The 144,179-nt window shown below is 44.7% G+C and overlaps 1 protein-coding gene and 1 long non-coding RNA gene across 5 annotated transcripts; one reads left to right on the top strand and one right to left on the bottom strand.

Annotated features, from left to right (window-relative positions):
• Nucleotides 1-48,479: 48,479 nt before the first annotated feature.
• KANK4 (KN motif and ankyrin repeat domains 4) lies at nucleotides 48,480-123,970 on the bottom strand. Of its 4 annotated transcripts, none has more exons than XM_005204509.5 (10): nucleotides 123,827-123,970; nucleotides 84,064-84,151; nucleotides 75,042-76,982; nucleotides 73,674-73,785; nucleotides 70,614-70,832; nucleotides 68,793-68,880; nucleotides 66,490-66,709; nucleotides 60,399-60,541; nucleotides 56,818-57,018; nucleotides 48,480-50,582 (listed from the first exon to the last, which is right to left on the bottom strand). In XM_005204509.5, the coding sequence occupies exons 2-10, from the start codon at nucleotides 84,077-84,079 to the stop codon at nucleotides 50,478-50,480; spliced, it is 3,045 nt and encodes a 1,014-aa protein (XP_005204566.2). In that variant the 5' UTR covers nucleotides 84,080-84,151; nucleotides 123,827-123,970; the 3' UTR covers nucleotides 48,480-50,477.
• Nucleotides 79,986-83,641, top strand: LOC132344899 (uncharacterized). Its single transcript, XR_009493967.1, has 2 exons — nucleotides 79,986-80,312; nucleotides 83,391-83,641. It is a non-coding gene; the product is annotated as an uncharacterized lncRNA (long non-coding RNA).
• Nucleotides 123,971-144,179: the final 20,209 nt, after the last annotated feature.

Here is a 144,179-nt window from a genome sequence, read left to right as displayed (position 1 = left end):
GGCTTACTTTATGGAGCCAACAGAGGGACACTTACTCAGGTCCCTAAAGGAGGGATAGGGTGAGAATATTCATAAGTAGCATTGTTTGCAGTGGTGGGATGTTGGAGGCAGCTTGGTGTTTATCACTAGAGAAACTGATAAATAAAATATGGCAGATGCATAGAGTACTTTATTCAACTTATAAACAATGAATTATATGTGCACGAAAACCCACACGGATCTTTTTAAAAGAATGTTGAGTATAAAAGAGGTATAAAACATAGATTTACATAAAGTAAGTTTACATAACTTGGTTTAGATTTATTTACATAAATTAAGCATAGTTTAGATTTACATAAACTAAGGACAAAAGCATCCACAAAATGACATATTTTAGAAGAAACGCATATATCCAAGGACTTACACAACACACATTACAGTGGGTGAATACTGGGAGATGGGAAGTGCAAGTGAGGATAGAGAAGAAAAATGAAAATGGAGAGGGGAACCTTTTGTAGATTTAATGATAGAGGAGCAGAGACTAAAGGATATTATAAGGGTATTATGAACAGCTTACTTTTAGTAGAAACTCTTACCTCTCTCCTAGTCTTGGAGAAAAAACAACTTAATAAGTATCCCTAAATAAATCTTACAGGACAAGGAGTCTTGAGGTTGTGTGGTTATATCAACGTAAGCATCCCTATTGGAGGATGCTGCAGAAGGCTTGTCTCTAGATTTGTTATTGTAACTAAATGTGTCAGCAGACTCCTGTGGCGTGACATCCTCCGATCCTTCTCTTCTTGTATCTAGGCAGGAATTGGTTATTAGTCTAGGGGATAAGAGCACGGGCTTGGAAGCTAATATGAGTTCATGACCACTGTATTAGGTTTCCTGGTACCAGAAACTGGTGGCTTAAAACAAAAACATTGTCTCCGAACTCTCCAGCGTAGATGTCTGAAATCAAGGTATAGGCAGGATCATCTCCTCTTCAAAGGACCTAGGGAAGAATCCTTCCTTGTCTCTTCTAAGTTTTGGGTTTCCAGAAGTAAGTGGTTCTTTCTTGGCATGTAAATGCATCACTCCAGCCACTGCCTGTCTTCACACTGCTTCCCACTGTGTATGTCCACATGTCCTTAGTTTTCTTTTCTTATAGAGACACCAGTCATTCGATTAGAGGTCAATTTCATAGAAGAAAAACTACATTCAGTTCAGTTCAGTCACTTAGTCATGTCTGACTCTTTGAACCCAATGGACTGCAGTGCACCAGGCCTCCCTGTCCATTACCAACTCCCAGAGCCTACTCAAACTCAACTCCATTGAGTCAGTGATGCCATCCAACCATCTCATTCTCTGTCATCCTCTTCTCCTCCCATTTTCAATCTTTCCCAGCATCAGGGTCTTTTCAAATGAGTCAGTTCTTGGTATCAGGTGGACAAAGTATTGTAGTTTCAGCTTCAGCATCAGTCCTTCCAATGAATATTCAGATTGATTTCCTTTAGGATGGACTGGTTGGATCTCCTTGCAGCCCAGGGGACTCTCAAGAGTCTTCTCCAACACCACAGTTCAAAAGCATCAATTCTTTGGCACCCAGCTTTCTTTATAGTGCAACATTAAAGGGAGGAAACTGAAATGCATATTAAGTGAAAGAAATCAATCTGAAAAAGACACAAACTGTATGATTCCAACTATATGACATTCTTGAAAAGGCAAAAGTGTGTAGACAGTAAAGGACCAGTCCTTCATGCTGCTGCTAAGTCGCTTCAGTCGTGTCCGACTCTGTGCGACCCCATAGACGGCAGCCCACCAGGCCCCGCCGTCCCTGGGATTCTCCAGGGAAGAACACTGGAGTGGGTTGCCATTTCCTCCTCCAATGCATGAAAGTGAAAAGGGAAAGTGAAGTCGCTCAGTCGTGTCCAACTCTTAGCGACCCCATGGACTGCAGCCTACCAGGCTCCTCCGTCCATGGGATTTTCCAGGCAAGAGTACTGGAGTGGGGTGCCATCACCTTCTCCCAGTCCTTCATAGGGACTGGGAAAGAGGGATGACTAGACAGAGCACAGAGAATTTTTAGGACAGTGAAATAATTCTGTATGATACAATGGTGGATACATGTCACACATTTGTCCAAACTCAGAATGTACAACATGAAGAGTGAGGCATAGTGTAAGCTATAGATGTTGGGTGATAAGATGTATCATGTAAGTTCATAGATTGTAACAACGGTGAGTCTGGTGTGAGATGATGATGAGAGAGAGTGTGCTTGTGTAAGAGCTTAGAGTGTGTGGGTACTTTTCAATTTGCTGTAATCCTAAACTGCACAAAAAAGGTTAACTCAACTTTTTAAGAATGAGCATAAGAGTCGGACATGACTGAGCAACTGAACTGAACCATTTAGATCCTGAACTATTTAGATCCTGGCTTGAATAAATCATTTGGAGAAGAGCAAGATGCCAGAGGGCAGGGGTGGCAGCCAAGAGGAGCTACCCCACATCAGAGGTAAGGAGCAGCAGCTGCACTTTGCTGGAGCAGCTGTGAAGAGAGATCCCATGTCCAAGGTAAGAGAAACCCAAGTAAGATGGTAGGTACTGAGAGACTGGATCAGAGGGCAGACAGACTGAAACTACAAGTTTGAAACTACAAACTTGCAATGCTGAAGTCTAAAAAATGGAACACTAGAGACTACAGTAAGTCCCCTAAATATGAACCTTCAAGTTGTTAATTTTCAAAGATGGGAACATGCATTTTCATGTCCAATCTCATAAGTTATTACAGTTCATGAATCTGGCATACATTGTCTTATATGTGCATCCACTCCAAGAGGTTGTGCTTTTCTGTACTTTACTGTACAGCATTGTATAGAGTACAGTAGTACAGTATCTTTGTTTCAGGCTAGATCTGCAAGAGGGACTCTTCACTGAACTTCTTGCTGTTCTTACTCACTTACTGTGCATACTTACTTACTGTGAGGAGCTTACTAATGAAGGCCTTGTGAAATTGGAGTCCCAGAGAAAGGACAAAGAGAGACAAGAAGGCCAAGATGAAGAAGAAGTAACTGAATAACCAAAGAGATTCAGGATGCAGGAAATGGCAAGATTCTCTTTCTTTGAGGAGGCACTGTTAGTTTTTGAGACACGAGACCTGAACTTTGGATGGTACAGGAAGGTTGCAGGCGCTGTTCAGAATGCAATCCAGCACTACTACATCATTCATGATGAGAAAAACAGAGCCACTACCCAGGCATCACTGGACCATTTTTTCAAGAGGGAAGACAGAATTGAATCCAACAAGGACCCAGAACCTGTGACATCAGTGTCAGGCATGAGTGAAATTGCAGCTTGCCCTCCAACTGCTATTGCTCATGATTCTTCAGCTCTTCCATCTCTCACCTCCTCTCCCTTCTCTAACCAGTAATTCTTCCTACCTTTTCACTTGATGCCAGCCACTATATGCCAGCTGCTGTACTGCACTGCCATATTTTTCAAGGTACTCTACTGTAAAATTAAAAATGTTTCCTTTTTTTGTGTTTGCTTTTTTAAATGTACTATTTGTGTAATAACTATTATAAACATATTACAGTACAGTATTATATAGCTAATTGTGTTTGTTGGGTACGTAGGCTAACTTTGCTGGACTTACAAAAAAATTGGACGTATGAACAGGCTCTTGGAATGGAAATCATTCATATGGAGGGGACTTACTGTCATACAAAAAGACTGGGGTGGAACTTCCCTGGTGGTGCAGTGGATAAGAATCTACCTGCCAGTGCAGGGGACATGGGTTTCATCACTGGTGTGGGAAGAATCCACATGCCATGGAACAACTAAGCCCATGTGCTACAACTGCTGAGCCTGTGCTGTAGAGCCCATGAGCCACAAATATCAAGTCTGTGTGCTGAAACTCCTGAAGCCTGCACACCTAAAGCCTGTGCTCTGCAGCAAGAGAGGTCACTGCAGTTAAAACCTGCACACTGCAACAAAGGCTCAGTGCAGCTAAAAATAAATTTTTGAAAATTATTTTTGTAAAGACTGTGATGTAAGACTCATATGAACAGCTAACACAACATTAATGCAAAAGCCAAGGAAAGAAGCATATTTACAATCAATAAGTTCAAAATTTTTCATTATACATGTCAACTAAACCAAAAAAAATTAGGATGGCATAAAATTAAAAGATAAAGACTTCTATGTTTGTCATTTAAATACTGAAAGATGATATTTAAATTCCAAAAACACCCATCAGCCAAAACTTAAGGGAAATTTGAAAATATTGGATATCAATAATAATAACTGCTTGTGGTAAAACTGGAAAATTGAGGGAAATTTACAAACTTAAAATAGTAGGAAACTAGAATAGGTGAAAATTGAACTAAATTGCAAGATTAAAAAAATGAACTCAGAAAGCTGACAACATTGAAACTCTGGGTGGCATGGACTTAGCTAGAAAAAAGGTACAAATAAATAACATGATGAATGAAAAGGGGGTACAATCAGATAAAACAGGAATATTGTAGAACTTTCTCAATTAAATTTGAAAACTGAGACACAACATTTATCTTAGTAGTACCCAGACTCTTCTAGAGAACAGCAAAAAAGAAAGTATCTCAATATGCTTCAGGAGACTAGATAACTTCAATAACAAAGCAGAGGACAATGAGAAAAAAAGATATTTACTCAAACTCCTAAATATATAGACATGCAACAACCTTAAAGAAAATAGTAGCAAATCAAATTGCACAGCTATTTAAAGGGATTCATCAAGATCAACTTGGTTTATTCAAGAGTGCAAGGAGAGTCACTGAAAAACAAGGGGTATCCTAAAAAATTAACTATAGAATTACCATATAGTGCAGCATTTCACTTCTGGGAATATATACACAAGAACTGAAAACAGGGACAAGCAGTATTTATTTATATAATCATGTTCCCAGCAGCATTATTCACAATAGCCAAAAGGTGGGAGCAACCAAGTGTCCTTCAAAGGATGAATGGATAAACAAAATGTGATTTATATATATACAAAATAGATTATACAGCTCTGTGCTCAGTTTCTCAGTTGTGTCTAACTCTTTGTGGCCCCATGGACTGTAACCTGTCAGGCTCCCCTGTTCATGGAATTTTCCAAGCAAGAGTACTGGAGTAGAATGCCATTTCCTACTCCAGGATTCAGCCTTTAAAAGGAAGGAAAATATGATACATGTTACCACATGGATGAACCTTGAAGATATAAAGGTAAATGAAATAAGCAAGTCATGAAAAGACCAGTATTGTGTGAGTCCAATATATGAGAGACCTAAAATAGTCCAATTCAGAGAGAAACAAAGAAGAATGGTACTGCCAAGGACTGGGGAGGGGAAGGAATAGGGATATAGTGTTTAATGGGTAGAGTTTCAGTTTGGAAAGATGGAAAAAATTTGTTGTACCTGAAGCTACCAAGATGACTATGAAGAAGCAATGAGAAAAACTCACTAAGTAGAAGTTTCAAGGGTTCCAGTGTTTTAATAACTTAGGGAATAAAATGCTGTTCCAGATTAGCAGATGGGGAGAATTATGTCCGTCTAGTCAAGGCTATGGTTTTTCCAGTGGTCATGTATGGATATAAGAGTTGGACTATGAAGAAAGCTGAGTGCTGAAGAATTAATGCTTTTGAACTGTGGTGTTGGAGAAGACTCTTGAGAGTCCCTTGGACTGCAAGGAGATACAGCCAGTCCATTCTAAAGAAGATCAGTCCTGGGTGTTCTTTGGAAAGAATGATGCTAAAGCTGAAACTCCAATACTTTGGCCACCTTATGTGAAGAGTTGACTCATTGGAAAAGACTCTGATGCCAGGAGGGATTGGGGGCAGGAGGAAAAGGGCACGACAGAAGATGAGATGGCTGGATGGCATCACCGACTCAATGGACATGAGTTTGAGTGAACTCCGGGAGTCGGTGATGGACAGGGAGGCCTGGCGTGCTGCGATTCATAGAGTCACAAAGAGTCGGACATGACTGAGTGACTGAACTGAACTATTTAGATCCTGAACTATTTAGATCCTGGCTTGAATAAGTCAGTTGGAGAAGAACAAGATGCCAGAGGGCAGGGGCAGCAGCCAAGAGGAGCTACCCCACATCAGAGGTAAGGAGCAGCAGCTGCACTTTGCTGGAGCAGCTGTGAAGAGAGATCCCATGTCCAAGGTAAAAGAAACCCAAGTAAGATGGTAGGCACTGAGAGACTGGATCAGAGGGCAGATAGACTGAAATTACAATCACAGACAACTAGCCAATCTGATCACATGGGCCACAGCCTTGTCTAACTCAATGAAACTAAGCCATGCCATGTGGGGCCAACCAAGATGGCCGGGTCATGGTGGAGAGGTCTGACAGAATGTGGTGCACTGGAGAAAGGAATGGAAAACCACTTTAGTATTCTTGCCTTGAGAACCCCAGAATAGTATGAAAAGACAAAAAGATAGGACACTGAAAGATGAACTCCCCAGGTCGGTAGGTGCCCAATATGCTACTGGAGATCAGTGGAGAAATAACTCCAGAAAGAATGAAGGGATGGAGCCAAAGCAAATACCCAGTTGTGAATGGGACTGGTGAAACAAGCAGGGTTCAATGCTGTAAAGAGCAATATTGCATAGGAACCTGGAATGTTAGGTCCATGAATCAAGGCAAATTGCAAGTGGTCAAACAGGAGATGACAAGAGTGAACACTGACATTCTAGGAACCAGTGAACTAAGATGGACTGGAATGGGTGAATTTAACTCAGATGACCATTATATCTACTACCATGGGCAGGAATCCCTTAGAAGAAATGGAGTAGCCATCATAGTCAACAAAAGAGTCCAAAATGCAGTACTTGGATGCAATCTCAAAAATGACAGAATGATCTCTGTTCATTTACAAGGCAAACCATTCAATATAATGGTACTCCAAGTCTATGCCTCAACCAGTAACTATGAATAAGCTGAGGTTGAACAGTTCTACGAAGACCTATAACACCTTCTAGACCTAACACCCCCAAAAGATGTCCTTTTCCTTATAGGGGACTGGAATGCAAATGTAGGAAGTCAAGAGACACCTGGAGTAACAGGCAAATTTGGCCTTGGAGTACAGAATAAAGCAGGGCAAAGGCTAATAGAGTTTTGCCAAGAGAACGCAGTGGTCATAACAAATGACCTCTTCGAACAACACAAGAGAAGACTCTACACATAGACATCACCAGATGGTCGACACTGAAATCAGATTGATAATATTCTTTGCAGCCAAAGATGGAAAAACTCTATACAGTCAGGAAAAACAAGACCAGGAGCTGACTGTGGCTTGGATCATGAACTCCTTATTGCCAAATTCAGACTGAAATTGAAGAAAGTAGGGAAAAACACTAGACCACTCAGGTATGACCTAAATCAAATCCCTTATGATTATACAGTGGAAGTGAGAAATAGATTTAAGGGATTAGATCCGATAGACAGAGTGCCTGATGAACTATGGATGGAGGTTCATGACACTGTAGAGGAGACAAGGATTAAGACCATCCCCATGGAAAAGAAATGCAAAAAAAGCAAAATGGCTGTCTGAGGAGGCCTTACAAATAGCTGTGAAAAGAAATAAAGCGAACAGCAAAGGAGAAAAAGACAGATATTCCCATTTGAATGCATAGTTCCAAAGAATAGCAAGGAGAGAGAAGAAATCCTTCCTCCGCGATCAATGCAAAGAAATAGAGGAAAACAACAGAATGGGAAAGACTAGAGATCTCTTCAAGAAATTTAGAGATACCAAGGGAACATTTCCTGCAAAGATGGGCTCGATAAAGGACAGAAATGGTATGGACCTAACAGAAGCAGAAGATATTAAGAAGAGGTGGCAAGAATACACAGAAGAACTGTGTATCTTGATCTTCACGACCAAGATAATCATGATGGTGTGATCACTCACCTAGAGCCAGACATCCTGGAATGTGAAGTCAAGTGGGCCTTAGAAAGCATCACTACAAACAAAGCTAGTGGAGGTGATGGAGTTCCAGTTGAGCTATTTCAAATCCCAAATGACGATGCTGTCAAAGTGCTGCACTCAATATGCCAGCAAATTTGGAAAACTCAGCAGTGGCCACAGGACTGGAAGAGGTCAGTTTTCATTCCAATCCCAAAGAAAGGCAATGCCAAAGAATGCTCAAACTACCGCACAATTGCACGCATCTCACATGCTAGTAAAGTAATGCTTAAAATACTCCAAGCCAGGCTTCAGCAATACGTGAACTGTAAACTTTAAGATATTCAAGCTGGTTTTAGAAAAGGCAAAGGAACCAGAGATCAAATTGCCAACATCTGCTGGATCATCAAAAAAGCTAGAAAGTTTGGGGAAAACATCTATTTCTGCTTTATTGGCTATGCCAAAGCCTTTGACTGTGTGGATCACAATAAACTGGAAAATTCTGAAAGAGATGGGAATACCAGACCACCTGGCCTGCCTCTTGAGGAACCTGTATGCAGGTCAGGAAGCAACAGTTAGAACTGGACATGGAACAACAGGCTGGTTCCAAATAGGAAAAAGAGTATGTCAAGGCTGTATATTGTCACCCTGCTTATTTAACTTATATGCAGAGTACATCATGAGAAATGCTGGGCTGGAGAAAGCACAAGCTGGAATCAAGATTGCTGGGAGAAATGTCAATAATCTCAGATATGCAGATGATACCACCCTTATGGCAGAAAGTGAAGAGGAACTAAAGAGTCTCTTAATGAAAGTGAAAGTGGAGAGTGAAAAACTTGGCTTAAAGCTCAGCATTCAGAAAACTAAGATCATGGCATCTGGTCCCATCACTTCATGGCAAATAGATGGGGAAACAGTGGCTGATTTTATTTTGCTGGGCTCCAAAATCACTGCAGATGGTGAATAAAGCCATGAAATTAAAAGACACTTACTCCTTGGAAGGAAAGTTATGACCAACCTAGACAGCATATTTAAAAGCACAGACATTACTTTGTCAACAATGGTCCATCTAGTCAAGGCTATGATTTTTCCAGTAGTCATGTACGGATATGAGAGTTAGACTATAAAGAAAGCTGAGCACTGAAGAATTGATGATTTTGAACTGTGGAGTTGGAGAAGATTCTTTAGAGTCCCTTGGACTGCAAGAGGTCCAACCAGTCCATCCTAAAGGAGACCAGTCCTGGGTGTTCATTGGTAGGACTGATTTTGAAGCTGAAACTCCAATACTTTGGCCACCTGATGCAAAGAGCTGACTCATTTGAAAAGACCCTAATGCTGGGAAAGATTGTGGGCAGGAGGAGAAGGGGATGACAGAGGATGAGATGGTTGGATGGCATCACCTACTCGATGGACATTGGTTTGGGTGGACTCTGGGAGTTGGTGATGGACAGGGAGACCTGGCGTGCTGCAGTTCATGGGGTCGCTAGGAGTCAGACATGACTGAGTGACTGAACTGAACTGAACTGAAGGCATTTTCAACGTAGATTGAGTATTCAACATTACAGAATATGCACTTTATTAGCTGGGACAATCATATTGTGATTATTTAAGAAAAAAATATATTTTAAGAGATAGATACTGAAATTTTTAAGGGTGAAATGGCATGGTGTATGTGATTTACTTTAAAATATTTCAACAAAAAGAAAAGCATAATAGATTAGGCAAATGAGGAATATAGTTCTTTTTGAATCTAGGTGATGGATATGAGAGTTTATACTTTTGTATGCTTGAAAGTACTCCTAATCTTCAAAAAAACAAAAGTCATTAAGAAAAACCACTGAGCTCTCCCAATTAAAACACAGATTGCTACTAAACCAAACTTCAGTTTTCTTACCCAAATGAGCAAATCAATCTATTGACACACAATTGTGGTGAAAGAAAGTACAGCATTTATTTGCAGGGTGCCAAGCAACAGAACTGGACATGGAACAACAGACCGGTTCCAAATAGGAAAAGGAGTACGTCAAGGCTGTGTACTGTTACCCTGCTTATTTAACTTCTATGCAGAGTACATCATGAGAAACACTGGGCTCGAAGAAGCACACGCTGGAATCAAGATTGCCAGGAGAAATATCAATAACCTCAGATATGCAGATGATACCACCCTTATGGCAGAAAGTGAAGAGGAACTCAAAAGGCTCTTGATGAAAGTGAAAGAGGAGAGTGAAAAAGTTGGCTTAAAGCTCAACATTCAGAAAACGAAGCTCATGGCATCTGGTCCCATCACTTCATGGGAAATAGATGGGGAAACAGTAGAAACAGTATCAGACTTTATTGTTTTGGGCTCCAAAATCACTGCAGATGGTGACTGCAGCCATGAAATTAAAAGACGCTTACTCCTTGGAAAGAAAGTTATGATCAACCTAGATAGCATATTGAAAAGCAGAGACATTACTTTGCCAACAAAGGTCCGTCTAGTCAAAGCTATGGTTTTTCCATTGGTCATGTATGGATGTGAGAGTTGGACTGTGAAGGAAGCTGAGTGCCGAAGAATTGATGCTTTTGAAGTGTGGTGTTGGAGAAGACTCTTGAGAATCTCTTGGACTGCAAGGAGATCCAACCAGTCCATTCTAAAGACATCAGCCCTGGGCATTCTTTGGAAGGAAAGATGCTAAAGCTGAAACTCCAGTCCTTTGGCCACCTCATGCGAAGAGTTAACTCATTGGAAAAGACTCTGATGCTGGGAGGGATTGGGGGCAGGAGGAAGAGGAGATGACAGAGGGTGAGATGGCTGGATGGCATCACCGACTCGATCGACGTGAGTTTGAGTGAACTCCGGGAGTTGGTGATGGACAGGGAGGCCTGGTGTGCTGCGATTCATGGGGTCACAAAGAGTCGGACAGACTGAGTGACTGAACTGAACTGAACTCAACTGTGTTCAAAAAGAACCAATACCAATTGGTAGCTCCAGTACCAATAATAAAGTAAACTTGTTTGTTTCCCACAAAAGGGAGACCTGGTGCTCCTGGTGGGAAGTGGGATGGAGCATGTTTCCCCAAGTGAACTCCCCAGCTTTCTTCACTCTGTCACTTTCTCTTGTTTCCAGTGAAGAATAATTTCTCCTCCTCTTCTGCTTCCTATTTTTATGTTGGGACAAATTTCTTTTCAGTGACCCTCTTGTCCTACAATAAGCACTGCTGGGCACCCACTATAACACGTCCCCTTACGGTTTCTTTTTGCAGGCTGCCCTTCACTCTCTTGAGTCCCTAGAATCTTACCCTCTGCTCAGATTTTTGTCTCCCCATTTTTCTCTGGTCAGTGAGTATCGCTGCCAAAAGTGGCATCTGCTGCTTCATTTAAAGGGTCTCTTTTTGGTCTTGTATGCCTTCTTGACTGTGAAAAACTGAAGGCAGTTTCTGTTGTATCAAGAGATATCAGCAGGGGGAAAAGACCCTCTATCTTCTATCAATCCAAAGAAATAGAGGAAAACAATAGAACGGGAAAGACTAGAGATCGCTTCAAGAAAATTAAAGCTACTAAGGGAACATGTTATGCAAAAATGAGCACAATAAAGGACAGACATCATATGGACCTAACAGAAGCAGAAGATATTAAGAAGAGGTGCAAGAATATACCAAAGAACTATACAAAAAAGATCTTCATGACCTAGATAACCACGATGGTGTGATCACTCACCTCTCACCTAGAGCCAGACATCCTGGAATGCGAAGTCAAGTGGGCCTTAGGAAGCATCACTATGAATAAAGCTAGGGGAGGTGATGGAATTCCAGTTGATCTTTTTCAAATCTTAAAAGATGATGCTGTGAAAGTGCTGCACTCAATATGTTAGCAAATCTGGAAAACTCAGCAGTGGCCACAGGACTGGAAAACGTCACTTTTCATTCCAATCCCAAAGAAAGGCAATGCCAAAGCATGTTCAAACCACTGCACAATTGCACTCATCTCACATGCTAGCAAAGTAATGCTCAAAATCTTCCAAGCCAGGCTTCAACAGTACATGAAACATGAACTTCCAGACGTTCAAACTGGATTTGGAAAAGACAGAGGAACCAAAGATCAAATTACCAACATCGCTGGATCACTGAAAAAGGAAGAGAGTTCTAGAAAAACATATACTCCCGTTTTATTGACTATGCCAAAGCCTTTGACTGTGTGGAGCACAACAAACTGTGGAAAATTCTTCAAGAGATGAGAATACCAGACCACCTGACCTGCCTCCTGAGAAATTTGTATGCAGGTCAAGAAGGTACAGTTAGAAGTGGACATGGAACAACAGACTGACTCCAAATCAGGAAAGGAGTACATCAAGGCTGTATCTTGTCACCCTGCTTATTTAACTTTATGCAGAGTACATCATGTGAAATGCCAGGCTGGATGAAGCACAAACTGGAATCAAGATTGTCGGGAGAAATATCAATAACCTTAGATATGCAGATGACACCATGCTTATGGCAGAAAGCAAAGAATTAAAGAGCCTCTTGATGAAAGTGAAAGAAGAGAGTGAAAAAGTTGGTTTACAACTCAACATTCAGAAAACTAAGATCGTGGCATCCAGTCTCATCACTTCATGGCAAATAGATGGGGAAACAATGGAAACAGTGAGAGACTTTATTTTGGGGGACTCAAAAATCACTGCACACAGTGATTGCAGCCTTGAAATTAAAAGACACTTACTCCTTGGAAGATAAGTTATGACCAACATAGACGGCATATTAAAAAGCAGAGGCATTACTTCATCAACAAAGGTCCATCCAGTCAAAGCAATGGTTTTTCTAGTAGTCATGTATGGATGTGAGTGTTGGACTATAAAGAAAGGTGAGCACCGAAAAATTGATGCTTTTAAACTGTGGTGTTGGAGGAAGACTCTTGAGAGTCCCTTGGACTGCAAGGAGATCCAACCAGTCCATTCTAAAGGAAATCAGTCTTGAATAATCATTGGAAGGACTGATGTTGAAGCTGAAACTCCAATACTTTGGCCACCTGATGCGAAGAATTGACTCATTTGAAAAGATCCTGATGCTGGGAAAGATGAAGGCAGGAGGAGAAGGGGACGACAGAGGATGAGATGGTTGAATGGCATCTTCGATGCAATGGACACAAGTTTGAGTAGGCTCCAGGAGTTGGTGATGGACAGTGTAGCCTGGTGTGTTGTGATTCATGGGGTTGCAAAAGTTGGACACGACTGTGTGACTGTTCTGAACTGAACTGAGACAAAGGTGCTCAGGAATCTGCTGGACAGAATCTTAGAGCCACTTCCTTCCAAGCAGCCATGTGCCACAAACCTGGTTGGGATGGTGGTCCTTTTATGGTCACCAAAACTGTTACATAGTTGAATTCAGGTTCACTTGCAGCAATGCAAATCTATTGACACAGGTTGTAGTGAAGGAAAAGTAAAGTATTAATCTTCAGGGCACCAACCAAGGAGTTGAGGTCCTTTGAGCATTAGCTGCCTATTCTCCTTCAGTTCAGTTCAGTTCAGTTCAGTCACTCAGTCATGTCTGACTCTTCGAGACCCCATGAATCGCAGCACGCCAGGCCTCCCTCTCCATCACCAACTCCCGGAGTTCACTCAGACCCACGTCCATCGACTCAGTGATGCCATCCAGGCATCTCATCCTCTGTCGTCCCCTTCTCCTCCTGCCAGCATCAGAGTCTTTTCCAATGAGTCAACTCTTCGCATAAGGTGGCCAAAGTACTGGAGTTTCAGCTTCAGCATCATTCCCTTCAAAGAAATCCCAGGGCTGATCTCCTTCAGAATGGATTGGTTGGATCTCCTTGAAGTCCAAGGGACTCTCAAGAGTCTTCTCCAACACCACACTTCAAAGGCATCAATTCTTCGGCAGTCAGCTTTCTTCACAGTCCGATTCTCATATCCATACATGACCACAGGAAAAACCATAGCCTAGACTAGATGGACCTTTGTTGGCAAAGTGATGTCTCTGCTTTTGAATATGCTATCTAGGTTGGTCATAACTTTCCTTCCAAGGAGTAAGCGTCTTTTAATTTCATGGCTGCAATCACCATCTGCAGTGATTTTGGAGCCCAGAAAAATAAAGTCTGACACTGTTTCCACTGTTTCCCCATCTATTTCCCATGAAGTGATGGGACTGGATGCCATGATCTTCGTTTTCTGAATGTTGAGCTTTAAGCCAACCTTTTCACTCTCCTCTTTCACTTTCATCAAGAGACTTTTTAGTTCCTCTTTACTTTCTGCCATAAGGGTGGTGTCATCTGCATATCTGAGGTTATTGATATTTCTTCTGGCAATCTTGATTACAGCTTGTACTTCTTCCAGCCCAGTGTTTCTCATGATGTACTCTGCATAGAAGTTAAATAAGCAGAGTGACAATATACAGCCTTGATGTATTCCTTTTCCTATTTGGAACAAGTCTGTTGTTTCATGTCCAGTTCTAATTATTGCTTCCTGACCTGCATACAAGTTTCTCAAGAGACAGGTCAGATGGTCTGGTATTCCCATCTCTTTCAGAATTTTCAGCAGTTTATTGTGATCCACACAGTCAAAGGCTTTGGCTTAGTCAATAAAGCAGAAATAGATGTTTTCCTGGAACTCTCTTGCTTTTTGGATGATCCAGCGGATGTTGGCGATTTCATCTCTGGTTCCTCTGCCTTTTCTAAAACCATCTTGAACATCTGGAAGTATAATCCACAAATCTAAATATCTTTGTGCTCCAAACAACATGGCTAAGACAAAACCAAGAAAAGACAAAATGCTGAGTGAAAGTAGAAATGTAAGAGAAAACTGTAAAGAATAAAATAAAAAACCAAGTAAGAATTTTCCTTAAAGAATCACCGTGTGCAAAATTAAGCATGAAATAGGACCTAGTGTGATGATTTTAAAAGATACATCTGTATTTCCATACAAATTGTGAAATTATTTGTTCTAGCTCTGTGAAAAATACCGTTGGTAGCTTGATAGGGAGTCCATTGAACCTATAGATTGCTTTGGGCACTATACTCATTTTCACTATATTGATTCTTCCAACCTGCCTGACTTCAGGCTCTACAACAAAGCCACAGTCATCAAGACAGTATGGTACTGGAACAAAGACAGAAATATAGATCAATGGAACAAAATAGAAAGCCCAGAGATAAATCCATGCACCTATGGACACCTTATCTTTGGCAAAGGAGGCAAGAATATACAATGGATTAAAGACAATCTCTTTTAACAAGTGGTGCTGGGAAAACTGGTCAACAACTTCTAAAAGAATGAAACTAGAACACTTTCTAACACTATACACCAAAATAAGCTCAAATGGATTAAAGATCTAAACAAAGACCAGAAACTATAAAACTCCTAGAGGAGAACACAGGCAAAACACTCTCCGACATAAATCACAGCAGGATTCTCTATGACCCATCTCTCAGAATACTGGAAATAAAAGCAAAAATAAAAAAATAAGACCTAATTAAAATTCAAAGCTTCTGCACAACAAAGGAAACTATAGCAAGGTGAAAAGACAGCCTTTGGAATGGGAGAATGTAATAGCAAATGAAGCAACTGACAAACAACTAATCTCAAAAACATACAAGCAACTCCTGCAGCTCAATTCCAGAAAAATAAATGACCCAAACAAAAAATGGGCCAAAGAACTAAATAGACATTTCTCCAAAGAAGACATACAGATGGCTAACAAACACATGAAAAGATGCTCAACATCGCTCATTATCAGAGAAATGCAAATCAAAACCACAATGAGGTACCATTTCACACCAGTCAGAATGGCTGTGATCCAAAAAGTCTACAAGCAATAAATGCTGGAGAGGGTGTGGAGAAAAGAGAACCTTCTTACACTGTTGGTGGGAATGCAAACTAGTACAACCACTATGGAGAACAGGGTGGAGATTCCTTTAAAAACTGGAAATAGAACTGCCATACGACCCAGCAGTCCCACTGGGGATTACTTTGCCAACAAAGGTCCGTCTAGTCAAGGCTATGGTTTTCCCAGTGGTCATGCTTGGATGTGAGAGTTGGACTGTGAAGAAAGCTGAGTGCCGAAGAATTGATGCTTTTGAACTGTGGTGTTGGAGAAGACTCTTGAGAATCCCTTGGACTGCAAGGAGATCCAACCAGTCCATTCTGAAGGGGATCAGCCCTGGGATTTCTTTGGAAGGAATGATGCTAAAGCTGAAACTCCAATACTTTGGCCACTTCATGCGAAGAGTTAACTCATTGGAAAAGACTCTGATGCTGGGAGGGATTGGGGGCAGGAGTAGAAGGGGACGACAGAGGATGAGATGGCTGGATGGCATCACCGACTCGATGGACGTGAGTTTGAGTGAACTCCAGGAGTTGGTGATGGACAGGGAGGCCTGACGTGCTGCAATTCATGGGGTCACAAAGAGTCGGACATGACTGAGCGACTGAACTGAACTGAACTGAACTGAATGTTCATATGTCATTCAGTTTTCATTGTAAAGTTCCTCGACTATAAGAAAGAAGATTTAGTTCACACCATTGATAGGAATTAGCTCTTAAGACTGAGATGGCTTCTTCTAGGTATTTCTTCTGTGATTATATGAATGGAATGAGTTATATATATATGAATTATATGAGTGGTGGGTTACTCATCATGTCAATTTTTTTTAAATGCACATGCCAATTATTATAATTATAATAATAGACAGGTAGACAGGTAATGCAACTGACTAGTATTTTTGAGGCCGGTAGGTTAAGCCTATGAAGTTTATCCAGCATTCAAGAACAAAAAGCCTACACAAGATATAGTATGGTGCCAAACTGGAAGGTTAAAAAAGAAACAGAGCATTTATGAATTGTTCTTTCTAGCAACAGCCATAGTGAATTTTCTCGCACTTTCTCCTTGGCTTTGTACTGTATTCTCAGTTCTGAGTCTGTGCAAGAACATGAAGGAGGAAAACTAGGGGAAAGACTGTGAAGCGAAGGCCCCCCACCCTTATGTTATGGCCCCCCCACCCGATGCTATGGCCCCCACTCCTGTGCTATGGCCCCCAAAGAGTTTAAGAGGCTCAGTTTCCAGGATTCAGGTTCCATATGTTCCAACTCTTCTGAGTCCTTGTACCCTGGGACTTCTGCTATTCAGGCACTCATCCTTCCTGATTCAGGCTGTTGGGTTGAGACCACCACTGTACCAGCTCTGTGACCTGAAGTAAATTAGCAAATCTCTCTGTGCTTCCATTTCTAAAATGTATGAAGTAGGCAAAATAGTACCTACCTCATGGTGTTGGGAGAACTTGAGATAATTCAGGTAAAGTGCCCTTCATGATGCTTAGAATTCAGTAATATATGCATATTGCAATGTTTGTTAATATGTGGAAGTATAAAGAATCAAAGGTACCCTCAACATTTGATGCACATTCTTTCAGATTTTTTTCTAGGACTTATACTTGCATAAAGTATGAACCTCTTATAACAGTGAACTCTCCTTCTTTAGGGATTTTCATGAGACTTGAGTTAAATATTAAAAAAAAACAATTGAGGAATAGTTAGATATTATTCAAGTTTTTCAACAGTGAAGATGAAATCTCATCAAGCTAGTTATTTAAGCTCTTCGTACTTTCATTTCCTATACAATGAGAAATACGGTGGTACCTACCTCATAGATTATTGATTAAATGAAGTAAAACATGAAAAAGTGCTAGAATAGTGCTATGTCAGCCTCCTATAATCATCTAATAGTCTCATTATTATCATTTGTTTAAACTTGGCCTTTTTTTCTCAAATAGGTCTTACATATTTTCTTTCTTCAGTTAATATTATTCCTAGGTAAATATTATTTTCACTGCAATGTGAGTGATATTTCCCACACCCCAGTCTATGACTGATAAATTGGAGAGAAATAGCTGACAGCCTTTGGCTAGTAGCTCATAGTCTAGCATCTCCTGGGAAAGAGAGATCTTGTATGGGGAACACATGTATACCTGTGGTGGATTCATTTTGATATTTGGCAAAACTAATACAATTATGTAAAGCTTAAAAATAAAATAAAATTTAAAATAAATAAATTAATTAATTAACATAACACCTTAATTGAAAAAGTAAAGGCAAGCATGGTTTCTGTGAATGGCAGAGAAGGCTGTCAACCACATTTGCAGGGGGTGTCTGGGCAAGCTTCTTGGAAGTGGTCATAGGGGGCTGGGTCCTCAAGGAAAAGCATTTTTCACTTGTTTTTGGTACTATGCTCCCATCACTGCCTAACTCCTGTTCAGTTGAGGTGCCAAGGTGGTGGGTTCTACCACTGATGCCAGGAGTCAGTTCAGTTCAGTTCTGTTCAGTCGCTCAGTCGTGTCCAACTCTTTGCAACCCCATGAATCACAGCATTCGAGGCCTCCCTGTCCATCACCAACTCCCAGAGTCCACCCAAACCCATGTCCATTGAGTCGGTGATGCCATCCAACCATCTCATCCTCTGTCGTCCCCTTCTCCTCTTGTCCTTGATCTTTCCCAGCATCAGGGTCTTCAATAAGTCAGCTCTTCTCATCAGGTGGCCAAAGTATTGGAGTTTCAGCTTCAACATCAGTCTTTGCAAGGAACACCCAGGACTGATCTCCTTTAGGATGGCCAGGAGTCAAAGTGGAGGCAAAAGAAGAGAACAGGTTAGAGAGTCTGTTGTATCCATCTCTATCTGCCGGGGACTAGGCAGATAATCTAGTCTATCTAGAGACCCTGTCCCTTCACTTTTCACTCCTGTTGCTCCTAAATTCCACAGAGACCCACCCTATCCTAACCCACCTAACTCTGCAGCTAACGCAGAGCTTTCCTTTGGGGTGTAGCACTGTTTTAGCATTGTGGACATATTCTAACCTAGTAATCTTTCTCTAGAGGAAAGTGGTTTCTCTGAAGAAAGGACACCTAATTCCATATTGTATTAAAGATTCTAGTTTCTCATTTCAGGGTGAGGATGCTCTCCTGTATTTATGTAGTGAGATCAAGCAATTTCTTTTGAAGGAGATTTCATTCTGATGACATGAATCAGATAATGGAAAATGTGCACCATCTTCTGGCCAAGAGTGTAAGTACCTTTCTTGAAACTTTCTTTTTAAAACAGTGTTTATTGAAATATACTTGATGTACAATATTATGTAAGTTACAAGTGTACGGTGTACACAATTTTAAAGTTTATACTCCATTTATGGTTCTTTAATATTAAATACAGGTTTTTCTCTGCTTTTTTAGTTGCTAAATCTAAAGCTTTGCGAACTTCAACATGTATTCAGTGATAACTCACCTGTGGAATTAGGTGAAAAGTCAGATTCTGATTCCTAAGTGTGCACCTGCCTGCACCAGGATCATCATGTAAACTGTTCATGGACAACACTCTTGATAAACAGTAAAATTAATGGGATGAATGCCAAAATGTAAATTAATAATGGGTTTTTAAAAATCATTTTATGATTTCTTTAAAAAAAGGACTTTTTTTTGGAATTGCATGGTGGTCCAGTGGTTATGATTTAATGTTTACTTTGCTCTGGGCCTGGGTTTGTTGCCTGGTGGGGGAATCAAGATCCCACAAGTCACGTGGCCTGCCAAAACAGACAAACAAAAAGCCCCACATTTTTTCATTAAAATGTGTAAGTTTGGAAAGTACAGCAGTATTATAGATGAAAATTAAAATCACATGTAACCCAGATAAAAGTATCAGTTCTTAATTTAATTTTTCTGCATTTTTCTGCATTTTATTTTTTGTCTCCAACAAAAACTCCTGTGAAAATATGGTTTGAAATAACTGCATCATTTTCTGCTGGTGACTATATGCCATGTAATGTTTAACTGATTCTACTTGAGATATGGAAGACCTTTACGCTGGTTTCACTGTTAGAAATCATAGTATGGTATTTGTATGACCATCCATTTACAATAATCTCTGTATAACAAAAGAGACTGAAATGCAGTACTTGGATACAATCTCAAAAATGACAGAATGATCTCTGTTGGTTTCCAAGGCAAATCATTCAATATCATGGTAATCCAAGCCTATGCCCCAACCAGTAACACCGAAGAAGCTGAAGTTGAACGGTTCTATGAAGATCTACAAGACCTTTTAGAACTAACACCCAAAAAAAGATGTCTTTTTCATTATAGGGGACTGGAATGCAAAAGTAGGAAGTCAGGAAACACCTGGAGTAACAGGGAAATTTGGCCTTGGAGTAGAGAATGAAGCAGAGCAAAGGCTAATAGAGTTTTGCCAAAAGAACACACTGGTCATACGAAACACCCTCTTCCAACAACACAGGAGAAGACTCTACACATGGGCATCACCAGATGGTCAATACCGAAATCAGATTGATTATATTCTTTGCAGCCAAAGATGGAGAAGCTTTATACAGTCAGCAAAACAAGACCAGGAGCTGACTGTGGCTCAGATCATGAACTCCTTATTGCCAAATTCAGACTTAAATTGAAGAAAGTAGGAAAACTACTAGACCACTCAGGTATGACCTAAATCAAATCCCTTATGATTATAGTGTGGAAGTGAGAAATAGATTTAAGGGACTAGATCTGATAGACAGAGTGCCTGATGAACTATGGACGGAGGTTCGTGACATTGTACAGGAGACAGGAATCAAGACCATCCCCATGGAAAAGAAATGCAAAAAAAGAAAAATGGCTGTCTGAGGAGGCCTTACAAATAGCTGAGAAAAAAACAGAAGCAAAGGAGAAAAGGAAAGATATTCCCATCTGAATGCAGAGTTCCAAAGAATAACAAGGAGAGATTATAAAGCCTTCCTCAGTGATCAATGCAAAGAAATAGAGGAAAACAACAGAATGGGAAAGACTAGCGATCTCTTCAAGAAAATTAGAGATACCAAGGGAACATTTCACGCAAAGATGGGCTCGATAAAGGACAGAAATGGTATGGACCTAACAGAAGCAGAAGATATTAAGAAGAGGTGGCAAGAATACACAGAAGAACTGTACAAAAATGATCTTCACAACCAAGATAATCATGATGGTGTGATCACTCACCTAGAGCCAGACATCCTGGAATGTGAAGTCAAGTGGGCCTTAGAAAGCATCACTACGAACAAAGCTAGTGGAGGTGATGGAATTCCAGTTGAGCTATTCCAAATCCTGAAAGATGACACTGTGAAAGTGCTGCACTCAATATGCCAGCAAATTTGGAAAACTCAGCAGTGGCCACAGGACTGGAAAAGGTCAGTTTTCATTCCAATCCCAAAGAAAGTCAATGCCAAAGAATGCTCAAACTACCGCACAATTGCACTCATCTCACACCCTAGTAAAGTAATGCTCAAAATTCTCCAAGCCAGGCTTCAGCAATACGTGAACCGTGAACTTCAAGATGTTCAAGCTGGTTTCAGAAAAGGCAGAGGAACCAGAGATCAAATTGCTAACATCCGCTGGATCACTGAATAAGCAAGAGAGTTCCAGAAAAACATCTATTTCTGCTTTATTGACTATACCAAAGCCTTTGACTGTGTGGATCTCAATAAACTGTGGAAAATTCTGAAAGATATGGGAATACCAGACCATCTGACCTGTCTCTTGAGAAACCTGTATGCAGGTCAGGAAGCAACAGTTAGAACTGGACATGAAACAACAGACTGGTTCCAAATAGGAGAAAAGTACGTCAAGGCTGTATATTATCACCCTGCTTATTTAACCTATATGCAGAGTACATCATGAGAAATGCTGGGCTGGAAGAAGCACAAGCTGGAATCAAGATTGCTGGGAGAAATATCAATAACCTCAGATATGCAGATGACACCACCCTTATGGCAGAAAGTGAAGAAGAACTAAAGAGCCTCTTGATGAAAGTGAAAGAGGAGAGTGAAAAAGCTGGCTTAAAGCTCAACATTCAGAAAACGAAGATCATGGCATCTGGTCCCATCACCTCATGGGAAATAGATGGGGAAACAGTGGCTGAGTTTATCTTTCTGGGCCCCAAATCACTGCAGATGGTGACTGCAGCCATGAAATTAAAAGACACTTACTCCTTGGAAGGAAAGTTATGACCAACCTAGATAGTATGTTGAAAAGCAGAGACATTACTTTGCCAACAAAGGTCCATCTAGTCAAGGCTATGGTTTTTCCAGTCATCGAGTGAGGATGTGAGTGTTGGACTATGAAGAAAGCTGAGCGCCAAGGAATTGATGCTTTTGAACTGTGGTGTTGGAGAAGACTCTTGAGAGTCCCTTGGACTGCAAGAAGATCCATCCAGTCCATCCTAAAGGATATTAGTCCTGGATGTTCATTGGAAGGACTGATGTTGAAGCTGAAACTCCAATACTTTGGCCACCTCATGCAGAGCTGACTCGTTGGAAAAGACCCTGATGATGGTAGGGATTGGGGGCAGGAGAAGAAGGGGATGACAGAGGATAAGATGGCTGGATGGCATCACCAACTTGACGGACATAGGTTTGGGTAGACTCTGGGAGTTGGTGATGGACAGAGAGGCCTGGCGTGCTGCGATTCATGGGGTCGCAAAGAGTAGGACATGATTGAGTGACTGAACTGAGCTGAACTGAATTGTGTATAATTTGATAATTTCTTTAGAGTACACTAGTAATGAGTGTGGTACAGATTGATTCTTAAAATATTGTCAGCTCATTGTTTCCTCATTTAATATATTAGGCAGAATGTCAAAAACATGGAATTGTATAGATGAAAGGAGTCAATTCCTGTACAAACACAGCAATTTTTAATTAGAATCATAAAGTCTGTCCTTCCAAATGTTTGGTGGAATTTTAAAACCCAAGAGCTATTTCCTCTCCATGTATACTTTTTACTTGTGTTCTTTGTTTTCCCTTTTTCTTTTCCACAAGATAAAAATAATGTTGCATTTTGAAGATTTGTTATTCATTATAAGCCTAATCTTAAAGAAGAGGTTTAGTAATAGGAGAGTATAATGAGAAAAAGATACAATGTTCATTTTTCATAAGTGAATGTTATATAATATACCAAGTTAAGTTCAGTTTTATCGAGTGCTGACTTGACCAGGCACTGTGTTAGACTTCATGAGTATGAAGTGAGCAATGATCTAATTCATGACCTAGAGAATGACATAGGTATGAAAATAATTACAAAGTGATGCACACACTAGTAAAACAATGCAAAGGTACAGATGTAGTAATAATAGTTAATTTTACTATAGAGCACAAAGGTCCATCTAGTCAAGGCTATGGTTTTTCCAGTCATCGTGTATGGATGTGAGAGTTGGACTGTGAGGAAACCTTAGCACTGAAGAATTGATGCTTTTGAACTGTGGTGTTGGAGAAGACTCTTGAGAGTCCCTTGGACTGCAAGGAGATCCAACCAGTCCATCCTAAAGGAGATTAGTCCTGGATGTTCATTGGAAGGACTGATGTTGAAGCTGAAACTCCAAAACTTTGGCCACCTCATGTGAAGAGTTGGCTCATTGGAAATGACCCTCATGGTGGTAGGGATTGGGGGCAGGAGGAGAAGGGGACGAAAGAGGATGAGATGGCCAGATGGCATCACCGACTCGATGGACATGAATTTGGGTAAACTCTGGGAGTTGGTGATGGACAGGGAGGCCTGGCATGCTGCAATTCATAGGGTCACAAAGAGTCGGACACGACTGAGCAACTGAACTGAACTGAACTGAACTGAAGCACAGCTACTTTTACATATATGTCAACTCATTTAATTATTCTCTGTTATGTAATCCTGTGTTGTGTGTGCAAAGTCATTTCAATTGTGTCCAACTCTTTGCAACCATAGAGACCATAGCCCCCACCCTCACTGTACCCCCAATCTCCTCTGTATATGGATGGAAATCTCTAGCCAATAATAATGCAATGATTTGCCATGCTCTTCTCCAGAGGGTCTTTCCGACCCAGGGATCGAATCTTCATCTCTTACATCTCCTGCATTGGCAGGCGAGTTCTTTACCACTAGCACCTACGTTATCTTATAAGGTAGTTATTATTATTATCATTATCATCATCTTCTTCCCAAATTTACAGATGGAAACACTAAGCAGAGGAACTTGCTCAAAGATGTAAGAGCCAGGATGTGAATCTAAGTGTTCCTGCTCCAGAGTCCATGCACATAACAACCAAACAGTAATGTCCCTCTGTAATATCAAGGATGGTGTAATTAGGGAGGGGTAATTTTGAATTCATACTGGATCTGCTTCTGTGAATTTATCCTTTATCTTGCCCCTTTTGTTATTGTAGGCACACATAATGCCCTGCTTCAGGGAGATAGCCTGACCTTGCCCAACTGTGAAGGATTGTAAGGAAGTGAAACACATTCCCCTGCCTGAGACTTCCCACTTTAGGATATATCTGGAAGAATGAGATGGTCTTTTTACTTTGTTTCCTCATCTCAGATAGCTCTGAGGAACTGCTCCAAAGAAGAAGGGGTAGAGGCCAGTATAAATATGGGCTTGCCTAGTGGTTCAGTTGGTAAAGAATCCACCTGCAATGCAGGAGACCCAGGTTCGATCCCTGGGTTGGGAAGATCCTTTGGAGAAGGAAATGGAAACCTACTCAAGTATTCTTGACTGGAGAATTCCATGGACAGAGGAGCCTGGTAGGCTACAGTCCATGGGGTCACAAGAGTCAGACACGACTTAGCGACTAAGCCAAGCCCACCATACTTGCAATCTAGTAGAGGAGCAATACAATAAACAAACAAAAATACTGAAGAATACACAACTGCCTAAGTGTACTGACAACAAAGAGGAGCTCGGTGCTAAATAATCTGTCTGCAACACCAGAGACACAGGAGACATGGGTTTGATCCCTGGGTCAGGAAGATTTCCTAGAGGAGGGCATGGCAATCCGCCCCAGTGTTCTTGCCTGGAGAATCCCATGGACAGAGGAGCCTAGTCAGAATCCCATGGACACAGTCCATAGTCAGACACAACTGAAGCAACTGAGTGTGTATACAAGCACTAATGACAAAGAGCCAAGGATTAATATAAAAATAATAATACCAGGATAAGGAGGTTATGCTGGTGTTATGAAGAGACATGACATCTAGAGTTGAGGGAGGAGGAGAAGTTAATTAGGCACAAAAGTGGGAAGAAGACCTTGGGTGCAGATCCTGAGTTAGGAATTCCAGACAAGAGGAACTGAAAGAGTGGTTGCAACAGCAAGGGAAATGCTGATGAGAACAGATCATTCTAGGCCACATTAAAAGAAACTGAATTTATCCTAAAGTCAATGAAGGGTTTGAAGGAGGGGTGGGGAAGCAGTTACAAGGGCCTATGAACATTTCAAAAAGTTATTCAATTCAATGGAATATGAATTGAAGGTTGAAAGACTGAAAGAGCAATTAGAAGTAGCTCCAGGCCCGAAATGATGGTGCCTTGGACTAGGTTGGTGGTTCTGGAGATAGAGCATTCCTGGGAATGCTGCAGCAGAAATGTGGAAGCTGGGCCAGGCAGGGCCCACTCTGCACTGACATATCTCTCTACCCATAAATTTGTTCTAAAACATCTACAATCCCAGGGGCTCACATATGCATGACTTTACCTATGAATTTCTTAAACATCTGGTCTCTTATACACAAAGGAAAGACATCAAAGTTGAGCGAACCTCACATTTGTGCAACTCAAAACCTTGGTTTCTCATCTCAGATACCACTTTGCTTGATGCCCCTTGGGTGAGTCATGGAACCTCTCTGGGCCCCAGTTTTATCATCTGTAAAAATGAAAATCATTATACGACCTATCTCCTGCGGGTGCTAGGTAAAGAACAGCCGATGGAAGTCTTGGAATCCAATTTGTAATCCATGAATACTGTCTACACAAATGGCACAGCAAATGTCAGTACAACTCTGTGATTCATAAGAGAGGCTCAAAGTCCCAGAGCAGGATACTTGATGTGTGATAGTGTTGCTCAGAGAGAATGGAGCAAAGAATGATCTAAAATGCTTTAAATGGGTTTATTTTGATCTCAAAGTGCATTTTAAGAGCAGAACCCTATATTTTAATGTGCTGGTCCAGTGCTTCTGAAACTTTGATGTGCATTTGAATCACCTAAAGATCTTGTTAGAGCTTAGTCCATCTGAAAGTGAAGGGAGCTGGACAGTCTCTGTTTCTAACCATTTTTCAGAAGAAGTTGACCCTGCTAGGCCACACCACACTTGGAAAGCAAGACTCTGGCCTAACCTGATCGTTTATGTATTAAAATGCTGTCTCTCAATCTTTTCTGCAAAAGTTTCTTTATATTTCTGTGCTCTCAGTTCTTGGGAATTTGCAAGGTGGGTCCAATTTTCTGTTGTGGTTCTGAAGAGAGCAGTAGGGGGTCATGTCCCATGATGCCAAATTAGAGTCTGTTTCTGCATACAGTCAGCAAAAACAAGACCGGAAGCTGACTGTGGCTCAGATCATGAACTCCTTCTTGCCAAATTCAGACTGAAATTGAAGAAAGTAGGGAAAACCACTAGAAAATTCAAATACGACCTAAATCAAATCCCTTATGACTATACAGTGGAAGTGAGAAATAGATTCAAGGGATTAGATTTGATAGACAGAGTGTCTGATGAACTATGGATAGAGGTTTGTGACGTTGTACAGGAGACAGGGATCAAGACCATCACCAAGAAAAAGAAATGCAAAAAGCTAAAATGGTTGTCAAGGAGGCCTTACAAATAGCTGTGAAAAGAAGAGAAGCAAAAGGCAAAGGAGAAAAGGAAAGATATGCCCATTTGAATGCAGAGTTTCAAAGAATAGCAAGGAGAGATAAGAAAGCCTTCTTCAGTGACCAATGCAAAGAAATAGAGGAAAACAATAGAATGGGAAAGACTAGAGATCTCTTCAAGAAAATGAGAGATGCCAACAGAACATTTCATGCAAAGATGGGCATAATAAAGGACAGAAATGATATGGACCTAACAGAAGCAGAAGATATTAAGAAGAGGTGGTAAGAATACACAGAAGAACTACACAAAAAAGATCTCCACGACCTAGAAAACCATGATGGTGTGATCACTCACCTAGGGCCAGACATCCTAGGAAGTCAAGTGGGCCTTAGGAAGCATCACTATGAACAAAGCTAGTGGAGGTGATGGAATTCCAGTTAAGCTATTTCAAATCCCAAAAGATGATGCTGTGAAAGTGCTGTACACAATGTGTCAGCAAATCTGGAAAACTCAGCAGTGGCCACAGGACTGGAAAAGGTCAGTTTTCATTCCAATCCCAAAGAAAGGCAATGCCAAAGAATGTTCAAACCACCACACAATTGCACTTATCTCACACACTAGCAAAGTAATGCTCAAAATCCTCCAAGCCAGGCTTCAACAGTATGTGAACCATGAACTTCCAGATGTTCAAACTGGATTTGGAAAAGATAGAGGAACCAGAGACCAAATTGCCAACATCTGTTGAATCATTGAAAAAGCAAGAGAGTTCTAGAAAAACATCTACTTCTGTTTTATTGACTACGCAAAAGTCTTTGGAGAAGGCAATGGCACCCCACTCCAGTACGCTTGCCTGGAAAATCCCATGGATGGAGGAGCCTGGTGGGCTGCAGTCCATGGGGTCGCTAAGAGTCAGACACGACTGAGCGACTTCACTTTCACTTTTCACTTTCATGCATTGGAGAAGGAAATGGCAACCCACTCCAGTGTTCTTGCCTGGAGAATCCCAGGGACAGGGGAGCCTGGTGGGCTGCCATCTATGGGGTAGCACAGAGTCGGACACGACTGAAGCAACTTAGCAGCAGCAGCAAAAGTGTTTAACTACATGGCTCACAACAAACTGTGGAAAATTCTTCAAGAGATGGGAATACCAGACCACCTGACTGGCCTCCTGGGAAATCTGTATGCAGGTCAAGAAGCTACAGTTAGAAGTGGACATGGAAAAACAGTCTGGTTCCAAATCAGGAAAGGAGTACATCAAGGCTGTATCTTGTCACCTTGCTTATGTAACTTTATGCAGAGTCCATCATGCAAAATGCCAGGCTGGATGAAGCACAAATTGGAATCAAGATTGCTGGGAGAAATATCAATAACCTCAGATATGCAGATGATACCACCCTTATGGCAGAAAACAAAGAAGAATTAAAGAGCCTCCTGATGAAAGTGAAAGAGGAGAGTGAAAAAGTTGACTTAAAACTCAACATTCAGAAAGCTAAGATCATGGCATCCGGTCCCATCACTTCATGGCGAATAGATGGGGAAACAATGGAAACAGTAAGAGACTTTATTTTGGAGGGGCTCAGAAATCACTGCAGATGGTTAGTGGAGCCATTAAATTAAAAGATGCTTGCTCCTTGGAACAGAAGGTATGACCAACCTAGACAGCATATTCAAAATCAGAGACATTACTTTGCCAACAAAGGTCCCTCTAGTCAAGGCTATGGTTTTTCTAGTAGTCATGTATGGATGTGAGAGTTGGACTATAAAGAAAGCTGAGCACCGAAGAATTGATGCTTTTGAACTGTGGTGTTGGAGAAGACTCTTGAGAGTCCCTTGGACTGCACGGAGATCCAACCAGTCCATTCTGAAGATCAGCCCTGGGATTTCTTTGGAAGGAATGATGCTAAAGCTGAAACTCCAGTACTTTGGCCACCTCATGCGAAGAGTTGACTCATTGGAAAAGACTCTGATGCTGGGAGGGATTGGGGGCAAGAGGAGAAGGGGATGACAGAGGATGAGATTGCTGGATGGCATCACTGATTCGATGGACGTGAGTCTGAGTGAACTCCAGGAGTTCGTGATGGACAGGGAGGCCTGGCATGCTGCGATTCATGGGGTCGCAAAGAGTCGGACAGGACTGAGTGACTGATCTGATCTGAGCTGCGTTATCAGGACCATCACACACAGATACGCACACATGTCTAGGATTGTCAAGTATTGACAGTTGCTCCAAGGTACTTGATGTTGTGGTCCCAAGCTGTGGCTATCTGGAGTTGTTTTTTTTTTTCTTTCATATATGGTAATATACATGTTTCAATGCTATCCTCTCAAACCATCCCACCCACCTTCTCCTACAGAGTCCAAAAGTCTGTTCTTTACCTCTGTGTCTCTTTTGCTGCCTTGCACATGGGATCATTGTTACCATCTTCCTAAATTCCATATATATGTATTAATATACTGTATTGGTGTTTTTCTTTCTGACTTAATTCATTCTGTATAATAGGCTCTAGTTTCATCTACCTCATTAGAACTGACTCAAATGTGTTCTTTTTAATAGCTGAGTAATACTCCATTGTGTATATGTACCACAGCTTTCTCATCCATTCGTCTGCTGATGGACATCTAGGTTGTTTCCATGTCCTGGCTATTATAAACAGTGCTGCGATGAACATTGGGGTACACGTGACTCTTTCAGTTCTAGTTTCCTTGGTGTGTATGACCAGCAGTGGGATTGCTGGGTCATATGGCACTTCTATTTCCAGTTTTTTAAGGAATCTCCACACTATTCTCCATAGTGGCTATACTAGTTTGCATTCCCACCAACAGTATAAGAGGGTTCCCTTTTCTCCGCACCCTCTCCAGCATTTATTGCTGGTAGACTTTTTGATAGCAGCCATTCTGACCAGCATGAGATGGTACCTCATTGTGGTTTTGATTTGCATTTCTCTGATAATGAGCGATGTTGAGTATCTTTTCATGTATTTGTTAGCCATCTGTATGTCTTCTTTGGAGAAATGTCTGTTTATTTCTTTGGCTCATTTTTTGATTGGGTGGTTTATTTTTCTGGTATTGAGCTGCATGAGCTGCTTGTATATTTTGGAGATTAATTCTTCAACAGTTGCTTCATTTGCTATTATTTTCTCCCATTCTGAAGGCTATCTTTTTACCCTGCTTATGGTTTCCTTCATTGTGCAAAAGCTTTTAAGTTTGATTAGGTCCCATTTGTTTATTTTTGCTTGTATTTCCATTACTCTGGGAGGTGTGTCATAGGGAATTTTCTTAATTTCTTCTATGTCATTAACTTTTTTAGGTTTTCCATGTCTTTCTAATCTAATTTTGATAAGGTATATTTTCATAGATGAGCATCAGTTTTATTTGCATTTTCAAATATACTAATTATATTAGTACATAATAGTCTCACATCTATCTGTCCTTCCTCTGCATATGGGGCAAGTTTCTCTTTGTCATTATTTTGTGTTGCTGTGCTTTTTCCCTCCTGTTTCTTCTTTAAAGGTAATACCGCCATCCATATTTTTCAGCTATTCAAATTTTAGAGTTACAAAGATAGCTTTTAGAGTTACATTTTTTTGTTTTCTTAATCCTTAGTTTCTGATTTTACTTTACTGTCTCCTTATTCTACTTTCTTTGGAATTTATTTTACTTTTCCTAACTTCTTGAAATAGTAATAGGTGAGTCCTTTTATACTTTATTTTATTTATTTATTTTGGTCACACAATGGAGTATGCAAGACCTTGGTTCTCCAACCAGTCGAACCCATGCCCCCTGCATTGGGAGTGCAGAGTCTTAACCACTGGACTGCCAGTGGTTCCCTTCATGTATTTTTTTCTCTTTAATGGCAATTAATATAACTGGGCTTTCCAGTGAAGTAGTGGATAAGCATCTTCTGTTTAACTTCTAGGATATTACACTCACTGGAGATAGCTTTTGGAATTTATTTTGCAGCTTATTATATTTATTATAAGTACTTTCCAAGAGACTTTTAACACAAAGGACTAGATAAGAATGCTGGGTGAGATCTGAACATGCAGAAATTGGACATGAAAGATTGTAATAACTGAGGAAAAATTGTAAGAAATTCTCAGATATAGGAAAAGATTAGGGGTATTGTCTAGCTGGAATGTATGGCAATAGGGTAGTGGTAGACCTTTGGAGGGGCTCCCCAGGTGGCTCAGTGGTAAAGAATCCATCTGCAATGCAGGAGCTGATGGAGAGGCAGGTTCCATCCCTGGGTCAGGAAGATCCCCTGGAGTAGGACATGGCAACCCACTCCAGTATTTTCACCTGGAGAATCCCATAGACAGAGGAACCTGGTGAGCTACAGCCCATAGAGTTGCAAAGAGCTACATAGGACTGAAGCAACTTAGCACACATGGAGACGTTTGGAAGCCAGACCAACTGGCTCTTGAATACAAGGCTAAAGTTGACTACAAGGCTAAAGAATTTCTGTAGTCTGAGGGAAGTCCTTGATGGTAGGCTTTTTTAGTATAGCATGCCACAAGCTCAGAAGGGGTTCTGGAGATGCTAGGACTAGGAATGTCAGATGCAGTGGATGGGGCAAGATGCCAGGGATGCCTGCATGATCAGAACTCAAGTCAGGTGAGATGAATGGGTGAACAGAGCTCTGAGGGTCAGGACAGGGAAGTAGGACTGAGGTGGTTTGTATGAAAGTAATCACAGGAGTCCTGATGTTCTAAGGCAGAGAAGGGAAGAGAGAAGTTGAGGATGAAACTGTATATAAAGGGATTTAAACAGAGGAACCCAAGAAAGGGATCTGGAGGAGGAGACCATGGAGAGCAGTCATAGAAGCCAAGGGGCAGAGCTGCACTGAGCCACAAGGAAGCAAACGGGTGGAGGAGGGAGGGTGGAGCTGAAGATGCCCCTTTCTAGAGGATGCCCTCACTGCTAATACCAAACCAGTGAGGCTTAGAGAGCAGAATGGAAGCACTGATGGGAAGTAAATTCTGAAGAGAATGGATTCTTAACCCTTCAGATCTTTTCATTTTATTCACAATTAACAAACAAAATATTAGAGAATTTCTGTTGCTATTGTTGAGACTAGGAGGTCAAACTTCACCTTACCTATCTGGGTAGCATGTGTTCAGTGGAAGATATTAACCGATGTCTTGTCAAAGAGAAGTCAGCCTAAAAAAAAAAAATAATAAAACCAAGTAGATGTTCTAATTGTAGAAAAGATTTGCTACAAATTTATTTCAAACAGAGATTTGTAAGAGTACTAAAATATTATTTGATTTCAAAGATTGTGGATATGCTGAGTTTTCCATGATGTGATGTGTATAAAAATAGCTTGCAGGCCTTCAATCAATATTAGTTATCTACAACCACCACCCACCTTCTACCCGCCCCATGTACCCCTCCCAATACAAATCTAGACAAATCAGGCCTGGTGTTTCTTCAGAAGGAGCTATTTTCTCCCTGCTTACAAATCAGATTAGATCTTCTTGTCTGGGGCCAGACACAGCATTTATCTCTTCTCGGCCTGCTCATTTTGCCGGAAGTCTGCAGCAGGATAATCACATTGGAAGCTTCTGGGAAGATTCTAGAATGGTATGGAGGGGTATGGAAAAGGTCACCTGTATAGTCTTTTGTGACTTACCTACCAGCAAATGTTCACACTGGCCATGGTGGGCTCTGGGACAAAAAGGGGAAGCCTAACCAGATTTTAGACACCTATGTAGCCCCATAATTGAGTCAAGGCTACACCATGGCCAGAAGGAGAGGGAAGGTGGAGGAGAGAGAACAAAGGGATTCCTCTGGGGTCAGTGATGAAAAGTTAATGCCAAGAGAACAGTGTGCATACATTCACATTATTGTGTTATATGGTTATGAGGACAAGGTTTCCCGTTGCAAGATTATTTTTTAGCATCCTGATAAGCAGCTGATCATGTCTGGGCCCTCCAGCTCTGAGCATCCCCCACTGTCTCATCTCTCATGTGGGTCACCTGATTCAAGAGAACTGAAACCATCTACAACCACCCAGAGACTATCTACAGTAACAGAATTTTCCTATTCTACTCTCTGCATCAACAAGGGTTGACTATTTCAGAGAACTCTTGCCCAGAAGATGAAAGCTGAAACTATTGCTTGTTCCTGCAAGTTTCCCAAAAAAATGATTTAAATGAACATTCAATTATTCAACTTTTCAAAAGAAAACATCAACTGACAATTTACTTTCCAAAATTCTTTGAATCCTTGCTGCTTCTCTTGCTGTGGCCATCGATCTTAAACTCTTATTTTGTGATCTTTACCCAATCTTAACCAAGCCCTTCCTTGAAAGAGTTTCTGAAACAGACTCCAGAACATTACAGACATCCTGACTTTGCCTTCTCCTCTCCAAGACACTACTAAGATTTTGCCTCACTGAGAAAAGGATGAACTCAGACTTAACAACAGGTTGTCCTGGTGCTATTTGGGGGAAAGGCAGCATTCAACAATCTCATCTGTCATCTCCACCTCCCCACAAGTTCTGGAACCCATCCAGGATTCACTCAAAGGGGATATGGGTTAGAGGTGCTCTGTTCAAGTAGTACAAAGACTTTAGTCTTACCTTCAACATACCATAGCCCAAGGTGATATGCCTGGCCCTACATGTTTATTCAATGTATTCCTGCTGCTGTTGCTGCTCAGTCACTGTTATGTCTGACTCTTTGTGACACCAAGGACTATAACTTGCCATGCTACTCTGTCCGCAGAACTTTCCAGGCAGGAATATTGGAATGGGTTGCCATTTTCTTTTCAGGGGATCTTCCTAACCCAGGGATCAAACCTGGGTCTCTTGTGTCTCCTGCATTGGCTGGTGTGATTTTTTCTTTTTACCAGAGCCACCTGGGAAGTCCTAGTCAATGTATTATTGTCTGCTCTTTGTCAGATCAGAGACTAGGCAATGGGACTTAAAAGCTGAAGTTACATGGAGTTTCCCTGTCTGCCTTCATTCCACATCTCCGTAGTGAGAAAAGAGAAATTAAAACAAAGTACATTGTATTATGTGCAATGATATTATGCAGAATAATGCTTCTTAAACAACGTGTATTTAAGAAGAAATCCCTCTCCACCTCCAAATCCATTGTGGATCAGTGCTATTATAAAATGCCATTGTGTTCATTATCTATGCCTGCTACAACACATTAGCACAAATTGAGTGGCTTAAATCAACAGAAATGCATTCTCTGGCAATTCTAGAGACCAGACATCTGAAACCAAGATGTTGGTAAGGATACACTCCTTTGGGGGCTCCCAGCTACTTGTGGCTCCAAGTATCCCTTGGCTTGTGGTTGTTGTTGTTGTTCAATCACTAAGTTGTGTCCGACTCTTTGGGATCCCATCGACTGCAACACGCCAGGCTTCCCTGTCCTATCCCAGAGTTTGCTCAAACTCATGTCCATTGAGTCAGTGATGCCATCCAACTATTTCATCCTCTGTCACCCCCTTGTCCTACTGCCCTCCATTTTTCCCACCATGAGGGTCTTTCCAATGAGTTGGCTCTTTGCATTAGGTGGCCAAAGTATTGGAACTTCAACTTCAGCAACATCTTGGCTTGTGGTTGCATCACTTTAACCTCTGCCTCCAATATGTATAATTCTCTTAAGAACTCTCAACATTGCATTTAGGGCTCACCTGGAAAATCCAGGATGATCTTATCTTGCCGTGCTTAATTTAATCACATCAGCAAGATTTTTTCCAAAAAAGTTCACATTCACAGGTTATAAAAAACAGGACAAGGACATCCCTTTGAGGACTGCCATTCAATCCACACTATCCATAAACATGAATACATAGGAAAATGAAATTAAAGACAAACTCAATAGAAGCCCACAGAGTGCACAATGTCAAATTGTTGTAAAGTTTCTAGCCACATTTTGAATGGCACTGATGTGGAGCTCACAAAAGGTGCACATCATCCCTCCAGATTTGGAGTATCCATGGGAATCCGGGAGCCACCAGGAGGTCACGGAGGTCATGGAGTTTTCCCAGAGGAGGTTACACTGAGGCATAGATTTAAGAAATGGTAGGCATTAGCTGTGAGGAAAGTGAGAGCTAAGGGAAGAGCATCTTCAGAAGAGAGGGGAAAAAGTATGTGTTTTATTTTGAATTGTGTCCTACCTTCCCCCCTCAAAACACATCTGGAAGTCCTAACCCCTAGTACCTCACAATGTGACCTGATTGGAAATAGATTCTTTACAGAGGTCAGTTCATTTCAGTTCAGTCACTCAGTCATGTCCAACATTTTGCGACCCCATGGAATGCAGCATGCCAGGCTTCCCTGTCCATCACCAACTACTGAAGCTTGCTCAAACTCATGTCAATTGAGTCAGTGATGCCATCCAACCATCTCATCCTCTGTCATCCTCTTTTCCTCCTGCCTTCAATCTTTCCCAGCATCAGGGTCTTTTCCAATTAGTCAGTTATTCGCATCAGGTGGCCAAAGTATTGGCGTTTCAGCTTCAACATCTGTACTTCCAATGATTATTCAGGACTGATTTCCTTTAGGATGAACTGGTTGGATCTCCTTGCAGTCCAACAGACTCTCAAGAGTCTTCTCCAACACCACAGTTCAAAAGCACTAATTCTTTGGTGCTCAGCTTTCTTTATACTCCAACTCTCACATCCATACATCACTACTGGAAAAACCATTGCTTTGACTGCACAGACCTTTGTTGGCAAAGTAATGTCTCTGTTTTTTTATATGTTGTTTAGTTTGGTCATAGCTTATCTTCCAAGGAGCAAGTGTCTTTTAACTTCATGGCTGCAGTCACCATCTGCAGTGATTTTGGAGCCCCCCAAAAAGTCTCTCACTGTTTCCATATTTTACCCATATATCGACCATGAAATGTTGGGACCAGAAGTCATGATCTTAGTTTTCTGAATATTGAGTTTTAAGCCAACATTTCACTCTCCTCTTTCACTTTCGTCAAGAGGCTCTTTAGTAATTCTTCACTTTCTGCCATAAGTGTGGTGTCATCTGCATAAATGAGGTTATTGATATTTCTCCTGGCAGTCTTGATTCCAGCTTGTGCTAAATCCAGTCCAGCATTTTGCATGATACACTCTGCATATAAGTTAAAGAAGCAGGGTGACAATATACAACCTTGTCATACTCGTTTCCCTATTTGGAGCCAGTCTGTTGTTCCATGTCCAGTTCTAACTGTTGCTTCTTGACCTGCATACAGATTTCTCAGGAGGCAGGTCAGGTGGTATGATAGTCCCATCTCTTGAAGAGTTTTCCACAGTTTGAGGTGATCCACACAGTCAAAGGCTTTGGGGTATTCAAAAGTAGGAGTTGTTTTTCTGGGACTCTCTTGCCTTTTCAGTGGTCCAAATAGATGTTGCTAATTTGATCTCTGGTTCCTCTGCCTTTTCTAAATCCAGCTTGAACATCTGTAAGTTCATGGTTCACATACTGTTGAAGCCTGGCTTGGAGAATTTTGAGCATTACTTTGCTAGCGTGTGAGATGAATGAAACTGTGTGGTAGTTTGAACATTCTTTGGCATTGCCCCAGGTCAGGAACTGTGGCTGTACTTTGGTGGAGCAGCCAGGAGGAGATATTCCATGTCCAAGGTCAGAGAAACCCCAGCAAGATGGTAGGCAACAGACCGGTGGCTGCTCTGTGCTGGAGCAGCTGTGAGGAGATACCCCATGCCCAAGGGCAAAGGGGAAGCCCCAGCAAGATGGTAGGAGAGGTGAATTCACATTTAGAATCAAACCCCATACCAGCCAGAGATGCTCAGAGGGTTCAAACAAATCTTGTGCACACCAGGACCCAGGGACCCCACAGAAACTGAGACAGAACTGTGTTTGAGCATCTCCTGTGGAGGTACGGGTCAGCAGTGAACTGCCACAGAGACAGGGGCTCTGTGTGCAGCTGACTTGGATATGGTATCAGCCCTCTTGGAGGAGGTCACCATTAACCCCACCATAGACTTGTTAGAACTTACACAGGACTGAGAAATAGGCTCTTGGAGGGTACAAACAGAACCTTGTGCACCAGAACACAGGAGAAAGGAGCAGTGACCCCACAAGAGATTGACCCAGACTTACCAGGAATGTCCAGCAGTCTCCAGCAGAGGCGTGGGTCGGTGGTGGCCTGCTGCCTGGTTGGGGGCAGTGAGTGTAGCAGTACATGCATGGGATCTTTTGAAGGAGGTCACCATTACCTTCATTACCTCCACCATAGCTTGCTGCTACTGCTGCTGCTAAGTCGCGTCAGTCGTGTCCAACTCTGTGCGACCCCATAGATGGCAGCCCACCAGACTCCTCCGTCCCTGGGATTCTCCAGGCAAGAACACTGGAGTGGGTTGCCATTTCCTTCTCCAATGCTTGAAAGTGAAAAGTGAAAGTGAAGTCGCTCAGTTGTATCCGACTCTTAGCGACCCCATGGACTGCAGCCTACCAGGCTCCTCTGTCCATGGGATTTTCCAGGCAAGAGTACTGGAGTCGGGTGCCACTGCCACCATAGTTTGGCCCCAGGTAAATAGCAGAGAGGGAACACAGCTCCACCCATTAACAGAAAATTGGATTAAAGATTTACTGAGCACGGCCCCGCCCATCAGAACAAGACCCATTTTCCCCTTCAGTCTCTCCCATCAGGAAGCTTCCATAAGCCTCTTATCCTTCTCCATCAGAGGGCAGACAGACTGAAAACCACAATCACAGAAAACTAACCAATCTGATCACATGGATCACAGCCTTGTCTAACTCAATGACATGATGAGCCATGCCATGTAGGGCCACCCAAGACAGATGTGTCATGGTGGAGAGTTCTGACAAAATGTGGTCCAAAATGTGGAGAAGGAAATGGCAAACCACTTCAGTGTTCTTGCCTCGAGAAATCCATGAACAGTACGAAAAGGCAAAAAGGACACTGAAAGATGAACTCCCCAGGTCGGTAGGTGCCCAACATGCTACTGGAGATCAGTGGGGAAATAACTCCAGAAAGAATGACAAAACACAGCCAAAGCAAAAACAACCCCAGTTGTGGATGTGACTGGTGATGGAAGCAAGGTCCAATGTTGTAAAGAGCAATATTGCATAGGCACCTGGAAAGTTAGGTCCATGAATCAAGGCAAATTGAAAGTGGTCACACAGGAGATGGTAAGAGTAAATGTTAACATTTTAGGAATCAGTGAACTAAAATGGACTGGAATAGATGAATTTAACTCAGATGACCATTATATTTATGACTGTGGGCAAAAATCCCTTAGAAGAAATGGAGTAGCCATTATAGTCAACAAAAGAGTCCGAAATGAGATTGGTTGCAATCTCAAAAACAACAGAATGATCTCTGTTCATTTCCAAGGCAAAGCATTCAATATCACAGTAATCCAAGTCTATGCCCTGACCAGTAACACTGAAGAAGCTGAAGTTGAACAGTTATATGAAGATCTACAAGTCCTTCTAGAACTAACACCCCAAAAGATGTCCTTTTCGTTATAGGGGGCTGGAATGCAAAAGTAGGAAGAGATACCTGGAATAACAGGCAAATTTGGCCTTGGAGTACAGAATGAAGCAGGGCAAAAGTTAATAAAGTTTTGCCAGGAGAAAGTACTGGTCATAGCAAACACCCTCTTCCAGCAACACAAGAGAAGACTCTACACATGGACATTACCAGATGATCAATACCAAAATCAGATTGATTATGTTCTTTGCAACTGAAGATGGAGAAGCTCTATACAGTCAGCAAAAACAAGACCAGGAGCTGACTGTGGCTCAGGTCACAAACTCCTTATTGCTGAATTCAGACTTAAATTGAAGAAAGTAGGAAAAGCCACTAAACCATTCAGGTATGATCTACATCAAATCCCTTACAATTATACAGTGGAAGTGACAAATAAATTCAAGGGATTAGATCTGATAGACAGAGTGCCTCAAGAACTATGGACAGAGATTAGTGACATTGTATAGGAGGCAGTGATGAAGACAATCTACAAAAAAAGAAATGCAAAAAACAAAATGGCTGTCTAAGGAGGCCTTACAAATAGCTGAGAAAAGAAGAGAAGCTAAAGTTAAAGGAGAAAAAGAAAAGATCTGCCCTTTTAAATGCAGAATTCCAAAGAATAGCAAGGAGAGATATGAAAGCCTTCCTGAGTAGACCAATGCAAAGAAATAGAAGAAAACAGTAGAATGGGAAAGACTAGAGATCTCTTCAAGAAAACTAGAGATACCAAGGCAACATTTCATGCAAAGATGGGCTCAATAAAGGACAGAAATGGTAGGGACCTAACAGAAGCAGAAGATATTAAGAAGAGGTGGTAAGAATACATAGAAGAACTATACAAAAAAGATCTTCATGACCCAGATAATCACGATGGTGTGATCACTCACCTAGAGCCAGACATCCTGGAATGCGAAGTCAAGTGGGCCTTAGAAGCATCACTACGAACAAAGCTAGTGGAGGTGATGGAATTCCAGTTGAGCTATTTCAAATCCCAAAAGATGATGCTGTCAAAGTGCTGCACTCAATATGCCAGCAAATTTGGAAAACTCAGCAGTGGCTATAGGACTGGAAAAGGTCAGTTTGCATTCCAATCCCAAAGAAAGGCAATGCTCAAACTACTGCATGATTGCACTCATCACACACTAGCAAAGTAATGCTCAAAATTCTCCAACCCAGGCTTCAACACTGCATGAACCATGCACTTCCAGATGGATTTAGAAAAGGCAGAGGAACCAGAGATCAAATCGCCAACATCTGTTGGATTATCGAAAAAGCAAGAGAGTTCCAGAAAAACATCTATTTCTGCTTTATTGACTATGCCAAAGCCTTTGACTGTGTGGATCACAACAAACTGTGGAAAATTCTTAAAGAGATGAAAATACCAGACCACCTGACCTGCCTCTTCAGAAATCTGTACGCAGGTCAAGAAGAAACAGTTAGAACTGGACATGGAACAACAGACTGGTTTCAAATAGGGAAAGGAGTATGTCAAGGCTGTATATTGTCACCCTGTATATATGGGTGACAATATTTACCTTATATGCAGAGTACATAATAAGAAATGCTTGACTGGATGAAGCAAAAGCTGGAATCAAGATTGCCAGGAGAAATATCAATAACTTCAGATATGCAGATGACACCACACTTATGGCAGAAAGCAAAGAAGAACTAAAGAGCCCCTTGAAGAAATTGAAAGAGAGTGAAAAAGTTGGCTTAACGCTCAACATTCAGAAAACTAAGATCATGACATCTGGTCCTATCACTTCATGGCAAATAGATGGGGAAACAATGGAAACAGTGAGAGACTTTATTTTGGGGGGACTCCAAAATCACTGCAGATGGTGACTGCAGCCATAACTTAAAAGACACTTGCTCCTCAGAAGATAAGCTGTGATGAACATAGACAGCATATTCAAAAGCAGAGATATTACTTTGTCAACAAAGGTTCATCTAGTCAAGGCTATGGTTTTTCCAGTAGTCATGTATGGATATGAGAGTTGGACTGTGAAGAAAGCTGAGCACTGAAGAACTGATGATTTTAAACTGTGGTGTTGGAGAAGACTCTTGAGAGTCCCTTGGACTGCAAGGAGATCCAACCAGTCCATCCTAAAGGAAATCAGTCCTGAATAATCATTGGAAGGACTGATGTTGAAGCTGCAGCTCCAATACTTCAGCCACCTGATCCGAATAACTGACTCATTGGAAAAGACCCTAATGCTAGGAAAGACTGAAGGCAGGAGAGTAAGGGGACGACAGAGGATGAGATGGTTAGATTGCATCACTGGCTCAATGGACATAGTTTGAGTAAACTCCAGGAGCTGGTGATGGACAGGGAGGTCTGGTGTGCTGCAGTCCATGGGGTCACAAAAAGTTGGACACAACTGAGTGACTGAAAAGAACTGAACTTGCCATTGCCCTTCTTTGGGATTGGAATGAAAACTGACCTTTTCCAGTCCTGTGGCCACTGCTGAGTTTTCCAAATTTGCTGGCATATTGAGTGCAGCACTTTCACAGCATCATCTTTTGGGATTTGAAATAGTTCAACTGGATTTCCATGACCTCCACTAGCTTTGTTCATAGTGATGCTTTCTAAGGCCCACTTGACTTCACACTCCAGAATGTCTGGCCCTAGGTGAGTGATCACACCATCATGGTTATCTAGGTCATGAAGATCTTTTTTGTACAGTTCTTCTATGTATTCTTACCACCTGTTCTTAATATCTTCTGCTTCTGTTAAGTCCCTACAATTTCTGTCCTTCATTGAGCCCATCTTTGCATGAAATGTTCCCTTGGTATCTCCAATTTTCTTGAAGAGATCTCTAGTCTTTCCCGTTCTATTGTTTTCCTCTATTTCTTTGCATTGACTGCTGAAGAAGTCTTTCTTGTCTCTCCCTGCTATTCTTTGGAATTCTGCATTCAAATGGGCATATCTTTCCTTTTCTCCTTTGCCTTTAGCTTCTCTTCTTTTCTCAGCTATTTGTAAGGCCTCCTCAGACAACTATTTTGCCTTTTTGAATTTCTTTTTCTTGGGGATGGTCTTGATCACTGCCTCCTGTACAATGTCACTAATCTTCATCCATAGTTCTTGAGGCACTCTATCAGATCTAATCCCTTGAATCTATTTGTCACTTCCACTGTATAATGGTAAAGAATTTTATTTAGATCATACCTGAATGGTCTAATGGTTTCCCCTGCTTTCTTCAATTTAAGGCTAAATTTGGCAGTAAGGAGTTGGTGACCTGAGCCACAGTCAGCTCCTGGTCTTGTTTTCGCTGACTATATAGAGCTTCTTCTTTGGTTGCAAAGAATATAATCAATCTGATTTTGGTATTGACCATCTGGTGATGTCCATGTGCATGTAGAGTCCTCTCTTGTGTTGCTGGAAGAGGGTGTTTGCTATGACCAGTGTGTTCTTTTGGCAAAACTCTGTTAGCCTTTGCCCTGCTTCATTTTGTATGCCAAGGCCAAATTTGCCTGTTGCTCCAGGTATCTCTTGACTTCCTTCTTTTGCATTCCAATCCCATATAATGAAAAGGACATCTTTCTTGGGTATTAGTTCTAGAAGGTCTTGTAGGTCTTCATAGAACAGTCCATTAAATAAAGTACTGAGGGTGGGCCCTAATCCAATATGATTGGCATCCTTATTAAAAAAAAAAAAAAAAAACAGATGCAGAGATAGACATGCATAGAAAGAAGATGATGAGATGACAAGGGCAAAGTAGCCCCATGAAGGAGGAGGCAGAGATTGGAGTCATGCTGTCAGACACCAAAAAGTGCGTGGGGCCCACAGAACCTGGGAGACACGCTCTGGCTGACCTCATCCCTTGGGTCACATGTCTCTTCCTTACTCGGCTGTTACTGCTTTTAAACCTAGATTGTGTTGACTGGGGGGTCACACTCAGGTGGCTTTATAATTGCCAGCCTGAATTGTCACCCTCCTTGCTCCCTAACTGAGCCCCCTTAGACCACTGTCTCCCTCCTCCTGAGTCCCGGATGGGCTCCTGGTGTGCAAACCTTGCCCTTTGGTAGGATTTTAATTACTTGTATCTCAGTTCTGTGACCTGCCTGACCATACCTCTGAACCCTGAGACCCAGACACCCCAAATTATCCACCAGTGAGGCTCTGTCCAGCCTTTCCCTGACTCAAAGCACCATGTTCCAGCCATCCAGGAAAACATTGCGCCATCTGTGAATGGTAGCTCCTTAACACAAGGACAGAAGGTGTTGGTTACTAGGACACTGAGGTGATGCCCCCTGGAGTTGTGCAAGAGAAGTGACTAGAGTCACTGTAGACTCAAACATCCTTTGAGTGTGCCAGTGCCTCCTTCAGACAAGATCCCTTCTCTACTGCTGGACCCCTGCCCTTCTTTTTCACCCCACTTCACCAACTGGATGAGACCTGACCACATCCACAAGACCACTGTGCTGCCCAGTGAGTGTGGGGTACTTGGGGCAGGAGTTCAGGGAAATGACTTGGAGATGAGACAGCAGAGATATCAACTTTATTGCTGATCACAGCTGGAAAGAAGGACATGATTTAAATGTACACAGTAAGTACCTCACACTTGAACCCAGAATCCCATATTCACTCTGGTCACAGGAAGAGAGCCTCAGTGTCTAGTGTTCCCATGATATTGTCATTTATAATATAAAGATATATAGGACTTTGTCCCATTTCTGGCACAGAGCTTCCTAAAACCATTGGAATCTCTTAAGAGATGAGAGCCATAAAGGGGTCTTCTGTGTGCTAATGAACAACTTCTGGATGGCAGCTAAGGATGGGGACTGATTGCCAGGAGAACCAACATTGTGATTAAAGGGTTGGAACTTTTCAGTCATACTCCTCTGACCTGACTTCTGAGGAGATGAGAGGGGCTGAAGATTAAGATCACTCACTATTGGCCAAAGATTTAATCAGTCATGCCTATGTCGAAACCTCCATAACAACCCAAGGATCAGAGTTGGTAGAGCTCCCCGGTTTGTAAATTCATGGAGATATAAAGAGTAGCGTGCTCTGAGAGGATAAAGAAGCTCTATGCCTTTTTCCCACTCCTTAGCCTATGTGTCTCTGCTGCTGCTGCTGCTGCTAAGTCGCTTCAGTCATGTCCGACTCTGTGCGATCCCATAGACAGCAGCCCACCAGGCTGCCCCGTCCCTGGGATTCTCCAGGCAAGAACACTGGAGTGGGTTGCCATTTCCTTCGCCAATGCATGAAAGTGAAAAGTGAAAGTGAAGTCGCTCAGTCATGCCCGACTCTTAGCGACCTCATGGACTGTAGCCCACCAGGCTTCTCCATCCATGGGACTTTCCAGGCAAGAGCGTCTCTACTGTTTTTTCCTGAGTCATATCCTTTAATGATAAACCTGTGATCTAGGAAGTAAATGTATCTCTGAGTTCTGTGAGATCCGCTAATAAATTAATTGAACCCAAGAGGAGGTCGTGAGAGCCTCTAAGCTACAACCACGTGATCAACAGCACAGGTGACAACCTGGGTTTGTGATTGGCATCTGAAGCGCAGGGCAGTCTTGTGGGACTGAACCCTTAACTTTTGATATCTGGTTCCATTTCCAGGTACATAGTATCAGATAAGTTGAAAGGTAGGACACCCAGGTGGTGCCCAAGAATGGTTTGGATGAGGGGAACATCCCACACACTGGAGCTGGTTATCAGAATCTTAGTTGCTTAGTGAGGCCTGGCTGGGCCTGCCCTGCTGAGCCAGCAGTGGGTGGAAAGCAGACCTGCGTGCATCCTCTATGGGAAGGCAGAGCAGACAGGTCCTGGCCTTTGCTCCCACCCTGTTCTGGATCTATAGTCCCCTGTGCTACACATAGGACCTTGTTTATCCATCCTACAAATAATAGTTTGCATCTGCTAATCCCAAAGTCCCAATCCTTTCCTCCCTTAGCCCCTTGCAACCACATATCTGTCCTCTATGTCTGTGAGTTTGTTTCATAGACAAGCTCATTTGTGTCATATTTTAGATCCACATATAAGTGATATCATATGTGCTGTGTTTCTGTTTCATTGATAAGTTCATTTGCATCATAATTTATATTCCACACATGTGATAAATGATATTTGTTTTTCTCTTTCTGACCTACTTTGCTTGGTATTATATTTCTAAGTCCATCCATGTTGCTTTAAATGGCATTATTTCATTGTTTTTTTAGGCTTCCATTTCATACATGTAATACATATATATATATATATACACACACACTCATATATACTCTTTATCTCTCATCTGTCTTTATCCATTCATCTGTCAATGCTCATTTAGGTTGATCCCAATTTTTGGTTAGTGTAAAGAGTGTTGCTATGAGCATAGAGGAGCATGTACCTTTTTGAATTATAGTTTGGTCTGGGTAGTGGGATTGCTTTCAGTTCAGTTCAGTTCAGTTCAGTCCAGTCATTCAGCCGTGTCCAACTCTTTGCAACCCCATGAATCTCAGCACGCCAGGCCTCCCTGTCCATCACCAACTCCCGCAGTTCACCCACACTCACATCCATCGAGTCAGTGATGCCATCCAGCCATCTCATCCTCTGTCGTCCCCTTCTCCTCCTGCCCCCAATCCCTCCCAGCATCAGAGTCTTTTCCAATGAGTCAACTCTTCGCATGAGGTGGCCAAAGTATTAGAGTTTCAGCTTTAGCATCATTCCTTCCAAAGAACATCCAGGGCTGATCTCCTTCAGAATGGACTGGTTGGATCTCCTTGCAGTCCAAAGGACTCTCAAGAGTCTTCTCCAACACCACAGTTCAAAAGTGTCAATTCTTCGGCGCTCAGCCTTCTTCATAGTCCAACTCTAACATTTTTAGTTTTTTGAGGAACTTCCATACTGTTCTTCACAGTGGCTGTACCAATTTATATATTTACTAACAGTGTATAAAAGTTTCCTTTTCCGTACACACTCCAGCATTTGTTATTTGTAGACTTTTTAATGATGGCCTTTCTGACCAGTGTAAGGTGGTACCTCATTGTGGTTTTGATTTGCATTTCTCTAACAATTAGTGATGATGAACATTTGTTCTTGTGCCTATTGGCCATCTGCATGTGTTCTTTGGAGAAATGTCTGTTTAAGTTTTCTGCCCATTTTCGATTTTTTGTTATTGAGTTGTATATGTGTGTGCTTAACAGCTTAGTAGTGTCTGACTCTTTGAATTGTATGAGCTGTTTGTTGGAAATTAAGCCCTGGTTGATAGCATCACTAGCAAATATTTTTTCCCAGCCTGTATAATCTCATTTTAGACCCTTTAGATTGTCCTGGGATGCTGAGTGTATTTGTCCTATTTCTCCTGAAACAGATTAGAAATGTGCAATGGTGTAGACAAGTTAGAGAATTATTTGTTACTTGCATAGCAGATGGGGAATAAATAGTCAGGAGTACATAGAATCACTTATTCTATGATCCCTAGATTGTTGGCCTCATCTTCATGGATCAAGATTTATTGCTACCACATTCCAGCCAGTGAGAAGGGAGAAATGTATTTCCACTCTTTAAATGCAGGAACCAGGGTTTGCAGGGGCTCCCTGGTAGCTCAGATGGTAAATAATCTTCCTGCAATGGAGGAAACCCTAGTTTGATTCCTGGGTCAGAAAGAACCCCTGAAGAAGTATTCTTGTCTGGAAAAATCCATGGACAGAGGAACCTGGCAGGCTATGGTCCATGGCGTTGGAAAGAGTTGGACATGACTGAACAGCTAACTGTTATGTGGCCACATCAAGCTGTGAGGATTGCTGGGAGATGGAATCTGTTCTGGGTAGTGATGTGTCCAGCTAAAAGTTGGGGATTCTACTACTAAGAATGATGGGAAGACTAGATACCAGGAACAGAGGCACCAACATTTCCCTGTAACTCATTTTTGACCCTTCTCCACAATCCATTTGTCATTTTTGACCCTTCTCCAGAATCCATTTGTCATCACATCCTGGCCCATGACCACTCCTGGTGTCTTTCCCTAGTCTTTATCCCTGCTGATACCACAATGGAATGGCCCTTACAGCTTCATACCTTTTGTCTTATGAGAAATTTTTAGCAGATCTTTTTGCCTCCAGTCTCGTTCCACCCTCCTCCAGTGACCTTTCTAAAGTGAAAATCTGATTGTACGACTCCACTGGTGGTAAGGTCTTCAAAGGCTCCACTGCTCAGAGAAGTGAGATTTTAACTGCAAATTACTGAATCCCTGAAATTATATGCATATTTGGCACATGTGCATTTTTCCAAAGCAAGCTTCAGATTCAAGGAGTCCGTGATTACCCCTCAAGTTATAGGCTCAAGTTTAAATCCCTTATCAATGAAAAAGTGAGATGTGCCTACCAACCTTCTTCTCACATCTCCTCTCTGGACACTTGTCCTGTGAAACCTAAACCCAAGACCTCCTGAAATGACTCTGAAAGAGCAGACCATGCTCTTTCACACTCCACGTCTTTATGCCTACTATTCTAACTGGAATGCCTGGGCAAACTCCTACACATCCTTATGGCTTAGCTTAAAAGCTGACCCCTCTGGAGTCTTCTCCACTCCCTCTGGTCTGGCCAAGTCAGTTACCCCAGCACTATTTAGACTTCCATTATTCATCATAGTTGCTGTCAGCCTGTCTATCTCCTCCACCAGACCATGAACTCTGGAGCCTAGGACCCAGCATAAATAGTCCACAAATGTTTGTTGAGACAATGTCACTTATGCCCTCAAGCCTGGAATGTTCTTTCTAAAATGTAAATCTGAGCATTGTGTATTATGTCCCTATTTCCTTCATGTCTTGTTACAGTGGCTTTCTCTCTGGTTTCATCTTGCAATCCCTCCTTTTTTCTACTCCAGGAACACTGGAGTTCTTCTAATGCCCCGAATGTGTTCTCCTTTGTCTTGAGTCTTTAATGCACACTTCCTTAGCTCTTCTTTGCCAGACTAATGCCTAGTCATTCTTCAGAGAGCTTACACAGTCCTCACGAAGCCTTCCTTGATCCCCTCCTCACCCTCGACTAGGCTGAGGATCCCACCTGTGTGTCCCCATCACACCTTATATTTTCCAAGTGGCAGCATGCATAATTCTGGGCCAAAATGATTTGTCTCTCTTGCCTACTAACCTATAAGTTCCTGTGCCTAACTTGCCTACCAGCATGTCCCTAACCCCAAACACAGGTTTGGAAGGGAGTAAGTACCTAAGAAATCTGTGTCAAATGAAAGTTAGACAAATTAATTTCTCTTTCATAAATCAATAGCTTTTCATTGCCTTTAGTACAATGAAATCACAGCTTTAGGATCCTTTATGATCTGGTTACCATGTATTTTCAGTCTCATCTCTTCCAAACCCACCCTTTGGTCTCAGGGTCTCTCTCAAACTCTACACGGCAGTTCGATCAAATTGAGTGAAGGTCCTCCTTGCTGGCTCTCAATTCTTTCAGCCTTGGCAACTGCCAGACTCAGTTTTCTCCTCACCTCTCACTCACTCCTCTTCCTTTTCTGACTAACATCCAATAATGTTTGTGTTTTCAATTAGACCCCTCTTTCTCTAGCAGCCTCCTTTGACTTCCTAAGACCAGCTCTGGTGCACTTCACGGGCACCCCTGTAGTGTTCTGGGCTTCCTTCTCTCCACTCTGTTTCCCCAAGTAGATGCAATGACCATCTGAACTGTGTCCCCGATGTCTCTAATTTGAGCCCAGCACCTGTCCACAGTAGGCACTCCAAAAATACTTGTGAAATGAACTATTAGCAAGTATGTCTTGTCTTTCAAAAGTAGATTGCAAGAATTTCCTGCATTGCAGTGAGGGAAGCCAAAGTACCTGTGGGTCCCTCCCTAGGCCAGAGGTTAATACCTGTCTCCAGGGAGCCCAATTTATGCTGCTTGGAGGTTGTGCCATCAGATACTTGACAATTGAATTAATCGGTGGAACCATGGCTTAAAGTCCTCCAAAACCTGAGACTGGGGTCATGGTAACCTTAGACACTGGTTTTCAAGAGGGGACCACAGCTGCTTTCTAAAAGCCGGTACTGGGAAGAGTGTCAGCCACCTAGTCAGTCTCTGCAGATATTTGAGGAATGAATTCTAGAGCAGTGACAATGTAAAGAGGCAAGCTGTGCTTGTTCATCTCACCATGTTCTGGGCTCAGACATTTCAACGGAATGGCGTGGTTATAAGGGCTGAGGTCACATGGTGACCTCTATTCACCTGTATTCACATTCCAGACTCAAGATGAAAAGAAACTTATTTAAAATCTCAGAAAGGGTGGACAAGATCTTTTCGATAATGATTCAGTGGCTTCAAACTAAGAAAACCAGTTTGCCTTCTCTGGTAAATAAGCTGTATTTAATATAACAGCTGGACTCAAATGAGATAATTTTTTAAAATGTGACCAAATGCAAGTTGCCACCCAACATGAAATGCAAAAACAGACTCTAAATTGGCAACATGGGACATGGACCCCTTACTGCTCTCTGTAGAATCATAACAGAAGATAAGACTCACACTGCAAGTTCCCAAAGGCTGAGAACAAAGAAATGCAAAGAAATTTTGAGACAAAAGATCGAGAGGCAGCATTTTAATACATAAACGGTCAGGTTAGGCCAGAGTGTTATTCTCCAAGTGTGGTGTGGCCCAGCAGTATCAGCATCCCCTGAGAACCGGTTAGAAATGTAGACTCTCCAGCCCCCTTCCCTCCCAGACTGACCAAACTCTAATAAGATCTCCAGGTGATTCGTATGCACATTAAAATTTGAGAAGAACTGGGCTAGGACATTATTAATGTGGGGTTCTGCTCTTAAAATGCGCTGTAAGGTAAAAACAAACCCATTTAAAGCATTTTAGATCATTCTTTACTCCATTCTCTCTGGGCAACACTGTCACACATCAAGTCCTGCTCTGGGACTTTGAGCCTCTCTTATGAATCACAAGTTGTACTGACGTTTGCTGTGCCATTTGTGTAGACAGTCTTCATGGATTACAAATTGGACTCTAAGACTTCCATCGGCTGTTCCTTGCCCAGCAACCCCAGGAGTTAGTTAGGTTGTATGATAACTTCCGTTTTTAGAGATGATGAAAACGAGACCAGGACTCACTCAAGGGGCATCAAGCAAATTTGTATCTGAATCAGATGAGAACTCAAGCTTTTGGGTTGCCAATGTGAGGCTCACCCAACTATGATGTCTTCCCTTTTTATACAAGATGGGTTTTTTTGCATGAGAGATTTTTTTAAAAGAACAAATCCATAGATAGAGCCATGCACATGGTAGCCCCTGGGATTGTGGAAGCCTAAGAAGGAGCTTTTCAGAAGAGATATATGTCTATGCAGAACACGCCCTACTGGGCCCAGCCTCCACATTCTTGCTGCAGCCCACACTGGCAGGTTCTGCATCCAGGAGCCTTGGAAACCTCAGAACCTCATGAGGGCTCATAGTCCGCTCATAAAGGTGGAGTGGAAATGATCCAGGATTACCATGAGGGCCATGGGTACTGCTGCTTCCTCGGTGGGTAAAAAATCTGTCTGCAATGCAGGAGACCTGGGTTCGATCTCTGGGTAGGGAAGATCCCCTGGAGAAAGAAAAGGCTACCCACTCCAGTATTCTTGCCAAGAAGATCCCACGGACTGGGGACAGAGGAGCCTGGTGGGCTACAGCCCGTAGGGTCACAAGAATCGGACAAGACTTAGCAACTAAACCACCAAGGATACTACTACAAAAAAAAGAGGTGGCATCGAGATGACAAGAACCTACCCTGAGAAGGATGCTCACTCTGATTAATTTGTTTCTTTCACAGATTTAGAAGAGCTTATGTAACTGGGCTCTGCCTAAATACATGTGATGGGCTTCACTAGTTTGGATAACTTTCTGCTCAATTTCAATTTCCCTGGTGCAAAGTGGAGCCACCTGATGACTTGGAAATGGTCAAGACTGTGTATCTGGCACTGACACCAATGTGCTTCTTCCTACCTCATCTGAATTTAAGATTTCTCTGTCAACCCCAACTAAACAAAGGCCCCAGTGGGATTTGTTCAGTTTCACCTGCCTGCACGGTGATTCTCCTAAGGTCCTCCAGAGAATGATTGCCAGGGCAGCTGCTTAAATCCCACCCCTTCCCCACCCTTCCTCTCTAGACATGCATGTCCAGTGGGACATCTTCCTATATAATTGATTAAAAAACAAAAAGACAGTACATTTTAAAATTCCACGTAAAAAGTATTGCTTTGCTACTGTGCTCCTGCCTGCTTGCTCACTACACGGTTTGGCAAAGGATAGAGTCATGAGGAATTCAAGGCTGAAGATGTTTGGGAATATTTTTAGCCGACACCAATGTACCTGGCACCTTGCACCCCTCTACAGCCCAGAGTTTTGGGGCTTGGCCTAAGGCAAAAACTACAAAGCAGCCTAATGAGCAAAATTATACAACAGGAATGTATGTGCATATTCGACATTGTTTCTTCTTTTCAGGGGCAGCCCTCTGGCTATGACCCATGCCCTCTCCAAGGGCAACGGAGGAATCCAGACAAAGCTTCTTCTGTTCACAGCTGCCAGCTCTTCCACTGCCCCTATGGCCCCAGGGACCTGCCCTGCTTCAAGTGGGCCCGAAGCAGCCCTGCAATTTCCACATGGGCGGGTGATTTCAGAGCGATGGACAAAGCCGTTTGGCCAGCCTACAGGAGAGAAAGAAAAGGAAAAACAAATTTTTATCCCACCGCAGAAAGGAAGGGTGAGTTGGGAACCAAGGATATACACAGGGCATAGAAGTCTGTTTCAAGCTTTCTCAGAGGAGAGGAGGAGACTCCAATGACATGAGGTCAGAGAAACGGGCTCCCTTCTGTGGAAACAGAAGGAAATTTGTGGGAAACTTGTGCCAATGAAAATAAAGAAGTGTCACTTGGTTTTTAACACTTTTTCTTTTTAAATCGGAAAACAGAGGAATGAAAACAACTCTTCCATTATTTCATTACACAGACTGAAACGAAAGTTAGCATTTTGGTGAATTTCCCTCCAATCTTTTCTTCTATGCAAATGTGTTGTTGGTTTTTATGTAGAGGAATGATCATGTGTATCAATTTTGAATGTTGCTTTTATTTTTAACTCATCATGATATGCTATGAGATTTTCCCTGCTCTTACACAGTCATCAGAACATATCATTTTTCTTATCCACTCTGTAATATTCCATTATTTACTGAACTATTTTCCTTCTACTGGAGATTTAGGTTGTTTCCAAGTCTTCACCATCATAAACTTAGTGCAGAAAGCATGCTCCCATTCCTAATTATTTCCTAAGGATCAATTCTTTGAAGTGGGTTTGCAGCTAGGAAGGGCACATTTATTTTTACCTCCTGATATTTAATACCACGCTACTTTTCTCACTTCAGTTGCAGTGCAGGGAGCTGCATCCTGCTATCTAAAGAAGCTGCAGGCAGAGCAACTCTCAGTAGGCAGCACCATCTCTACACAGAGATGAGGGGAAGGGCTACCATGATGCAGGAGATGCTGAGCTCCATGAGGGCTCCAGCCTGTACCCAGAATTATGAAACCATAACAGCTCCAAAACCCACTTTTCTGGCAACTCATTTGGAGGCAAAATCCAACCTAAGGTTATCTCTGGTTCTTACTTAGCCCATTTAAATGTGTGAATATTTTTACATCTTGCAGCATAAACATTAATAAGTTGACACATGGGGGCCACCTAAGATTCACTAGAGTGCTCTCTACTGCGGATGGGGGAAACTACTTCCTAAAATGTGGAAATGCCACAGAAGCAGGTGGGAAGTGTTCACACTCAGCTAAAACCCCTTCAGTCTCTTCTCTGAGCTTCAGGATGGAGTCCAGCTGCCACCAGGGCCCCACACACACGTAAATAGCTATAATGCATGGCCAGAGGCCAAACAAGCAGCAGAGAAGCAGACTGAGCTCCAGAGAGGATGACCACCCTGTGTGTATGGGGGAAGGGTGGGGGACAGGCCAAGGAAGTGGCCTTTCAGCAGACAGGCTTCCCCAAACAGACAAAGATGAAGTTTTCCCTGAAAAGGCCTCGTGACTCCTTGGGCCCTGCTTTTATCAGTCTTTGTAACTTGATATTTGTGGGATTATTTGACAAATCTCAGTCCCCAAGAGGTCAGACACTGGATCTGGCCTGTTCTGCTGGCCCAGCCCCTGGCCCCATGCCTGCGGTCTGTAGGTCCTAATATGCACTGTTGAAAGAGGGAATGCCAGTGACATTATAACAGAGAGTATTCAAGTTGATCAAGAACTTGAGCCACCTGAATCCTAACGAATATGTTCCTAGAATGGACAAGTCTGGAAGAAAGCAAAGATGTTCCTCAGAGGCATCTTGTGAAAGCCCCACAGAGGCACTGGGGTTTATTTAGGCCTGTCCCCTGCTATACTTCATCAACCCGGAGGCTTCACATAAACACAAACAGTGTGATTAACCAGGCAAGAGTCACAGGGCCAGTCCCAGGGGACATGTGCAACTTAGACAGGGCCCACCTGGAGATGACAGCCTACATCTATGGGCTCTTCAACTACAGACATAGAAAGTGGGGGGGCCCATTCAGTTCAGAAAGTGTGGCCAGAGAGACCACCTGAGGAGGGTGTGTCCCTGAGATGACTCTGCTGGAGCACTGGGAACAGGTCCATGGCACGCAGCTCTGGTGGAAGTCAGGAATGGCAGGTCCCTATTCAGCAGCACTGCAGGCCCAGAGAGATGGCAGGGGCTCGGGCAGCCAGCACACCTGTGTGTGTGTGTGTGTGTGTGTGTGTGTGTGTGTGTGTGTGTCTGGTGGGGGGTTATCTTGCAGTATGACAAGAACTCAACAAGAAGCCACTGCACATCAGGCAAAGATGGGCAAGGCATAGTCTCTGCCTTCTCAGTTCAGTTCAGATCAGTCACTCAGTCATGTCTGACTCTTTGCGACCCCATGAATTGCAGCACGCCAGGCCTCCCTGTCCATCACAAACTCCCAGAGTTCACTCAGACTCACGTCCATCGAGTCAGTGATGCTATCCAGCCATCTCATCCTCTGTCGTCCCCTTCTCCTCCTGCCCCCAATCCCTCCCAGCATCAGAGTCTTTTCCAATGAGTCAACTCTTCACATGAGGTGGCCAAAGTATTGGAGTTTCAGCTTTAGCATCATTCCTTCCAAAGAAATCCCAGGGCTGATCTCCTTCAGAATGGACTGGTTGGATCTCCTTGCAGTCCAAGGGACTCTCAAGAGTCTTCTCCAACACCACACTTCAAAAGCATCAATTCTTCAGCACTCAGCCTTCTTCACAGTCCAACTCTCACATCCATACATGACCACTGGAAAAACCATAGCCTTGACTAGATGGACCTTTGTTGGCAAAGTAATGTCTCTGCTTTTCAACATACTATCTAGGTTGGTCATAACTTTCTTCCAAGGAGTAAGCGTCTTTTAATTTCATGGCTACAGTCACCATCTGCAGTGATTTTGGAGCGCAAAAAAATAAAGTCTGACACTGTTTCCACTGTTTCCCCATCTATTTCCCATGAAGTGATGGGACCAGATGCCATGATCTTCGTTTTCTGAATGTTGAGCTTTAAGCCAACTTTTTCACTCTCCTCTTTCACTTTCATCAAGAGGCTTTATAGTTCCTCTTCACTTTCTGCCATAAGGGTGGTGTCATCTGCATATCTGAGGTGATTGATATTTCTCCCGGCAATCTTGATTTCAGCTTGTGCTTCTTCCAGCCCAGCATTTGTCATGATGTACTATTCTAGAAGGTCTCAATTTGATAAGTGTTTTGGAGGCACAGACCAGATAAGCCCTTCCAAGGGTGAGCCTCGGGGTTGGGGGCAGGCATCCATCTTCACCACCACCTCCCCATCTTTCATCACTCTGGCTGCCCCAAGAGTCTGGGTGATCAATTTCTCCAATTACCTTCCAAACTTGGGGAAGACACCTTGCTGGCTGTTCTGGGGGTTCTGCATTCACAGCAACCTTTAAATGTTGGCAGGATGAAAGAACCCAATTTCAAGACATGATTCCTCTCTCAATTTTCCAACAGAGCACCTAAGTCTCCTTGGAAACTGAACATTGAAACAAGATGGTGATCATGATAAGGGCTGGATGCCACCCCTCTATGCACAGCAGGAGGCACAGGGCTTGGTGCTTGCTGGGTCCCCAGTCAGCTGTCCCTATCTCCCACTGACATTTCTCACCCAAGTCAATTTGGGGAATTTCTGCTGGGAAACGTCAGCAGGCAGTAGGAGACTGACCTCTGTGAGCTGGGATCTAGAACCTTCTGTGGGCCTGCTGTCTGACTGCCCGGGCAACCCTCTGCTCGCTGGGCATCACCTAACCCTCTCCACCCTCCCCTAGGACAGGCTTCTGTCACCATCTCCGGTTTAGCTGCCCCGTTCCTACTTCCCCAGCTTCCAGCCCTCCCCCAAACTGCAGCCAGCCTGGTCCTCAACCCTAGTCTGGCTCTTCCTGATCCAGCACTTGACTTGGATGGCTTTTCATCCAAGTTCAGTACTTCAATATTCACCTATACCAGAGTTTCTCAGCCTTGGCACTACTGACATGTTGGGCCAGATAATTTGTAATTCTTCACTGATGCTGTACATTGTAGGATGTCCAGCAACATCCCTGGCCTCTACCCACTAGATGCCAGGACTGACCCCTGCACATACTTATGACAGATAAAAATGTCTTCAGACACTGTGGGATCTCCCCTGGAGGGAAAAATCACTCCCGAATGAGAACCATGTCTCCCTTTGAGGACCAGTCTTCTCTGATTGGCCCCTCCTAACTCCAGACCTTCATCCTCCCTATTCCCTCCAGACACTGTGCGCAAATGCCCTGGTCCCTACTCATTCATGTGGTGGTTGCTTTGCATTTGGTCTCATGGTTCACCTATTCACAACAATAAACAGTTGCCATTAACTAAATATTTCTTAGATATCTAATAGGGGCTTTACAAATGTTACCATATTAAGGTCTGGTCTATTACCATCCTCATTTACAGACCAGCATACTGAGGCTCAGAGTGGTTAGGTGACCTGCCCAAAGGCACAGTTACACAGCCCAGTTTCAAACTCATGGGTTTTTAAAAGTCCATGCTTCTAACCACCACTCAATTTGTTGGAAGAACCATGGAGTCCTCCTGCCATGGCTCTTCCTCCACCTCCTGAAGGAAGCCACTGAGCTCTCTAGTCTGTGGCAGACTCTGCAAGATACCCTCAGTCTCACTGCTTGATGATACCTGCTAACCAGGGACTTGCAAAGATTCTGTCACCCGTCCTGCAGGCCTGCCCTCTCAGGGCCTCCTCCATTGTCGTGGTTACCCATAAAAGGGCCCTGGGCCTGTTCCAGATTAAAGGGCTACCTCCTTCAGCCCCAGGCCAACCCTACAGGGAGCTCATTGACACAGAGCCTTTGTCTGACTGTATCCCATCTGGAAAAGGAGGCTCTTACTTCCAGAGCCCACCACTGTTCCCAGAGGCATTTCAAGAGGTTCTGTGCTCTCCACTGATCACAGAAATGACTTTGGACAGAGCTGGGGTTCGGGGGACCTGAAGACAAGGGGCAGGCCTGCCTGCTGCCTGAGTGTGGTGGGAGAGACTTGGCAGCTTGAATCACTGATGGAACAATGGTGGGGAGTTCAGAGGTGGCCTAGTAAGACAGGCTGTCCCTGGGTGGGGAGGGGGCTCTCTTTCCCTCCCCAGGCCTTTGTCCCTTTTGAACTGTGGATGCTAAGAAAATACAGAGAAGTCTGTTTAAAGCATTAAATTATAATGCCAGCATTAAGGACACTGGAGTCAGACCTGGGCTTGAATTCTCACTCCAAGAATAAGAAGCTTGTGACCTATGACTGCTACATAAGCACTCAAGGCCTCTTCATTCTTGTCAGTACAAAACAGGGATGGCAGGCTCTACCTCACTGGATCTTTTTGATATTTATTGATTGATTTATTCATTTATTTAGTCATTTGGCACCCAGGATCTTCAGCTGTGGCATGAAAACCCTTAGCGGCAGCATGTGAGATCTGATTCTTTAACTAGGGATCAAACCCAGGCCCCCTGCATTGGGAGCATGGTGTCTTAGCTACTGGATCACCAGGGAAGTCCCCCTACTGGACTATTGAGAGGATTCATGAGGTAGTGCATAGAAAGAGTTAGTTTTTATGAGTGTTCTTAGGAGTCTGATGGAGCTGGTTCTACTAGCTAGCTGTGTGACCTTGAACATGTTACTTCACCACTTGGTACCTCCGTTTCCTCAAGAGCAAAGAGCAAATTGATGGGTGGCATCAAACGGTGACTCCGTTGTTATGGGGTTTAAACAAGATGGTCTGAGGTAACTGCTTGGTATAGTACCTGGCACCGAGCCATCACGTGACATGGGTTAACTCTTCACTACTGTTATCTCATTATGGTCACCACCACCATCATCACCATCCTCATCGTTGCCATCACCATCGCCTTACAAGAAGACTGTCTGGCAATGCAGCTTCAGGCAGGGTGTCTCCATGAAATGGGCCCCTCTGTAAGGTGGGCCACTGTCCAAGAAGGGACATGATTTGCACATGGTTCCCTCCTCCTGCCTTTTGGGAGCCCCATGGACAGCAGAGCTTCCTTGCTCAAGCTGTGCCTCAAAGGACACATACTGTTATTGCCATGATCAGATGTGCTTCAGGGCTGAGAGCAGGCCTGGACATAACCCGTCAGAATGGTGTAAAAGGCTAGAGTTTGGGGTTTCCCAGCTGCAAGTCTCAGCATTTACATGGGTCATCTCATTTAAACCCAAGAACAGCCTTATGAGGTTAAATCTGTTGCTGCTGCCATATGCTTCCTTGAATTCTGCTGGCTGGCAAGGTACTTTCCAGGAAGGAAAGTGGAACACCCACTTGTTAATTGCCTATAAGTCTCACCTTGTCAGTAAGGCTGCTGTCGCAGGTTGGATGTGCCAGGAGCAGCCGCACCATGTCCGTGTTGCCATGGCAACAGGCCAGCATGAGGGCGGACGATCCATCATGGTCCTGTAGGTTGACATCTGCCTGGCAGCTCAGCAGCGCCTGGACCATGTCCCCCCTGTCGTGGCTGACTCCCAGCATCAGCGCCGTCTGGCCCCCCTGCACACAGAGAGCAGGGGTGTGGTCAGGTTGTGGCTGATGGGAAGGACCCCCTCTATAGCCTACGTGTAAGCAGGAAAGACTTCTCTGGAAAGTGACAGTTGATCTGAATCTCCATGGTATGGGACATATCTTCCTTAGCCTGGCAAACTTCTACTCTTTCCAAGACACCAGTCAAATGTACATCCTCTCTAAAGCCCTCAACTTACACGCCAAGCACAGGTTTCATAACACAACACTTACCATTTGGTACTGCAACCTCTCTCTTTCTCATGGGCTGTGACATCTTTGATGGCAAGGACTAAGTCTTTTTCATCTCTCTCTCCAGCACCTAGTCCCAAGTACATGCTGATAAATGTTGAATGATGGAATAAACAAAGGGTTTAAAAATCAGGAACATGGCTTCTGACTGCCTGCCCCAGCCTAACTTCCTCTAAGAAGCCTGGGATTGCTCTGAACGCCTCTGATATTTTCAGCTGAATGATACCCAGAACGCTCTTTTCTCACCGAGCTCTCTGCATGGTACTAAGGTCATCGCTAACCCACAACCATTGACAACACTCTTTCACTTGCTTGTAATAATCAGTGCACACGGCAATGGATCAGAGTCAGAAAGTGAGACAAAGCTCTGCTTCTGCTGTTTCCTAGTGTGTGACCCTGGCCACGTCACTTGGGGTCCCAGAATCTTGGTCAATCTTGGTCAGAGTATTTGTGAAAGTCAAATGAAATAAAGGGTATAAATATAAAAATGTGTGGTAGCTATTTTTTCTGATAACAAACTGATCATCATTTCTCCTGGATTTTCCTGTATATACACAGTACTCTTATATAACTTGATTATATATTTTGCACTCATGATTCTCTCCTGGGTTCCAGGCGGGTCAGGTGGGTCTCTCTGACTGAGTGTCAGGCTTTGTAAGGTTGTAAGAATGAGGTAAGGGCTCTGTTTTCTCTCCCTTCAGGTCCCCTGTGACTCTGAGCACAGTGTCTTACATGTAAAACATGTTGGCTGATGTGTTCACTGATTAAGGCTCCAAAATGCCGTCACTGATAGATTATGTTTCCCTGCCCAGAAGGCTGGGGCTTAGAGAAAAGGGGGTTTCAATCAGAAAAAGGCTGTCCCTATCATATACTGCTTATGTGAGTCTGGATAAGTTAACCTCTTGGTGATTTTTGCTGATCTGGTAAAACAGGAATGCTTAAGGATATTACGTACCCCCTGGGGCTATTGTGGGACCTGCATGCGGCCCAAATGTTATGTGTGTGAATGTGTTAGACACTCAGTTGTGTCCCTCTCTTCGTGATCCCATGGACTGTAGCCCTCCAGGCTCCTCTGTCTGTGGGATTTCACTGAAGTGGGTAGCTTAGCCATTCCCTTTTCCAGGGGATTGTCCCAACCCAGGGATCAAACCCGGGTCTCCTGCATTGCAGACATATTCTTTACCATCTGAGCCGCCAGAGAAGCCCAAATGTTGCATACATTTTAGCTATTGTTGTCTTTTTGAGTGTTAGAGATAATGTCTGACCACTGTGGCAATGTATCATTAGATGTCCTGGTTCCCCATTTCTCTGGAACTCAGATCTTTCCAGAGAAGACTCTTTGCTCTTTAGTTTGCTTATACCTGATCCGGAGGTAATGCTTGTTGACTGTACTAACCAGACCACAGTTTTCCCTCCAGGCCCCTCTCTCCGAGTGGTATGAAAGCCAGATGTCATAGACAGACGATTTCCTGTCTGCCCCCTGCCCGACTTGGGACCCTTTCCTTCCTCACCCCCATCCTGGCCTGGTTCCATACAATTTAATTCAACAAACATTTACAGAGCACTGTTACCAGCGTGGTGCAGTGCCGACCCTGGAGATACAGAGAGAAATAGGTAGCTTAGCCCAGGAGACTCCTGGCCTCCCAGCTCACTTCTATCTACCCTGATGCCCATGGCTCCCTTAATACCTAAAACCCCCAGGGGGCGCTGAAGAGCACAGCTACACTGTAATCCTTTTCTTCCCTTGGCAATGTGGGATGGGTCCCTTACTCTTCTAGAGCATTGGTTTCTCCTCTACAAGAAGGGCATATATTTTGATCATTAGCGAGCATTCTGCCTTCAAGAGGACCAATTGAGAAAAAAGATTTACTATGTTTATGGAAAACATTATTTGAAGTGAAAACAGCTTTATTGAGTCCTACAGTGTAAGCTATAGGTGAGTGAAAACACTTTAAAACCAGAAAGTAAGCTATGAATGCCTGATTTTTGCCACCAATAGGATCGCTATTGTGTGAAGTGGGCAAAAGGACTTTGCCATCAGGTTTAGCTGCGATCACCTTGGGCTGGGGTGGAGAGCAGAGTTAAATGGATTGTTGGAAGACAGTTTTCTATGGTATCTTGGTTTGCTGCAATCCTGTGAGTGAGGGACTATCTGGCCTTTTGTTTCACTGTCTTTTTAAGGAAGAACGTACAGTGAACAGCACTGGAGGACAGAGGTAGTGTCTCCTTCAGAACAGAGGGTAGTCATGCTTACTACCCAGTATGGAAGATTCAGGTTCCCTAAGCTCAGGGTTTCTCTCTAGTAACACAGCCCTCTCTGTGCACAGGGATCTGCTCCTCCTCACAGCGCCCTGTAGCTATTGGGACTCTGGGAACAGGTATAAATAGTGATGCTCTGACTACTGTTACCACTGGAAGTACCACACTGTCCTTTGGCAATAGGAGTCCTGTGTCTTCTGCCAGCATCCATGACACTGTGGCAGCTAACTTGTTAGCTTTAAGGGAGAGTACAATATCAGACCCTTCATAGTTCTTGAGAGTAGGGCTATACCTATGATCACTCTAGGGGGAAAAGGAGAGTGGAATGCACTCCACTTATTCTCCTCTTGGTCAAAGATGGGCAAGTGGCCTCTTGAAGAGTTCCCATGTTCCATATGGAGCTCCATCTGACTCAAAGCCCTACTGGCTAAGGGTTACACCTTTGTTCCATATTCTCAAGTAGAAGGGCCCTGCAGCTGAACAGAGACAACCCAACCCTCTGAACTGCTCTGTGATTCATGATCCCTCTATGTATCACCTCCAGGGGCTTTCTAGATCACAAGTAGCAAATGCCTTGTCCAGATGCTATCTGTGGGAACTTTCAGTTCAAGGAGTCCGGAAGGAATTTGCCAAGTTTCAGCCCAGAACATAGATTACAAGTTCATAACCTCTGTCCCAGCCTGTCTGGGCCTCAGGAGGCTCCAAGGAAACCAGAAGTCCAATCTTTGGATAGATGCCAGTTGGAGGGCCCAGACTTCTCGGGCTAAAAACTGGATCCATGGAGTTCCTCACCCCACTGGCAGAATAAAACTAGGAGGAGCCACATTCATTAAAGAGGAGATCATGTTCACTCCTCCTACCTGAGTAGCTTGGATGTTCACATTCCCTTCTCTTAAGAGCTTCCAGACAACAGCCATGTCTTCATCGGTCTCGGCAGAAGCCAGGGGAGTGATCATCACAGCAGTATAGCCAGCTTTGTTCTGATGGTCCACGTTGCAGACACCTGCAAGAGAAACACTGAAGCTGGAAGAGCTCTTAAAATGCCGGAAGCCAAGCTTTAGCCTGTTCAATAGGAGGCTTCCCGCTGGTTAAAGGGCCACAGAATAGAGCAATTCTTTCCCAGTGGTGGAATCTGTATTCTACATTTTTAGCAGCCTTTAACAGTGGCTACTTTTCTGAGGCTACCTAGCAAAAAAGGTGCAGAGGAGAGTCAGAGATGACCTAGGCCTATGACCTTGACTTTACTTCCTAAAGTGGGGCACTATTATTCATATTTTACAGATAAGGACACTGAAGGTGTCCTTCAGTGGAGTGAAGAAGGTGAGTGAAACTCTATCAATGCCCCAGTGAAGGAGAATCGAGAGCAGGACTCACTCATTGGGTGTCAGGTCTATCTGACGCTAGAGCCCATCACTCACACAGCCTCACGTCGCCCTCAGGTGTGCATTTCGGGTCTTGCTCTGTGTCTACGTATAACTCAAACCACTGGCTGTGGTTGTAGGTCCTTTCAAAGGCCTAGTGATACCTTGTGAAATGGACCAGAGGACATGAAAAAATGCCCCAGGATAAACACAGAAATCTTCTGGGAATAACCAACTCATTTGAGAAGTACAATAGAAAAACACTTCACAAATCTTTATATTAAAGCAATTAAGAATATACATTTCACAAAAGAATGGAAAACTGGCATATTTTTAAGATGAAGTATTACATGAGAACTCAAGGGAAATTTCTGCTTCATAACCCTGGGGATATGCATTCACATCCATCCCCACCAAAGGAGATGGAGGAGATCATCAGCCTGTTGCCTGAAGGCTCCCACCTTTTAAGGGCAGTTGTTGTTGCTTAGTTGTGTCCAACTCTTTTGTGACCCCATGGGCTGTAGCCCACCAGGCTCCTGTCCATGGAACTTTCTGGCAAAGAATACTGGAGTGGGTTGCCATTTCCTTTTTCAGGGGATCTTCCTGACCCAGGGATCGAACCCATGTCTCCTGCAGACTCTTTATCACTAAGCCACCAGGGAAACCCTTTAAGGGGTGTACAACTTGGAGAAGGAAATGGCAATCCACTCCAGTATTCTTGCCTGGAGAATCCCATGGACAGAGGAGCCTGGTGGGCTACAGTCCACGGGGTCACAAAGAGTCGGACACGACTAAGTGACTAACACACACACACACAGCGTGAAAAACTAAATCTTCCCTGTGCTATTGCTCAGGAGAAAAACTCTGTGTCTCTTTAGGCCAGTAATAAAACTACCTCAGTAGAGTAAGTCTGAGACTTCCTTAGCATTTTTTCTGTAAAAGGGAGATAATAAAAGAACCTGTAAGGTTACTGTGAAATTTAATGAGTTAATATATTAAGAGCACTTAGAATGGCAGCTAGCACATAATAAACACTCAATGAGCATTAACTGTTCCTGCTATTATTGTCCAGAATGGTATTCTTATCGTCACATCCTTACTACTTGCTCTTGAAGACCCAGATATTCATTAAAACAAATCTGGTTTATGACAAAGTGTTAGTTAGACTTACTCATAAGTTCTGTGCAAGGGGAAAAAAATAATATTTGGCTGACAGTCCCTCCACCCCAAACAATTCTTCAGAAATGTGTCATAATGGACCAGGATGCCAATGGATACAGTTGTGCTCATGAATCAGCAGTTTCCTCACTGAAGCTTCCCTGACCACTGTCATGACCAACTGAGCTATGAAAGGCAAATATCAGCTCCATTCAATGCCTTATAACCCCGTTCTGATAAAGATGGGAATATTTATCTGCATTGCCTGGTTAATGACTTTAAAATTTTTACCCCATGACTATTTTATGTTTGCTTTTAAGATGTGTAAATGAGCCTCAGGTTACGACTCTCTATGCTCTCTTCAGAAACGTGACTCAGTAGAATGACTAATTCCCCCCCAGGGGCTCTGAAAAAGGACTGAGGACCCCCCACACACACTTTCAAGGCAATGTTTCTGAGCAGCTCCAGTGACCAAACCAGCCCTCCCCAGAGGTGAGGGGCAGACTCTTGACTGAACATTCTCTGAGTCAGCCAGCTTCTCCTCTACAGAGGTGTCTCGGTAAAACAGAGCACGGTTCACAAAGGACTAGGCTGGTGGAGGTGCACCCATGACCCTATTCTCAATAACGATGAGTCACTTCGGTGCAGCCTTTTACAGTTTGTAATGTGCTTTCCAGATTCTGCACAAATGGCTGGGAAGGGGGCCCAGTTGGGAGTGGGACAGATCTGCCCTCCTCGACACCCCTTCTACAGTGAGGGAAAGGAATGGGACTCTCAGACCGTCTCCCCAACCAACCAACCCACCCCATTCTTTATGCTTGTGGCTGTTTAGCTATTTCAGCATGTTAAAGGGAAAAGCTTCCAAACCACTTTATGGTTGATGAGTATTGACTGGATCTCAGAAAACATCAGCAGAAATTTATAACAACCAAATCAAAGGTGATCTGTTCTTTGCGACTTCATGGACTGTAACCCACCAGGCTTCTCTGTCCATGGGATTTCCCAGACAAGAGTATTGGAGTGGGTTGCCATTCCCTTCTCCAAGTGATCTTCCCAACCCAGGGATTGAATGTGTGTCTCTTGAGTCTCCTGCATTGGCAGGAGGATTCTTTACTACTAACACCATCCAGGAAGCCTTTTAAGCAGTAGCGTTGCTGTTATACATGTTCCATAATGAAAAGCCCTAAGACTGAATACAATAATTGGAACCCAGAGGCATAGGAGGGTGTCTTTCTCAACTGAGCTACCATTTTGATGGTATCCATGGAATGGTGAACCACTCCAGTGTTCTTGCCTGGAGAATCCCAGGGATAGGGGAGCCTGGCGGGCTGCCGTCTCTGGGGTCACACAGAGTCAGACATGACTGAAGCGACTTAGCAGCAGCAGCAGCAGCATGAATCCATGAAGAATGTTAGAAATGTAACTTTATCTTCCTCTGATGATGTGGGATGCAGAAAGAACTTGAGGTTATCATTACATACATCACCTTTCCACACAGGTAAAGAGCCTCAAGGCTACTTAAGAGAATTTTGAAGAATGGGAAACTTACTGGAATTTAATCTAACTCCCAGGAGTCATCCATCCACACTTTCATCTAACAAATATTTTCACTCAACACCCACCATGAGCCAGGAAATGGACCAAGTGCTGGTGATACTGAAAGGAATGAGACAGGCAGAGCCTCTCCTGCATTAGCTCAGTTCTGTTAGAACTCAGATAGAAGTGACAAGCAGAGATCACCTAACGAAAGAAATAGGATGTTCCACTAGAGAGAGATGGGGCAGCCACTTTAGATGGATCACTTTCTGAGGTGACATCTGAGCTGTGACTTGAACAATGAGAAGGGACCAGTCATGAAAAGAGTTTCAGGTGAAAGGATCCAGATGGAAAGAAAATGCAGAAGTCCCAAGGTGGGAATGAGTGTGGTGACTCTGAGGCCACGTGGCTGGAATGGAAGGAAGGAGGGTACATGGTGGCTGCAGAGAAAGGAAAGGCAGACAGGCCTGGACCATCTGGGATACCTGAAGGCCAGGCTGAGGAAGCCGCCTTCTGATCCAAGAGTAAGGGGAAGCCATGGGAGGGATTTAAGCCGGTGGAGGGGTGAGGGGAATGAGATTCACATTGCAGGAAAGTTGTTGCATCTGGAATTTGGACTTCCTGACACCTGTTTAAACTTCCCCTGTAGTCTCTAAATTAGGATTACACATCTAGCATGTGCTTTGATTCCTGGATTCCACAGTATGGACTTCAAACCCCAGCAGTGCGCTTAGTCATTGCGTGATCTGTTGACTTTTCTGAGAGTCACTTTCATTGTCTATAAAAAAAGGGATAATCATTCTACTAACAGGATAGTTATGAAGACTAAATGAGATCTCAGGTGCCAGAGGCTTAGTAGAGGGAGGGCCTAATCCATGGATATCATCTGGGGTTTTATATCTCTTGTAGGTACCATCCTAAATATCCTTCATACAGCTTTCCTAAACTCACAGATGACATTTGACTGGGACCCACACACCTTCAGTCAGTCCCATCACCCTGCACTCATACCACCACTCCTAGACTGCTTGATATTGTCACACCCTCTGTTGAAACTCCACTACAAGCCCTGTGGTATTGTATCAGCAGACACAAAGGTTTTTATTTGACTCTTAACTGCCTTTTCCAGCTCCTAAGAGGGTCAAGGCCATTTGCAATGATTCTCCACCAGAGGGAAGAGTCTTCCCTTTCTCCAGATCCTGAACAATGAAGAATCTAATGCTCACTTCCCTTTTCTCCTCCTCAACATCTCTCTGGACCTTCGCCCACCTCCTTTCCTTTTGCTTCCATCTCAGAAAAAATAAATATCCCAGCAGCTTGCCTAGGCTGATCTCATCTGTCTCTGCTGTGGATTCCAGGTTTTTCCAGCTCCTGAAAGACCATGCTCTATCAAGCATCTTCTCTCCTCTGTATCTTTAATCTCTCTCTTTATTTCTCTCTCTCTTTCTCTGTGTGTCTCTCTTGAATTCTCAGACAACAAATATATTCAGATCTCTGCAATCCAGTTTCCTTCTAACAACCCCCTGAAACAATTGTTTCCAAAGTCACCAGTGACCTTTTTCCAAACCTGCCAAATCTTGGCTTCATCTGCCAGAGACACTATAGTACAGTATTTGACCCAGTGAACAATCTTTTTCCTTCTTGACATGATCCTCTTCATTGGCCTGGGACATTTCTCTGTCTGCAGGAAACTACCCACTGCAGTGCACCTTCCCTGCTCTTTAAGTGTTGTGTTAGTCATTAAGTTGTGTCTGACTCTTTGTGACCCTATGGACCATGGCCCACCAGGCTCCTCTGTCCATGGGATTTCCCAGGCAAGAATACTGGAATGGGTTGCCATTCCCTTCTGCAAGGGATCTTCCTGATCGAGGGATCGAACTTAGGGCTCCTGCATTGCAGGTGGATTCTTTACCATCTGAGCCACCAAGGAAGCCCTTCCTGCTCTCTCAGCAGAATGTTATCTCCCTTCTTTTCAGTCCTGAAATCACACTCTACACCTCTCTCTTGGGAGTCATCATCCTGCTCCATCCTGACTGTCAAGCTGTAAACTCCTGGGAAGGCAAGAGCTCCATGTAGGTCACATCTGTGGTGGTAGGCAGTATGGACATCATACATAGTCTACACATATCTGAGGAAGGATGAATGAATCAAATTGAGTCAAATTGATTAAATGGAGCTATGGCCTTAAACTCTTGAGAATCCCTTGGACTGCAAGGAGATCAAACCAGTCAATCTGAAAGGAAATCAATCCTGAATATTCATTGGAAGGACTGATGCTAAAGCTGAAGCTCCAATACTTTGGCCACCTGATGTAAAGTGCCGATTCACTGGAAAAGGCCTTGAGGCTGGGAAAGACTGAAGACAAAAGGAGAAGGAGGTGGTAGAGGATGAGATGGTTAGATAGTATCACTGACCCACTGGACATGAATTTGAGCAAATTCCAGGAGATAGTGAAGGACAGGGAAGTCTGGCGTGCTGCAGACTCCAGGGCAAAGAGGTGGACACAACTGAATGTCTGTGTGCACATTTGCATGGCCTAAATTAAAAAGTACTTATGAAGATGGTAAAATGTGACCTTTCCTAGAGGAAGTGTGGTATAGCACTGGAATTGGACAAACTGAATATAAAGTCTGACTCTACCACTTACCAGCACTGTGATCTGAGCAAATTTTATAACTTTCTGAGCTTCAGTTTCCTCAACTGTAACATGAGAATAACGATACCTACATCACAAATGTGAAGAATACATGATATAATAAAGGCAAAATGGTCTGGCCCAGCTCCTAGAGTACTGGAGGAATTCAGAACAGTGAAAAAGCTCCTTGCTGCAAAGAAGTGGTAACAGAACTGCCCTTCAGAGAGGGACCCAGGTAGCACAGGTGCCAGCGTTTCTGACCTGTCTCCAGCAGCAGCTTCACGATGGAGAAGTTAGAGTGGGACACACTGTAGTGAAGAGCTGTGTTCCCGTTGCCGTCAGCCAGATTGACAAGCAGCTTTAGCAAGTGTGGGGAGTGAGGCTGGACCCCGTGGAGGTAGGAGGCCACTACGGCAGGGCTGGATGACTTCCGGCTGGAGATGCGGAACCACTCTTGACTGATGGTGTTCAAGCTCTGCTTCTGAAATACCAACACATTCCAATTCCAGAAGGTTACCTACCCAGGTGCTCCAGCTGGGGTGTCAGTTTCCACTGGGAAAGGTCAGCTTAGGTTCCTTCCATGTATATCCCTTCAATTCCCTCCAACTCTCACTGCAATTTACTCCTGCAGGGCTCAGAGCTAGAAGGGTGCGGGGGTACCCAGCACCACTCTTTGAACCTGCGGGATTGGCTCCCCCATCATGTTAGGTAGACAGGAGGACTGGGAGAGCAGCACAACAGCCAGTAACACGACACTTGGGGACAGCTTGAGTCCACTGTACATTTAGATCACATTCCCCATAAGCACAGGATAACCAGGACCCCCTCTTTCACACATTTACACCAGCCTGTGTTGACTAGCCCAGACTCCACTGGGGTACCTGCATGTTTTTAACAGGCATAGCTGGAGAGTCACGACATTAATGGGAAAAATGCACACTGAAAGCTAAAACAAACAACATGCCCAACATATGCATGAAGTAAAATCCAAACAGATGTGCTTGAAATATTTTTGGCTTTGAAGCTTTGCTAGGACTTTCAGAGAAAATGGTTAAACAGCCTATGGCAGGATCCCACTATCTGCAATATTCCAAGTAAGGAGAGTCCCAGAGCAAATGACACCAACTCTGCACGTGACATGACCTAAGTGTTTTAAATGGAATATGATTAGATTATTTTCCTAAAGGGAAGGAGAAACAATGGGCCTGTGATTGTAAGAGATGAGTTCATATTCATTCCAGAAAGGGCACTGGATTGGGAGTCACTAAACTTGTAGGGCCCAGGCTTAAGTCCTGGCTCAGCTGCATGGCCTTGGAAGTTCTAATACATTTTGAATCCTTCTCATGCTATCTACAAAATGAGGTTGAAAAAAGGGCTTGGTTTCCAACCTCTCATGCTCTGCCAAATGAGGTCCCTGCACACCCTGCTTTGTCTCTAAGGTGGGGAGGGGTGTTCTGTGCTTTGATCCTAATGTGTGTGACGTCAGGTTGGCATGTCCTCTAACTGCTTTTCTACACAGAATCAGTGGACTCTTTTGTGACTGAAACATTTTTTTATGTATCAGAATATCTCCTTTACCTATGGAATCTTCAGAAGAATCTGGAGAAAGACCCTAATATTAAGGAACATACTGGAAGATTTTAATTGAAGATCTAGGAAATAACTTAGCTCTGTAATTCATTGAAGAATAAGTAGCAGGAGTTTTAATCAATATCCACACCACATATTGGTTCTTTAACAATCTGGGAACAAGTTATTTGCCAAATCAGCGAAGATAAAATACTAATGAAAATGGACTAATCGATCATTTTTACTCCTAAGGCTTTTCTGCAAAGGAGAACAAAATGGGCTTTAAAAATGCTTACATACTGTTACATATTGGGTCTTATCCGTGGCCCTCACGACATGGGAAAATGCGTCTATATCAGTACCTCTTGATTCAAGCAGAAATTAATCCTTAAATGTTTAATCTCTGTGGGCCATGATGGTGTTAGGGAGCAAATAGATGTATTTGCTTGCTTTTGGTCTCTTGACCCACAGGTGCACTTCAAGAAAAACAGTCAAGACTACATAACAAAATGCCAGGGCCTGAGGAAGTGGAGACGTGCAGTTCACCACTCTCATTTTATTAATGAGGAAACCAGAGCCCTGAGCATTGAACTGACTCACTCAGTATCTCACAGATGGCAGTCCGGGGAACAGAACCAAGGTTTCCATTCCACCTGCTCTTTTTCTCTCTACCCACAGTTCTATCAAACTGTGAGGTAATTTTGAGCCTAAGCCACAAATGATCCCATGACATATTCGGGGCGGGATGCCTAATAACATTTGGTAAATGCCTCTGAGCCCCAGCCCTGGTTCCTGTACACATGCACAGGTTCCACTTTCTCAACACAATCCATCACCTTGGGCAGCAAAGTTTGGGCAAATGAGACAGCACACAGCAAAGAGGGGTCCCAAGCACACCCACAAAGCTTCTTCAGTTGCAAGACCCAAGTCGTCGAGTGGAACTAACAGCTTAAACAGTACAGAAATCTTTACATGACGATGACAAATCAGAGTACCAAGAGCTGGTCAGTGGTCGTCCCAGTTTCTGGCAGATGTTGGCTCAATACCCGGCATGCATTAAGGAATTCTTCTGAGGGTTTATATCTAAAGAAAAAAATTAATTCATATATATATATATGTATCAGTCTCCATCTTGATAAAAAAAAAAAAGTCCCCTACCTTGACTTTCACTCTCATTTTTCACTTTCACTTCTCAGCAACTCAGACATCCAAACTAGGCAACTTCTCAGGGTCAGGGGCATTCCTCAGAAACACTGAGTGAATACAGCCTCCTGTCGAACAGGGCTGACTTCTGAACAGGGCTGACTTCTGAACTCTTCTGAAGAATGAGCCAAGCATATTTCCCTTTGGATCCTGCTGTTTTCAGGGGATGAGGTCAAATCACCAAAGCATTTTAGGGGGCCATGGGCCCCACTGTAATTCCTGACATGCTGGGAAAGGGAGGGTTATCTTTCTGACTTTGGAGCAAAAGTTTTCTGCCCGAGTGACTTAAAAAATGCAAAGGACCCACTCCACAGCATCAAGTTTCTTCAGGTTATTCTTCCATGAAGGATATAGTAAGCACTAATAGAGTCAATCGAATGAAAATTGATAGCACCAGGGCACTCTCAATGATACGCATTATTGCTGCACTGGTAAAAGGGCAGGCTTGGCACTGAGAGGCCTCAGCTGGGAGTCAATGGCATTGGTCACCATGAAGCCCCACTTTCACCAAGTCCTTACAGCGCTGCTATGATGGAGCAGCCCTGTGGCCCTGCTGGACAGTCAGCTGCCATTCACTCCTGTCTCTTCTTCAGCAACCGGGTTGAGGATGGTGATAATGATAATTAATGGCACTTACTACTCTCACTTCTCCCATTTACGGGGAATCTACTATGTGGCAGGCCCTGCACCAGGCATTTTACATACTTTTTCTCATTTAGTCCTCAGACCAAATCTATCAGGTTGCTACATTTTACAGATGAGGAAACTGAGGCGACCACAGCTTAAGTACCTTGTCTAAAGTAATACTGTGGCAGATGTAGGATTTGAAGCAAGTATGTCCACTCCAAAGACAGTATTCTCATCATCATGCCAAAGGACCTCCCATCACTTTAAAAGACCAGGTTATGTCAGCATGGCCAATGAGAGAGGCAGAAAAACATGTGAAAGAATTACAAAAGACCTAAATCAAAGGACTTCCCTGGTGATACAGCGGTTGAGAATCTGCCTTCCAACGCAAGGGACTCGGGTTCGATCCCCGGTTAGGGAACCAAGATCCCATAAGCCATGGAGCAACTTATCCCATGCTATGTAACTACTGAGCCTGTGCACTCTAGAGCCTGTGCTCCACATCAGAAGAAGCCATAGCACACCACAATTAGAGAAAACCCATATGCTGCAATACAGACCCAGAGCAGCCCAAAAGGAAGAACCAAAGTTGAAATACTCACTCTGCTAGTTGTGCCACCTAACTTCCCTAAGCCTCTCTTTCTACATCTATAAAGTGGGTCTTCTAATAATTACTACCTTACAGATTGTTAAAAGGATTACATCAAGAAAATGCATGTCAAGTCCTTTAATTTTCAGTGCTAGGACCATGTTAGCTTCATATGCAGAGCTCTGTCTATGACAGTATAATCCATGAAGGCAGGAGTTAGATCTGTTTCAGTCAACCAATGCATAGAACCTGGCATAGACTAGAAACTCAAATAAATACTGTTGAATAGATGGATAAAAGAATTAACAAATAAACAAATGACTGGATACAAAGGTGAACAAATACACTCACTCTTTCTCAAAGGATCATGTGCCCCATGGGTCCCCATCTAACTTACCTCTCAGTCCTGGGATGAGGGAGCTCTTCGCCAGGCCCAGTTTCCTGGTCTGTGTCGCGGGTGCCCTCAGGGGTGCCCTGGCCCACCCTACAGCTGAGGTGGGCATCCTTGCCCCGCCTGGGTTCTGGGCCATCACATTTCTTCTCAGCCTCGCTGTCAGACAAGTCTTCTGGGGAGCTGTCCTCACCACTGGTCTCCTCACTTGAGGTGGTCTCATAGCTGTCGAAGGAGACAGGGTCACTCATTCTGTGCTTCCTGCCCAGTGCTCATGTCAACACAGGTGAGAACTCAGTGGATTTTAGATAACACTGGCCTGCTCACTAACCTTGTCCTTCATTGTCTACGCCTGCAGGCCTGGGCAAGGGGACTCCCAGGAAATTTACTGTCAGAGGAGCATGCTTTTAAGAGCTCTAACACTAGAGGCCATTGGAGAGTAAAGGTAATTAACTAAGCTCTTTGCAACAAACATACAAATAGCCCATGGCCTAATTGGCCATGCATTCAGATGATTCAGAAAGGCAATCCAAGGTTCTCATGAAAGCATTTAATTCTGGAATCCTAATGTCCCGTACAGAGAGGGAACCAGATCTAGGCAAACATCCCCGACCCCTACACTGAATTCTCTGAATTGCCTGACAAATCCTCACATCTCCGGGTGATAGTGAAGCCTCCCTTTAGACCCCTGTTCTAGCCCAGCTTACCCCTGGCAAGGGTGGAACCATCTGCATCTACTCCTGGGACACAGCTGGGAATCCTGAACCTAGCACCTGCCTTTCTCAGTCGCTATTTCATCCACAGCTTGGAAGAGCAAAAGTGTGGGTGTAGGTCACGTGACTCGTGGCTTTCCCACCCTGGCAATGATCCTTATGTTCAGTTATATGTAACTCTATAGAGGTGGTAGACCAGACACCATGGAGGAAAGTTCTGGAAGACTTATTGATCTCTCTGCTGATGGTCAACAAGAGACCTCTGATGGAGGATGCTCCAGATAAGATGAAGACTTCAGATTCTTGGCCCACTGGACACTTCCACAGAGACGAGGCGAGACCAGTGCCATTCTCATGCTCTGTCTCTGAACAGTGGTCCCTATGCAAGGACCCTGTGCTGAATGAATTTGCAGACCCAACCTGCTCGCTGGTATGCTTGCATTCTGTCTAGTTCAAACCCCAGATATTTCTTCCTCTACTGTGCTTGGAACAACCTTTTGTTTTTGTGATTAAGAAAGTGGGGGGATATATTAAATTTACCAAACAGTTCTTTATCTTAGAATTGTTTCCATGAAAACTCCAAAATCCCTGTCCTCACTGAGCTGAATCTCTAAGTAGGGGGTGGGAAAAAATAAACACATGAACAATGTATTCAGATAATCATAAGAGCAATGATAAACTAGTAATGGGCCATGGGATACTGTGATGGGAGGAGGGGCCACTTTATTTAGAGCAGAATTTTTTAACATTGGCAGCATGTTAGAACTATCTGAGGGTACTTAAAATTTCCAGTAGCTGTACTGCACCTGAGACTAATTAAACCAGAGTCTTTCATCTGGGAGGGGCTCAGGCATTGATATTTTTCAAGGATGCCCCAGGGTTTCCTAGGCTCAGTCAAGGTTGAGAACCATCACATCAGAGTGACATGTACTGACAGTTATCTGCAAGAGGAGCATTAAAAAAAAAATCAATATCTTGGGATAAACCATAATGGAAAAGAATATTTTAAAAAGAATGCATAAAAAATAAATATATGTGTAAAAAAAAAGAAAAGAGCACTTTAAATGGTGTGTGTGCTCAGTTGCTCAGTCATGTCCACCTCTTTGCGACCCCATGGACTATAGCCCACCAGGTATCTCTGTCCATGGGATTTTTCAGGCAAGAATACTGGAGTGGGTTGCAACTTCCTCCTCTTTAAGTGGAGGGAAAGGCAAATGCAAAATCCCCAAGCTCAGCCTAACCCAGCATGTTTGAGTGAAGAAAGGCCAGAGCCTGTGGAGGGGGGCGAGGAATGTTATAGTTACAAGACAGACTTCCAGGTTTTGGCACAAAGCTGGCACTTTTGCAAGTATTTAAGCAGGGAAGAGGCCGGACCTGCTTTAGGCTTTGAGATTAGGCTGATTCTCCTTTCTGGACACAAGCTGGTAAAAGAAAAAAGTGGTTTCTCCTGGGCCACAATATCTGACAGCTGAAGGAGTGGGAACAGCAACCCACCTATGACCCCACTTCATCTTTTCTGATGTTGCCCTCACAGAACATCAAACAGTAGTGACGACACCCTTGTCTGAATCTGGTGTCTTCCTTCTGGTCTAACCCAAATTAGCCAGGGTTCCAATCTCTTCTGGGCACTTCCCAGGCACATCCCTGTGGGCTTTCCTACCATCCTCTGCTTCTTTCTCAACTAGAGTTCAGCTCAGCCTGTCCAAGCTTTCTCTTTACTTTTTTTGTTTCAACTCTACCCAGGTCCATACTGTGAGTTAAGGGCAAGGACCATGATTTATTTGAACTTTTTTATCCCTACCACCAAACACATCATTGGTATTTAATAAATGTTCGCTAAATGACTGACTGAGAAAGTATTCTAAATCCAGCGGTTTACTGTCTACCCTATATAAGGTCTGGTTCAAGTTCTGAGTCAACAGACATTGGTTGTTTTCCTTCATCCTAAAAAACATCAGTTTGATTTGCCATAAGTTAGTCAAAGGAAGGAAAAAATTAAAAGGATGAAATTTTAAATTCTACAAATTAAGGGTTTGTCAATTCAGTGTTGTGGTTCAGATTAAATGTCTTCCCTCAAGGGCTCATGTGTCCCCCAACTCCCAGAAGGTACTGAATCCTGGCCCCAGGGACACAAAAGCCAAGACATATTAAGAACACAGGATCCAACAGAACTACCACGTCTGGCAGGCAGCCAAACATATGCAAACCCGAGAGGGAATTTTAAAGGGCCGTTGAGATTAATTCCCTTGAAGAAGAATGAAAACCAGATGCTTTCCCCTAGGAAAAGAGTGTTCAGGACAACAGTGGGAGAGGTGGTGTGCAGGGCAGTCTGGGCTTCACGAGCGATGCTTACCCACCGTTAACCCCAACAAACTGAAGGTTCTTTTTGGTCCCATTACCTCCTGCACGGAAGCCATAGTCTTTCTTTTTCATTATGGATTTAAGGCTGGTCGACGGGGAGATCTCTAGGCAGACACAACATCATAGGTTAGCATGATCTGGGGAATACCCCCGAGTGCAACAGAACTGTGACCCTCGCTTTGAGGGGACACAGGCTGGAGGTATGTGAAGGGGTAGAACAGGAACTAGGCAATATAAATAAAATATTCTGAGGGTCTTTGAGGGGCGTCGGACTTCTGGTCAATGCTAGTCAAATTGTTCCTGTTTACAAGCCCTCTACATGAAGATGACAGAGAAGAGTTATTGGAGAGTTATTGAACCATGTGGGTGGCGTGGGTGCCATTGTTGTCCCTAACTCAGTCTGGGGAAATCTGAGGCTCAGATGTGCTGAGTGAAATGACAGAGCAGCAGCAGAACTTAGGCCTCCCGACCCCTGATCCAGCACCCACTTTTGCACCTCAGAGGCCCTTCCTGGCTCACAAGTCAGTTAATATTTGTGATGTGGGGCAGGCATGGAAAACACATGAGCAAGAGCACACATCTTATTTTGCTGTTCTCAAAGGTACAGGGGGCAATTCACAAGGGCTAAGACTAGAACTAGCACCGAAATAATGAGAAAGCCAATTTGTGCTCTGCGGCAGGAAGCAGACTAACACGTTGCTGCCCGTTTAGCAAAGCAAAATATGGTTCCACTTAACAGGGAAGAGTGTGTGATCTGTTACAGGAAGAAGTGCTGCTCAGCCAAAGCGTCAACTTGCACATGTGAGTATGGAAGTCTCTCCTTCTATCTCTCACACACACACACACTGAAGTTCAGTAAAATATTTCAGATCTCGATAGAATGTTCTTCCAAAACAAGGCTACAAAAAACCTCTAATGTGCAAGAAGTAGGGAGGACCGCAGGAATGCAAGAGCCCAAGACACAGTCAAGGAAGGCAGAGGTTTAAAGCACTCACAGCCAGTGCCAGGGCTGCCTGCACACAATGCAAATGAGAATGAGGCACCCCTCTGGGCAGACACAGTGCTGCGGGCTTGGCAAGTGTGGGCTGTTTCAGCTCCTATTTACCCTCTGGCATCTTTGTGCCCTGTGCTATCTGAACAGCTGTACGTGGTGGCCCTGCAGTCAGTCCCAACGTTAGAGCAAGGACAAGAGGAGGGGTACCAAGCCTCCACTGTTCCAGAGATCAGTTTTTATTCCATTGGGCTCCCGGATGTGTTTGAATCTTTTTAAAAAACATATGCATGCAATTAAAACCCTTTTTCCCATTTGACTCCTCAAGTAAAGGAGAAATGGTTCCCAGTCTCAGGCACCAGTATTTACCCATCGTTGGGGAGGAGGAGGGGCCTGGGGGCTCCTTCTGGGGTGGAGCCTGGGCCGAGTAGGCAGACAGAAGCAGGTTGAGGGAGCTCTGTAGCTGACTCTGGATGCTGCTGAGTTTGGAGGCAGGCTGCTTGATGGCGCGGGCCAGCTCAGGGTATCCGTGTTCCAGGCAGCTCCACTGCTCCTGCAGGAGCTCTTGGATCTTCTTAACGTATTGCCCAATAGTGGCGTCGGTGGGGGAGCTTGGTGGCCTTCCAAGGCGCTCCTTCCCCGACAGCTCTGGACCAGCCTCCTCCCTCCCTGCTGGGGGAGCCTTTCTCTCACCACTCCCTGGAGATCCTCCTACTCCCCTGTCCAGACCCTTAATTCCCACCGAAGGACCTCCTGCCTGCTCAGAACCTCCCTCTTCGATCCTGAGCTCAGTAGAGAGGCAGCTGTGTAAAGAAGGCATGAGGACCGTCTCAGAGCCCTGTGGCAGTGATGGCTGGGGTGGTGACACAAGTCCTGCTGGGCTCCCATCCCCTCGTTTGTGACTTTCCCACCCCCACAGGAGGCCATTCCCCTCTCCCCTGGCTCCCCAGCTTTCAGATCCCATGCTGCCCAGAAGGCTGACCCCAATGCTCTTGTCACACGACTGTCTGGTCAAGAGCCCTTGCAGGGGGTCAGTGTTGACCATGGCATCAGTCTGGCCCTGAGCATCTTTGGTGTTCCCACCGCTAAGCTTTTCTACCAGTTGAGCTACAGTGCACTCTAGCTCTTGAATCCTCTGCCCCTTCGCCTTGATTTCCTCTTCCTGCCGCTGGAGGGCAGCTCTGACCTGGGCCAGTTCCTCAGTTCTTCCAGACAGTTCGCCTTCAAGGTCCGAGATCTGCTGCTTCAGGCAGGAGATGCTGCCAGGATCCAGGGAGGCAAGGCCCAGGCTTTCCTCCGTGACGCGGATCCCGACGCTTCTCACGTCCACCTCTACAGGTGGTGGTGGTGGGATTTCGCTGATGTTGAGCTCGATTTCTTCTAGGGGGAGCTCATTCTCAGGGATGGGTGATGGCAGAGGTGGGGGGCTTGGTGTTGGAGAGCTGGGGGTTGTGACCACCACCTGGGCTTCTCTGCTTTCCTGTTGGTCTTCTGCATCCTCTAGAACCACAAGTGCATTCTGGGACAAGAAAGGTGGACTTGGGAAAGAGAGGTGATTTGGAGCCTCTTTTTCGCTTTCTGGAGGCTCAGGCCCCTCCTGGATCAGCTCCGGAATCCCTGGTACTAGGTCTCCTGACTCTCTGACTTCCGGTTGGGTTGCTGCTCGCGGAGTGAAGTTGGAAAAACCTGCAAATCCTTCCGCGGGCCCAAAGGCACCATCACAGACAACATCTTCGCCCTGAAGTGGAGGGAGGACGGGCGGGGTGGGGGGTCCTGAGTTTAGGCTTGGGTCCTCCGAGGCCCTGGTTTGCAGCAGCGTGGCCGGCATGCTGGATGCTCTCAGAAGCTGGGGCCGTCCACTCCCGGAGGTGAGCTCAGCCTCCCCGGGAGCCGCAGCAGCCTCTAGCTGTCTGGCCGTCTCCATCAGCAGGGCCTTCCGGTGGTAGCTCACCTCGCTGCCGCTGGCGGCTTGTGGGGCTTGGGGGTGATCCCCAAGGGGCAGTGGCTGGGCTCGGGCCTCTGTCCCCAACACTTTCCTCGACACCATGGGGGACCAGTTCGGGTGGGAAAGAACAGCATGGGGGCGAGCCCCGCTGTCGGGAAGGCTGAAGTTTCGGGGCAAAGTGCTGAACTTGGCTTGCTTGGCCCTTCTGTGGATAGGAATCCTTTTGATGGTGTTTCCCTTCTCGATGTCATCCACATACTTGAGGAAGTCCAGGTCCAAATGGAAGCCATATGGGGTCTCCACAGAGTAGGGGTGGCTCTTTGGAGGGTCTTTCTCTTCATCCCCCTGAGAGGACTGGTCTTTGGCTGGGAGACAGAAGGCGTAAAAAAGAAGCACAAAGTTAATAAGAAATGTGGGACGGTGAGACCTAATATGTGCGATTTTTACTTAATGCTCTTATATAAGTGTTCTCCTAAATGTTCCAACCTCTGAATTATGCTGAGATGTTCACGGACTTTTGGCTGTGCTGAGAAACCCTGTTATTAAATCAATGTGGACTTAGTCAATGTCTGCAAGGAAATAGGTGAAGGGAATAGTTTCCAATCTGCACTATGTCATCTCAGCTATGATTGTGGAATGGGCCTTCAACTCAGAAAAATAAAATAGTCTCGTACTGTTTTTCTGTGGTTTGAGTCATGTAATTGCTGAATTGAAGTAGCCAGGAATTTGCCAAATAAGGGTACTAATTGGTAATTGTGACTATGGATGTTTTCCCCGGATGAGATACACAATTTTCTCAACATTAAAAAGAGAACCTTGCATTATTCAAATAGGTACTACTAAATCCTGCTAAAGCCAGAGATATCAAGGAGTCATGCTTCCTACATTATTTAAGCTTCCTCTGATGGCTGAGCCTCTAGGTATGTGAAGCTCAGAAGGAAAGGGAACATATAGTTACACTCAGCCTATACTCTCTTCACCAGAAAGAAACATGGTGCTTAACAAACACGTTTTACTTTCAAAAGCTTATGCCAAGTACGGAAATATCACGTTTTTCACAAACTGGAAAAAAAAAAGTGGTGGAGGAATATGGGACAATTAATGTAAAAAGAGACATTGACAAACATCCTCCAAGAGGTGTGGGACTCGTGATTTTTCAGGGCAGCCCAAAGTACCAGGGAATAGCACAATGAAAAAGGTCTCTATCATACCAAAGCACACTGATCTTGATTCCAACAGAGGATGCTAAGAACAAGTCAGTTCCTTGATTATCTGAATCCATAGGGATTTGTCTCCAAGTAGCCTCTTCCTCTGAAGAAGGCAATGGCAACCCACTCCAGTACTCTTGCCTGGAAAATCCTATGGATGGAGGAGCCTGGTAGGCTGCAGTCCATGGGGTCGCTAAGAGTCGGACACAACTGAGTGACTTCACTTTCACTTTTCACTTTCATTCATTGGAGAAGGAAATGGCAACCCACTCCAGTGTTCTTGCCTGGAGAATCCCAGGGACAGGGGAGCCCGGTGGGCTGCTGTCTATGGGGTCGTACAGAGTCAGACATGACCGAAGCAACTTAGCAGCAGCAGCAGCAGCAGCCTCTTCCTCGAGTTAAACAGTCTTTGTTCTTTTGATGTTCCTCACGTGACACCCCCTATTATCTCTGTGACATTCTGCTAAACATCCTCTGGAAATGCTGAGCTCAGGAGAGAACGTTATTGAAGAGCACAGAGGCCAAGAATATGGACCCTGGAGCCTGGTCTATATCTCAGCTTTGTGACCTTGGGGAAATTACGTAGCCTCCCTACATCTAATCATCTGTAAGATGGCAATAATAATAGGAAAGATGAGACTTGTGGACTGATTAATTAATACATATAACATGCTTAGAACAATGCCTATCACATGATAAACATTTAATACACACTCAATACTGTAGTTACTATCTTTGTGGAAGCTCAAATCAGAGAGAACTGAAGCCCTCTAATGGAAGCTGATTTGCTGGGTACACAGGAAGGGATTCTCAAATTCTTTTGTATCTAACTGGTTGCTTGACTCTAAGAGTGATAGGCCTTGGAGGCAAAAAAGACAAAATAGCAGTAATTCAGTTCACTTACCTCAACCACTAATTTATTGAGCATCTGTGTTGGTTGCTAAGACAGATCCTAAGGACACTAGAGATAAATCAGGTATACCACTGCTCTCAAAAAAAGTATGGTCAAGTAGGAGAAACACCAACAAGTATGATGCAATGTGACAAGGATGGCAACAGATACATGCTCAAGGGTCAGTCTTCCTTCCTGACTTATTTTCCTAGTTTCTTCAGAATAACTTCCTTGGACTTAGAGGCGAATTATGCCTTGGTTTGAGAGAGATGACTTCACAAGAGTGAAGCCATGTAACTGGGTATTAAATGAATAAAGAGCAATTTTTCAGGAGAATAAGAGAGTGAAGGACATTGTGGCTGTATATTTCCAAGGTGGCCATTATCAATTCCTACCTTCTCTAGACAGGCAAGGGAATCCCATATGAACACGTGGCATCTATTTCTTCACCCTTTTGAATCTTAGCTGGCCTGTGAGTGCTTAGACCAAAAGAAAATAGCAGAAATGACACTGAGAAAATCCCAAGGGTAGCTCATAAGAAGTCTCTTAAGTGTCTTGTGGGTCTCTTAGAATGCACACTCAGTGGGAAGCCAGATGCCACATAAAGGGATCCAGCATCCCTGAGACTGCCATGCTGTGAGGAAGCCCAAGAAGCCCCATAGAGAGTTCATGTGGAGAGAGGGAGAGAGATGCCTAGCCAGCCTGCGCTGTTCCAAACATCCTGGCTCAGGTGCCAGGTATAAGTATACTGCCAGTGTAAGTCAACTTCCAGATGACTCCAGCCTCAGCCCTCATCTGACTTCATTGACAACAGGGACTCCAAGTGAGAACCATTCAGTTGAGCTTGTGTTAATAATGCATGATTATTTTACTCCACTGAACTTTGGGGTGGTTAGTTATGCAGCAATAGATAGCCAGGGCAGATCAGATATATGTCAGAAAATGAGCAAATGCTTTGAGGTGTGAAAAGTGAAAGAAAGTGAAGTCGCTCAGTCCTGTCCAATTTTTTGCAACCCCATGGACTATAGCCTACCAGGCTCCTCAGTCCATGGGATTTTCCAGGCAAGAATACTGGAGTACATTGCCACTTCCTTCTCCAGGGGATCTTCCCAACCCAGGGATCGAACCCGAGTTTCCTGAATTGCAGGCATACGCTTTACCTTCTGAGCCACAAAGGAAGCCCCTTGTGTGAAAATCCATGGTAATTCAGGGTTCTGTAATTGCAGTCATATGGCTGAAACTTAAAATGTGGAAGAGAAGGGTGAAGAGTAGGAAAAGCCAAATTTGAAGGTCATCAAGACCCAGATTAGGGAGCCACTTGTATGCTCGCCACCAAGCTTTGACTTTACTCTCTAGGCAGTGAGAGCCATCAAAGAGTTTTACACAAGGAAGTGACTTGATCAAATGTGACTTCACAATGATCATTCTCGCAGAGGATTAGAAGATGGACAAACCAGAAACCCAAGGATCAGTTGGGAGACTGCCGACATGATCCAGGTGAAACAAGCTAAGGGAATGGAGAGAAGGGGCAGGTTCAAGAAGAGGTGCACGTGATGGCATTACCTGAGGCACATAGGACTGCTTTTTCCTTAAAGGTGATGACATATTTGGGCTGAGCTCTTCCCACTTGCTGGTGTGATCTATCCTTCTGGCCAGTGTCACATGCTTGGGGCACAGGAACTGTGTTTATGGAAGTACAAGTATCTCCAAAGAACTAAAGAAGTCAAGTAGACACACGAAGTCTGAACCCTTGAACACTGACACAGTCGACCCTACCAGCCTCAAAGCTAAGTAAAATCTCAAGGCCTGTGGGCGATTAAGTCACAACAGGGAACAAAGCAAGGCATTGGTGCTGATCTACAGGGATGGGTCCAAGTTGGGTTCCAGAGTTTCTGTGCAAATACCTAGACTCCAGGCAGGAAAGGAGTAAACACTCCTCCAGCATCCAAAAAATTCCAACTAAGTTCCCATTCACCCACTTAATTTTTTTTTAAACCAACCTGCTTTTCCTCAAAGAGGCACACTGGTAGTCTCAATAAATGACAGCAATTGCTCTCTGTTAGTTTCTCAGCTGCACTCGGCTATACTCTTAAGCCTACTGGTCAACTTAGCAGCCTTCTGGACTTCAGGAACAAGCCAAATCAGAGAGGAGGTATTTGTGTAAAGTTAAATAGGGAGCAGATTTATGACCCAGAAGGCAAAGAACACTACAAAGGAGAGACTGCATTATTTATCTGCTTATTGCCTCAATTCGGTGGAAATGCAGTGATTTGCCCATCAGCCGCTGGGAGCAGGGCCAGAGCACAAATACAAAAAAGGCATCAAATGAGAGACAGCAGATTGAAAGGGGAAGTATTCCACAAGCGAGATTGAGGTGAATCAAAGAAGTCTGTAAGACTGAGTAGTTACCCCGATGATGGCTTTAATAGGTGCTTCCCAAGGTAGGGGTATATTTCTCTCTCAGTCTCTCTCTCTCTCTCACACATACACACACACACACACAAGTACACTGTACTGTTGTCCTGCCACCTACCACTCTGTGTTCCTTCTCTTTCTCCCACTGCAAGAGGAATGTTGGACCTTGAATGAAGGATCTTGATCTTATATACTGGGAGACCTGTGTTCACATTAAGTTCTGCCCCTTTTAATTCTACCTGGTGATAGGTATGCAGGAGCTCAGAATTCCAGGCATTGGGCCAGGGCACGAATTAATTAGGAGGGCTGTCTTCTCGAAATGAACTTCAGATCAGACACACCAACACATAGCCAAACTGGCTGGAGTTGAATCCTGCCTCTGTCATCTCCTACCTCTGTGATTCTGGGCAAATTACTTAAATTCCCTATACTTTAATCTCTCCATTTGTAACACAGCAATAACGAGACCTAACTCAAAGAGTTTTTGTGATTGTAGGCACTGATGAGCAGAGAACATGACACAGGTACTCAACAAAGGGGCCAAAAAACAAGGATGAGCTGGTTCCAAATGGGGCAGTGGGTTTTCACTGAGACTGAGCGCTCTCTTGGAATATTTAACTCTGTGTTAGGATGACAGCTTCAAGAGGGAGTGAGAGTCCAAGAAAACAACTCTGAAGAACCTGGGGAAATGAGTCAGGGGAGAAGGAAAAAGTAGGATATATGAGGCTCCAGTATTCTCACCTGGAGAATTCCATGGACAGAGGAGCAGGCGGGCTACAGTCCATGGGGTCGAAAAAGAGTCGGACACCACTGAGCAACTAAATGGCAACAAATATGAGGCTCAGAGCCATCTAGGATTCCCTAGAGAGTCTTGGTCTGAAAGCACCCACATCACCAGACCTTGAAAAGGAACCTACAGATGCAGTCATGAGCCTAAGAGTTACACACAGACTCGAGAAAAGAGATTAGAAGTAGACCAGGCAAGGAGGGAGGTGCCGCAGTCATTGCCCTGAGGGACAAAGTGAAGTGCAGGACAGGTAAGTGAAGGCATTTAAAATGATGGGGAAAGTCCAAAAGCCTATACTCAGTTTCTGGAGGAAATAGGAAAAACAGAATGGAGAGAGAAAATAGCGAAAACTACAACCGGAAAGAAGAGGAATTAAATGAGCCTCCTCAAAAGACCAAGACAGCGGAAACTCTTTTCCCTCTTCTGCCTTTATTTTGTGAGATGTGTGGGCCTGAAGGGAGGGGTGCCTTTCTTAGCTGGTTGTGGGTGATCACGTGGCAAGCAGCTGTGCCGAGGATGCTGAGCAGGGACAAATGAGGCAAGCAGAAATGACAGGCCCCCAGGGCATTAAGGGAATTAGCTGGTGTTCTGTGGGACCACTTCCAGGGATGCACTGAAAAGGCAGCTCTCTGGGGAGAGAGGCAGACTTTTGAAATAGATGGTAACTGCGTTTGGAAAGGAGGATAGAACGGAGCTGGAGCTGCTGTCCAGAATTTAAGCCCTGCACCAGTGAAGGGCCATCTAGGCTCTCCTGTTTCCTGTCATTCAGTGATTTGGAAAAAAACATTTCATTAGAAGTCAGGGGATCGGGGTCTAGTCCATGACGTTTGGCATATTTCCTAGAGAGGGGAAAGGAGGATCATTCCTTGAGACATTTGTTGGGCTAGGTAGTGATTACTCAGCAACCTTACATGCATTATCTCATTCAGTCCTTCACCATCCCTGTGAAGTAGGTATTAGTATCTGCTTATAGACGAGGTGTCGGAGAAGGCAATGGCACCCCACTCCAGTACTCTTGCCTGGAAAATCGCATGGACGGAGGAGCCTGGTGGGCTGCAGTCCAGGGGGTCGCTGGGAGTCGGACACGACTGAGCAACTTCACTTTCACTTTTCACTTTCATGCATTGGAGAAAGAAATGGCAACTCACTCCAGTGTTCTTGCCTGGAGAATCCCAGGGACGGGGAAGCCTGGTGGGCTGCCGCCTATGGGGTTGCACAGAGTCGGACACGACTGAAGCGACTTAGCAGCAGCAGCAGAAGCATAGATAAGGTGTAGCAGACTATTAATAAAAATAGCCACAATTATAACCCACCCTTGTGTACTTCCCTCCCACACTGATCCTAGCTTGGCTTTGTGACTTGCTTTGGCCAGTGGGTCAACAGCAAATGTGACATATGCAGAGACTTGAAAGTTGCTTGCACACAGGAGTTTGTCTATTCTTACTGTGCTTGAAAACCCTTCTGTCAACAGGTGAACATACCTCAGCCAGCCTGCTGGACAACAAAAGAGACACGGCCAAATCATCGCCAGTGCCCCAGGTGATGTGGGGTCAACCACCAGACATATGAGTGTGGCCATTCTAAACCGTCAGGTCAAGTCACCCAGAAGACCATAGACACATAAATAAGTCCAACAGCGATCAGTCACATTGGCCCAGCTCAGAACAAAGGCTCGGCCAACCCAAAGAATCTTTTGAGAAATAATAAATACCTTTAAGTCGATATTTTTTTTTGAGTGGTTTGTTATGCATTAAAGCTAACTGATACATGAAGGAAGTGAGGCTCAGAGAAGTGAAATGCCTTGGAGGATCACTCAGGTAGGAATGTTGGCTCATTTTACCATATCATGCCTTGTCTCTAAAATGAGGTTAATGAGGGAGGTCATCCTGCTCCCTTCTTGGTGCCAAGAAAGGATGAGAAACACTCCAAAAATTACCCAAGTCCAATATAAACATAAGGCTTCATTTTCATTCCCTACCACCTTCTCTTGTTCATGCCTGAAATACATGGTTTGGGTTTCCCAGCACCGCCTATATGGGGAAGGTCTCCCATGTTTCCCCTAAGCTATCCAGTATTTATAGTAATAATCTCTTTCCAACCCAAGTGCTCACTGTAGACCAGGGAATACAAAGAAGCCTGCCTACCATCTGTCTTCTCCATCTTAGGGATTGTTGACCACCAATGTCTCAGGCACTCTTCATCCGGTAAGTCTGTAAAATTCGTTGGAGAGTTCTGAAAGGAAGAAGGAAGGAAAAGTGGAGATTCTCATTACAGTTAGAATAAGTATAGAGGGCCCCTCCTTACCTTTCTCCCAGGGTGCTCATGAGCTCATAGCCCTCCAAGGAGGAGGGCTTTACACAATACCTAGAGTCCAATCTTGGGTGTGTCTTCATGGGATGTTAGCAGTGGTTGACACCAAAGGAAGTCTCTGGTCAGACTCCCTCACTGGGCAGATGAGGAAGCTGAGGCTTAGAAGTAAACTGTTCTGTGCACCACCTCTCAGCATATTAGTGAAGAAACTGGGCCTGCGGCTCCAACAAGCAGCTATCCTTAATATCAGGAGCTGAAATCTACTCACTTCCATCACAGAGAACGAATTTTAAACCATTTTGTGGAAAAGTTGGAACAAGAGAACCTTCAAATGATCTGTGACATCCCAATCAGACTCAAGACAAAGATGAACTAACTTGAAGGACCGACAAGGAGCTGATAGTTCAGGGTGATTTCTAACCATGGGCAGAACAAGGAGGCGTTCATTTGACCTAGGTGGCCGGAAGACATCGGTGACTATGCAAGCAGAATGCTCTCCTGACTCGGAATTAGAGTCTCTTGAGGTTTGATCATAAATTCTCCCCAAAGTTTCAATCCTTTTCCAGAACTATTTCTTCAAATGGTATACAGCCTGGCTCCTGCCCCCAATACAATAAATCACCCAAGAAATTGGCTTTTTATGATTGTAACTCCACACACATCAGAATAATAAATAATCTGTGACACCTCAGCAGTGGAAGCAGGGTTGTTTTAGGAATCCTGATGTGCTTGACCACAACCTCTGGATCAGAAAAACGTACCAGGGATGAGGGAAAGGCTGGGGGGAATTAAAGTGAGAGAAGGATGACAGGAAGCCCCCAGCAACCCGGGATAAAAAATGGGAAACAAACAAGCAAACTGGAGAAGAGGGCTGGGAAATATGAGGCCTGCCAAATTAAAGGAAGTCTGAAGTCTGCCTGACGGAAAGTTTGGTGTACACTCTTTCTGTAAGCAAGGCTACTGTCTCCAAAGCTATCACCCACTCCTGTCTTGGTCTCCCATAACCACAGTCCACTCAGAAGCCAGAGGGCCTCTGCCACTGCAGAGTGATGGAGCCTGGAAGGGCAGGCAGGGTTTCTATAGGCAGAGACACTCCTTACAGAAGGATCACAGAAACTGAGTCACTTACCTTGTGGCAACAAGTACTTGAATTGGGGGGCAGCGTGGAGCTGGAGTAGAGAAATTAGGGAGAAGAAAGATAAATGCGGATGGTCCTGGAGGCTAAGAGTGGCCACTAAGGGGGCAGACAATGGGAAGTCATGGAAGGTCCTAAGCAGGGGTGAGGGAGGGTCACCCTTGCTAGAAAGAGGAAGTTCTGAAACAACCTATGTGTCCATTAACAGATGAAGGAGTAAAGAAGATGTGGTGTCTGTGTGTGTGTGTGTGTACAGGTATATACATATGGAGTGGAATATTATGTAGCCATAAATAGAAGGAAATCTCACCATTTGTGATAACACAAACATGTACTGTATTTGCCTTTGACTTAGTCCACTGACCATAATGCCCTTAGGTACACCTGAGGACAAATACTGTATGGTATCACTTACACATGAAACTTCATTAAAAAAAAAATGTATAGACACAAAGAATAGATTGGTGGTTGTCAGAGGCAGGGGTTGGGTGGGTGAGGGGTAGGCAAAATTGGTGAAGGAGCTCCAAAGATACAAACTTCCAGTTCTAAGATAAATAGGACCTGGGCATGTAATGTACAGCATAGTGACTATAGTCAGCAACACTGTATTGTATTTTTTGAAAGTTGCTAAGAGAGTAGATCTTAAAAGTTCTTACCACAAAAAAAATAAAAATAACTAGGTGACATAATGATGTTAACTAAACTTACTGTAGTGGTCATTTCACGACATATACAATAATCAAATCATTATGCCGGACACCGTGCTAGATGTCAATTATACAACTACACAGTGTTAGATGTCAATTATAATTCAATTGAAAAAAGAAAGAGAAGGTTCCTGGGCAGACGACACTGCTGCCCATCTCAGTGCCCCGGCTCTGCAGTCCACAGCCGATGACGGGGACTCCCAGGTGCAGTGGGGGGTGGGGGGGGGCGGGCAGGAGAGGCCCAGCGGCTCCAAGGTGAAAAGTGTGAAGGAGAAGGGTGAGGACAAAACCCTATACATGGCCCCTTCAGCATCACAGCCTCTTCTCTCCCTCCGTATCCCTCTTCCTCCCACCTCATAACATTACTGAGTAACAGGCAGAGCTTGGAGCCCTTGGCATACTCAAATGACCTCATGCAAGCCTCACCATAACCCCAAGAGGGTTATTATTGTCACCCATTTTCCAGACAAGGAGACTGAGGCTATCTACAGCCATACCACCCTGAATGCGCCCAATCTCATCTGATCTCAGAAGCTAAGCGGGGTCGGTCCTGGTTAGTACTTGGATGGGAAACTGAGGCTGAGAGAGTTTAAAGGCCTGCCCCAAGTTACATAACAAGCCAGAGCTGGTGTAGGATTTGCTCTTAAGTCAAGTCGACTCCAAGCCTGTGCTGGGAACGAAAGTGATTTGTAAACATTTGTCCACTAATATAAGCAAGCCTGAAGACTGAGCCCTAGCTCTCTTTTGTGAGGGAAAACGTTCCTGACTCTGCTTCTTTGCTTCTCCCTCCAGTGCAGATGACGCATCTTCTGGGCATGCATAAGGAGGACGGCTCCCTTTGTAAGTCCTTCTGGCCAAGTGCAATCTGCTTCTCTGAGGCTGGACACCAAGTAACAAAGCTCCTCCTAAGCAAGAGGGTGCAGGTGAACCTCCGGCTGCAGAAACTCACTGTCACCTCAAGGAGTTCAGTCACACCCACTGCCCTTGGTTAGAATTACAATTCAGTCCTTCATATACCAGGTCATAGAGCTTCAGATAACTTTGCAACACACTTGGGGTCAAATTTCATTAAAAAAGAACTCTATAGAGACCTCTAATTGTTCTCTTAGACTTGAATTTTGCTAAAATTAATCATTCCAAGTCAAGAGAAATTAAATGGAGCTGATACCCCAACTCTCTGAAGAACAGGGCCAAGCAAGCTTTCATTCTAAAGCTCTAAAGAAAAGGGAGCACTGTCGTGTCTGTATCATGCCACTTCCATCCCTACCCACCCCAGCCTTCTCCACTTTGGCCCAGGGTCCTCACTGTGAACATCTCAGAATTTAGCTAAGGGAGTTTTCTTCCAGTGAGTGGATGTTTGATGTGATTAGGAGAAGGCAGTGGCACCCCACTCCAGTACTCTTGCCTGGAAAATCGCATGGACGGAGGAGCCTGGTAGGCTGCAGTCCATGGGGTCGCTAAGAGTTGGACACAACTGAGTGACTTCACTTTCACTTTTCACTTTCATGCATTGGAGAAGGAAATAGCAATCCACTCCAGTGTTCTTGCCTGGAGAATCCCAGGGACCCGGCAGCCTGGTGGGCTGCGGTCTATGGGGTCACACAGAGTCGGACATGACTGAGGTGACTTAGCAGCAGCAGCAGCAGGGGAGTGGAATCAAAGACTAAATGCTCTATCAACACACGCTACTTTGTTTGCAATACAACAGAATATGAAAAATAGCTTTGTTGGACAGAATTCCCCTTTAAAATGGAATTTTGCAACCTCCTGGAGCATTTAATATTTTGACATAGAAGCAGTTTATTACATCTTCTGTTAAACTGTCTGCCCAGTGTTCGAACCTTGTAACACCTAGTCGTGTTATGTAACTTTCATTTGTTTATGGCCTATCCCAGGATCAAGTATGCCCAGTTAGCTCCCAACCTCTCTCACGAGCTCATCATATTCTAGATGTTTTGAGTATGTACAACTGTATCTTTTTCCAGTTTTTCTCCCCTATTAAGCTTGTGAAGTTCAGAACTCCTACACAATTTATTTTCTGTAGACACTCCCCCAACCCCATCCACCTCCATCCTAACATGTGGCAGATCATCTCCAAGTTGCAGATAAGGAACAAAGACACAAAAAAGCTATGCGGCCAATCCAAATTTATCCAGTTAATTAGGGGCAGTCCACCCTGCCTCTCAAAGCCAATGTGCAGTGAAGAGATGAGGACTGAGGCTTTCAGTTCAAAATTGACCAGAGGCAGTCATTGGCAGACAGCAGTGATGGCCCATATGTAACTACCAGGCCACGTTAGAAACGGTTCCAGCACAGCCCATGCCCAGGAGCATGGATTTCCTTGGGTCAGCCCAGCGCCAGCAGTATATCCCCACACTCTCTCCCTCCACACTGATTCTTTTTAATGATACCATTTTTAACCTCAAATCCAAATACAAAGAAACCTTCCTCTATTTAGCCCTGAAACTGAAACCTAGCTCTGTACTTGTGTTCCTTTCAAACGTCTCTTTATTCTGCAATAATAAAAATGCCATATTTCATCCCAGAACAGGCTGCATGCCAAAATAAATAGCACCTTGGATTTCCTTAAAAAGAAAACTTGGCTCAAAGCACAGCCTTATTGCCATGAGAATTCTTGGAGAATTCAACCTAACAAAGTCAAATATTTAGCAAGGTAGTGCACCAACAGCGATCTGTCAATCCCTGCACGACCTCTTGCAGAGGCAAAAACGCTCTTTCCAAAAGAGGAAAAAATATTACTTATACCTGGTTCCGATCTCCCCAAATGATGAGAGCTTCCTGCTTCCCCACTACAGGGCCCCACGCCTCCAAGTGGAAATGTCCCCTGTGCTAAGAATCCGGAGGCATCTGACAGAGCTGCTTAAGAGGGCTGAAGCACAGGCACCGGGGGAGTGAGACACACTCCTGGAAAAGCTTCCACCAAACGAGTTCTCCAGCGGGCTCGCTCCCCACCGACCCCAGGAAACAAAGAGATAATTCACGCTCAATAAATAACACATTAACACAATCTCATTAACACAATCTCATTAACTCCGTTCCCACATTTTTCTGCATGTGTCTGTCATTTTTGCCTGCATTGCAGCAGCTGAATCTGGAGCTTCATGAAGAAGAGAGAACTGTAAGGAGGGAAGCAGTGACCACAGTACCTTCCCTTGGCATCCTTCCCCTGCCCCAGCCTGGAGCCAGAGAAGTCACCTCTTCCCGGGGGCTCTGCTGCTGGACCGGAGCTGATCGCTCCTGAGTTCAGCACGACAGCACTGGCTCCCTAGCTGTTAAAGATTTGGTCAGGTGATCTGTGACCTTGCTGGAAAAGCAAACACTGACTTCATTTTGGCTCTCAGAAAGAGGGGACTGGGGTCAGAAAGGAATTTGATGCTCAATAAGCTGAGGATCAGAAAGGAATTTGATGCTCAATAAGCTGATACTAGATCTTGCAGAAAGAGGAAAACAGCACAGATCATTCGATTAGAAAGTTTGTTCTCAGAGCTGCTAGCAGTTTAGAGGGATGCATCTGAAGACGCTGAAATGGTACACACCTTTCTCCCTGGACTCTCCCAGAGCTAGGCGCTCAACTGGGACAGGTGTCATAATTAATTATGCTTTTCCTCCTCCCTCCCTGCAGCTGAGCGGCTCATTAATAAAATTGTTCCTAATGAGAACACAGCATCCTAAAGAGCTGAAACCCTCCACTGATGCATCTCTTTCTTCCAGTCTCTGTCTTAGAAACTTCCTCCCCCGCCCACCCACCTCCTGGATCCCACAGCGGAGCAAGGCTTCTGTGAGCAATCCCCAGACTGCTCACTGCCTCCATCAATCAGCGACTGGAAGTCTATGGGGCAGAGCTGGAAGAAACAATGACCAGTGAGCGCCTGGGGCCAGACAGGCAGCCCCCGCTTCCCGCTGCTCTACGAATCTGATGCCCCAGCACTGATACGCACCCAATTCTGGCAGAAAGAGAAAGGCAAGGAAGTACCTTCTGTAAGGATCCAGCTCCAGGCAGGGCTTCCAACTGTAGCGCGGACCAGTGACTTCAGAGGGGCGGGTACAGGAGCCGGGGAGAAGGCAGCTGTGCAAAAGCAAGGTCTCAGGGTGTCCCAGCCAGCCCACTGCAGCCGCAGCTCTCTGGAGCAGAGGCAGGTGTGAGGCGCAGGCACAGACGCTCTGCAAATCTAGCACCACCACCAGACCTGAAGGAGATACAGGGGGGTGGGTGCCTTCCAAATGGGCCAGGAAAGCATCTGGGCTCCCGTATACAGTCTCAGCAAAAGGATTAGAGGACCTTATCCCCTTGACCTTCCGTGGCTCTAGTCAAAGGAGGCTGTCCTTGGAAATGAAGCCCTGTCAGGAAGACATGTCGAAGCAGCTCTGACCTTTGCAGACACTGCCTGTCAAGATGTGTTCTCAGAGGCCAGGGCAGATTCCTGTTTAACCCACACTGAAACTGATGCCAGAGCTGAGTGTCACCCTGAAGTGCTGACTGCATCCAGCCCGGGACACTGGGAAGCACTTCACCTCCAGCTTAAGGCAGCCGGGCAGGGCTGAGCGTCCCCACTGGACAGGTGAAGAAAGTGAGAGACAGTGACTTCCCTTGGCTCACCCATGAGCGAATCTGGATTAAAATGAAGATTCCTGGGATAGAATTCTGTGTTTTTCCTACTACACTGGATCATACTCTTACTTTCCTTGGCAGACTCTAGAGCATCTTGCTCAAGGCAGAGGTTAACAAACTTACTGAAGGGCATGGGATGATGTGATGCACAAGGCTAGGAAATGCCAACATTCACTTGTTTCAACTGTTAAAAGTATTTAACTAGCATGCAGACCAAACCATCAAAATTTAAATCAGAAATACACTTTGCGGTTATACGAAAAAATATACAGAGGTGCAAACTGTCTCTCTGATAGCTTTTAAATGACCATCAACCATCCCCTCAGAATTAGCTAGAGAAATGCTAGAAGCATAAGACATTTCACCAGGAAGCTGAGTTAAAAAGAGCTCTCCATTCACTAGGTCCTATGACTTTCTAGCCACCTACTCTGCCTCTCTGATTTTTCTATGTGACAGAGGTAAGCCCTCCCATTTCCTCTCCCAAGATAAACTCTTCCTTATTCAAGACAAAATGGTGAGAGGCTTGCTCGCAGAACTGAGTCTTTCTTGAAGCAACTAACATTCTTCTGGGAACACTGGCCAGTTCCCATCTGTCCCCTCAAGCTCTGTTCAGCATCCCCCCACCCCGCCGAGTGCTGTAGCCAGCCTTCCTGTTTCCACTGCTCCTGTCAGCCCTCGACTGCCGCAGTTATCACCTGAATTCTAATTGCTGCCTCTGCGTCTGTCTCCCAGACCAGCATCATGAGCTCGACATTCCATAAAGGTTGTCAAACTGAACTTATCCACCATACCAATGGCTATAAACTCAGGTGACCTCTTCAGATACTCCCTTAGGTACCAAGAAAGCACCTCTCCTTTCCAACAGGTGCCAGGCCTCTCATCAGACTGAAAAAAAAAAAAAACTCAGCAGAATAAGGGAAGGAAATAATAGCCCCTAGCAGTGCCATGGAGAAGGCAATGGCACCCCACTCCAGTACTCTTGCCTGGAAAATCCCATGGACAGGGGAGCCTGGTGGGCTGCAGTCCACGGGGTCGCTAAGAGTCGGACACGACTGAGCGACTTCCCTTTCACTTTTCACTTTCATGCATTGGAGAAGGAAATGGCAACTCACTCCAGTGTTCTTGCCTGGAGAATCCCAGGGACGGGGAAGCCTGGTGGGCTGCAGTCTGTGGGCTCGCACAGAGTCGGACACGACTGAAGCGACACAACAGCAGCAGTGCCACAGATCAGCTTGGCTCAGGTATCAGGACAGCAGAGTCACAGGAAAATACATACACGCACACACATATGCCTCGAACCAAGTCGCCCTTCCTCCTTCAGATCTCTTTCTGAAGACAGGTAGCACTTTCAGTTCTCTGCACTCCACACAAGGTACTGGTTTAGGCACGGTGCTGACTGCCTATATCTCTAAGAGGAGAGGAGATTCTTCTGTCTTTTCTGTCTTTTGCCCTTACCCAGTACACACAGTTTACTCCATGGTCAAGCGTAAAGGTGAGCAGAAACAGGAATCTTATCCCCATCTTCCAGATGAGAAAACAAAGTTGGTTCCCATGGTTACAAAGGTAAGAAAAGGCAAAGCCTCGATGCAAACTCAAATATTCTGTCTTCCACTCTAATACTCTTTCCTCTAAATCACAAAGCCTGAACTGGGTATGTGGGTGAATTCAGGAGACACGGGGCTCCAGGATGTAAGCTTCAATGCTAGTGCTCTCAAGGCAGAAGGTGATCTCGCATTTAGGGAAGATCTTCATGGGAAAAGCCAACGACCTTGGAGAGGAAATCTGAGCTTCCTCTCCACAGCCTCTGGCCCTTACCATGTTGGGACACTGGCATGTCTCTACCCCTACACCTCACTCAGACACATATCTTAAGACTAGTAGCCAATTTCATGTTACCACCAAGCTACCCAGACACACTTATCCAAGAAAACTTTTCCATCAGGGATTATTTGTCTGGGGGGAGGTTTGACTCCTTTTGCAATTTAGAAACCTCCAAATTCTATGGCCCAGGTCCCTTTTGCTCCATGATGAAGAAAAGGTAGGCATCTAAGTCAGACAAGATGGCACCAGGCAAGAGGGAAAAGAGGTGGAACTATCTGAAGAATGTGCCTTTTATCTAAGCGGTTCCTTAGGCTTTTGCACTTTGCCCAGAGAGGTCAGGTATTTGGCAGTCTGTGCGATTACACAGGGCTGGGAAGTAGCACACTGCTTAGGGACACGTACTGCTGAAACAGCTTCAGAGCAGACTGGTTACAGCCATTCTGATGGAACACAATTTCACTGGACGCAGGAAGAAGTCACTCGTGGGAGATCGGTGGGTGTAGCAGTCCAGTGGGAATGAGCTATTCAAATGGCTGACCCTTTAAGGCAGATGAAAATTTCTCAGGGAGGAAACAGGGCCTGTTGCAGGGAGTGAGGAGGCTGCAGTAAACAATGTTCCTTGGAAAAAAAGAAAGGCATCAGGGTCCCAGGGAAAAGACCTCTACTCCGCATCCCTCCCCTCACAGAGATCCTTCCAGAATGCTCTTAGTCTCTGACTTAAACACACTGTAAAACTGAGACACCAGTAGACAAATAAGGAAGGGGCTGCTGCTGCTGCTAAGTCGCTTCAGTCGTGTCCGACTCTGTGCGACCCCATAGATGGCAGCCCACCAGGCTCCCCCGTCCCTGGGATTCTCCAGGCAAGAACACTGGAGTGGGTTGCCATTTCCTTCTCCAATGCATGAAAGTGAAAAGTGAAAGTGAAGTTGCTCAGTCGTGTCCGATTCTTAGCGACCCCATGGACTGCAGCCTACCAGGCTCCTCTGTCCATGGGATTTTCCAGGCAAGAGTACTGGAGTGGGTTGCCATTGCCTTGTCCATTAGGAAGGGGCACAAGCAACCAATTCAGGAAAGAAGAAATACCGGTGTTTACTATTAGAAAAATGTTTAACCACATGAATTAATCATCAAAAAGATGCCAGAGAAACATCAGAAGGGCATACTATTTATCTACCCTACACTGTGCCGGGCACTCTAGGTCCATTTCGAAACCAGCCAATTTAATTCCCACAATGACCCTATACAGTAGTACTGGTTATTTCCATTATTTGAGGACAAAGCTGAGGCTGAGAGCAGTTGCCCAGATACTGAGACCATCAGCGCCAAGATTCGAATCCAGGTACCGTTTTGCTTTCAACCACAGTTTGATACAGACTCTCTCACAAGTTAGAAAAACAAGTTTTTTTTTTAAAGAGAGGTCCTCAGTGTTGAGAAGTGTGATAAGGGGACACTCTCCTCCCCTTCCCAGAAGATGGCAGCAGAGTCAGGGCAGCTGCAGCCCACATAGGGGCAGGCCTCTCCCAGCACCCGGCTTGTGTGTGCAACTGCTCTGGCTTAGTCTGTGCATGTGCACAGGCAACTGCAAAACCAAATACAACAAAATGAAACAGTGATTTCTTTTGTTGGTCTAAAAAAGTCATCACTAATAGGACGTATTCTTGGAAAACAATAAATTACTGGGGTTGTTGGGGGGAGTGGGAAATCACCATCATCCCCCCATCTTGATACAACTCGTTTCATGCCCATCTATTTTGCATATTTTAACATAATTGAAGAGCAATTTGTATGGTGGCTAAGAGTCTGGACTCCAAGTCAAGAAGCCATGGCTAGAATCCCAGCTCTGCTAATGACTGGGCAACCTTGGACAAATTACTTAAACTCTCTGTGTCTTCCCTGGAGAAGGAAATGGCAACCCACTCCAGTACTCTTGCCTGGAGAATCCCATGGACAGAGGAGCCTGGCAGGCTACTGTCCACGGGGTCACAAGAGTCGGACATGACTGAGCGACTAAACTAGTAACTACTACTCTGGGCCTTAGCCGCCTCACTTGTAAAATAGGAATAGTAACACACTGTACACATCATGGATCTGTCAGGAGAATTAAACAAGATGACAGGTCAACAACTTAGAGGCTGGTATATAGTCTGTGTTTAATAAATAATACATATAGTATCTATTAACATAATGATACAAGTTTAATTATGAATTTGATTTTGTATTTAAAATTTTTTCATGTAACATTTAGAAAATACAGTGATACCCGATTTATAGTGATTACTGTAAATGGCTGTGCAAGATTCCATGGACTTAAGCCTTATTTTCCAAACACACTTCCTCCTGGAGATCATTTCATCTCAAGTTTAACCCTCCCTGCAATGCTACCCAGATCAGCCAGCCTGTCAGACAGGCCTATGTGCAGGTCTCCAGGGAATATCCCAAGTTCAGGTGCTGGAACACAGCTGCCACATATGGTGATGAATGATTAAGAGCAAGGATTTCAAGGTAAGATAGACCAAGTTCAAATTCTGATTGTGTGACCCTGAGCACATTTCCTTATTCAAGAAGAGCCCAGTTCAGTACACAGCTGGGAGAACCGCACGAGATAGGTACATTTAAGTGCTTCTGCCAATGCTCAGGATTTAGTGAACACTCAGTAAATGTTAGCTATGATTACTTTTTAAAACCCACAGTGTTTTAAGCAAGGAAAGGCCAGGAATTGCATTTATTTTATTTATCTCCTTATTCCTAACAGCTGGCACGGTAGGAACACAACAAAAATGTGTTGAATTAATGAATAAATAAACAGATTAATGGATACATCATAGAGACTGCCAGAGCTGGAAAGGATTTTTTAAAAGCCTTATTTAGATATAATCTACATACCATACAATTTACCCATAAAAATTATACAATAGCTGCAGCATACTCAGAGATGTGCCAACATTGTCACAACCTAATTTTTTAAATTGTGGTAAAATATTGTTCAGTCGTTAACTTGTGTCTGACTCTTTTGGAATCCCATGGACTATAGCTTACCATGCTCCTCTATTCATGGAATTTTCCAGGCAAGAATATTGGAGTGGGTTGCCATTTCCTTCTCCAGGGGATCTTTTCGACCCAGGGTTCAAACTCGCGTCTCCTGCATTGGTAAGTGGATTCTTTACCACTGAGTCACTAGGGAAGCCCATGGTAAAATATGTTGTGTGTGTGTGCTTAGTCACTCGGTCGTGTCCAACTCTTTGTGACTCCATGGACTATACAGTCCATGGAATTCTCTAGGCCAGAAAACTGGAGTGGGTAGCCTTTCTCTTCTCCAGGGGATCTTCTCAACCCAGGGAGCAAACGCAGGTCTCCTGCATTACAGGCAGATTCTTTACCAGCTGACCCACAAGGGAAGCCCAAGAATACTGGAGTGGGTAGCCTATCCCTTCTCCAGCGGATCCTCCCAACCCAGGAATCTAACTAGGGTCTCCTGCATTGCAGACAGATTCTTTACCAACTGAGCTATCAGGGAAGCCCAAAATAAGTTAATACATACCATAAAATTTACTATTTTAACCATCTGTAAATGTAGAATTCAGTGGCTTTCACAATGCTCTGTAATCATCACTACTATCTATAACCCAAACATTTTCATCATCTCCAACATGAACTCTATAACCTATTAAAACAATAACTCCCCATTTCCTCTTGCTCCCAGCTCTGGTAAGACCTATTCTACCTTCTGTCTCTATAAACTTGCCTATTCTAGGTACCTTCTGTAAGTGGAATTATGTAATATTTGTCCTTCTATGTCTAGCTTATTTCATTTAGCATTTTCAAGGCCCATCCAAGTTGCAGCATACACCAAAATTTCATTTCTTTTGATGATCAAGTAATATTCCATCATATGTACATACCACACCTTGTTTATCCATTCATCTATCAGTTGACACTTTCGTGGTTTCCATCTTTTGGCTATTGTGAGTAATGCTGCTGTGAACACTGGTGTACAAGTATTTGTTCAAGTTCCTGCTTTCATTTATTTTCGATATATACCTAGGAATGAAACTGCTGGGTTATATGTTAATTCTATGCTTAAATTTTGAGTAACTGCCAAAGTATTTCCAAAACAGCTACACCATTTTACATTCCCACCAGCAACACATGAAGGTTCCAGTTTCTCCATATCTTCACCAACATGTTTTTTTTTTTCAACTAAAAAAAATCACTATAGGAATCCTAGTAAGTATAGTAGGTGTGCAGTGTTAACTCATTGTGGCTTTGATTTGTATTTCCCTAAATGACTAACTAATGACTTCCCTTAGAAGTGGCTTAGACGGTAAAGCGTCTGCCTACAATGTGGGAGACCCGGGTTCAATCCCTGGGTCGGGAAGATCTGGTGAAGGAAATGGCAATCCACTCCAGTATTCTTGCCTGGAAAATCCCATGGACAGAGGAGCCTGGTAGACTACAGTCCACAGGGTCACAAAGAATCGGACACAACTGAGCAACTTCACTTAATGACTAACTTATATGCAGAGTACATCATGAGAAACGCTAGGCTGGAAGAAGCACAAGCTGGAATCAAGATTGCTGGGAGAAATATCAATCACCTCAGATATGCAGATGACACCACCCTAATGGCAGAAAGTGAAGAGGAACTAAAAAGCCTCTTGATGAAAGTGAAAGAGGAGAGTGAAAAAGTTGGCTTAAAGCTCAACATTCAGAAAACGAAGATCATGGCATCTGGTCCCATCACTTCATGGCAAATAGACGGGGAAACAGTGGAAACAGTGTCCGGCTTTATTTTCTGGGGCTCCAAAATCACTGCAGATGGTGATTGCAGCCATGAAATTAAAAGACGCTTACTCCTTGGAAGGAAAGTTATGTCCAACCTAGATAGCATATTCAAAAGCAGAGATATTACTTTGCCAACAAAGGTCCGTCTAGTTAAGGCTATGGTTTTTCCAGTGGTCATGTATGGATGTGAAGGTTGGACTGTGAAGAAATCTGAGTGCCGAAGAATTGATGCTTTTGAACTGTGGTGTTGAAGACTCTTGAGAGTCCCTTGGACTGCAAGGAGATCCAACCAGCCCATTCTAAAGGAGATCGGTCGTGGGTGTTCTTTGGAAGGAATGATGCTAAAGCTGAAACTCCAATACTTTGGCCACCTCATGTGAAGAGTTGACTCATTGGAAAAGACTCTGATTCTGGGACGGATTGGGGGCAGGAGGAGAAGGGGACAACAGAGGATGAGATGGCTGGATGGCACCACTGACTCAATGGACATGAGTTTGGGTGAACTCCGGGAGTTGGTGATGGCCAGGGAGGCCTGGCGCGCTGCTATTCATGGACAGAGTCGGACACGACTGAGTGACTTAACTGAACTGAACTGAATGACTAATGATTATTGAGCATCTTTTCATGTGCTTATTGACCATTGGTATATCTTCAATGGAGAAATGTCTATTCAAGTCCTTTGTCCGTTTTTTAATTGGGTTGTTTGTTTTTGTTGTCAGAGTTCTTTATCACATATCTGATAATGGGTTAGTATCACTAATATCATTAACCCATAATCAGATATGTAATTTGCAAATATTTTCTTCCATTCTGTAGGATATCTTTTTGCTTTCTTGACAGTGTTCTTTGATACACAAAGGTTATGAAGTTCAATTTATCTATATTGTTTTTTGTTGCCTGTGCTTTGGTATCATGTCCAGGAAATTATTGCCAAATTCACTGCCATAGAAATTTTCCTCAATGTTTTCTTCTAAGAGCCGTATAGTTTTAGCTCTTAAGTTTAGGATTTTGAACCATTTTGAGGTCATTTTGAACCATTTTGAGGCTTAAGATAAAGGTGTCATTCTTAGAAATGTGAATATACAAATATTCCCGGAACTCATTATTGAAAAGTCCACAATCAAATTTTAGAACATTTTCATTACCCTCAAAGGAAATTTCATACATGGGATTTCATTTTTATAAGGAATTAGGAACATAATAAATAATTGAGAATTAATAAACCTTGGCATTCATACATGAAAATTAGTTTATTAGAAGAGTTTACTGAGAATATTAATTCTCTGTTCTACAAAAGTATGACCTCCATCCATCAGTAAACAACACTGCAGAACTAGGGTGTACGCATGCAGGCAAAGAGCTGGAAATCCTGCACTTTTCAGGAAGGGTGCTTTGTTATTACTGCAAAAGATATTTGCTGTGTTTTTTTGGGCTACCCAGCGCCATGTGAACACCCTTCCTATGTCTGGGTTATTTCCTTCCTTAGGAGTTCTACGTCTTCAGGGTAGAACACAGAATTTACAGTGCCAGCCTCTTTTACAGTTAGGACCCCGTTGTGGGACCTGCGCTCAACATGCAGAGGCTCCCAGGCCAGGCCTCAGCTTGGAAGTGCCCTGGAAAATCCAGGGCTGAAGGCAAGCAGTCCTGGGGAGGGTGGTGGAGTGACTTGACATCCTCTAATAAATTCCTCTTTGACGTAAACTTGCTAGAATCAGTTCTGTTGTTTGCAACTGTGACCCTTGAGTGCTACAATGAGGCATCAGCGTTGGCTGGGTTTTTAATTGTTCTATTCCATTAATTTACATTACTTGGAGAATTACCCTTCAGAGTTCCTGCTGATTGTTTTGTCCTGAGGATTTACTGCACCATGTCGATTATTTTTCTCTTCCCCTTTGTCCTTTATTACCAAATTCTTTCTCACCCAAAAGTGAGAATCAGTGGGCTCAGTGGGCCACAAGATCTTTCACTTGGCCAAACTGGGCCACAGTCCAAAGAGCTTGGAACCACAACTGGGAGTAAATCAAGGAATTCAGCCTCTTCTCCTTCCTCCTGGGTCACTTCAGTGAAAGTATCGTAAGAATAAGCACATGTACACCCTCTGCAGTGGGCTGCCCCTGAACCTACCCTCTTTGGGCAGCCCCCACTCCCAGCATCACGGTCTTGATCAGGCTCCAGCGGAAGACTTCATAGGCATCAGGCTGGCTTCAGAACACGGCTGCAGGTGCAGACACTTGAGGGCTTGTGTGGGCTGTGGCATCTGCCTTCTGGGTTGGGAGGAAGATTTTTCTTGGCACAAGGAAGTCCGTTAAACAAAACTGAACCTGATAAGTCATCTCCAGATACCTGGGTGAAGCCAGTGATGTTTCCAAACTTTCCAGGCAAGTTGGAAGGCTTTTTATTATTATTTCACAAGGTTCCGCCTGGCCCTCTAGCTAACACAGTCGATAAAGGAGCGGGCACCTGCGATGTGGGTCAGACAAGGGCGATGAGCATTCAACCTCAGCAGCATGTGGCTGAAGACAGGCTGGGTGTCATTAAAGATGAAGCAGAGAGAGGCAGTGAGAGAAGAAGGGCTCGAGAAACTTCTATCAACCTAAACTTTCCTTGTTGATTGGTTCATTGCCAGTGTGCCACATGGCAATACAAAGGAAGGTTATACGCTATTCTGGTTTAGGTTTTGTTTTGATGAGTTTTGTTTTAAAGTCATTAAGGAAAGGTGTTTCCAGAACTGACATCCCATGTTTGTATCACCCCATAGCAGCTCAAAAGTGTCATAAAATGGTTACACATTGGGAACATATAACAGGTAGACATTCATTGAAAGTGAAAGTGTTAGTCGCTCAGTTGTGTCCAACTCTTTGAGACCCCATGGACTGTAGTCCACAAGGTTCCTCTATCCATGGAATTCTCTAGGCAAGAATACTGGAGTGGGTTGCCATTCCTTTCTCCAGGGGATCCTCCCAGCCCAGGGATTGAGTGTGAGTCTCCTGCATTGCGGCTGAATTCTTTACCATCTGAGCCACCAGGGAAGCCCAGACTTCCATTCAGTTTAGTTCAGTTCAGTCTCTCAGTCATGTTCAACTCTTTGCAACCCCATGGACTGCAGCATGCCAGGCCTCCCTGTCCCTCACCAACTCCCGGAGTTTACTCAGACTCATGTCCATTGAGTCAGTGATGCCATCCAACCATCTCATCCTCTGTCATCCACTTCTCCCACCTTCAATCTTTCCCAGCATCAGAGTCTTTTCAAATGAGTCAGTTCTTCGCATCAGGTAGCCAAAGTATTGGAGTTTCAGCTTCACCATCTGTCCTTCCAATGAATATTCAGGATGGATTTCCTTTAGGATGGACTGGTTGGACTTTCATTAGGTAACTCCAATTTAAAAAAAAAAAAACACGCACACACAAAGATGTTCACATTTTTTCTTCCAGTCAGATTTTAGGAGTTTTTTTTTTTTTTAATTGAGGCCCCTCTTTTATACTTTTGGGTCTCCTTTAGGGCACTAGCTCAGAGCAATGCAGGTGGTGGAGTGTGCAATTAGTCCTTCTGATGATCTGCTGTTGTCTGCACCTGAAGCCGAGAAACACAACACAGGACCTTGGACCTTATCTTCATTTACTAACGGGGAAACTGCAGCTCAAGGAGTTGCCCATACCATACAGCAAGGCCAAGGTCAGATTCTGCCCCCTAGCCGCCTTCTTTCCTTTATAAACCTCGTGCTGATGGCCCTGGTCTGCAGGGTAGCATTGTAGAACACCACATTGATGGTTTCTTTGAAAACAAACAATGTGGCTGGTGTCCCCAGTTTATACAGAGGATAATGCACCGATGTGGGTAAATTGAGCAGGTGACCTTTGCTTGCAGCCTCTAGCCACAGGCAAAGTGTGATGCACAGCAATGGAAATAGTTGCCACTGGCAATTAGGCACATCTTGTGCACTGGGTCCTTGACCCATCCTCATTCAGCCCTGGAATGGTACTAGCTCAACTCCCCTGTAAATGAAGTAAAGATGGCCACCTCATGGCCCGGCCTCAGCTCGGGATGTGTTCAAAGAAACAGCAGTTAAGTAGAAAAAAATGAATTGGAGGCAGTCCAAAGCTTCACTGCAGTCTCTAGAGAAAACATGAAAGGGGAAGTGCATTCTTAGCACAAAGCCAAAGTCTTAAAGTTTTTCTTTCCTGTCTCTGCTCTTCTCAGTATCTATTTCCAGCAAAGCAACTGCTCCAGCAGCCGTGTGCTCTGTTCCCCAGCATCCCTAAGCAAACTCTCCACCTGGCTCTTCCCTCCCTCCCCTCCCTCACCTCTGGCATCCACTCACCCATCCTCTGCCATCTCTCTCTCTCTTCTTGTCACAGTCCTAATACTGGCTCCATTTGTCCAGAGATTTCTCGTCACTGGATGACCCCAGGTGGCATAATAATGGAGGGGCAAGAGCCAAGCAAGCTATGCCAGAAGTTTTCTTAGAAGGGAATTACTTGAAAGCTCTATGGGCAAAGAAATTTTGAATACTTATGCATTTACATTTTTAATTCCCTGTCACATCCATTTTACAGATTCAAAAACTGAGGCATCATCATCATAATAGTCACTACTCCTATTGTTATAATAATAAAATTATTGTTAGCCAGACACTGTCCAATGTTGTACAGTGATAATGTTCAATTTCATAATGACCATATTTGGTAGGTACTATTATATCCTTTTCACAAATGATAGGCTCAGGACATAAAGCTAGTAAGCTGCAGGTTGGAATTCAAATGGAGATATGTCTCACTCTAGAAACCAAGCTTTAAACCACAGTGTTCTCTGCTTTTCAGGTTTTAGTTCTGCAGTTGTTTGTGAAGTGAGTTGCCCGTGGAGTCAGAATAGAAAGAGAAGGAACAAGACAGGATTTAGCAAAGGAACAAATTTACCGTTTAATTCCATCACCACTCATGCTCATTAAATATAGGATCATTATTAACATATAAACAACATTTGGGGGCGTGCAATAGGTCTATAAATAAGATGCATTTATTTGCAAAGGACTAGACTAAGAAATGCAGTGACATTCTGCTTAACTTAAAATTATTTAATCAATACAATACAATTACTTTTCAAATAATCTTTGAAAGTTCCAAGGAGTCTTGAAACATTTAATTGCTATTTAATCAGATAGCAGCAGTCAAATTACACAGATGTCAATTTTAGAGAAAATGCTCTTTGCAGATCTATTGCTCTGTCAAAATTTCCATTGCAAGCATGTATTTTCAGAGTTTTAGGTTACAAATTAATTTCCTTTCTTTTTTGTTCACAGGGGTGAGGGTGATGTGGCCGCTGCAGGGCTTCACAGCTCCTTTCTCATGTAACTTAGGAAAGAGATGCCTTTCCTGAGAGTGGAACATTTCCCCCCAAAGCAGTAGGATGCTGCTGCCAAAGACTTAGTGCAGGACCCAAGTCCAGCCCAGATTCCCCTTAATGGCTCCACATATATAAACCAGGAGCAGCCTTGGGCCAAGACGTGAGCCAGAAGTTTGCCTGGATCCTACTCACATCCACTACACCTATTCTGAGGAACCCATGAAGTGAAGGCAATAGATAAGAATGGAACAAATACCCAGAGAAACCCATAAGTCAAAAAGACTCATGCACTTTGCACCCTAATCTTCACTGCAACACTATTTACAATAGTCAGGACATGGAAGCATGGAAATGTTCTTCCAGAGAGGAACAGATAAAGATGTGGTACATATATGCAATGGAATATTACTCCACCATAAAAACGAATGAAATTGAGTCATTTGTAGAGACATGGATGGACCTAGTGTCTGTCATACAGAGTGAAGTCAGAAAGAGAAAAACAAGTATCATATATTAACACATATATGTGGAATATAGAAAAATGGTATAGATTTATTTCCAAAGAAAAAGAGACACAGACATAGAGAATAAACATATGGATTCCAAGGGAGAAGGTGGGGGGGCGGTGAGATGAACTGGCATATTGGGACTGGTGTATATGCACTAACAATATTATGTATAAAATAGATAACTAATGAGAATCTACTGCATAGCACAGGGAACTCTACTCAATGTTCCATGACCTAAATGGGAAGGAAATCCAAAAGGGAAGCAATTTGTATATACATGTGGCTGATGCGCTTTGCTGTACAGTAGAAACTGGCACAACATTGCAAAGCAACTATATTCCAATAAAAAAAATTTTTTTTTAAAGACTAGAACAATGAATACAAAAATCAGGATCTCTGGGACAGGAATCAATGTTTTACAAGCCCTCCAGGTAATTTTTAGGCACTCTATAGTTTGAGAAGTCCTGCTCTAACTTACTTTTATTTTTTTTTTCATTTTTTTTTTATAAATTTTATTTTATTTTTAAACTTTACATAATTGTATTAGTTTTGCCAAATATCAAAATGAATCCACCACAGGTATACATGTGTTCCCCATCCCGAACCCTCAAAACACTTTGGGACTCAGTTCAGTGCTTCTCAAACTGTATTACGCACATCCAACACCGACAGATCTTGATAAAATGCAGATGCTGAGTCAGTGCGGGTGGGGTAGGGCCTGAGAGTCTGTATTTCCAACAAGCTCTCAAAAGATGCTGATGCTGCAGATCCCAGCACCAAGAAGCCAGCCTGTGATGGGTGTCTGTCTGGTTGGGAAGTGATGGGAAGGTATCCAACAGACCTCAGCATAATTCCTCACTTCGTGCTTGCAAGCTATGTGACCTTGGCCATGTCACTCTACCTCGGAGCCAGTTTCCTCAGCTATGAAAGGGTATAGACAGTAGCACACACCTTAGAGGCTGATGTTATGATGGTAACATGCCTGGACTTAACACAGCATCGGCATGCAGAAAACACTCCAAGATAAGCCGTGGTTGCTGTGGTGTCTGAGGGAAGGAAGGGAGTAGTAAGTGTTCAATAGTTGTTCCCTGTATGGTCATTATTCATTGAGAGCTGCCATGTGGCAGGACAGGCCCTGTCCCAGGCAGCACCATACCACTTCCTCCTCCCCGACGGCTCTGTGTGCGAGGTCAGGTGTCATTTGTCCTGTTCTGCAGATTAGGAAGCTGAAGTTCAGAGAGCTTGAGGAACTTGATTCAAGTCACAAAGACAGTGAAAGGCAGAGCTAAGGCTGAATCAGGTCTTCCTGCTAAGTTTCTATGCCCAGACTGAGGCATGCTTCTGCCCACACCGGCCTGCAAGCCTAGGTGGGGGGAATGGTGGTGAGCTGAAAACACGTACCTCTCGGGGGTGATACTATGCAGGACTAGGTGGTAGAGGGGGCGGACAGGCAGGGCAGACAGAGTCCTTGAGGTGGGAGTGCTGAGCTGCGGAGGGACATCAGGCCCCAGAGAAGGAGTGGGGCCAGGCTTCACAAGAATGTGGACACCCAGCAATAAGGAACTTGCTTCCCTGGTAGCTCAGATGGTAAAGAATCTGCCTGCATTACAGGAGACCCAGGTTCAATCCCTGGGTCGGGAAGATCCCCAGGAGAAGGAAATGGCAACCCACTCCAGTATTCTTGCCTGGGAAATCCCACAGACAGAGGAGCCTGAGGGCTACAGTTCATGGGGTCACAAGGAGACACGACTGAGCAACTAACACTTCACTTCAATCAGGAATTCAAAGGGATGAGGGCTGTGTCCCTCATGCCCAGGACAGTGATGACCCATACCCGTGCTCCTTGAAGATGTCACAGTGACATGAATCAATTGATGGATGAATTAATATTTCAAAGGCAGCAACTGATTTGGAATTGGTAGACAGGATGTGTTAGAGTGGAGAGAGATTTTCACTTCTGGACTTTTCCCCTTTAAAAGGGGAGCAGTTCCAAATAGAAGAACAACAGGAATATTTCCCTTGGAGGGCAGCCAGCGCACACAATGCCTCCTTTTCTTCCCAGGGCAGGAGGCGTTAGAGGCCCAGGCCCTGGGCAGGCGTGTGCAGCCTGGAGCCTGCCCGACATACTTACCCACTTGTGCTCTGGAGCACAAAGCCCCCTGCCTGCCAAGCCCAACACAAATGCCTCCTTCACCGCAGCCCTCTGCTGGGTGCAGTGTCAGCAGCTGCTGCCTTTGAAAGTCCCCCTCCAGGGCTATAGTGAGGCTCTTGTGGTGGGGTGTCTCCACTACTGTGTAGAGACAGGAAGTAGTGATGCTTTCTCAACCATCCAGTCTGCTTTGCAGGCCATGAGGCATGGAGTTAAACAGCCCAGCAGCTTGAGAGAAGGAAAGGGAAGCTTCCTGTTCAAACAGCAGCCTCTATGAATGATGTTCAATTAGCCACTGATCAGAAACTATTCTTCAGGCCCAGGGATAGGTTCGGTGGATTCACAGATGAAGAAGCCAGGGAATAAAGATCCTTCAAGGAATTCATGGTTCAAAACAAGAGGTGAAGACCTAAACAAAGACACATGGTGTCACAGCAGTGGGCAAAGGCATGATGGAGGACCATGAAAGCATCACAGTGCAGTATCTCAGCTGGGTTTTGAAGGATGAATAGAAGTTTGCCAGGTAGGCTGGGAAAGCAGCCCTCTATCCCAGAAATGAAAACGGGTACACTGGGCTTGAGGAATGACCAGTGCCCCGGGCCTAACATGCAGGTGTGAGGGGCCCAGAAGGAAGAAGGCAGGAGCTGGAGGTCAGCTCGTTTTATCCTGTTAGAGAGTTGGAAAGTTGCAAAGGTTGTTCTACAGGGAAGAAACCAGATGAAGGCTGGGTTTCAGATATAACTCCAGCTACAGTGAGGGAGGGTGTGTGTCCTCAGAGCCTGGCCCGTTAGTAGACAGTAAATATTTATAGAATGATTTCAAGAGGGAAGAGAGAGGAGCAAATCCAACCAGCAGGCTGGCCAGACTTCATGCTTTCCACTAACTGCTCCTTTTATGTATGTATTCTTTTTTCTTTTAAGAGAACAGCCGCTTTTCTTCTCCTTTATTGAACCATCACAAATGTATATAATCTGAGATTGCAGGCATAATTACATAATGTCTTATACTGCTGGCAGGTTCCTGAATGTTGGCTTGTCTTCCAGAATAGTTTTGTCAACTCCTTGACAGCTGGGGCAATGTCTCTGTGCTCTCTCTGCACAGCCCACAGCATCCATCGTGTGCTGAGCACACAGTAGGCCCCCAGGAAGCAGAACCATGAAAGAGATTCGTGGAGCATAAGGGTGGGACAGGCTCTTGCAATTAACGGAAGCAACTCTCTCATTTTACAGATGAGGAGCCTAAGACCTCAGAAAGGGAAACAGATAACCTCTTGGAAAATGTGTTCACATTCCTACTTCTAGGCACTGACACTTCACAGCAGGGGACTTGGTCTCAGTGAAGGTTTTCAAGTGCTAACACTAAAGGTTAAGGCACAGACTCAGAAATAAACCAGGGATGAGCCTGGATAACAGCAGGTAGAACAACAACACGCAAACCACATAGGCACAGAAGGATGTGTTCTTCTAAGGATGAGTATATAGACAGTACATACTCAATTCTGAAAACAGCATAGCCCAGTGCTGGAACTGCCAGAGGCAGGAGAGCATGAAGATCAGCAATGTGGGCTTTAGAATAAAGCAGGCTTGAGTTCGATTCCCAGCTCTGCCACTTACCAGCACGCGTTCAGCAAATTCCCTAAACTCTGCCAGTCCCTGTGTCCACAAACTGAAAATAGAAAAACAAAAACAAAAGCAAACACCCGCAACTTCCTCCTTACAGGGCTGTACAGATGAATGGGGATGAAGTATAGCAAATGCTTGGGCTTCCCAGGTGGCATGAGTAGTAAAGAACGTACCTGTCAATGCAGAAGACGCTGGTTCAATCCCTGGGTCAGGAAAATCCCCTTGAGAAGGGAATGGCTACCCCGCTCCACTATTCTTGCCTGAAGAATCCCATGGACAGAGGAGCCTGGCGGGCTACAGTCCATGGGGTTGCGAAGAGTCTACACGACTGAAGTGACTTAACCATTTGTTAATGGTCCATTTGGAGGCTGGACCATTTGTCCTCAGGAACGAATGTGTCTGCCTAGTGTGTTCACCCAAAGAGAAGGGTTTATCCTCCAAGGATGACCGAGCAGACAGTAGAAAAGGTGGGCCTGGAGCAGGGGAGAAGCTTGAAGACAAGAGTGTAGATTCTAGAGTCATCCATATTGGTATGATTGGTGTGATGGTTATAAAGGTGGTGGGAATGAAGACCAAGAGTGAGCAGGAGAGGAATGTGGGAAAAGTTCAGTGAGGAGCAGGGGAGGAAGAAGAACATGTGCCTTGCATCCTAAAAACCCAAAGGTGTAAGTCTTGAGAAAACCCATGTCAGCAAAGCAGGGGGAAGATGCCCGGAGTTGACAAGTGGGTAGAAGCAGCAGGTGGGGCTACTCTTCACTACTTCAGTGGAATGCAGGAGAGACAGGGCAGTGCCCAGGAGCACCCCATTACCATCACAAAATAAGCCTTCTTGGTTTAATAGTGAATGAAGCCTCATAACTACTCTTGCCAAAACCATAGCCACGAACTACATGCGGCTACTGAGCATTTGAAATGTGGCTGGTTTGAATTAAAAACTTTCCTGTAGCTCAAACAGTAAAGAATCTGCCTGCAATGAAGGAGACCCGGGTTCAATCCCTGGGTCGGGAAGATCCTCTGGAGAAGGGAATGGCAATCCACTCCAGTATTCTTGCTTAGAAAATCCCATAGGCAGAGAAGCCTGGAGGGCTACAGTTTGTGGGGTCACAAAGAGTTGGACATGACTGAGCGACTAACACTTAACACTTAGTCTGAATTAAAATATGATGTGAGTGTAAAATGCACACTTAAGATGAGAAAACAAATGTAAATATCTCATTAATTTTTTGCTATTGATTTCATATTAAAGTAAGTGAGGGTAAAATGTGCACTTATGATGAGAAAACAAATGTAAAATATCTCATTTAATTTTTGCTATTGATTACATATTAAAATAATGATATTTTGTATGTACTAGGTTAAATAAAAATATATTATTAAAATTAATGTCACCTGTTTCCTTTTTATTTTACTTAATACACTACTAGCACATTTTAAATGTGACTTGCATTATATTTCTATTGGGAAGAGCTGGTCTATAAGGCTACTCTGATACTAAACACAGCTATATAAATGGAACTGGCCAGTACTCTAATAGAAGCAAGTGAGGTTATCTGAAGATCTCTCTCCTCTATTCTCTGAGAGAATGGGAAACAGAACTGATTATTTTGATCTGTTGGATATGGGAATAGAGGGCCCGAGAGATGTGAGCTAAATTAGAAAAGGGATCCGCTGTGGGATGTGGAAGAGGATTTTTATGGTGCACTACTGACTGAGGCCAAAAAAAAGGGCTAAATACCCAAAATGAGACTGCATCATGTTGGAAAAGCCCATAAATCTGCAAGTGACCACAAAGGCCAGCCTCCCTTTTGGCATCCAGGCTCTGCACCAGGCTATTCTCAACCCGCCAGCTCCCAGCCTCCACTGACCTTGGGGTGACCTCCAAACATGTTCCCTTCATCTGCTCTCACCAGTCCCTCCCAGTACACTAAGCCCCACGACTACATGCATTCCAAAGAGTCTTCCCCACTGGCCAGAATGAGAGCCCCTCCCGCAGCCCCCGCCTTTCAGGAGCTTCCTGCCAACAATTAGACAAACAGGCAACATGATACAGCACGACTAGCGTGGACTTCGAGCCAAGAAATCCCGATTTGTCCAATTTCTGCTGTGTGAGCTTGAGTCGTATCACAGCTCCTCTGGGCCTCCGCTGCTTCATTTATTACATTATACAGACCTAAACTTAAAACAAGCGCTCGACTATCACATCCAGGGAGATCCAGACTGCCGTGCGCTTGCTGCTACCTGGAGCTGGCCAAACACGCCGTGTCCGAGGGCACTAAGGCTGTCACAAAGTATATCAGCTCCAAGTAAATATAATATGCCTAGCCGCTGTTAACGGAGAAGGCAATGGCACCCCACTCCAGTACTCTTGCCTGGAAAATCCCATGGACGGAGGGCCTGGTGGGCTGTAGTCCATGGGGTCGCTAATAGTCGGACACAACTGAGCAACTTCACTTCACTTAAACTTGCTAGAGGGTTCATGAGATATCAGAGTAAGAAGTCTTTGTTAATGATGTGTTACACAAAGGAAAGAGAATATGGTAATCTAATGGAAGGGGAAGGAGAGAAGTGGAGGAGAGAACTGCATAGCAGGAGGCTGTGCCATTTGCAAAGACAAGGTATGAATCCTCCTTGTACTAAGAGGGGCAGACTTTGCCCACTAGTAAGAGGACGCCCTCACGAAGGGCAGGCGCAGGTCACAGCCTTCCTATCAGACATACCCTCCTACCAACATACCTGGCTTCAGGAATTTTCCTGCAGCTGAATAAATAAACATGAGTCCAGAGAAAACTTCCTAAACAAAACTGGAATGTGTCTGCTAATGAACTGTTTGAGATTTTAATGTTACCCAGCACTGAAAAGAGGATTTTAAACTCCATTGAGAAAAGCTGTAATTCACCCCAGATTCACCTTCATCTCTCCCAACTCCCCACCACTTCTCTCCCAAGGGGGTGAAGGGTGGAGAATGAGGAATCCAAGGAATGAAAGACATTTTCTCGATGGTGTAATGGGCTCTGGTGACCCGATATCCAATAAACTGTGCTGAGTACATTAGCGTTCTATTTAACCCTCATCCGATTCTTGGAAGGAAGGAATGAGTATCCCCATTTTATAGAGGAGAGTAGTGAGGTTCAGGGGAACACAGCAGGGGACTCAAAGCTAGCACTTTCTATCCAGTGGTCTCTTGCATTGCAGCCTCTCCTTACATGGGCCTGGAGGGGATGTAATGACCTATAACATGCTCAAGATAGAGGTTTAAGAGAAACACATAGCAGGACAGTATGTAAAAACCTTTTTATTAAAAATTTCTATCCAAATAGCTATGTCAGCATTTACCTAGATATATACAAGGACATGGAAAAGGCAATGGCACCCCACTCCAGTACTCTTGCCTGGAAAATCCCACGGACGTAGGAGCCTGGTAGGCTACAGTCCATGTGGTCGCTAAGAGTCAGACATGACTGAGCGACTTCACTTTCACTTTTCACTTTCATACATTGGAGAAGGAAATGGCAACCCACTCCAGTGTTCTTGCCTGGAGAATCCCAGGGACAGGGGAGCCTGGTGGGCTGCGGTCCATGGGGTCACACAGAGTCAGACACGACTGAAGCGACTTAGCAGCAGCATACAAGGACATATCTATAGCTCATATATAACCACATCCAAATCTAGAACAATAGACCCCATAGACTGCAGCCCGCCAGACTTCCCTGTCCATGGAATTCTCCAGTCAAGAATACTGGAATGGATAGCCATTCCCTTCTCCAGGGGATCTTCCCAACCCAGGGATTGAACCTGGGTCTCCTGAATTGAAGACAGATTCTTTCCCATCTAAGCCACCAGGAAAGCTTGTACCTCATATATAGCCATATCCAAGTCTAGAACAATACACTCCAAATTCTCCCATATGCCATCACCACCATTTTTTGACAGTTTATGGAGTGTTTTCCTTCATATAGTTTTACATTATTTTAAATGTTTACTACTAACTGGTATAATATTTTAAATAATTAATTAAAAAGTAAAGTCAGGTATGACTAAGTATAACAACAGTAACAGTAGAGTTTATTGAGCCTTTCAAATTATAAAGACCACCCACTCACATACACACACACACACACACACACACACTCCAAAAATTATTCAAAAAATAGAAGGAATTTTTTCTTTTCCACTTTTTTTCTTTATCAATTTTAAAAACCACACAAATTTTACCTTGTCCTTCAAGAGTCTAATTTTTTTACGATTAAAAGTCAATAAAATAAGGTAGCAAATGTCTTAAAATGCAATAAATATTTGACAAGGACAGGTGTTTTGGTGTCCTTCCCCAGCAAAGACCAGAGAAGGCGATGGCACCCCACTCCAGTACTCTTGCCTGGAAAATCCCATGGACAGAGGAGCCTGGTGGGCTGCAGTCCAGGGGGTCGCTAAGAGTCGGACACGACTGAGCAACTTCACTTTCACTTTTCACTTTCATGCATTGGAGAAGGAAATGGCAACCCACTCCAGTGTTCTTGCCTGGAGAATCCCAGGGACGGGGGAGCCTGGTGGGCTGTCATCTATGGGGTGGCACAGAGTCTGACACGACTGAAGTGACTTAGCAGCCCAGCAAAGACAGAATTCGCCGTGACTGAGAGGACCGGGTATAATGACTCACACCAGGGCCCCACCATCTCCATCTTTCCAGGTGTCCACTTCCACCCTTCACTTCCTAGAGTTTCCTTCTCAGGCTATCATGCATCAAGCATTGCATTTTCCCCACCTAACTGCTACTCCTCAATTAAAATTTACCCAAGGAGTAGTAAAATTCATTCCCTAATCTAGTAAGGAACTGCAATGGCTTAGTTTCTTTCTCTTTCCTTGTAATGCATTTTACTAGGAGCTTTCTGAACATACTGTTTGAAGATTGGATTGATGGAGTTTTCAAGCTAATTGGCCAGCAGGAGATGCAACCTGTGACTGAAGGCTGTCATCCTGAATGTCCACCACTCAGCCTCCAGCCAGGTGTTGTCACGTGGGGCCAGTGTTGCCAGATCTGATTGTTTTTTCAAAAAACGTCAGGAATGTGGATTTATGTAAAATCTGATCTTTAAAAAAAAAAGAATAATATTGTGCAGATCCAACAAAACTCATATGCAAACCAGATATCATCTATGTACTCACCAGTTAGAGATCAAAGTGGTCTCAGCCCACTTTTCCAGCCTCACCCTCAACTGCTCTGGCCCTGAAAAGTGCACCCACACCTCACCTTATGCCTGAACACCTCCATGTTTTGGCTCACCTTGTACCAACCCATTAACACGCCCTTCTCTAAGCCTTCTCTACCAGCATCCTTCCCATCCTTCAAGGATCTGCCTAGATTGTGCCAACTGTTCCCAATCTTAAATATCAATCTCAATTAATAATGCCCATCCTCCAAAATGCTACATCCTGCCATCGTATTTCCATTGACTCCAGCACTTAGTATGTTTTGCCTCTCATTGCCATTTTTCCTGCATGGCTAAATATTGCTGGTAAAAAAATAAAATAAACTGGAAGAAAGGAAGGACTTTTTTGGTGTGTGCCAGCTATGACTTTGGTATTATTCTCATTTTACAGGGGAGAGAACCAAAACTCAGTGAATCAGTGATTGTCTTGAGCTTTCTGTACATCCTCTAGCTGTGCGTCTTCTAGACTTCCTTCTGCTCCCTCCACACAAAATCTTACCCCTTCCTTCTCTATTTGGTGACTCCTACTCAGCCCTCAAGATGCTTTACCTACCAGCATCTTCCCTTCTCCACCCACCAGTCAGGAGGGGTTCCCCTCCCCCAAGTTCTATGTACCAAGAGCATCCTGTAAGAACATCCATCAGGGCACTCATCAAACTGTCTTTCCATTAGCTAACTAATTCTTTGTCTCTATTGAACTGGAAACTTCTTATCCAGCCCAGTACCTAGCCCAGGCACTTAGGGCTTCCCTGATAACTCAGTTGGTAAAGAATCCATTTGCAATGCAGAAGACCCTGGTTCAATTCCTGGGTTGGGAAGATCTGCTGGAGAAGGGAGAGGCTACCCACTCCAGTATTCTTGGGCTTCCCTGGTGGCTCGACTGGTGATGAATCTGCCTGCAATGAGGGAGACCTGGGTTCGATCCCTGGGTTGGGAAGATTCCCCTGGAGAAGGGAAAGGCTATCCACTCCAGTATTCTGGCCTGGAGAATTGCATGGACTGTATAGCCCATGGGGTCGCAAAGAGTCAGACACGACTGAGCAACTTTCACTTCACATCACTTCACCTAGCCCAGAGCAAGTGATCAGTATTTATTGGATGGCTGGAAGGAAGGGAGGAAAGGAATGATGGAGGGAAGGAGGAAAAAGGGAAAGAGAATAAAAAGGATAGTAACAGCCCATAGACCACCAACACATGGAAGCTGTAATGGAACTTCACAACTGCAAGCCCCATTTCTGGGCTAGAATTGATGCTGGCTCTTTTGTGCTCTGCCTCGAAGTGGAAGACTCCCATTGCAGCCCCTTCTTTGCCACTCCCACAGTGGGGCAGGCAGGTGGCAAGGTGGCAGGTTGCTGCTTGGCTTCGGGGTCCCAAGAACCAGCATTCACCTCCACTTCTCAACCCTGGTCTCCAGCTCGAGGGAAAGCGATTTTGTGCATCAGCCAGGCTCTGCTTTAGAAGGATAACTCCGGTTTGATGGATTGAGAGTGGGGATAAGCCTTCCCCAGAAGCTGGCAGGAAAGCACACTGGAGAAGGCCAGGGCACGGGGAAGGGAGGACAATCCTCACTGCCCGAGGGGGAGAGGGCCATCTTTGTTCCCAGAACCCTGGAAGTGTGGCGCCCTGCTCTGGGAGTTGCTGGGAAACTCCTGTGCCCCCCACCCATTCACCCCTCCTATTCAAGGCCAGGAAGCTGGGCCAAAGCTGCTTCTGCTCCCGGATCCTCTCCCTGCCCCAGCCCGAAGAGAACTATCCTGCTCTCCAGAGACACTGCAGAGAATCTCCCCTGGCTTGATGTTCTCAGAAACCCAACTGCCTCTCAGAGGAGCAGTTTATACCACTCAGTGAGACCAGAGGGATAAGGAAAAACTCCTGTCTCCTCACCACCACTCCACCAAAGTCAAGCTGGGGAGGGAGGCCAAGGATGCCGCTCCTCCTGGGAATGCATAACCTCAGAGAAATTACCTAGAAGGCAAAGGATCCTCGATCCAGGGAGAGGAAAGGTCACAGGGTCCACCCTCTCCCAGGGCCCCTCCCACCCAGACTCCACATCCAGGCAGCTGGGGCAGAGGAAGCAGAGTGCCCCTCGTTTCCCCTTTCTCCTCCATCGCCTCCCTAGTGACCCACCCAGATGCTCCCCCAAGCCCTCAGGGGCTTTCAACCGCCCCTCCAGTTTAAGTGAGAGCCTTGGGCAGGTCTGGCACCCAGAGTCAGCACTTTATCTCAGTAAATCCTCAATAAACCAATAAGGTGGGATCTTTCACCCTGTTTTAAAAGTAAAAAAATGAAGATCAAAACCATCTTATAATTAGAAAGGGGAAAAATATCTTAAAATGAAAGGAGACTACATTAAAACAAAATTCTTTAAAAACCAAACAAATAAGTGCCAAAATTTTAGCTAGAGAACCAGATAATCCTAACTGCTTAAAAAAAAAAAAAAAAACAACCCCCTCCCCCTAATTTTATTGACTGTATTATTTGTACACGCTTTACGTGTACTATCTCATTCCATTCTTGGGGTAACCCCATAAGCAGTCTCTTATTGTCTCCATTTTACAGATGAGAAACTGGAGGCCAAGGGGAGTGTGACTTAACCGAAGCCCTGGGACATTCTGCTCCTCCAAGGGGCCACAGTAGTTGGGTAACTGGTTACCCTTCAGGGTAACATATTTGCATTTTAACAACAGCTCTATGGAGAAGACTAAGTAATTTAAAGGAATGAAATGACTCTAATGCCAGGAATTTCGGGCCTCAGCTCTGCCAGTGGGCAGAGTTCTTAGATCAAGAGCCTTTTGGCACCACAAGGCATCACCCGAAGGCGGCCACCTACAGGCCTGGCTAACACGGGGCTCCATTCAGCAGCTGGCAAAGCCCGGGGCTGCTGCTGCTGCTAAGTCGCTTCAGTCTGTCCGACTCTGTGTGACCCCATAGACAGCAGCCCACCAGACTCCCCTGTCCCTGGGATTCTCCAGGCAAGAACACTGGAGTGGGTTGCCATTTCTTTCTCCAATGCATGAAAGGGAAACGTGAAAGTGAAGTCGCTCAGTCGTGTCCAACTCTAGCAACCCCATGGACTGCAGCCCACCAGGCTCCTCCGTCCATGGGATTTTCCAGTCAAAAGTACTGGAGTGGGGTGCCATTGCCTTCTCCGAGGGGGTAGAATGGGAGAGAAGATGAAGTCAGAAGGCCAGGCCTGAGGCAGGGACTCGTGTGGGGCAAGTAAGCAACTGCAGAAGCAAGTGATTCCAGGTGCTCCACAAATGTCCCCTCATCCCCAAAATATTAGCCTGCTTACCAGTGTGGAAGGGCTTCCCAGGTGGCAATAGTGGTAAAGAATCTGTCTGCCAATGCAGGAGACTTGAGATGTGGGTTCCATCCCTGGGTCGGGAAGATCCCCTGAAGAAGGGAATAGCAACCAACTCCAGTATTCTTGCCTGGAGAATCCCACGGACAGAGGAGCCTGGCAGGCTACAGTCCATAGGGTCACAAACAGTCAGACACAACTGCAGCGACTTAGCACGCATGCCCGCACACCAGCGTGGAAGAGACACTTCCAGCATTAGTGTCAGGACCAGGCAGTGCGCTGGTGTTAAGAGGTCTGTGTTCTCATTCCAGCTCAGGTCTGCACTCCCAGACCTGCAGCCTACCCACACCAGTCCTCAGTATCCTCTCTGCAAGCAGAGGGGGGTGGTCCAGGTAACCACTGAGGTTTCCTAGAGACCAGCTCCAGGTGATGGGACCCAGAACAAGTGTTAAGGGTGGGAAATGGGATGCTGAAAAGGGGGCTGAAGGACACTGTTCACTAGCTTTCATCAGGGCTCTACTGGAAAGGACTCTGCACGAGATGCTGCACCAAGCACGGGGATGAGGAAGGCAGCGTCTACCCAAGCAACACTCAAGTGTCTCACAAGTAACACTCAAGAATTCTCCAGTAAGAGAAGCGATGCCTGCTGCCCACAGGCCAGGTTTGGGGGTTTCAAGGAAGCCCTTCTAGAACAGCCTGTGTGTGAAGAAGATGGGGACAATGTCCCGCTGTAAGCAGAGAGAGGAGGCACTTAGCCAAAAAGAAGCACCAGAGAGAAGACATGCAAATTTAGGAAGGGTGCACTATTACGCCCCATTTCACAGACAGGAAAACCAAGGGTCAGCACAGTCAGAGCCAGGTGACAGAGCCGGAGTTAGGACACAGTTCTGCCTGACCACAGCTTTCCTCTTAACATTTATTCTGTCCTCACTCCTGGAGCATGTGTGCATGTGAGTGGATTCAGGGTGGAAAGTGGAAGCAAGGAGGTGTGAGAACAGGCAAGAGGCCAGAGGGAAGGGTGGGGAAGACAGGAATGGATAGTAAGCACTTTCTTACCAAAACAAATTGGCAGCCATAGTTTTCCCAAACAGACTCTCCTGTGGTTGCCTAGAGCCGTTTTTAAGGGCACAGGATTCTGGAATCAGGCAGATAAGTGCTAAGCTCCAGGCTCCACCAGTTAATACCCTTGTGACCTAGAGCAAGTAATCAACTTCTTGGAGCCTCACTTTACTCATCAATACAATGGGAATGACAACAATTATCCCTTACTGAGTAGTTGGTAAAGATTAAATCACTGCTCTGTTTAAAAGGCTTGGCATCGTGTCTGGCACATGGTAAGCAATCAATAAAAGATAGCAAAAAAAACAACCACTAGTCTAATATTGCTCCTGGTGACCCTCTTCCCTCCAGGCTTCCTCCTCAAAATCAACATCTGGTGAGTCCTCCCACATTCTCATGGACTCCCTCCCTCCTCCATTCAGCCTTCTTCTATTCCCGCCATTTCAGAACCCACTTCAAAGCTATCTTTCCCACTGCTTCTCTTTCTTCCTAGGATCCTAGCTTGCATTTGGTTGAGTGATGATTCATCACTTAATCTACACAAGCTCCTTAACTTCTCAAGAACATAACTGTCCATTCTGTGACTGCTTCAATGGACAGGTTTGCATGGGATTGGTGATCAAAGCTCAGGTTGGTGGGTCTGCTAATAAGAATTACTGAACTACTTGCCCATGTGTGCCTGCAATTTGTAAACTTATCTTTGGATATATATTAAAACCTTCTACCCAAACCACAAATTATGTGCTTTTGCAAATTTGCCAAACTATTAAATGAAATTTACTGCTGCTCAAGAATGTCTTGTACTAATTAGACAGAGATAGATGGGTATATGAAAGATTAAGGCAAGGGAGGGTGGGAAATTGGGAACTAAAGCTTACTGATTTTCCATGACGGGGTGGTCTTAACCCTTTTTTGTGCCACGGAATTCATTAGCATACTGAGTAAGCCTACTGGACCCTTTCTCAGAACGTTCTAAAATATATAAAATAAAATACATAGCTTGACCACAAAGAAACCAATTACAATGAAATATAACTATTAATTTTTACAAAATGAGTGTGCAAACAGTAGTATATGTTCTTTATTAATGCATTAAATAACAAGCTCTAGCGGCAGGTGTAATAACTGCTCTAATTTCAAAGCTGCGATGAGCATAAATCATAGTTCTAGATATCTGCAGCAGCTGAAATGTGATATGAAAATATCTGTGATTTCTCCTGGTGACAATGTCACAGGTACTGTAAATACTCTGCTCTGTTGCCTACATTCATCATTGAAGAAAATGCTAAATAAAGATGCTATATTTTTTCCCCATCCAAGTTCACAGACTCCTTTGAATTCCGCAGATGGGCCCCTTGAGGCTGTTAACCCCAAGTAAGAATCTCTATTAGAGCCTTCATAACTCAACAGGTATCTGTACTAGGTATATCCTGAGTTCCTGCTTGCTTTCATCTCCTTCTCAAGGGATCTTTACCCACACAGCCCTTCCTGCCTCAGAAGGTCAAGTTATGCACATACAACCCTCCTCTGGCCTCCCCTCCCAGCTGATTGGCCAAAGCTGACCAGAGACTTGCCTGGAGAGAAAGCCTCAGCTTCCAGAGAATCAAGCTCAGACAATAGGATTCTCCCTGAAACTTGAACTCAGAGACAAAGGAGAGGACCCTGTGACAGTACAGAGAGGTGAGGGTAGGGGAGACGGATGCAGTGCAGGTGCTGAGTTGAGCCAATGGCACTCAGAGTGAAGACCAGTGACCAACAGCACCGGGGGAATAACCTCAAACTCAGAACCTTGCCCCCCGCCCCCCACCCCTACCCCACCCCCACCCCGGCAACATCTTGAGGATGCCTGGCCTCCTTCCAGGCCTCTGCTTAGATATCATACTGCATTCATGGTTCCTCACTCTTTTCATTAGAACCAGCTTAAGGGAGTCTCTTTTCTGTATCAGAATAGCCCTGAGTCAGTATCATCAACAGCAAATACAGATGAGGAAGCTGAAGGAGTCACTTGCTTGGGCCCACAGGGCTAGTAATCCTTTTCTGAGGAAGAGAGAGGTGATGGCCTTTATTACTTATCTAGTTAAAATTTCACAAATGATAAATGAAAACAATCTCTTAAAAAAGTCAGCCATTACTGCTAAAATGTCCTTCTGCTACACATCTGTACTGCCCTAAGAAGTACGGCCCTGATCGCAGTAGGCTCTACTCAGCCACCACCCAGCGTAAAGTGCCTTGTCTTTTAAACCTTTCCCCAGTTGTAGGATGGCTATATTTTCCAAGGCAGATGACAGTGGGGTGTTAAGGACCAACCAATGAACATAGCACCTGGAAACACTCAACCCTGCTGTCCGGTCCCCTGCTATGAAAATCCAAATCGATTTCACTGAGAGTCGGCATCTCTGGCTTCTGGGCAGAAACCAAGCTGTGAAGGAGAACCGGCACCAAAGGCTGCTCTTTTATCTTTGCATGGAGCAAATTCTCCCCAATGTCATAATTCTCTCCCCCTTGTCACTTGACGTCAAAGCAACAAGCTAGAAATACAAAAACATACCAAAAGAGACACCAGAGATCCTTCCACACAATGGAGGGAAAGCCACAGTCACATAAAAGAAGACAGATACATATATATACATCCATATATATATGTATATATACACATAATCCCCAGAAAGAGAATCAGGATTTGTGTCTTTTCCCACAGTGCTTGTGTCCCCAGAAAGCTAAGTGAGGGGCAAGCCCCAGGCCCCAGAGGCCCAGCAAGGTAGTGAGGCATTCCTTTTGAAAACAGACTTCTTTCCCTTGGAGAAGGAACCTTCAGCCAGCCTCTTCAGACACCACCAATCTATAACCGCGTGTATATCACATTAAGCATCTACTTGAAATCTTGGGAAACTGTGACAATCTTATTTTCATTGGGAAGGTACTTCTTTCCTTTAATTGTACTTTGAAATATTATCCATGTAGACTGGAAACTTCACAGAAAGGCTTATTATTAGTTATCTAAATCTAGTCTAAACAGTCTAAACTCTGGGTCTGGATGATTAGCATTCTGAAGCACAGAGAGGTTATCAGTCCAGTTGAAAATCACACAGCTGCTGAGCAGTAGATCGAGGCTCCAATCCTGGAGCTTCCCACATACTCTACCACAGAATAGCACCAAGTGACCTCCGGAGACAGAGAACTCTGTCAGTCTCAATTTTATCATTTATTAGTTCCGTACACCTGGGCAAGTCATTTACCATCTCTCATTTTCATCATTTATACATCTGAGATTATGACTGCAACTGTCTCAAGGATCACTGCATGCATGAAATGTGCCATGGCTTGACACACCTGGACCCATTATTAGATTGTACTGCTCCTGTCTCACATACAGAAGTGAGTGTATCTGCCATTCGAAATGTGATAACTGTATCCACACAGCTGCCCAGAGATTAGCAAGAAAAGATTGTTATCAAACCCATCTTACAGTTAAGAAAACTTAGTATCCCCAGAGATGACCTAACTTGCGTGAGACCAGAGTTTTAAAAGTGAACACATTCTTAATTATCCTTACTGTCCTCCTTACCACATTCCCTGAGGAAGGGTTACCTCTTTCCCCTTCCCCTACAGAGCAGCACCATCTATCACTGGCTCACCCTCCACAACCATTCCTTATAAACTGCAGTCAACACAGTGTCTGGCACAACACAGAGACTCGATGCAGTTTTGAAGAATGCACGAAGTAGTGAATCATTGAAGATCCTGATCTGCAGTTAAGAAGGCATTGCATGGGCGCAGCTGCCTGAAGCACGCGTCTTGCTGCAGAAAGCAGGAGGCAGGCAGGCAGAAAGCAGGAGGCAGGCAGGCCAGAGCTCCAGTTGCAGTGAGAGAGAACCCCACTCCCTCCATGCCTTCTCCCAGCCAGCTCTACGGGGAAGAAGCCTTCGAAAAGATGGAAAGCTGGGCCCCTGATCTCAAGAGTCCTGTCCATAGTGTTTCCAAACCTGGCTTACATGGCTCAATCCAGAGCCCAGAAGACAACTGTGGTGCACACGTGACCCTCCTCCAGCTAAAATAGATGTAATAACATTGTAGGCAAAGGGCAGTAAACAGGCCGGGGAGATGGCCCATCTGTCTTCCTAATTGTCAACTCTGCCCATAACAAGATTTGTCTCCCTGTCACACCTTAGGCTGCCACTGAACTGAAGCAAAACCAAGATATCCATCTTCCAGCTACGAGCAGCGGTCTTCATAAGGGGCCAGGGACAAAAAGAGGCTACTTGACTACAAGAAGCAGAGACAGCTGGAAGGGACACTGGCCTGAGAGTCAGGAGGTGGAGGGATGGGGGGATGACGGGGTGTGTGTGGAGACTGGGATGGGGGTGTGTATCCATACTTCTGACCAACTGTAGGTACTCAGGCAGTTACTGGCCCTCATTGGACCTCCATTTCCTATAAAATCGAAGTTCAAAGTTCTAGAAAGTGGGGTCAATGAGGGGGGAGGAGGGCTGTGAATCACATGATATTGTATGCAAGGCATTTTAGGTTATATGGAAGACATTTGGAAGAGCAGATCCATAATTTGCATCAGAATCTCAAAGATATATGTAATACTCAACACCCACCTTCCATAAAAAAGTTAAGAAATACTAGGCTAGATGGTTTTCATCCAATAAGCAGTTACTTGGCACTTCTATGTGCCCTTCTCTGTGCTCAGCACTTGAAACACAAATATGACAGGAAAGCCCTGTCTTTACGAAGTTCAGAGCATTTTACTGCTCGATGTGACAGAAGCTTAAGAAACAAAGAAGAGGGAGCATTTGACTCTGATCCAGAAAAGGCCTTCAGGGTCCTGGGGGAATCCTAGGTTAAATGTTGATATTGAAAGTTGAGTGTGCATTCACTGGGTGAATAAGTAGGAAGAGTATTTTAGCAAAAGGGCAGCAACTGTTTCAGAAACCGAAGTATAATTGTGAGTAGGACAAAGAAGATGCTCACTGAGGGAAGGGGTGGGTGGAAGGAGAGATAGAAGCCAGAAATGAGGCTGGAAAAGCAAGGAGGGTCCAGATTAGGAAATGCCATATAAACCAACCTAAAGAACTTTACATTGTAGCCAATGAGTTCATTCAAGTTTTAAAAGTCTAGGATGAACTACCATGATCAGAATGAATCTTCACGAATTTTGGCAGAAGCCTTAGTCCTTTGTGAGCACAGTGGGTAACAGGGAGCAAGTAGAGGAAAGAACTGCTGCCTCTTGGCAATCTGAGGGGGCATGGGCTGTCTGCAAAGGTGCTGGTTGTCAGTGCATGCATGACTCACCCTCCATGACCCTTCCTTATAAATGTCAATCAGCACAGTGCCTGGCACAACACAGAGACTCAATGCAGTTTTGATGAATGCATGAGTTAGTGAATCATTGAAGATCCTGATCAGATAAGAAGGCATTGCATGGGCGCAGCTGCCTGAAGCACGCGTCTTGCCGCAGAAAGCAGGAGGCAGCCAGGCCAGAGCTCCGGTGGCAGCAAGAGAGAACCCCACTCCCTCTATGCCTTTTCTGCACTGGCATGTCAGTCTCTTCTTCTCTCCCAGACTGGGTGACTCCAACTGCTGGTGATTATAGCTGAGAAAGGAAGGTAGTGACTGGCCCAGGTGATGGGGTTCAGAAGTAAAGCACATGCCATTTGGGCCCCAGGTCATCACTTGGTAAACAGTCTTTCAACCCACCTAAAGGACTCTGCTTCTTGCCTCAGGGCTCTCTCACATGCTGCTTCTTCTGCCAAGAAGACTCTTTCCATCCTCTTTAAGTAGTTACTTCTTTTTCATGGGAATATAGTTGCTTTACAGTGTTATGTTACTTTCTGGATTACAACCAAGTGAATCAGCTACATGTATACATACTTTGTATCAGCCTTCCGAGTGAGTGACTACAGTATGTATCACAGATTCTTATAGCACCTTATCCTTTCCTTTCAACCAATTCAGCACAGTTTGTAATCCTATATTTATTTGAGTGATTTTATTCTTGGCTGTGGACTGCAAACTCCATGAGACCAGACATTTCTGTATCTTACTCCCTTGCTGGTGCCTGGCACAGAGCAAGTATATGTTGACGAATTATAGACTGGTGTGGACCATGAGCCATTCCCCATTCTCACTGCCTTTAACATATCCCATAACTCACATTTTGGTCCAGTGAAGAAGAGGTTTGGAGAGGGGCAGGAAGGTTGGACCTGAAAAGGCAATATCAGAATGAACTTTGCCTCTGTTGCAAATATAGCTCTGTGTTCTCCTGTGTCCTGTCTTGAAAGACTCTAAAAGAACCCACATTTGGTTTACCAAGGAGGATCCCTGGGAACCCTTTTTAAGATGCTGTCTCTCCAAGCCTCAATCGGTCACTGGCTGCATCCGATCCTCTCCGAACCTACTTGGTCAACAGGACCTTGTCCTGCTTCAACCGGTCATCCTCCAAAAGGAGAACGGGTCTCCTCCTCCCTCTGCCTCTCCTCCTCCTGACCCTCCAAGCCTAGGGCGTCTGACAACCAAAATCTCTGGTTCCCTGGATCTGCAGCCCTGGTAGATGCTCAGGGCAAATGCAAATTCAGACCTGGTGTAGGGGCTATGGGGACTGACTTTCCAAGTCCCAAGCTAAGCAACTGGCCACTCGGCAGGTTCAAAGTACTTGGGGTCAAAAGTTTGACCTTAAGGGAGAGGTGAGAGGGAAGGAATCTCACCAAGCCGCGTGCAGGCTCGGTTAAAGCGACCTCAGCGGGGCGGCGGCCAGCACATCCGGCCCCCCAAGAGGCCCCCTTGCCTCCACCCAAGGTCGTGGTCCTACAGGAGCGCTGGAAAGTTCAGCCAGGGGCCGAGGGGTACCAGGGCAGGAGCCAGCCGGGGGCCAGCTTTTGCGGAAGAAGGGAGGCTAAGAGCTCGATTCCAGGTACAAGAAGGAGCCGGCGGCAGGGCGCCCCAGTCCGACACGCTGCATCCCGGACCGCAGGGCCAGGCTCGAAGGCGCTGGGCGGGGGCTGCACCATCCGAGCCGCAAGGGCAACGCGGCCTCCCCCATCCCCATCGATCTCCCCGGTCCCCGACACAGGGGCGCAAGGAGAGGGTGGGGCGGAAGGCGAGTGGCGCCTGCCCTTGGACAGCCCCTTCCCCGTGCGGTCTCAGACCTCGGGCGGGGGCGCCTGCTTGGCCCAGGCTGCCGCAGCCTCTGCTTTAGGGGAGCGGGGGCTGCGGCGCGTAGAGGGGACGAGGCGGGTGACAGAGACAGAGAGGGGCGGCCGAGCTCCAGGGCCAACACCCGGGTCGCGCCGGGCCAGTACCGGCAGGGCCAGGGTGGCCGAGCGCCTTACCTTGAGCCGCGGGGAGTCCCGCGGGGGGCGCCGACTGTGCCTGGGGCTTCGGGGCGCACGCAGCCTCCGGGTGCACAGTCCCCGTCCCGGGCGCGCTCCCCTAGGCTGGCGCACCCTCGTCGTCCGGGGCGCTCACCACTTCGGACGCCCTCTCGCCGGCGGGCTCGGCCTGAGCCAGGGGCGCACACCCCGCGGGGCACACCCACCGCGGCCGCTGCGGGACTGGCCAGGCGCGGGCAGCCCAAGCTGCGCCCGGCTTCTCCGGCTGCCAGCACCACCCGAGTCCCCGCCTTCGCCAGGGGGAAAAAAAAAAGACTCCTGACGCGGCGCGGGCTTTGGTGTGTAGGAAGGGGCGGCATTGCGAAACCGAGGGGAGGGTCTTAGCCTTGGGAAAGTCAAAAAGCTTTTGGATGGAGTTTGGAAGAAAAACTTTTTGAAAAAAGACCCAAAAACTCCTAACCTGTGTATAACGCTTTGCAGATTTCCAAAGTGCCTTTATATGTATTTATCTTAGTTCATCTTCACTGCAACAGTAACTAACTGTTGGGGCATTTCTATCCTCTTAGGTTTGGGAAGACACCATCACACAGGGTAATCATTTGACCAAACCAGGACTAGAATCCAACCTGGGTAGCGGAGCACAGCGAGGGGATATACAGCCCTCTGGGGTTTTCTCATTGCAGAAGGGGAAGCAAGGTGGGAGTGAGTGTAACCCAACTTTTCTCTCTCCTAAGTCATTTCCTTTTCCCTTTGCTTTTCTGCTTTCCAGCCATTGCTTTGGCCCCACTGTCTCACTTCACACTTGCACTGCCCACAACACCTTTTATCAGTTCGAAATATTTGCAATTCAGTCACTAGCCTTGAATGACCTGCTCACTGAGTACAATACTGTGCACAACAAACAGGAGAAAGGAGCTGTTACTGCCCCATTTTGCGGGTAGGGACGAACTAACATGGTAGGGGTAGAATGTATGAGTCTGTGGGACTTCAGACCCCAGCACTGACCCACTGTGCACACCTTTCGAAGGCTCCATTGGTGCCAGGTAAAACCTAACCAAAGGTGTTTCATTTTTGAGATTGAAATTGTGAAGCGGGGGAGATAATTTGGGGCAAGAGACACTTCTGGGACTTCCTTTTTCACATTTTGATGGAAACACAGTTATAATGATGTTTTGCTTCCTCTAGGGCGCCCATATAAACAAATTCATGGCCCTGGAGTCACAGTAAATGGTGCAGTCTTGGCCTCGGTACTGGGAATGATAGGGGGCAGTGAACTTGAGGGCAGCTCCAAGCTCCTTCCCAAGTGAAGGAGCTACTGCTAACCAGCTCTTGCCAGTTTTTGCCAGTCAGAGCAACAAGTTAATATGACCAGATGGACACAGAGAAGATGTAAATCCAGATATCTAAGTCAGGTTTCCCAATATATTGATAACTCAGGAAATCAACCCTGAATATTCATTGGAAGGACTAACGCTGATGCTGAAGCTCCAATACTTTGGCCATGTAATGCAAAGAGCTGACTCATTGGAAAAGATCCTGATTCTGGGAAAGACTGAGGGCAGGAGAAGGGAGCAACAGAAGATGAGATGGTTGTACGGCATCATGTACTCAATGGACATGAGTTTGAGCAAACTCCAGGAGATAGTGATGGACAGGGAAGCCTGGCAGTGCTGCAGTCCATGGGGTCGCAAAGAGTAGGACACGAACTGTTAGGTAGTTAGGATAGAAAACAGGAGTCCAAAATGGCGGTGGCTAAAAGACAAGGAAGGGAAAAGCCCACGAAAATAGAACAAAGGAAGGTCCGAGGACCGAGGACCCAGTGAAGACCTCAGGGAGAACAAACAGCACTCCTGGCTAAGCCAAATTTGCATACGGTAGGCCCAGGGGGAGGGGAAAAAAAACATATAAAAGGAGGAGCCAAAGCGCTTTCTTTCTCTCTCCCCCACATGTGAACTCTTTCTCTCTCACTCTCTCTCTCCCCCACGCTGTGGGGCACTCTTCTCTTCGCATCTTTGGGTCGACATGCCCTCATGCCTCGAGGATGGATTCTCCTGTTATTATCTAAATAAAATAGAGCTGTGACACTGAGCTATAACACTGATTTGTCTAAGAGCTATAACACGGTCCGTTCCAGACCTGAGAGCTAATAACATGGTCTGTCCAAGACCCAAGAGCTATGACACGCCGAGGGCTTTAATGTCCGTCACTCCAAATCTTTGTTGTGACGAGACAGAACTGAGGAGTATACACTCGCCTGACACGACTGAACAACTGAACAACAACATTTTGAAAATGCTAAGCACTTGATTTATAGGTCAACAAGTGATGGGCTATACTGTCTCTTCAGTAGTGTCCGACTCTTTGAGACCCCAGGGGCTGTAGCCCGTGTAGGGCAGAGACAGGCTCCTCTGTCCATGAAATTCTCTAGGCAGGAAAACTGGAGTGGGTTCCCATTTCCTTCTCCAGGGGATCTTCCCAACCCAGGGGTTCGAACTCACCTCTCTTAAGTCTCCTGCACTGGCAGCCCAGTTCTTTACCACTAGCACCACCTCGGAAGACCATAGGTCAACATGGTTCAAGTCAAATGAAATTAGTTTATGGAACAGATCCAGCCCATGGAGCAGGGGTTGGTGCCCCTTGGGTATGTCACAGGATTTCATTTAGGCTTCCCATGGCCCCTGTAGGATGGACCCAGCGCAGATTACTATTTCCATTTTATGTAAGAGGAAACCCTGGTTCAGGAGGTTTCCCTAAGGAGCTCAAGGTTGCACAGCTAATTGCTAGCGTTGAAAGTGAAAGCTAGGCAGTCTGAGTCCTGATCTTGGAGCCTTTTCTTTTTGCATCTTCTGATCTCAAGCTTTTCACCCCCACACCCCCACCCCCTGCCTGGTTTCTAGGCATTGTGAGCCAAGTTCGGCATGGGGCTGGCATTAGGATGTGGAGACATAGCACCTTTCCTGGGAAGACAAAGCTGGAGTGCCAGACTGCTGTCCTCGAAAGCTCAGCCTGATGACTCAGAGAGGAAGCTGTGTCTTGAGGGTAAAGCTGAGTCAGAGAAAACAAGGCCTGAACTGGGACAGCCTCAGCTTCTAAATCCCAGATTAGATTGAGAAACAAACTAAGCAAATACATCCAGCCCCGCCCCCCAGCCCCTCACAAAATCAGCAGCCATGGACACAGAGACACTGACTAGAGCGCTGCCTATTTCTCTTGTCATGACTAGGAAAGCACCAATCAGATCAGCCGCTCAGTCGTGTCCGACTCTTTGCGACCTCATGAATCGCAACACGCCGGGCCTCCCTGTGCATCACCAACTCTCAGAGTTCACTCAGACTCACATCCATCGAGTCAGTGATGCCATCCAGCCATCTCATCCTCTGTTGTCCCCTCCTCCTCCTGCCCCCAAACCCTCCCAGCATCAGAGTCTTTTCCAATGAGTCAACTCTTCACATGAGGTGGCCAAAGGACTGGAGTTTCAGCTTTAGCATCATTCCTTCCAAAGAAATCCCATGGCTGATCTCCTTCAGAATGGACTGGTTGGATCTCCTTGCAGTCCAAGGGACTCTCAAGAGTCTTCTCCAACACCACACTTCAAAAGCATCAATTCTTCGGCACTCAGCCTTTTTCACAATCCAACTCTCACATCCATACATGACCACAGGAAAAACCATAGCCTTGACTAGACGAACCTTTGTTGGCAAAGTAATGTCTCTGCTTTTCAATATGCTATCTAGGTTTGTCATAACTTTCCTTCCAAGGAGTAAGCGTCTTTTAATTTCATGGCTGCAGTCACCATCTGTAGTGATTTTGGAGCCCAGAAAAATAAAGTCGGACACTGTTTCCACTGTTTCCCCATCTATTTCCCATGAAGTGATGGCACTGGATGCCATGATCTTAGTTTTCTGAATGTTGAGATTTAAACCAACTTTTTCACTCTCCACTTTCACTTTCATCAAGAGGCTTTTTAGTTCCTCTTCACTTTCTGCCATAAGGGTGGTGTTATCTGCATATCTGAGGTGATTGATATTTCTCCCGGCAATCTTGATTTCAGCGTGTGCTTCATCCAGTCCAGAGTTTCTCATGATGTACTCTGCATATAAGTTAAATAAGCAGGGTGACAATATACAGCCTTGACATATTCCTTTTCCTATTTGGAACCAGTCTGTTGTTCCATGGCCAGTTCTAACTGTTGCTTCCTGACCTGCATACAGATTTCTCAAGAGGCAGATCAGGTGGTCTGGTATTCCCATCTCTTTCAGAATTTTCCACAGTTTATTGTGATCCATGCAGTCAAAGGCTTTGGCATAGTCAATAAAGCAGAAATAGATGTTTTTCTGGAACTCTCTTGCTTTTTCCATGATCCAGCAAATGTTGGCAATTTGATCTCTGGTTCCTCTGCCTTTTCTAAAACCAGCTAAAAAGTGGACCCTTGGCAGTCCTAGGGAGAGAGGATCCCTTGAAGACAGCAGGTCTTCTAGAATCTCAGGTTTGGGCATCTCCACTGCAGGACCCAACCTGGACCTTTCATATAGTGAGTCTGAAAATCTGATTTAGAATGAAAACACCACCCTGCTGGATTCTGGAGCTCCATAATCAAGGAACTGAGCAACAGGCAGAGAATGGAGTACCTCCTTGCCCCCACCTTTTGCTCGAATTTGAAGAGGTGTGGCTCCGACCATAAAGAATCTTCCTGCAATGCAAGAGACATGGGTTCGATCCCTGGGTCGGGAATCCCCTGGCAAAGGAAATGGCAATCCACTCCAGGATTCTTGCCTGGAGAATCCCATGGACAGAGGAGCTTATCGGGCTGCAGTCCATCAGGTCACAAAGAGTCAAACACGACTGAGTGACTAACACACAGACACACAGTAAGAGAATTACCAAGTATCCGTCATCTGCCTTGAATATGCAAGGCTCTGGGTCGAGGATCTTACATACATGATCTCACTGGGGCAATTTAAGCTGTGAAATGGCTATTAATATTATTAATTTAATATTAATATTATTCTCCTCTCAAGGATGCTGAGGCACAGTATCACTTGCCTGAGGACACAGCTAGTAAGATGGGGAGATGGGGGTCAAACATGGGTTTTGGTGACTCCAAAGGCTAAATCCTCTCTAACTGAGGGACTGGAAATTATAGCCAACCTGGAAATAGGTCACTCAGATCCTTCTTTGAGAAAGGATACCCCAGGCAATGGTGTGTTGATAATGTTTAGTAACTGACTCCCAAGGGGGAAATGTGTGCATAGATACTCATTATTGGAAGTAGTTCTGTAAAGTGGCAGCAAACACTGAAATTGCTAGTATTGAACAATTGATCCCAGGGGAAATACAAAGTTAGGGCACATTTTCATCAATTGATCAATACATAGCCTTGTTTTGTGTTTTTTAAATAATATATATATATATATGCATTATATCTTGATTATGTATCACTGATTCATTAACATTAAACTAATGGCCAACAGTGCTGTAACTCACACCTGAACAAAGGTTACCAACACACATATTTTCTCCAAGAAACAGTCTTCTTATGCTTAGGAATACTGGTAGCAGTTTAGCACTCTGCTGTGGTGCTGTCTTAAACATTGAAATCACCTGCAAATGGCATGAAAATGCACAAAAGCACCACCAAATAGATCATAAATAGGATGCTTGCTTACAGCATGAGACTAAAATATGAAAGCAGAGGGTCACCTTGCAACCTCTGCTGGGAACATGATTCAAAATTTTGGTAAAAAATTTGCACATAACTGCAAATGTGCTGCAAGCATTGATTTGGGGTTACAAATAAATGTTAGCAAATAAGTGAATTTGCAAATACAGTATCCACACATTATGAGGAATGGCTATACACCTATATATCCATATGTGCCCTCCAACCTTCATATTTGCTAGCTATCCCTCCAGGTTTATCCTCCACTATCCTGTAGTCATGTATGGATGTGAGAGTTGGACTGTGAAGAAGGCTGAGCGCCGAAGAATTGATGCTTTTGAACTGTGATGTTGGAGAAGACTCTTGAGAGTCTCTTGGACTACAAGGAGATCCAACCAGTCTATTCTGAAGGAGATCAGCCCTGGGATTTCTTTGGAGGGAATGATGCTAAAGCTGAAACTCCAGTACTTTGGCCACCTCATGCGAAGAGTTGACTCATTGGAAAAGACCCTTATGCTGGGAGGGATTGGGGGCAAGAGGAGAAGGGGACGACAGAGGATGAGATGGCTGGATGGCATCACCGACTCAATGGACGTGAGTCTGAGTGAACTCCGGGAGTTGGTAATGGACAGGGAGGCCTGGCGTGCTGCAATTCATGGGGTCGCAAAGAGTCGGACACGACCGAATGACTGATCTGATCTGATCCTCCAGTCAAACTGGACAGTTAACCATTTTCCAAATATGTTTCACACTTATCTAGCTTGTAACTGAGTGTGGGCCATTGCCTATACCCGGACTCTTTATTATCTGCCTACCAATACATACACACACATTGTCTTCCCATGTCTGAATAATTCAGCCATGCAACTGTACCATCTCCATAAAGGGCTTCCTGATGCCCCAATAATGGGATTTCTCCATCCTTAGAACCACAGTGGCATACATCAGACACCACTCATGCTCTACTGTGTGGTCAGGGCCACTCAAGATGGCTATTGTCTTGCTTTCTGTACATCTCCTGCTGTCCAGTCCCTGCTTCACCTACACCCTACTCGCATGACTATTCAATCCTGTTAATCATAGGGCTTAATGTAATGACCTGTGGCGCTTACCCCTACCCCAGTTGCTGTTTTCCCTGGTAACTGAAGAGCTTCCCGTAACTGATAGGTTCCCTCCCCAAACCAGAAGATAGCTGTTTTGTGCTGCCTGTGTCTGCTGTACCTGGTGGGGTGCCACACCAGGACTTCGCTTTGGACTTGTACAGTTTCCTCCCATACAGCATCCCTGGTAGCTCAGTGGTAAAGAATCTGCCTGCCAATGCAGGAGGTGCGGGAGACACAGGTTTGATCCCTGGGTCAGGAAGATCCCCTGGAGTAGGAAATGGCAATTTGCTCCAGTATTTGCACCTGAAAAATCCCATGGACAGAGGAGCCTGGCGGGCTACCATCCACGGGATCGAAAGAGTCGGACATGACTGAACCACAAGAACACATGCTATCCAGTGTATCATTAATGTCTCCATCATTGTCTCTAGGTTCTTTCTTTGCCCTTGCTGCTGGGCTATGACAAGCTTTGCAGGTTTGAGAGGTACAGCCTAACATCTACCTTGTTTTACAAGGCAGCCTTAGAGATCTTCAAAAAACACAACTCTGAACATGCCACTCTCCCGCTTAAACCCCTCAATGGCATCCCATTGCTCTTGGGATAAAGTCTAGATTCCTTTAAGAAGGCTTAGGAGTCTAGCCCCTTCCTACCCCCTCCATGCTCATCTTGTGTCACACTTATCTTCTCTCCTCTAGCCATGTGAGACTCCTCTTAGTATCTCAAACACCCCAGGTTCTTCCTTGCCTAGAGTTTTCTGTGTGTATTGTGTTTTCTTCTGCTTGGAATTTTCCTTCCCCCAAATTCTTTGTCTGGATAATTAATACTCATACCATGAGTCTCAGCTTAAACATCACTTTTGTAGGGAATCTCTCCGATGGACCCCAACCTCCCGCTGAATTAAGTTAAGAGTTCCTGGTCTCCAACATCATCTCTACTTTTCTCATAACAGTCAGCACAATTTAAATTACGTGTTATTGCCCATTTCTCCCACAAGACTGTAATTACATGAAGAGAGGTCTGTATCTCCTTTGATGTATTTCATCATCTAGTTCAGAATATGGCACATATAAATGTAAATCTCTCAATAAATATTTTATGAATGAATAAGTAACTAAACCTCCATTGTCTTGAGACCCATTGGGGAGTGATAGGATAGCGGATAGATTTTGAATAATCAAAATAATTATGGGGATTTCAGATTTTCTTTTACTTACTTGTGATGTTAAGTTACTAGTATGTTGGGATTTTCTACCACACACTTATTAATAATTATAAATTCATAAAGATTATCCTTATTATTAAATCCAAAAGGAAAATGTCCCTACTATATTATAGCAGTCATAAACATCATTTAGATAATATAGATTAAAATGTGAAGGATAACCAATAAGCTTTTAGAATATAACATAGGAGAAGACTCATGTCCTAGAAGGAGGCCAATATTTCTTAAACAAAGTACTAACCCTTAAGAAAAGTATTGACCAACTTGGAAAACTTTGAATTTAAGAACTTCTACTCATCAGAGCTTATCAACACAAATAGCAACCATTTTGTTCCCTCTTGGGGAATGGGTTGACTGGGTTCAGCCGGGCAAATCTGCTGCTCCATGTGATGCTGGTTGGGGGTGAGGTGTCTAGAGCTCATCTGAGCTACAACATCCAAGATGGCTCTTTTACATGCCTGGTCAATCCATGGTGGTTACTGATGGGGAGCTCCGCTATGGTGATTGACTTCGGAATACCTCCGCATGGCCTCTCCACATGGCTCAGACTTCTCAGAGACTGGAGTCTCCAGAGTAAGTCTTCCAAGAGGGAAGAAGTAGAAACTGCCCAACTTCTCAAAGGCTAGGACCAGAAGTGGTGCAGCATCACTTTCAACATGTCTTATTGGTTAAGCAGTCATAGGGCAAGCCTAGATTCAGAGGAAGGGAGTAATGAACACCAATTCTCAATGGGAGAATGGAAAAGAATTTATAATCATCTTTAATCTACCACAATACCATTAAGAATGTAACAGCAAGCCACAGATGATGAGAACTAATGTTCAGAAATGTTATCAGTTGGGATGGACATAGATATGTCATATAGAGTAAAGTAAGTCAGAAAGAGAAAAACAAATATCATATATTAATGCACATAGGTAGAACCTAGAAAAATGGTATAGATGATCTTATTTGCAAAGCAGAAATAGGGACACAGACATGGAGAACAAATGTATGGACACCAAGGGGGAAAAGAGAGGGTGGGATGAATGGGGAGATTGGGATCGACATATATACACTCCTGATACTATGTATGAAATAGATAACTAATGAGAACCTACTGTATAGCCCAGGGAACCATACTTTGGGCTCTGTGGTGACCTAAATGGGAAGGAAATCCAAAAAAGAGGGGATTACATATAGCTGATTCACTTTGCTCTTCAGTAGAAACTGCACAACATGGTAAAGCAACTGCTGCCGCTGCTGCTGCTAAGTCGCTTCAGTCGTATCCGACTCTGTGCGACCCCACAGATAGCAGCCCACCAGGCCCCTCTGTCCCTGGGATTCTCCAGGCAGGAATACTGGAGTGGGTTGCCATTTCCTTCTCCAATGCATGCATGCATGCTAAGTCGCTTCATTCATGTCCAACTCTGTGCGACCCCAGAGACGGCAGCCCACCAGGCTCCTCAGTCCACAGGATTCTCTAGGCAAGAATACTGGAGTGGGTTGGTAAAGCAACTATGCTCCAATAAAAATTAAAAAAAAAAAAAATTATCAGTTGAATTGTGTTCCTCTCTCTCAACTTCATATGTTGAAGTCTTAACCCCTACTACCTTAATATGTGACTTTATTTGGAAATAAGGTCATTGCAGATGTAATTAGTTAAGATGAAATCATATTAGAGTGGGTCACTAATCCAATATGACTGGCGTCCTTATAAAAGGAGAAATTTGGATATGGAGACATGTACACTGGGAGAACACCATGTGAAGATGAAATCAGAGATTAACAAGCCAAGGAATTACCAAAGCTTGCCAGTAAACCACCAGAAACTGGGAGAAAATTGTGAAATAGATTTTTTTCTCCTAACCTTCAGCAGGAACCAACTCTGCCAACACCTTGATCTCAGACTGCTAGCCTCCAGAACTGTGAGACAATACTTTTCTGTTATTTAAGCCACCCAGTTCGTAGTACTTTGTTATGACTCCCCAAGGAAATTAGTATAATATATAAAGAATGTCTACAAAGCAATAAGAAAAAAAATCCAGTAGAGAAATGAGAAAAAGTTTAAACTAACACTTTAAGAAAAAAGATATTCAAAGGCCAACCATATGAAAAAATGCTCAACATGACTAATTATAGAGAAATGTAAAGTAGGCCTCCATGAGGTCTCACTGCACACTCTTCATTCACTGCACACTCTTCAGACTAACTTTTATTTTAAATGTTAATAATAAAAAGCATTGGCCAGGATATAGAGCAAATGGACTTCATAAACATTGCTCCTGGAATGTAAGTTGCTAAAAACTACTCATAAAAATAGCAGGGGACTTCCCTGGTGGTCTAGTGGCTGTGACTCCAAGCTCCCAATGTCGAGGGCCTGGGTTCCATCCCTGGTGTTGGAACTAGATCCCACATGCCACAACCACGAGTTTATATGACACACCTAAAGATCCTGAGTGCTGCAACTAAGACCCGGTGCAGTGAAATACAAAAACAGTAATTTTTTTTAAAGAAAGAAAACTGTCAGAATCTAATGGCTCAGTAAGTCAGTCCATTCACAGACATAGACCCAATAAAAAATGTGTACATATACACAATACGGGGCATAACCATGCATGGTTATGGCACTACTGTTCTTAATTTCCCCAAACTGGAAACACTTTAAATTTACATCCAGTGCAGAATGGATAAACAAACTGCGGTTTAGTCATGCAATGGAATACTATGCAGCAGTGAGGATGAACGAAGCTTTGCTACATTGAAACAACATGAATGAGTTTCACAGACATGAACAATGAGCATCAGCTACAAAAAGTATAGACTGTTTCCATTTAATAAATTTCAAAGGCAGGAAAAATTGCTCTGATGAAAGAAATCAGTGTACTGGGTATCTTTGGAAAAGATAGAGCAATTAGGAGGTAGCATCAGGGAGTTTTGAGAAGGGCAATTTGTCCTTTCTTTTTCCAATCTGGGTGATATTTATAAGACTGTGTTACTTTGTGAAAATTCATTGAATTGTACTTTGTGCACTTTTTTGTGTGTGTTATATTTAAACGTAAATTTTTTATTTAAAAATTAAATAAATACATTCCAGAGTGTCAAGTCATCTTTACCCGCTGATAACTGGAAATACTAGTCATGCTTTAAACATTTGTAATGATTTATAAATGTGTTCTACTGGAAAGTTGTTCTGACCGTGTTTGAGGTTTTGTGAAGAAGAGATTACAAATTCAATCCCTCTTTTTATATAATGAAATGTTGTTTTATATGTGAAACATTCAATGTTGATTATTTAAAACTTGATTAAATTCATAGAGTAGACAATAGCACATTAAGCAAGGAATTTGTAGTTAAGTTGGGAAGCACAGATGATCCATTAGATGGCAGAGTTAGTTGTCAAACACATCTCAACAGCATTAGCTTGAATTCTAATCTCCATATAGATAGCGGCCTCCACTCCAACATTCTTGAACATGTAATTCCTCCAACCCCAGGATCTCTCTCTCTGACCTCCAGGTTATTTCATTTATACCATTGTCTGCCTGGGACTATCTTACATAGCTCTTGATATAGCTAACCCCTGAGTGTAGTCAGATATCACCTGACCCTTGTGATAGACAGTCTCTGAGATGGTGCCCAGTGAGCCTCTTCTCCTGGTCTTCATGCCCTGTGCAATCCCTCCCCTCGAGTGTGGCCTACACCTAGTGATTCACTCCTAACAAGTGAAATATGACAAAAGTGATGAGATATCACTTATAAGACTAGGGTACAAAAAGACCGTGGCTTTCATCATGGCTCCCTCTCTTCTTGCCTTACTGTCACTCTCCTCTCAGAACCCTTGCTCAAGGAAGTCAAGTGCCTTGTTGTAAGTAGCCCACATGGCAAGAAGCTGACGTGTCTGGCCAACAGGCGGTGAGGACCTGAGGCCTGCCAACAGCCTGGTGCGTGGAGTATTGATTCAAGATGAATCCTCCCCAAGTTGAGCATTGAGATGACTGCAGTCCCAGATGACATCTTGAGACCTTGAATCAGCTAAGCAGTACCCAGATTTCTGACCCACAGAAAGGTGACCTAATACATGTTTGCTGTTTTAAGCAGCTAAGTGAAAGTGAAAGTTGGTCAGTTGTCTCCGACTCTTTGTGACCCCATGAACTGTATAGTCAGGGGGCCTGAATTCTCTGGGCCAGAATACTGGAGTGGGTAGCCTTTCCCTTTTCCAGGGGATCTTCCCAACCCAGAGGTCGAACCCAGGTCTCCTGCATTGCGGGTGGATTCTTTACCAGCTGAGCCACCAGGGAAGCCCAAGAAAACTGGAGTGGGTAGCCTATCCCTTCTCAAGCAGATCTTCCCACTCCAGGGATCGAACCAGGGTCTCCTGCATTACCAACTGAGCTATCAGGGAAACCCTTAAGCAGCTAAAGTTTGGTGTGATTTGTTACACAGCATTAGATGACTAATCATCCCCCAACTTCACTTTTCCCACTCCAGGCTGGACTCATTTTCTCTGTTGTACCTGACACTTCCCAGAATCACAGCATTTATCACACATTATAGTAATCTACTGCTTACTTGCCAATCTCTCCAGTTCCTAGAATTTAGCTGTACTTAATAAATGTTTGATTAACACATGGAAGAATAAATAGATAATAGTTGTTTAACCTTGGGAAATAACCTGATTCTTAATGTTTTCATTTGTAAAGTGATAAATAAAATTTGTAGAACAATTTAAGAGAGAAAAAGAGTATACCTTGGTAAATAATTAGATGTGAGAGGTGAGGAAAAAGGAAGAGTCAAAGTTTGGACAACTGGTTCTTCCTAAGAGAGAAAAAAATAAAGAGTACCAGAGGAGGAGACCATTTACAGTGGAATATGGTGAGTTCAACTTTGAATACGCCAAAATTGAGGTATTTTTGAACACATCAAGCAGACTGATGTGTTACAGCCTGCAGCTTAGAGGTCTGTGGTAGGATAGATTTGTGAGTTAATGGCATGCAGATGGGGACTGAAGCCGTGAGACAGAGACCAAAGAATGAGATAAACTTTTGGGTTGAGAATAGACCCTTAGGGAACATTCTCATGAAAAGGAGGACGTGTACAGAGGTCTGTCTAGTATAGGGAGAGTGTGGTAACCCAGAAGCATGGATGCTGGTGGTTTCACAAAACAGGTAATGATCAATAATAATAAAAAGAACAGAGATGAAGATATTAACACCCCTTGGAATTGAAGATTGTATCTTTCAAAGATAACTGTAACCACATTTTCCATTCCATGTGCTCTTTAACTTTGTTCCATTTAGAGAGGGGTAAATATTATCTCCCTTTGATTCTGGGAAGTCTTGTGACCACTTTGACTAACAAATCATGGTGGAAATGAGGCTATGGGACTTCTGAAGCTATAAAACTCACAATTTCTGAGTCATGACAAGCAATGCCTCTTCCGCTTCCTTTCCTGAAATGCTAGAGCATGCCTTGTATGAAGCCAGACTACTCTGAGGCCGCCATGCTGCAAGGAAGGCAAACCACATAGAGAGGTTATATATAGGTCTCTGGTCACCATCATGCAGCAGAGAACAAGCTACACTTGATCAGTCTGACTTCCTAACCCTCTGAATACAAAAGCATAATAAAATTGTTGTTTTATGCCACTAAATTTTGGAATAATTTGTAATTTACTACACAGTGACAGTACCTAGAGAGCTTCCCAGGTGGTTCAGTGGTAAAGAATCCATCTGCCAAGCAGGAGATCCAGGTTAGATTCCTGGATTGGGAAGATCCTCTGGAAAAGGAAATGGCAACCCACTCTAGTATTTTTGCCTGCAAAATCCTATGGATCAAGGAGCCTGGCAGGCTACAGTCCATGGGATTGCAAAGAGTCAGACACCACTTAGCACAATGCTAATAGTACCTAGAACAACACAATAGTACCTAGAACAATCACTCAGAGAAAGTCGTTTCCACGGAGTAGTTAGGACACAGACACCAGAGTGCAGTGGGTTGGGGAATGTGTAAGAGGCAAGGAAAGGGGGGGACACATGAATAGGTTATAGTAAGGGGAGCTCAAACTGGAGGATAGAAGAGGGCTTAGGAGAGTAGACTTATCCAACTTATCAGCTGGAGTAGACTGGACAGGTTTATAGGATAAGAGGAAAATATCAAAGAAATATAAGAGTCAAAGCAGAGAAAAGAGGTTATAACAGAGGAGATGGCAGGAGGTCTAGGGCACACTTGAAGAGCTGGACTTAAATGGTCTCTATGGAGAGTGGAAAAAATAACTGGAATTTGTTGGGGCAGGAAAGCATGCCAGCATAGCAAGTAAGGAAAATGGTGGTGCCAGTGTGAGTGCAGGTCACAGGTCATCTATCAGGTCTGGGCTTCCAGCCCAGGGATGATTGACTGAAGGAAATGGAAGAATCAAAGGGTCAGCATTTCTTGGAGGCCAGAGTACAGGTATCATGGGTATGAGATCATGAAATCACCAAAAGACTGGGAGAATGCAACCATAAAGGAGGTTACTAGAATCTGAATGACCCAGCCCTGGGTCTTGACAAGATCCAAGATGGGGTCTGGGAATGATGGCTGAAGTAGAGTGGAGGTGAAGTCCCTTGGTACTAAAGAGGTCTAAGAAATAACAGTCCAGTCAGTTGTCTGCCTGGGCACTGAAATCTCTTAGGATGATGGAGGACCTGAACAGGAGAGGAATACTGAGAGCCAGGCCATGAATGATTAAGTGAGTGAGCACTGGACAGTTTTCAGGGTTGGGGAGAGATGTTGGATGGCATGAGGCTCTAAGAAAGATATGAGTCTAACAAGCAGGGGTGTGGACGTGACAATGGAGAGCCAGGACAACACAACCACCATGTCTGCCTCCGAGGCACAGGGTATGGGCCTGAGAGGGTGAGCAACTTTGTCCTGAAGGGCTACATAGAAAGTGAAGACGTCTGTTAAAACAGAAGGTGATGAGAGCCTTCTATAGGATCTGGGGATAGAGGGAGCATGTGTTCACAGTGGATGGAGGGTTCCTGAGGGTGCAATGGCTAAATAGGGTTTGACAGCAGCTGCTAAGTCGCTTCAGTCATGTCTGACTCTGTGCTACCCCATAGACAGCAGCCCACCAGGCTCCCCCCTCCCTGGGATTCTCCAGGCAAGAACACTAGAGTGGGTTGCCATTGCCTTCCCCATTGAGAGTAGAGTGAGTCAGAAATATTAGGGCAAGAAATGGTGGGAATGAGGGGGGCATAGAATTTGAGGTCAGGGAAGAGACGCTTGTTCTAGGCAGAGACTCTGTTAACGTATTTAGAACAGAGGCAAGCGCCTGTGTTGGGTGTGCAGTGAGGGCCTTGTTCTAGATCACGGTTCTTGCCCTCCAAGTCCAGTGCCCCACCCTCAGGCAGGCCTCTCCCATCGGAGCCAGGAAGCCCCCAGGCCTGGCAGATGACTGTTTTCCTAGAACTCTGTAAAGGGGGGTGGTGGGCGGTGGTGGGGGCCGCGCCTGACTGTGAACCCTTCAGACAGCCTGGGCATCTCTGACTCAGGAAGTCACACACAGCAATGGATCTTCCTGTTATTACTGTTCTGCTATAAATAAACCAGAAAAATGTGAGAGTTCTTGAACTCTCCTGAGAGGAAGACAATAAAAAGCAATCTGACCAACCACCTGGAAGCTCATTTTAAATAACTTTCTATGCCTATTTTAAGACAGAAATGGACACACTCCTATTAATAAGCCTGGCTAACTAAGTAAGGCCTGCCTGTGGCCAGAGTGACTCTGAAAGCCTCTTTCCCCACAGAGGCCCTGTGAGTGACAAGAAGGGTGTGCTCTTGTCACCAGACAAGCCCCTGCTGGTCATTACAGGTAGAAAATTCTACAAGGAAAGAGATTCCTTGACTTCTAATCCAGGTCTGACCCTTCATGAAGGAGTTTATGCACATAATTACAGCAGCCAAAGGATAGAGTTCACCTGAGACCAAGCGTGTTTCTTTCTGGACACCCTCCTGTGAGACTACCAACAACCTGAGGGAGCAGGTTCTGTTCTATGCCTATTTTACAGATGTGGAAACTGAGTCTTAGAAGAGTACATTCCACCCCCCGTCCTCAGGTTCTCACAGTTAAAGAAGCTGGGAATTGAGGCAGTCTAGCTGCCAAACCTGGGGAAATAACCTCTCTGCCATCCGCCTGCCTTCCTGAGGCACAATTGTGGGCATCCCAGGTGGCCCAGTGGTAAAGATTTCACCTGTCAATGTAGAAGACAAAGAGATATGAGTTCAATCCCTGGGTCAGGAATATCCCCTGGAGTAGGAAATGGCTACCTGCTCTAGTATTCTTGCCTGGAAAATTCCATGAACAAAGAAGACTGGCAGGCTGCAGTCTATGAGGTCGCAAAGAGACAGGACTGAGCACGCATGCATGCACTCTGAGGCACAATTTAGTTGTGTGAAAGCTTTCAAAGTCACCTTCCTTTTGCTTCAGCTCAGATGTAGTCAGGAGGCAGCTGATCATCACGTCCACTCTGTGCCTTGCTCATGCCATCCTTCAATGCCCTGGCTATACTCTGCAAAGCCACTGTGGCCAGAAAATCAGGTCTCCTTTAACCCAGACGCCCCCACCATCCTGCAAGGAGGTCACTCCTCGTCCATCAGACACTCTGGCTTCCTGATTTCAAGGGAAAAAAGAGCCTCTCAGGAGAAAGGGAGCGTGGTAGAGTTAGGGCTGGAGCTGAGACCGAAAGGCTCCAGGGGCTTCTCTGTGGTCTCTACCTGTCACTGCCTTTGGCTATTTTCTCTAGAGTCTCACTTCTCACTGCATACCTTCTCCTGCCCAGGTCTCCTCCTGGTCTCTCTTCACATGGCAGCTCAGACTCTACCCTATAGAACCTTCCAACGCATTCCTGTCCTCCAGCCCACTGCTAACTGCCTGAACACCTCAGTATTCTTGGTTCAGATTCCCGAGGTGGGAATCTGATTGGCCCGGCTCCCTTTATGGGCTGGGCCACAGGTCATAGGCAAACAGTCAGCCTGAGTTGGCTCAGATTACTTCCCTACTGTACTGGACGCCAGGAGTGGGACAAACAGAGCCTAGGAATGTCCTTCGGCTCTTTCAGCTGGGGCCATTTGTTGAATTGTTCCTTTTAGAAGACACAATGGCTAACATTTGTACTGTGCTGCTAAAACCTGCATGGGCCCTGAGGCAGGAACGTAGGCTTCTGGAGCCATTTATCAGTTCAGTCAAGTTCAGTCGCTCAATCGCTCAGTCGTGTCCAACTCTTTGCAACAGCATTGACTGCAGCACACCAGGCCTCCCTGTCCATCACCAACTAGCTCCCTGAGTTTATTCAAACTCATGTCCATCGAGTTGGTGATGCCATCCAACCATCTCATCCTCTGTCATCCCCTTCTCCTCCTGCCTTCAATCTTTCCCAGCATCAGGGTTTTTTCAAATGAGTCAGTTCTTCCCATCAGATGGCCAAAGTATTGGAGTTTCAGCTTTAGCATCGGTCCTTCCAATGAATATTCAGGACTGATCTCCTTTAGGATGTATTGGTTTGATCTCCTTGCAGTCCAAGGGACTCTCAAGAGTCTTCTCCAACACCACAGTTCAAAAGCAGCAATTCTTCGGCTCTCAGCTTTCTTTATAGTCCAACTCTCACATCCATTTATAAATAAGGGCTTTAACTGCTAGAAATGATGACGTATGGTAAACAGACTCTCACTCCAGTGGTCCTGTTCTCTTTCAAACTGCTCCCCCACCAAAATGTCTCTCTGCCTTTAAGAGCTCTCAGATGGTGACCTCTGCCTTCTGTCCTCTCGCCCCACACACCGCTGGCACTGGCGTTTTTGCAGCTGTCACTGCCTCCCCGGGCTGCCTCTGCTGATCCCCTCAGCACACCTAAGCCTTGCAGTGATTTAAGGAACAACCACAGGGGGCGTTCTTCATCCTAATTATGTCACCAGTTACTTACGGGCATCACCATGCTCTGACCTGTGATGGCTTGGGAACCCTTGATTGCATCTGCTCTTCCAGTCTGTCCTCTCTGGCCACTTTGCTCAGGACCCAGGCACAAGGGTGTGGGGGGAAGAGGGAGGCTGAGAGGCTGGGGCAAAGCTGAGGAGAGATAGCAGGTCTTTCTCTGCATCAGTCTCCATTTGGTCACCTGGGGTTGAGTTATTTCCCTGGTCTCTCAGGCTAGTAGACTTGGGACAGGGCCTGACCTGGCTTAGAATCCACTTGACAGGGGGCTGTTGTGGGCACTGCCTCCCAGGATCAACAGAATGGAGGACTTTGGGGTGAAAAATACAGCAGGGCAAGTACTCTGCACCAGAACTCATGCGGAAGCTGGTAGGCAGTGGGCAGATGGGCTCTCTTTACACTGGTCTCCTCTCTCTATACCTCTGTCTGCCCAGGCTTGAGGAGATATAGAGAAGGATAGAGCTGTAGGGAGAGGCAGTGGGGAAGAGGTTGGGCCCAGACAACAGTGGACCTGGGGTAATGAGTTAAGCATTCACAGATGCTAGAGCACCAATTATCTTAGGGGTGATTTCTCTCTGGAAGCCAGTCCTTTACAAGGGACATAGCCTAGCCCTGTAGGTCAGCTGGGAGCAGAGGGTAAGAGTTGATGTGACACTTAAAGCACATTCTCAGGAGCCAAACTGAATGCATGGGAATCCTAGCCAACCTCACCAGCTGTGTGACCTTGGACTGGATAGTACAAGCCTTGGTTTCCTCGTCTGTGAGACGGAAGTCACCGAAGGACATATCTTGTAGGGTCACTGTGAGCAGGCCATCAGATAATGCACACAAAGTGTTCAGAACAGCGCCTTGCACCCAGCACTGCGCTCACTGTCCTTGCAGAACTCATTGCCTCTTACCTTCTCCAACAACAGTGTAAGTTCCTCGGGGATTTCAATACATTTTTTTCTCATGGTACATCAGTGTTGATAATTGGAAAATAAGTGAGTGAACACTTGGAAAATAAACTTATTTACAAAGCTCCAATGAAGAAGATCTTATTAACTGTGGTAAGACCTGTATGATTTTATGTATTTGCTGAGGCTCATTCCTTCAGTGTGGTGGGCCAGACCACACCCAAAACCACCTCCATCCCCATAAACCCACCCACAACTATATACTCTATCCCCACTCCCCTCCCCTCCCACACTCTCCCCATCCCCATAAACCTACCCACATCTGCACACCCCATGGCCACTCCCCTCCCCACACCCTGACCCACCCCCATCACCCACCTCTGCACACCACTGTACTCAATCTTCTCCCCCTACCCTCCCACACATCCATACCCCACAAGCACACACACAGCCACACCCACTCCCCCCACAGATTTCCCTCTCTGCACGCCCATCCTCACACACCACACACACACACACACACACTCCCATCCTGCTACTATCTAAGGAATGTATTTTCCTTCTATATCCTTCTTTAGAGTAAGTCAGGAAAAGAAAATGAGCTTTCCCGGCTGCTTCAAGTCTCCAACCCTCACCCCTTTCTGTCCCCACCTCCACTTTCCTCCACCTGTTCCTCTCTCAGTGGAAAGGACAGAGCCCTGGGAGGTCTGGACCTGAGTTTCTCAGGTACCACTGAAACGAAGCCACAGTTCAGAGACTCTCAGAGTTGGAAATCACCTTCAAGGTCCTCCTAACAGGGGGAAGCTCATTTCCTCTTTGGCTCCCTGGACAGAAATGATTCCTTTCTCAGTCCCAGAGGAATATAGCTAGGCCTGCTATGGAGCAGCTCAGGTCTGCTTCAGGGGAGCGTCTACCCACTTTTAGCTCATCTCTGCAGTGGTTCTCACATTGCCTACACAACAGAGGAGAAAACTTGCTTATAGTTAACACAAATATGGTTTAAGGTATTTTTATTAATTTTTATTGATTTATTGATTTGGCTGTGCCAGGTCTTAGTTGCAGTAGGTGGGATCTAGTTCCTTGTCCAGGGATTGAAACTGGGCCCCCTGCATTGGGAACATGCAGTCTTAGCCACTGGACCACCAGGGAAGTCCCTGTTTAAAACATTTAACAAATATTTATATTCTAGTAATATAATTTAAACCTCACGGCACTGTTAGGATGGGTAGCCCTCCATTCTACAAATGAGAAAACTGAGCACAGCAATGCTCACTGACTTGGTGGTGGTCACACACTATGGACATTGTAGAGCCAAAACTCAGACTTTTCTGACTCCAAAACTGCAACTAAAAATTGAAAGATCTTCCCTGTAACCTTAGGTTCAGGGGACAGCTTTGCCATCACATGGCCTTATCTTCTACTGGTCTGGTGACACACATAGCCTTTTCCTGTGATAAGCTTTGATATGACACCACATATGACTTGGCAGCTCTGACTTTCTGGGGAGATGCAAGCACTTTCTCTTG

This window comes from Bos taurus, chromosome 3 (genome assembly GCF_002263795.3).
Source record: "Bos taurus isolate L1 Dominette 01449 registration number 42190680 breed Hereford chromosome 3, ARS-UCD2.0, whole genome shotgun sequence".
In the NCBI taxonomy this organism is placed as follows: Eukaryota; Metazoa; Chordata; class Mammalia; order Artiodactyla; family Bovidae; genus Bos; species Bos taurus.
This window is presented reverse-complemented; position numbering and strand designations above follow the sequence as displayed.

Bases quoted from the DNA above. Each gene is read 5' to 3' on its own strand.
- KANK4 (XM_005204509.5), bottom strand. The intron at 68,881-70,613 runs GTAAGTTAGATG...TTTTTTCTTTAG, and splicing joins CCTCATCCCAGGACTGAGAG to ATATAAACCCTCAGAAGAAT. The intron at 66,710-68,792 runs GTACTCTGATTT...TTGGTATTTCAG, and splicing joins CGACCACTGACCAGCTCTTG to AAGCAGAGCTTGAACACCAT.